General features: G+C 56.8%; 4 protein-coding genes and 1 long non-coding RNA gene across 15 annotated transcripts; 3 read left to right on the top strand and 2 right to left on the bottom strand.

Moving 5' to 3' along the window:
- Positions 1–8,319: 8,319 nt before the first annotated feature.
- LOC118935939 (PI-PLC X domain-containing protein 1) lies at positions 8,320–19,810 on the top strand. 8 transcript variants are annotated; one of them, XM_036932604.2, is made up of 8 exons: positions 8,320–8,548; positions 9,649–9,698; positions 10,233–10,374; positions 11,585–11,721; positions 13,644–13,772; positions 14,359–14,514; positions 15,543–15,726; positions 18,582–19,810. In XM_036932604.2, the coding sequence occupies exons 1-8, from the start codon at positions 8,335–8,337 to the stop codon at positions 18,818–18,820; spliced, it is 1,251 nt and encodes a 416-aa protein (XP_036788499.1). In that variant the 5' UTR covers positions 8,320–8,334; the 3' UTR covers positions 18,821–19,810. The 8 variants fall into 8 exon arrangements, with proteins under 8 accessions (XP_036788499.1, XP_036788498.1, XP_057352178.1 ...); XM_057496192.1 differs by having other exon boundaries at positions 8,478–8,548; positions 11,478–11,721; XM_057496197.1 differs by lacking the exon at positions 8,320–8,548 and adding an exon at positions 8,631–8,647.
- Positions 19,811–23,008: 3,198 nt separating this feature from the next.
- On the bottom strand, positions 23,009–33,014 carry LOC130682067 (putative GTP-binding protein 6). The gene is made up of 10 exons (XM_057496191.1): positions 32,649–33,014; positions 29,031–29,168; positions 28,412–28,482; positions 28,123–28,253; positions 27,694–27,764; positions 26,696–26,854; positions 24,853–25,061; positions 24,195–24,343; positions 23,604–23,756; positions 23,009–23,262 (listed from the first exon to the last, which is right to left on the bottom strand). The coding sequence occupies exons 1-10, from the start codon at positions 32,983–32,985 to the stop codon at positions 23,139–23,141; spliced, it is 1,542 nt and encodes a 513-aa protein (XP_057352174.1). The 5' UTR covers positions 32,986–33,014; the 3' UTR covers positions 23,009–23,138.
- On the top strand, positions 32,984–61,429 carry LOC130682123 (cohesin subunit SA-2-like). Its single transcript, XM_057496254.1, has 33 exons — positions 32,984–33,153; positions 36,439–36,559; positions 37,196–37,345; positions 37,625–37,721; positions 38,044–38,120; positions 39,758–39,829; positions 42,407–42,611; positions 43,228–43,364; positions 44,408–44,481; positions 44,562–44,685; positions 45,084–45,182; positions 46,206–46,285; positions 46,571–46,678; positions 47,361–47,490; positions 47,578–47,619; positions 47,766–47,880; positions 49,305–49,408; positions 50,347–50,439; positions 50,569–50,658; positions 51,386–51,592; positions 52,341–52,417; positions 52,778–52,865; positions 52,971–53,051; positions 53,456–53,548; positions 54,607–54,769; positions 55,169–55,314; positions 56,249–56,350; positions 58,594–58,745; positions 58,892–59,023; positions 59,338–59,516; positions 59,729–59,834; positions 60,355–60,436; positions 61,042–61,429. The coding sequence occupies exons 1-33, from the start codon at positions 32,984–32,986 to the stop codon at positions 61,054–61,056; spliced, it is 3,711 nt and encodes a 1,236-aa protein (XP_057352237.1). The 3' UTR covers positions 61,057–61,429.
- A 713-nt stretch (positions 61,430–62,142) lies between these two features.
- Positions 62,143–107,295, bottom strand: LOC118935973 (serine/threonine-protein phosphatase 2A regulatory subunit B'' subunit beta). Of its 4 annotated transcripts, none has more exons than XM_036932679.2 (13): positions 106,715–107,295; positions 86,342–86,527; positions 74,238–74,341; positions 73,936–74,038; positions 73,070–73,144; positions 71,937–72,023; positions 71,383–71,539; positions 68,236–68,284; positions 67,629–67,718; positions 67,232–67,407; positions 65,989–66,107; positions 65,790–65,896; positions 62,143–62,837 (listed from the first exon to the last, which is right to left on the bottom strand). In XM_036932679.2, the coding sequence occupies exons 1-13, from the start codon at positions 107,027–107,029 to the stop codon at positions 62,693–62,695; spliced, it is 1,713 nt and encodes a 570-aa protein (XP_036788574.2). In that variant the 5' UTR covers positions 107,030–107,295; the 3' UTR covers positions 62,143–62,692. The 4 variants fall into 4 exon arrangements, with proteins under 4 accessions (XP_036788574.2, XP_036788576.2, XP_036788575.2 ...); XM_036932681.2 differs by having other exon boundaries at positions 73,936–74,005; XM_036932680.2 differs by having other exon boundaries at positions 106,718–107,295.
- An 18,330-nt stretch (positions 107,296–125,625) lies between these two features.
- On the top strand, positions 125,626–128,244 carry LOC130682106 (uncharacterized). Its single transcript, XR_008995402.1, has 2 exons — positions 125,626–125,765; positions 127,999–128,244. It is a non-coding gene; the product is annotated as an uncharacterized LOC130682106 (long non-coding RNA).
- Positions 128,245–139,310: the final 11,066 nt, after the last annotated feature.

Below are 139,310 nucleotides of genomic sequence, written 5' to 3'. Positions count from 1 at the left end.
TTGAAAAGCTGCCCTGTTATGAGGGGCATTTGCTTTTATGCAGGAAATCCACATGTGTAAGGGTGCCTCCCTCTGTACTAGGAATGGAAGGATAACCAAATCTCTAAAAACTTTTATCAGTGGAATTTGGCCTCGGTTCAAATTTGCATGACAACCATGCACTTGTGTTTATCCTATTTTGCCTGATAACCTCCCAGTAACCTAGATTCCCTCCTTCCCTAACACCTTTCTGGTTATTAGCTGAAGATAGCTTTTAAGGTGGTAACTTGGGTCATTTTGGGGAGCTACTCAGTGTTCCTGGGTATCTCCCATGCACACGGGAAGTATACATGTCATTACATTTCTGTCTGCTTTTCTCCTGTTGAGCATTCTTTATTGTGGGCAGGAGGAGCAGCTGTCTCAGGCAGGAACCGAGAAGGGCAGGGGAGATATTCTACCCCCCCTTACACAAGCAATGGAAACTATTCAGCAACAGAAAGGAAGGAACTGCCAACCCGTGCAGAGACGTGGGTGAATCTGTGTGCATAATGCTAAGTGACAGGAGCCAACCTGAAGAGGCCACACACTGTGGGACCCCGTGTACATGGCACTCTGGACAAGGCACAGCTAGGAGGTGGTAAACGGGTCATGGTGGGGAGTCTGGAATGTCCCATGGGACCCTCCAGTGAGGGACATTGGCCACTGTGTGTTTGTCTAAACCCATAGATCCTTAGGGCCCAATAATTAAATCATAATCTATTCAAATTAAGTCAGTTAGGATGTGAGAGTGTCCAAGGGTGGAATACAAAATTTAACAAAGAGTCTAACTGTATTAGAAATTTCTGGGGGAAAGCTCACTGTTGGTGGTGAGACCTAAGGAAACTGGGAAATGAACAGAATCTGTTGACTAAAGGGAAAATGTACTGTACACAGATAGGAGACTGTGTTTTATCAGCTATTTCGATGCAGTTCCTTGCTGACAACCCTGAAAACACTACATCTGTAATCTGGGATGAACAGTGGATTATGTAAGTGACACATAGTTGGAGCCAGGTTTCTCCCTGTTGGAGGCAGAAGTTACAGGTAAGCAAGGGGAGAAGGTTACAAGATCTATGTGATCATGGATCAAGTTGGAGACCTGCAGCTTGGTGTGGATGTCGGAAGCTCCACACACAAATCTTTATAGCTAGGTGTGTGAACATTGTGAAAGACGGACAACACTACTGGAGCCGTGTCAGAACGGAGGTGGAGCGGCAGCTGGCGAGAAGCCGCCTCACCCACCTTTGTCTGAACTGGGCAGAAACGTTTGGAATGTGCAAAGCAGCCATTGTTTGAGTGGCCAGCAGGAGGACAGGCATCTGATAACAAGTGTGATGGATGTGGACTTCCACAAGATAGACTCAGTGTCCAGTATGTAACACAGAGTAGATCGGCTTGTTAAGACACCCATAGAAAGTTCTTTTCTCTTTTTAGTTCATCTAATTGCTCGCCTTCCTTTTTCTCATAGAACCCCTTGTTTTCACCCTACAACTGGGAACACGATTTGGGTACCTACCTGAATCTGCGCTCTCCAAACTGAAATTATGTAATCCCAACTAAACTCTAGGTTGCCTCTCTGCAGGTGTTTCTTTTCAGATTGGCAACACAGACTGTGACACACACACACACACACACACACACACACACACACACAAACACACACACACACACACACTCTCCCCTGCGTGGTCCACTGAGCACATGCAGCTCCCACAGATACCCTAACCCGTACCCTGACCAGTACCTGTTCCCTGACCCGCACCCTAACCCTACCACCCCTCCCAAACCCGCACCCTAACCCTGAACCCTAGAATTCCCTCCCCGCCGCCCTGGTGATGGTAGCTCCGCCGCCGCCCGCAGTCCAGGAGCCCGGCGAAGAGCACGGGGCTGAGGGTGAGGGAGCCGCAGGAGGAAGGCAGGAGTTGTCCTGAGTCCAGGCGGTGTGGGCGGGGAGGCGGCACAGCGACAGGACGGGAAACCGCCCACCAACGACAGGAGGGATCCCAGAAATGGGGGACAGGGAGCGAGCCGAGCCTCTCCCGGGGTGCCAGCAGGTAACGGAGCCCAGCGCGGCGCGGGGACGGACCGGAAGGGGAGCCCCCGGGGGGAGGCTGCAGGGCAGAAGGGACAGACACGCAGACAGCAACGGGCGGCTGACCCAGCTACGAGCTTCTGCGCCTCAGCACAGAGGCAGGACGCGCCAGGAGCAGAGCGAACCGTGCGCCTGTGAACACAGGAATCTACGGAGAGCCACCGGCAGACCTGCGCGGGGAGAGACGGACAGAGGCGGGGAATCACGGACAGAGGCGGAAATTGACGGAGACGGAGATTGGCGAGGAGAGGCGGGGGATGACGAAGACTGACGGAAAGAGCCGGAGAATGGCGGAGAGAGACGGGGAACGACGGACAGGGGCGGAAATTGACGGAGAGAGACGCAGATTGAAGGGAGAGGCGAGGGAAGACGAAGACTGACGGAAAGAGACGGAGAATGGCGGAGAGAGACGGGGAATGACGGACAGGGGCGGAAATTGACGGAGAGAGATGGAGAGAGACGGAGATTGACGGGGAGAGCCGGGGAATGACGAAGACTGATGGAAAGAGACGGAGAATAGCGAAGAGAGACGGGGAATGACGGACAGGGGCGGAAATTGACGGAGAGAGACGCAGATTGAAGGGAGAGGCGAGGGACGACGAAGACTGACGGAAAGAGACGGAGAATGGCGGAGAGAGACGGGAAGTAACGGAAAAAGACGGAGAAGGGCTGGCGGCTCACTAGAGACCTGACGCACAGGTTCGCGCTCGTCCACTCACAGGCCCGCAAGCGCATCTCGACCCCACAGGCGTGGCTCCAGGGACCTGATGCCTCCCCAGCCTGGGTGGGTTGGGGCGCCATGTCCTCGCCCCTCAAACTTCGCTCCCGAGCCTGACATTAAGGTACCGTCATTCTCCAGAGCGAGCAAGGAGCAATTTCTGCTTATGGTGCTGACATTCAACCGTCAACCCTGCTGACCGCGTCTAGTAGTGGCTCCGTTAGGGAGCATAAGCACTTTCGGCGTTTGGCACCCACCGCCAGCCCCTCACTCTCCATCCCCCAAACTCGATTCTGCAAGATGATGCACCGCCCGGCCACGCCAAACCCTCCGTGTTCTGCAAGGCAGCCCCAGGTGCGCAGTCCCTGCAGCGGCTGCACGAACGGTGTGCACACGCTCTGCAGTGAGGACCAAGCAGAAAAGGAGCAGGTGGAGGTGGCCCGGTGCCCCAGCCCGTGCCCCCAGCTCCAGGCCTAGATCGGCCTTTCCTTTCAGCTATGCACGGTTCCCGCTTCTCCAGGTGTCCATGGCCCCTCCAGCACATTCACGCCTTGCTTAAGCTACTCGAGAGCCATCTTTGCAGCTACACCACAATACCGGAGGGTGCGCCCCAGTGTGCTCTGCCCGGTACTCCAGGGAATGGCAACCAAGTGCTCGGAGCCTGGGTGCTCTAGTCCCAGCCTTGCTGCAGTCTGGCCTCCACCCATCACACACGGGCAAATACAGGGGGAGGATAATGGGGGGACTCAATGAGATGATCCTCTATAGGCCCAGGAACACCCGGGGGTCCCACAGGGAGCACAGAGGCACCCACACTTCTCCCTGCAAGCCCTTAGAAAGCCCCATCTTGCCAATGCCCCCAGTTCACGCTTTAGTGAGGCACTGATTTCCTACATTTGTGGTACTTTGTTACACCAACTCCTGAATGCTAATGCAAGCTATCTCTGTCACTCCTGTTGGGGAGGAATTTGGTTTGCAGATGCAGTGAAGTCAAGAGTACGAGGTGAGGAAGGAATTCATTAAAACCTGAGTATCATGGAATGACAGCTGCCTTGCAGCAGCAGAGAGTAAGGAAGAATGGAGACATACAGGGGAGCTCATTGAACTGTTACTCAGCATATGGAACATCCCCTGCTAACTCCTGAAGCCTGTGACACCTGGCATCCAGTGTCTGCTTGGATCTGCATGAACCCAAAAATTCATGACTTTGTTTTGCAAGTGTCCTGGAAAACTGGATTTCCAGAGCAATGAATATTGGACTCCATAGTAGTGTGTAGCTCACAGGCCCCAAGACTGCACATGCATCCTGGTGATCCCGTTGTTGGGGAGGGGAGCCTTGCAGCTGCTGGCCAGGGCCTGTTTCCATTTTTCTGCTGGTGTCTACACTGCACTTCCCAGCCCATCCCCACCAGCAGAGTGGGCACCATGTCTCTAGGTTTCCAATGAGGAAGTGGGTGGGCTTGATGAGGGCCTCTGCCAGCTCAGGTCTTAGGATGAAGGATGCAGTTCCCCCGTGGTCACACTGGCAGCCCTATACCCCTGTTGGCCAGAACCCTCCAGCCTGGAGGAAGAAGGAAAAACAAGATGGACACAGTGGGACTCTGAGACCCACCTGCCCCAGGCGCTTGTGTGCAGGGAGTGGTCCTTGACCTCTCAGCCCCTCATGTGCTGGCACGCTCTGTTGCAGTAGCAGCCTTTGGCCCTAAAAAGAAAGGTGCTTTGCAAGCCTGTCTCCAACTGTAACAGAAAATAAGGCTTGATTTAACCCACAGTTCTGAAACCAGAGAAGATGACTGAATCACACTGAAAAGATGACTCTCAGCTCATCATTCAGATAATGTTGCTTAAAAGCAGTGGCACCTTTAGGAGGACCACAGGGAGTCCAGCTCCCCAATTCCTGCCTTCTGCTCTGAGAAGTTTCCTTGACAACCTTAACAGGCCTGCTCCATTTCCTTGACAACCAACTTTCTCAATTGTCCAAGCTTTCCTGCTTCAAACACTCCTGCTTTAGCCTTGCTGAGCCTAAAGTGACAGTGCTGTCATTTTGTCCAGCGACTGATTCTTCTATACCTGTAATGATTGGTGCCATAATGCTATTAATGGCAAGATTCCAGAAGATGCTTTCTGAGGTAACTACTCTGGACTCAGTGCTGGGTCCCTTTTGCTGAGAGAAAGGGTGGCCTAAGTGCTTTCATGAGCCTCAAGGTAGAAAGTCACTTTTTGACTGAGCCCAGCCTTGATCCCTCCCATCAAAGGCGCTGCCAGGGTCCTCATTCTGCCCCCACCCCCATCCCACACAGTTGCTGGCAGTGCCAGTCAATATAGGGCCCTGGTCATCTCCTAAAATAAAGGGTGATTTTCTGGGCCCAAAAATGATATTCCCCCAGAACATGTGAATGGGACCTTATTTGGGAAAAGGGTGTTTGCAGATGGGATTAACTGCAAAATCTGATATGAGGTCATCCTGGATGAGGGTGGCCAGTAATCTAGTGACTGGTACCCTTATAGGAGTCAGGAGAGGAGAGACCCAGACACAGAGGAGAAGCCATGTGGACACAGAGGCAGAGATGAGAGGGATGTGGCCACACTCACAGGGCCACCTGGAGCCCCCCAGGAGCTAGAAGAAGCCAGAAGGAGCCTCCCCTGGAGCCTGAGGAGGGAGCATGGCCCTGCCCACACCTCGAGTTTGGACATGTGGTCTCCAGAACCGAAAGAAGATAAATCCCTGCTGTTAGAAGCCATCTGGTTTACATAATATGTTATTGCAGACATGAAAACATAGCCAGGGAAACAGCATGCCCTCCTCTGTGCTCTGAAGCAGCATTAAGGTAACATAAAATGCTGAGACTTGGGGACTGTGAATGGACGATGCATAAGATCTGTTGGTAACCTATTGTTGCCCTTCTAAAAGGCTATCATTATGTCAAAATAAACAACAAAAATTCTCAGCAAACATTGTATGTTCATGCTTGATAAGGCATTCTTACCTAACTAATGGTGTCGATTCCTTTGGGATGAATGTGATGAACTTGGTGCAGTCATCCCTGCCTTTATCTCAGGTGATCAAAAGGACATTTAAGCACAAGTTAACAACAGCAACACTAGACAAAGGAGGTCACAGCATACTGAGAAGCTCTGCACAGTGGAAACAAGCCACTCAGTGGGAAGGAGACCCGCAGGAGATGCGGGGATCCCAGGCAACCTACCTGTAATGTGGACAAAGGACCAGAAGAGACATTTCTCCAATGAGAAGCACAGTTGGCCAACAGACGTATGAAAAGGTGCTGACACCTGTCATCATGACAGAAAAGCAAACCAAAACCACAGTGAGATGCCGTCTTCCTCCCAGTAGGACAACCACTATCAAAAACCAAAAGACAAATGTAGGTGGAGAAACTGGAGGCCGTGTGCACTGTTGGCAGGAATGTAAAATGGTGCAGCTGCTGTGGAAGACAGTACAGTGATTCCTCCAAACACTGAACATACAATTACCATCATCACCCAGCAATGAGACTTCTGAGTACATGTCCAAAAGAACTGGAAGCGGGATCTCAGAGACGTATGCACAGCCGTGTTCACTGCAGCATTATTCACAGTGGTGGCCAAGCGGTGGAAGCAACACAAGTGTCTGCTGGCAAATGGGCAAAGGAAACATGGTCCAAACACACAGTGGAACACTGTTCAGCCATAAAGAAAGAAATCCCATCACATGTCACAACATGAGGACATGATGCTCAGTGTAACAAGCCGGACACAGAGGGGCAAGTCCTGTATGATTCCATTCATAGGGGACACCTGCCATCATCAAAATCACAGAAACAAAAGCAGGGGCCGGTTGCCAGGGTCTGGGGAGGGAAGTGGGGAGCCGTTCCATAGGGACAGAGTTCAGCTCTACTAGATGACAATGTTCTGGAGATCTGTTCCCCAACAGTGGGATACAGTCAATGGTCCTAAAATGTGCTTAAATACTGCTGGGAGGGTACATTTTGTGTTCTGTGCTTTTTACTACAATTAAAAATACTCTTTCTTTATGGCCAAGTTCACACTGTACTTTTTCTTCCTAGTAAATGTGGAAACAAACCTTACTGTAACGTGGCTTTACTGTCTGGGGCAGAAGCTCTAAGGCTTTCAGAGGAAAGGGCTGTGGATTTTGCTAAATGCCAGCACCTGGAGTGGGGAGAGCAGGACACATGGAAGGTGTACCCGGAGAGAGTGTCTTTGCAGGGAGCCCACTCTCAATTGTGATCCATCCCCAAATCAAGGTAAATGCAGGAGAGGGGCTTGGCTGAGTTGGAGGGGACCCGACCTGGAAGAGATGCTAAAAACTCCGAAATGAACCAGCTGCTTGACATGGGTGACCCCACGGCTCTGCACACCAGCGGGCCCCCACCAGGCTCTGATGAGCCTGCAATGGCCCCAACTCGCACAGAGGTGTACCAAGGGCCCAGAGCTCTTCCCACTGTTCACCGCACCAGAGCTGCTCCCCAAGTCAAGGTCTCAGACCTGGGACAGAGGGACAATGCAGGGATGTGGGGCTGCAGATGGGGACTGGAGTGAGACACATGCCTCCCCAACCCCAGGTCAGGCAACCAGGGGGACAAAAGACAAAGCCGCACTCCCCAAACGAGCTGCTGAGGCACATGAGTCCCCTATGAGAATATGGCCCATGAGCACAGGGCCCCATGAGCAGAGGGTTCCCCCATGAGAACAGAGGCCCATGGGCAAGACTCCCCATGAGCACAGGACCCCCATGGGCACAGGGGGAATGGAGGGTGAAGGGAGGGAAGGGGGAGGGGAGGGAAAGGGGACTGGGTGGGGTGAAGGTGGGAGCTGATGGGCCTAAGTGGAGGGGGCAGAGAAGCAGATGGCAGTTGGGCAGGAGTGGTTGACCTCGGCCGACCCCAGAACTCCTGCAGCCACAGTGAGACAAGGCCCCAGAGAGGTGTGGACACCTCAACCCACTGGCAACCCCAAAGACCTATCTGGTCTGGGGGGCTCAGCAGGTATGGGGGGCACAGTGACAGGGCTAGTTGCCCCATGGACATCCCAAGGAGCAGACTGGGAGGGGATGGGAAACAGCCAGCCTGGCTCCTGGTGCCCTGGGTCGGTGCGCTCCTGCCCCGAGAATCCACGCCCACCCACTGTGGGGCCACCACCAGGGCAGATCCAGGGCCACTCAGCACTAGGAGAGCCAGACACCTGAGGAAAGGCCTGGCCACGAGGGGTCCGTCCTGCTCGGAGACCACAGGTGTGGGTGCCAAGGGGATGATGCAACCAGCCCTTGCTGGCATCTGTTTGCTCTGGCCCTGTGTCCACAGTGACCCCAAAGGTGACAGCAGCCAGAGCAGGATCAGGCAGTCAGGTGCCCTCAAGCCCGTTCCATCCACTGGACCTCTGGTTGTGGCAAGAGTGTCCTCACACTCCCACCTCTGACCTCCGGACACCTGGTCACACTCAGGGCATCCAGGAGGGTCCAGTCCCTGCAGACTGGTGGCTGTGAGGACCCATGGGCCCCAGTTGGCAATGCTGCCCCACAGTGGGGTCCTGCTTGGAGCTGGGGGTTGTCCTGTGTTGGGACAGATCCCTGGGGCAGCTCCTCCTCCTCGAAGGAGTGGGTGTCACAGCATCCAGTCATCCAATCCCAGCCCGGAGCATTTTAGGAAGTGCCCAGAGAGAAGGGCGCTGCTGCCGGAAACTCAGGAGGGTCTGTGACAGCCTGGGTGAGTGACGCCCCGCAGGGGGGAAAGCCCGGGGGGAGGCACTGCGTGTGGTCTCCACGCGGGCTGGAGCAGGTCCTGCCTCCCGTGCCCTGCTCCCAGGTGGGAACCCCTGTTCAGGTTCAGACCGGCAGAGCTGCCAGGTCCCTGGGCCATGGCTTGGAGTCCTGAGGGCTGTGACATGCCTGCCCTGTCATGTGCGCTCACCCCGTGGGTTGGCAGGGCAAGGACTTGTTGACTGAGCTCTTCTGGCCTGTGCTACACTGCTGGAGGCTGGGTCAACAAATGTGGAGCTGCTGAGCCAGTGGGGGCTGGTGAGCAGATAGGGGCTGGGTGAGCAGATAGGGGGCTGGGTGACCAGATAGGAGGCTGGGTGAGCAGATAGAGGGCTGGGTGAGCAGATAGGGGGCTGGGTGAGCTTGTGGGGGCTGAGTGAGTGGGCGGGGTCCCTGGAAGCAGGCAGGGGGCCAGAGGAGGAGGACAGAATGTCAAGGGATTGCTAGCCATGTACATCCATCTGCTTATTCACCTGAGAACCATTTCCTGCCAGTGGTGTGGGGACAGAAGGAGCCTCCCTGTGGGGTCAGGGTGGAGCTTAGGTGCCTCACCTGGCCAGGGCAGAGGGACCGGGAACCTTAGCTCACCCTGCAGCCTGGCCCCAGATGCTCACCTGGGTTGTGCCTGGATGGTGTGGAGGGAGGAAGGGCCCATGGGAGAGGGGCTGGTGCTGGTGAGGAGGTGGGGGGGGGCGGGTGCACAGGTGCTCTCCCAGACAGGTGTCTGTCAAGCAGGGCTGGGGGCTGCACCTGGGAATGGGGTTACCAGGGTCGATCTGCATCCGACTCGGGGGCTGAAATCACAGATGTATCTTCCTTAAAGCAGGAAGGCCAGGGTCTGCAGTAGGGGGACAAGACAAGACGCTCAGTGGTCAGGTGACCCGTTGACATGGGGAGAGCTGGTTGGCATTGCTGAGGGATGTGGTAGGGCAGGAGACACACACACACTGCTCAGTTAGGATGGCTCCTGCCTCGACAACAAGCACCTGTTGGCCTGCCAGCTCCTCTGGAGCTCTGGACTGGACCCATACTCTGTCCCTTCTGCAGTTTACACTCTCGGAAGCCTGAAGAGCCCCCACCTGGTCTGGAGGTTGGAGGTGAGGTTCAGCAGCTGGTTTGTCTGTCCTTGGAAACACTGACCTTCCCTGTTGGAGTAAGCCATCCTGTCTGGAGTAGGGGATGGCTGTCCCTGGGGAGTCGTCCTGGTCCCTGGGGGGCTGTCTTGTTCTGGAAATCCTGCCTCTGGACCACGGGGGGCCGACCTGGTGCTGGGGTCTATCCTGGTCCCTGGGGCACTGTCACTGGACCCTGGGGGGTGCATCTTGGGCCCTGCAAGACCATCCTGTCCCTGGGGGGCCATCCTGGCCCTGGGTCATGCCAGAGGGCCCTCATAGACCACAGGGGATGCACCCTCAGCCTCGCTTCCCTGTGTGGTGCTCATCCTGACAGTAAGTCCGTTTCTGCACATGTACCTGGCGTGGAGGCGGTGGATGCCCTGTCTCAGGCTGCCTTCCACCCTCCTCTGAAGGACATCTGCCAGCCCTTCCTTCTCAATGTGCATGTGTCCATATGGCCAGAACGGCGTCCTCCGTGCACCTCGTCAGACTGTAAAACCCTGCTTCCTCCCACAGGGCACAGCTTCACCACTTACAGGCGGGCAGGTGAGCTCTTCTGGCAGCTTCCCCAGCCTGCCCAGCACCATGAACACGGACTGGATGTCAGCACTATGCCCACAGCTCTGGGATGTGCCCGTCCACCACCTCTCCATCCCAGGTGAGGCCTCCGTGTGCCGTGGGGAAGTGGCTGTGGGATGGGTGCCGAGTGGGGAAGCCCCACCAACCACACGCATGCGCACACACATGCAGGCGCACACATGGCATCCCGCACTCTCCATCTGCTTTATTCTGATTTGGCCAAGGCAGGTCCGTGGTAGGCCCCAGGTCAGCATGGCTTTTGGGAGGCATGGCCATGTAAGGGTTTTGGCAATGCTTCCCTTGGCCACTCCATCCCTCTGTGTAGGGAACCCATGGGAAGACGGTGAAGCCAGGGAGGTTCTTGAGACAGAGTGGATAGAGCCACGCAGGTGGCCACAGGGGCCCCTCGGGTTGGAGAGACCCAAACTGGCTGAGGGTGGAGGCCGCAAAATGGGCTCCCCTCCTACCACCTGGCAGAGTCCACTTCCAAGGCTGAATCAGAAAGAAGCGACTGGTGGTATGCAGAACACACGTCAGGTGCTGTGCACACTGAAAACCCTCTTGTTCGGAGAACTCTGTCATACATTTCTAGACATATTTATCCATGGAGAAGACAGGCACTCAGACAATATTAGGGCTCATCTCTGCTGATAAAGAAAATGCTGATAATAGAATGTTAAGTAAAAAGCAGATTAGAAGTCATGCAGTTTGGTCTTGATTTATATTTTGGATTATGGATTATGCCCATGTATAAGTGGATCCATATGTCATATAAAATGATACACACATATAAATATATATGTCAATGGAGGAGTTAATTTTTATACCTGTATGTTTCCATTTTCTGCAATTAATATCTATTTGGCATGAGTTTTTTGTGGCTGCTAACACAGTCTGGGGGCTTAAACCACAGGAATCATCCTCCCCAGCTCTGGAGGCTAGACATCTACGATCCAGGAGGGGCTCTGAGGTCCAGGCAGGGCAGGGCCAAGCTCCCTCCACAGGTTCCAGAGAAGGCTCCTCGGCCTCTTCCAGCTTCTGGGGGCTCCAGGTGGCATGTGGCCACGTCCCTCCCATCTGTCTCCACATGCCTTCCCCTCTGTGTCTCTCCCCTTGTCTGTGAGGACACCTGTCACTGGATTTAGGGCCACTGTGCTCCTGAAATACCCTATTTCCCCACAGGTTCCATTGCTGGATTCTGGGTGGATGTGGGTTTGGGGCGCCCTCCACTCCTTGCTGTGTGCAGCTCAGAGAGGTGGGTGCTGTGAAACGTGCCCACTTGCTTGCAGGGAGCCATGACACGATGACATACTGCTTGAACAAGAAATCTTCCATTTCCCATGACCAGTCCTGGCTGCTGCAGCTTCTGGACAAGGTCCTGCCGTGCATTACCCGCCCCGTGGTGATGAAGTGGTCTGTCACGCAGGTAAGGGTACGTGGGCTCAGAGGCTGGTTCCTGACCAGCATCACCCCACCCTGGCAGATGCCATCATTCCTGCTGGGGAAGTAGAATTGAAAGCAAACTCTGCCAGCCCAGAAAACCTCCCAGGAGGCAGGGGAGGAAGAATGTGGCTGCACTCCTGGAGGATCACGTGGGGTGCATGTCACTGCCAGCCGGGAACCGCCTTTGTGTGAACAGTCTCTCATTTCCTTGTCCTGGGCTTTGCAGCTGGGAGCCAGGTGGGCGATGCATGTTCTTCCTCACTGAGCACATGTCTGAGATGCTCCGGCCAGCAGGAAATGTCCCCTGGCTGTGGAGTCACCCACAGGCTTGTCTAGACATTTGCACACATTTGGAAATGGGACAAAGCTGCAATGACTGGATTTCTTCAGTAAGCGCTCTGGGGAGGGAGCAGGAGCAGCCCCAACTGGTAAATCTGTTTGCCCGCATCCTTCAAGCCCAGCCCTTGTCTTTGGTGTGGGTCAGCACTGTTGAGGTCTTCAGAGCAGCTGGGAGAGAGGTCCTGGAGGACAGAAAGGAGCCTCCCTGCGAGTCAGTCATGGCCTGTCACTCTGGACACGCTCGGCCAGCACCGTCCAGGGAGCTGTCCCCTGGTGCCGGTGCCATGTGGGCACCTGGGGAGCAGCCGGGCCTCCCCTGCCTTTGCTTTGGGGGCACTCAGTCTGCAGGGCTTTCTGCTGACAGGCACTCAGCCTCCAGAGACTGTGTTCTCTGCTGGCAGCCCCCAGCCCCAGGCTCTGCCTTTGTATGGATTTGCTCTGGAGTTTCATCACGTGGCAGCTGCATTCTTCTGGGACCTGCCAGGCAGGGAGGAGGTGTGGAATGTAGGCAAACCACATTCCCACCTTGGGGCAGGTGCCTGGGCTGGCAGAGCTGGTCAGCTGCCAGAGCCCTCAGAGGGAGGAGGGTCCCCAGCAGCCTGGGGAAGCTGCCAAGCTGGGATCCCTCAGTGCTGGGGTCCTGGAGTCCCTGGGGATTCTCGCTTTCCCATCATTACCATGTATAGAAAGCAGGCTACTGCTTCTTTTGCTTTGCTTTTTCTATTATTTTGTGTAGAGGGCACAGTATATTTTTCCTTACTGATTTTTGTATCACTGCTTTCCCATCATTACTCTGTGTAGAGTGCACAGTTCGTTTCTTCTCCTTCACTTTGGTTCACGTAGATTCTTGCTTTCCCATGGCTGTTTTCCACAAAGAGCACAGTACCACTTCTTTCACGCTTCGGTGTTAATATTACTCTTGTGTTTTCTATTAATTTGAATAGAGGGAAAGTCTCATTTTCTCTTTATACTAATTTCTCTCCCTTTGTCACTGTGTGTACAGAGCATAATGCCATTTCCTCTTACTTCTGTGAGTTACATTAGTTCTGGCTTCCCATTTTTACTGCATGTGCAGTAGAGCCTTTTCTCCCTACCCTCTCTGGATTCCTTCTTGCCTTCCCTCATGCTATAGCGGGGTGGGGACCGTCCCCACTGTAGCTGCCTTCTTCACCTCCCCCTGACCTCTGAGGGTCCAGGTGTGGCATCCGGAAGCCTGGCAAAGGGCAACTGAGGACCAGAGTGGGGTCCCTTCCCTGAAACTGTCTGGAAGGAGGCTGAGGCAGGACCCGGCAGCACCTCACGAGACCAGTGTCAGTGCCCAGAAGGCATTCACCACAGGGATAGGGTCCCCCGAGGCTCTGCCTGGGGAACCACATGGCCAGGGTCACCTGGAGAGCAGGCTCCCAAATGCGTGGCCCGAGTGGGCCCAAACCCTGCCAGCACCAACAGCTTTTGATGCCACAAACAGCAGGTGAGCACCCCAAACCCACTTCCCAGCTCCTGTCAGGTATCCTCCTGGGTGGGAGCCACCTCGCCCTGGCAGAGATGACTGACCTTTGTCCACAGACGCTGAATGTCACAGAGCAGCTGGACGCCGGGGTCCGGTACCTGGACCTTCGCATTGCACACATGCTGGAGGGCTCCAAGAAGAACCTGCATTTTGTGCACTTGGTGTACACGACTGCACTGGTAGAGGTAAGGTGCAAAGGACATGGCCCCAAGTGTGCAGTGTGGGGGACACCACAGCCAGATGTGTGTGTGCCAGATGGGAGATGCTGGCCTCTGTCCCCCAAGCATGGACAGTCGTTGCCCCTATGCCTTTCTGAGACTGACCCATATCTGGGCACATGTGCCCCACTGCACAACCTCCAGGACCTCAGGCTGTATGTCACCTACTGGCCCTTCCATGCTCCCTGGTGCTTCCAAACTTCATACATGCCATGCCCTCTGGAGGGGGCAGGCACATGGGGTCACACGTGCACACACACATGGTCACATACGTTCACGTGCACACACATGGCCACGCATCACACATGTACTGTACATGTGGCCTTTTGACACGCACACATATGCACTTCTCCCCCAAGAAGGTGGCAGGTGGCCCAGCTGTCCTTCACGGAGGCTGAGGTCACGAGGGCAGCACCATGTTCCTCTAACTGCTTGCACAGAAACTGACCAGTTTGTCCAGTTTTCTTGGGGAAGCCCCTGTGACTGCGAATGTCCCCATCTTCCTGGGCTGTGTAGGCACCCACTGCAGCTCAGCACCCCTCTCCCCTGCCAGGACACGCTTACGGAGGTCTCTGACTGGCTGGAGCAGCACCCTCGGGAGGTAGTCATCCTGGCATGCAGGAACTTCGAGGGCATGACAGAGGGCCTGCATGAGTACCTGGTCACCTGCATCCAGAACATCTTTGGGGACATGCTGTGTCCCCGAGGGGTGAGGAGGGCCCTGACCCACACCTGTCCCTGGCAGGGTGGTGGACAGGGGTGCAGTCACCGCCATCTGCTCGCCAGGTCCCACCCTGCGTGATGCTGAGTGTCCTGCTGCTGGTGAGGCTGCTGACAGGCCTCCTCAGGCTCACACAGGAGGCACTGCCCTTGGGTGCCACATGCAGCCCAGCCACACCCGTGCAGACAGGATGTCCTGGGACACAGCACGGAGGGGCCCCTCTCCCACTTCTTGGGTCACACTTAGTGCTGGTTCAGAAGATGCCACATCCTGACACCCTGAGTATACGTGTCCTGGGGCGGCCAAAGCAGAGCACACGGTCGGAGGCTCAGGGCAGATTATGGCCTGTCTGGGAGGCTGGACCCTCTGAGGTCCAGGTGTGGTCAGGGCTGGGCCTCCCGAGCCTCCCTCCTGTGGATGCCGTCCTCTCCCTGTGTCCTCACAGGGTTGTCCCTCTGTGTGTGTCTGTGTCCTCATCTCCTCTTTTTATAGGGATGCCAGTCCTGTGGGATCAGGGCCCACCCTATAACCTCATTTACCTCAATCCCCTCTTTAAAGACCCGTCTTCCAATACAGCCCCATTCTGAGGTCCTGGGTTGAGGGCTTCTGCATGTGGACTTGGGACACATTTCAGCTCACAACACACCCTGAGCTTTGATTATCGAGGTGACTGACTTCTGCTGCTTGCTGGTGGAGGCTGCTGTGTACCCCCTTAGTCCACGGGGGGCCTGAGAAGTTAAGTCCACATCTGTTTTGGTCAAGATGTGGCCCTTTGTTTTGGGCATTTTTCCAGTTGGCAGCCCAGGCCCACAGTGGTTTGGGGCCAAAACAGGGACAACAGGGCTGCCATGAGCTGGGGTCCCCCAGGGCCTCAGGCCCCGGGCAGAATGTTGGGGAGGCTGCCCAGGGCATTCACCCACATGCTGGGGCCCACGTGGACAACCCACAAAACCACCATCATTGCACATAGGCCCACAAAGCCACCACCCCTCTGACCCACTGCTCCTCCCCTGCAGGAGGTGCCAACGCTGCGTCAGCTATGGGCACGAGGCCAGCAGGTGCTCGTGTCCTATGAGGATGAGGGCACTGTAAGCCGACATGGGGCGCTGTGGCCCGGGATCCCCTACTGGTGGGGGGACCAGGTGAAGCCTGAGGAGCTCATCCACTACCTGGAGCACATGAAGAGTGGAGGCCGCCCAGGTACATGGGCCAGGAGGGGCACCAGCTGCAACCAGGAATGGAAGGTCATGTGCAGGGTGCATGCACATGCACACACATGTACACAGAGATGAGCGCACACATGCACAAATATTCACACACGTGTACACATGTGCACATGCACACACCCACGCAGGTGCAAGAGGCAGCCCCCTGCCATGTCTGTGTGTTGGGTGGTCTGGGCCACCAGTCCCAGGTGAGACCTGACGACACCCATGTGCATGGTGTGGCCTCGCATATGCTGTCCGTATTCACTGCACACGTGTCCTAGGAAGACACACACATGGTCACACTGGGCACCCTCCTCGCCGAGCCCTGAGGCCAGACCCTGATTCCCACTTGCCAGGGCCTGCAGCCCCACCTCCTGCATCCCTCTGTCTCTATCAGATTTAGTGTCTTCCTCCATTTGCAGCTTCCTCTGTGTGGAATTCTCCCTGCATCGGTAACACAGCTTATTTCACTAAGCCTGTCCTGGGCTGCCTGCCCTGTGCGCTGCCGCCCTTGTGGGGCAGAGCCTGCTGGGCACTCGCACCAGCTCAGTCCCGTGGGGTCAGGCAGCCGCCGCTCTGATGTGGCCCAACCCTCAGCTCGGGGTGAGGAGTGGTGTGGGCTTGCATGCTCACATGGCTCCCCAGGGAAATTCCTGACACATTTCCTACGCTTCCCATCATGTAGTATTAGCCTCGTTAAGGAAATCAGCCCTTTCATGCAAGCATGCTGCACACAGCGGCCTCGGCCTGTCACAGGATGGTCGTGGTGTTGGAAGTACGTGCTCAGTGCTGGTAGAGGGACCTTCTCTTGATGCGGAGTCGTTACGCTTCCCTCGTGGTCAGGGTGTGCAGTGCGAGATGGACGTGTTGTTCTCCAGGTCCTGCTGTCCCCCTCCAGGTGCCTGTGCATGGCTGGCTGCTAGCTTAGCTCCGTGTGGTGACCAGCTTTGTCTGAGTCAACCTTGTGCGTTTCAAATGAGTGAAATCCACGGTGTTGCATATACTGAGTGCAGCCAGCCTGCACAGGCTCCTAATGAGGTTGGGAGCATCTTGGATGCCAGCTGCATGGCACCTGGTGTCAGCCGGCCTGGCCTGCTTTCATCCTGGATGCTAGGCTTCAGCTCGTGGCTCATCTGCTGCTCTTAGAGCCCTTGCTCAGCCAGGGTAACTGTGCTTGGGGCTGAAGGGAACTGCTAGGTGGGCCTTCCAGGAGATGGGGTTTGAGGGTCAATGTCTGGGCGCCAAGCCTGGTGTGATCCTTAATTTAGCTGGTTCCACTTCGTGGGGGCTGGGCGATGCTTGAAAAGTCCCTGGAGTGCAGATGCCCCAGGTGGTCATGGGATGAGCCGACAGACACGTGGGGTCCCGCTGCAGTGGAATATGTCTGTCCACGGAGAGGAGTGAGGTCTGCCATGCAGCTGAACCAGGAAAATGAGGTTCACAGAAGCCAGACACAGGGACAAACGGTGTGGGATCCGTTCACAGGAAACGCCCAGAACAGTCAGATCCACAGACAGAACGTGGACCCGTGGCTATCGGACTGGGAAGGGTGGGGAGGCTTGCTCTTCGTGGGGATGGGTCTCCTTTGGGGAATGAAATGTTCTGGAATCAGATACAGATGATGTTCACACAACACAACATTGTGAACGTGCTGAATGCATCTGAATTTCAAATTTGCAACCCCCTTAAAATGGTGATTTCCTTGTTTTTCATGGATTTCACCTCAGTTTTGAAAATGCTATCATTGGGGGCACCGTGTACAGCCAGTGCTCAGAGCCATGGGGGGTGGGAAATTGAGTCCTGGGGCTATGAGGGGCCTCCCCACACAGACGTGGGGTGGGATTTACAGTGGGAACTTGCCTGCTGCCCCTTCCACACCTCCCAGATCCTGGGTGCCTACAAGGCCCGGCTCTCAGTGGCTGTTCAGGCTCTAAAGCAGCCTTTTTGCCAGCACATGGGCTGTATCCTAAGGGAGAGCATGGGACCCAGCCCAGTGGCCGCCAGGCAGGCTGTGTGGCTCAGCGTGGACCTCGGGTCCCTACAGACCTCTCTGCCCTCGCCACACACCGAGTTCAGGCCAGTGGCAAGCACACGTGCTGTGCTTCACTGGGGCTTCCTAAGCACAGACTGCAGCTGCTTGGCGGTCCTGCTTCAGCAGACCTGGGGTAGCCTGGCAACCCACACGTCTCAGGATTCAGAGACTGTGCTAGGAAACCATTGGCCAACTCGGTGAACAAGTCTCCTTCTGCAGTTGTGACAAACACCACAGCCTCATGGCCTAGCACGACAGAAATGGGTTCTGTTGTAGTTTTGAGGGCAGACATCCAAATGGGTGGCCCTGGCTGATGTCCAGGTGTGGGCACAGCTGGTTCCTTCTGGGGGCTCCAGGGAGAATCCACCTCACACCTCCCCTGGCTTCTTGGGGCACCTGCAGTCCTCAGCCGTGGGCCCTTCACACCTTCTTTATGTCTGATGCCATCGCCCCACAGCTCTCTCTGCCCTCAGACCCCCAGACCCCCCTCTCACAGGGACACTTCTGAGGACACTGGGCTGACAAGTCATCCACGGTGATCCCAGGATCCTTAAGGGAATTACATCCCCAAGTCTGTTGACCCTATAGTCATATATCCACAAGATCCAGGGGTGAGGACCAGGTGTCTGTGGGGGCATTTCCCATCCACTGTCCTGTGTAACAGAAGTATGGGAAATAGACATCTTTCCTGTCAGGACTCCAACTTCTGGGGGAAGAGCTGAGGCTGAGAAGAGAAGTGGGGAGAGACGCGGGGGCTGACGGCGGGTGATAGGACGTGGGAGCCCCATGTGCCCTCTGTCTCACATCCATTTCAGGTGGGCTGTTCGTGGCGGGCATCAACCTGACGGAGAACCTGGCCTACATCCTCCTGCACCCGTCCAAGTCCCTCAAGAAGATGACACTCCCCAGCCTGCCTTACCTGAGCAGGTGGGTGCGGGAGCAGTGCCCTGGGCCGGGCGCGCAGTGCACCAACATCATTGCGGGCGACTTCATCGGCACAGACGCTTTCACCAGTGATGTCATACGGCTCAATGAGAAGTTGCTTCCACGCTGACCGAGTCCTTTCTTGAGCTCAGCACGCAGGACATGTCGACATTCATCCTTCTTCCCGTGTGGCTGTGTGGTTTTTGCCAAGTGCAGGCGAGAGGAGTGGGTCTGGGCAATGTGGGTGGGACAGGGCCCCTCTGCCTCCTTCCTCAGAATGCCCCCTGCTGCTCAGCAGCCCTGGGGTGGATTCCTCAGCATCCCTGTGGATCCCTCAGAATCTCTGGGGTGGATTCCTGACCCTGCAGGGTTCAGTGCATGTGCTGATGACTAAAGCTCCTCAAGGGAAGGCCTACCCAGATCGTGGGAGTCTGTTTGTCCGGGCCTAGCCCAGCCCAAGTGCTCTGGTTGCCCATGAGAGGCTCCGAAGCATCGCCTCCCCTGGGGGCTTGGAAGAGCAGCAGAGTGACATCCCCACAGCTCCAGGGGTGACGTGAACAGGGAGCACCAAGTGTGCTGGGATCCTGAGAAAACCATCTAAAGAACTGATGTGAACAACCTGTCTCCAACTCTGAGGACATCGGCTGCTTCCCAGCCAATAGGCTGCTGCGTGCTCACTGTTCTCTGGCTCTTCTGGCTGGAATGGGACCGGTTGGGGCTGTTTGGGAGTTTGCCACGAAGAGTGGGGCAGGCGGGCCCACAGGCCTCGGTAGCAGCATCTCCAGGTGTGAGAAGGGAAGTATAGCACAGGCTCCTGGCCCGCACTGGCCGCTACAGGTCTGAGGCACACTCGGTTGCCCAGGCCCCGCTCTCCTCCGGCCACTCACGTAAGGGTCCCAGCCTGCCTGCTCTGCGCAGCTGTAAAGCCACATGCCCTCCTAGGTGCCTGGATTCTGACGGGCCTGCGCCTGCGTTGCGGATCCCGCCTCACCTGTGATTGTCTCCAAGGCCCGCAGGGGTGTTTGTCACTATTCCAACTTCCCCTGGGCTCTTAGGTTTCTTACACTCTCTTCTCCATCCATTTGCCACAAAGCTCATTATATTAACTAGGTCTCTTTATTTTCTGTGTTCTTGATGTTCTGGCATTTGCGGGCCTTGCAGATCCAGCGAGACTACCCGTGCGGGGCAGGCTGACTCCCAGAGACAAAAATGACGTGGCAGCAGGCCGCTCCCCCGATGTGACATGCAGACACTGTGCTGATGTCCCCTGCCCCAGTCTCCCAGGACCAGGAGCCAGAGCCCCGCAGGGTCATTCTAGCCAGCCAGACCCATCCTGCTTGCTCTGTCCTGCCACCCCCTCCCTGGCAAGCTCTGTGGCCTTATGCTTCTGCTTCCAGACCCAACGGGGTTCATCTGCTGCGGCCCCAGTATATTCCCCCTGCTCCTGGGAGGTGGAAATTGTCATAGAGTGGTTTGACTCCATGTTGGCTCAGCCACTCTACGAGCTGAAACGCATGGGAACCGAGACCCTGAGCTGCCCCATTCTGCGGGAGGCAAGGCATGGTCCAGGCCTATTCTCCACTTTGTGAGACCAGGAACCCAGTGCCATGAGTGCAGAGGTCACAGGAATGAACCTTGTGCAGGAGCTTCACAGGCCCGGTGGTTTCACGCTCTTGGCCAGATGACGGCACTAAGCACACCTCTATTTCACTTCTGCAGTAAGAGGGTCGCAGAGCTTCCTGCGTGGCCGTGTTCTGGAGCGTTCCTGTCAAGGAAGGTTTTAGGCATGGTGTTGTCTTGGATAGTCTTGAGCAGCACTATTTAACCCATGCTGGAGCATGTTATCTTTGCTACCAAATTAGTCTTTTTTTCCAAAAGAAAATCTGCTGTGCTTTCAGTACCATTATTTACCAAACATGCCCAAAACCTGGAAAGGAGGCTCCTGGCCATCCCACTGTGTCCTGCCTCAGCTCCCGCCAGACCCTGGTGCTCAGGAGAGCAGGTGGAGACGCAGGAACGTGTTGACCACAGATGGACACAGTGGGCGCTGTATCCATCCCACGGTCACCCACATGTGTGTCGGGTATGGTTCCACCTGATTCACTGAACTCTAAACAGAAGACAATGAAGTCAGATTTACTGACGGACTTTGGTTCCCATTTTTGGTTATACAGGAGGATCTTTAGAAATGTCAGGTCTTGCACTTTTTTGGGTCACAGACACTGAAGAAAAATCCCAGTGTACTGTCCTACTCAGCTTATTTTCCTCTATAAATTCAAGGACTGGATCAGGTTTGAGTTTTGGGATAGTTTAACCTCTGCCACAGGGACTTTAACCAAAGATTAGTTATTTAATTGAGAAGATGAGTTTCCAAGACTTGTACAGAGGGTGACATTCTCTGGGAAGGGTCTTCCCAGGAGGGTGACTTCACGACGCCTTAGCGCCTACAGCGAGTGGGAGGGGCAGGCGCGATCCTGTCCCATCTCCCCAGCCGTGGCCAGTGCGGAAGTCCGCGTGGCGGGAGTCACTGGTGCTGCATGTTTGCTCAGGGAGCTGCTGCTCAGCGGTGGCCCAGGGCACCTTCCTGCGTCAGACACAGGGTGGGGACACTAGGCTGCCTGGCCCTGACGCCTGCCTCCCTCCTGCCCACATGGGCTCATTCTCAGGGCGCAGACTTTTCTGGGAACCACGGACCCCAGAAGGAGGCTGTTGGGGTGGGTAATGAAGCCCATCTCAGAGAGGGAGGACCTGGTGCAGACAGCTTTACCTGCTCCCCCTGGGAAAGCCCAACGGCTTCTCTGCTGTCCCCAAGTCCCCCACCCTCACCCTCTCTGTGGGACCCCCAGAACCGTCACCTTTTGGGGCCCTGAGCCCCTCCCTATGGGGCACCATGGGACCTCCAACTGCCCCCCTTCACTAATCTCCCATAGTGTGTTCAGACCCTGCAGGGCTGAGCTCTCCTTCCGGGTCCCCGGGGAGAGCCTCTGGGGTGGGGAGGTGACACCAAGTAGCGGGGTGTCCCAGGAGGAGAGCGGCCAAAACCAGAACCAGCACTGCCCCTCGTTGTCTCCAGCCAGGGAGGGCTTTGGGTGCAGCAGACAGGAGTGAGGAGGCCTCACCCAGAGAACAGAGGGTGGGGGTTAGGCCGGGGGGAGCAGCGGGCACCCCGGGTGGGCTAGCGGATGGTGGCTCTCAGGAGCTCGGGACGAGGACAAGCAGGGTGCCTCTCACCCACTGGACCCCTGGTGGCTCAGAGACCCCACAGGCGTGAATCCCTAGGGGGAGACTGAGTGGCAGGCGCTGAGGCCCAGGCTGGCCTGGTCAGCCCTTCTGGGGAGTTACTGCTGCTCCTTCCTACATGCCGCCAGATATGTCACTCCTCTCCACCCTGTGACCCTCCACACAGTGCTGCCAGGCCTTGGGGAGAGGTGGTAGGGCCGTCTGGGCGTGCAGCCGGCTCTCGGGGGCTGCCCTGTGCATCCTGCACCCCAGGGCCCCATGGGTCAGTGTCGGGGGTGGCTGCCACAGGGCCAAACGGTGGCCGCACATGACACGGGTTGGACCTTGAGGCGGGAAGCCTGACACGCTCACGGGCAGTCACAGCTCGCTCCCCGGAGCTGTAGGGAGAAACCGTTCCCAGCTCTTCTGGCTCCCAGAGCCCCCAAGCCAGCAGGGCAGCTGCCACAGTTTACTGACCTACCTCCACGCTGTGCTCACCTTCCCCTACCCCTGTACTCGGACCCCGGTGATGACCGGGGGCCCAAGCAGATCGTCCCGGGTCACCCTCACTTCACCCGCTAAGTCCTCTTGGCTAAGAAAGGTCACACACCCTCAGAGTTTGAGTGAGGACGTGGACTTCTTTGGGGACCTCATTCTGCGTGCACAGGGTCGGGGGCGTCACTCTGTCCACACACGTGGAGCATGTGTCTCGGGGGTGTCTGTTAGAGCCTGGGGCCTCTGTGACTCAGAGCCTGTGCCCCAGGGGTCCACTTCTTGCCCTGGGGATGGGGTGGGGTCGGGGGAACAATAAGGACGCATGTGTGTGGGGGTGGCTGCCGACCTGTGTACAGGAGAGTCTCCGGCCTGCCCGTCCCCACGGGCAGACTGCGATGCACTGCACTCCAGTTTCTGGCCATTCAAAGTCACACAGTTTCAGCCCTCCCTTGTGGGGAGGCGTCCGGGCTGGGGGGAGACGTCTGTCCCCACGACACCCTGTGGGAAACAGCAGGGCCTGGCAGCCACACGTGGTGAACAGCAGCAGGGGAGACGCACCTACTTCCTTCCCAGCGGGCGCTCACAGAAGGACCAGGAAGGCAGCTTGGCAAATACCCGCGGAGCCTTTACTGTATCCGGGTAAAGCCTCCTCGGGGAGACGTGCTGGACCCTGAGCCCACGTCCTGAGTGAAGGTGGGGGTGGGACAGAGGGGCGCTGCAGCCCTAGGCTCCTGTCACTCCAGGAAGAGCTTCCTGAATCGGCCGTAGGCAGAGTGGCTGATGACAACCCTGACGTCGGCCACGCCCGCCTCGGGAAGCACAGCCACATCCTGCACTGTGGCCTCCGTGTGCAGCCAGCTGAGTGGAAGGTGCGGTTTAGGGGACCAGCCAGGACCCCGACAACCCATTCCCAGTAACCACCTCCCTGGGAGCACGGCACCAAGTCTGCACAGCCTGCGTGTTCAAGGTGCAGGAGGCACCGCCATGAGCCCTGGAAGCCTGGGGCACCACTCAGGCCACCGCGCTGCCCCAAACTGACTTGGAATCGCTGCAGGGAACACCTGCATTCACAGCGCACAGCTCCCTGCCCCCTGCTCCCCCTGCCCCCTCACCTCTGCCCCTCCCACTGCTCCCCTGCCTGCTCCCTGCCCCCTTTACCTCCCATCCCCACTCCCTGGCCCCAGGCCAGCCCCAGAAACCTCAGCTGTGCTCCTGCCAGCGGGACTCGAAGCGCGAGGACCCGCCTGCCAGTTGCTTGCAGCACGGCGTCCTCCAGCTGGGCTCTCAGCTCTTCCAGCCCCAGCCCCAGGAGGGCAGACACGGCCACCGCATGCAGTTCCGTGGGGCTGTACCTGTGGGGGAGGCCAGCAGGCCTGCTCAGCTGCGGGAAGACCCAGTGAGGGTCCCTGACAGTCCCCTGCCCGTGCCTGTCCTGTGAGGACTGTCCCATGAGAGGACACATCCTGCTAGACGGAGAAACAGAAGCCGTGGGCAACTATGAATGAGCCTTTGTGGGGAAGGCGCTCAGAGCCCCACCTGCAGCTCCACCTGGTCTGGGCACAAGGGTCTCTGCAGTTGGAAGCCCAACAGGGCAGGACCGTGGCCGCCCTGTCCTTCATGCGAGCAGGAGACTGAGCTCCTGTATGCTTGGCGTGCTCGGTTCAGGAGGGCAGCAGGGGGCCCCAGTCACCCAGGGAGGAGCAACTCAGGGGGCACGGAGACCAGCCGGAGGGAGGGTGGCCCAGGAAGGGGTGGGTCCCTGGGGAGGGGTCCTGGGCAGGTACACTCACCCAGGCACACGGTCCACCTTGTTGTGCACCTCCACCATGGAGTCCAGCAGCGGCGCGGGCAGGCGTAGGCCTCGCAGCGTGGACAGGACGCTGGCTTTCTGCAGCTCGGTCTCAGGGTGACTCACATCTCTCACATGGACAATCACATCCTGGGGACCATAGGGCCACACAGTCCGAAGTGGGGCCACCACACCAACCCCATGACGGCCCACGGTGGGGGTAGGGGCCCCACACAGAGCCCCGGAATGGGGCTGCTCTGCACGGCGAGGCCCACCCCCTCCCCTCTGGGGTTGCCTGGACAGGCCCACGTACAGCAGCCCTCCCCATGCCCCCTCATTCCATCACCATGTACATTTGGTTCTGATCACTCTGGCTCCTCTTTGGACACAATTAATTTTTCTTTCAACAAAGTGGTTCACTTCAGAAAAGTGAGGCTTTGAGAAAACCCGCAAACCCACAGCTCTTGCGGCATCCGGGCTGCTGGGGCAGCAGTCACATGCCCCGAGGCCAACCCGCCACCAAGCGGCAGGCCCTCTTGCCCAGACGTGTCCAGGACTTGTCACTGTGGACTTTGGGGTGCCTGGTTGTCTAGCCGGCCCTGCACACGTGCTGTGCGCCCTGGGTGGGGGACCGGGCACTGGTGTCATTCTACACTCACCGAATGGGCCACATCCTCCAACGTGGCAGAAAAGGACTCGATCAGGCCGTGGGGCAGCTGGGAGAGAAAGCCGATGGTGTCCATGTACAGGACAGTCATGCGGGAGGGCAGCGACCCAGCGTGGGCTGTGATGTCCAGTGTTGCAAACAGCTGATCCCGGGGCTGGATGGCAGGGTCTCCCGTCAGGGCCTTGATCAGTGTGGTTTTCCCTGGAAGGCAGGTTGTAAGGGGACATGCTGCATGAAAGGCCCTAATGTGTCTCCCACATCCACTGCTGGACTGCTGGACCTTGGGCCACCCTGTGTCAGACCCATGTGCCTTGGGGGGCTGGGGTAAGGCCTCAGCTCCGAAGTCTCTGCACGACCCTCGAAAGGCACACAGGCGGACCAAGGACCCACTTGCACTGTCATGCCTCTGGGGAAACCAGACCAGGGACGAGCACCAGTGTACACAAGGGCAATTGTGCAGACGGGGTGGTCACGTACGTACGCATGTCTGTATATGCATGATGTAGACCTAGCATCCCTATTGACGAGGCAGACGCTGTGTGAGCCTGACACGTGTAGGGCAGCCGTGTGGATGGAGACTTATATTACAGACAGGTGATAGTATACACAAAGATGATGGTGTAGATGGGGTGATGGTGTGGATGGAGGGTGGTGGTGTAGATACGATGGGCAGACAAGGTGGAAGTGCAGAGGAGGATGATAGAGGCAGGGTGATGCTGCAGTGGGGCAATGGTGGTGTCAGGGCAGGTACATAAGGTGGGCTGGACATCTGTGTAGATAGAGAATGGTGGTATAGACAGGGTGGTGTACACAGACAGGGGCTGCGTATGCCTGAGGTGGCACACTCGGTAGGACATCCCCTCCCCTCAGCCTTTCTGACAGAACAGGCGCTCACACCTGCCCCCAACGTGCAGGGCCACACCAGGGGCCAGCAGAGACCCACTGGTGCCCACTGGCTCAATCCAAAGGTGCATCAGGTGATCATTTCTGGACAGCTTGGCTCAGACACAGGCCACATTCACAACGTGCATCCCAGGACATGGACTCCTCTGCGCTGGGTCGCTTGGGGACACCTGGACCTGGGAGTCATCATCTCAGAGAGACCTGTTTTGTCTGTGATGAAGGGGCCCATGGCAGGCCATCTACCTGCCTGATGTGACCACCTGTCTGCCTGCCTGACATGGCAGGCAGTGTACTCTGGTACATGAACTCATGCCTCCTGGGAACGTTTATGCCCCCACAGCCTTTTCCTGGCTTTGTGGGACGTTCCCTTCCTCTGGACGCAGACCATAAGCTCCTAGAGGAGGGAGCTGGTGGTGCCTGATATTTTTCGAGCCCAGGGAGAGGGGCTGACCTCACAGGAGCTCAGCAAATGCAGGTGAGGGAGGAGTCTGGTTGCTTATGTATCCAAGTGCACCAGTGACTCCGTGGCCAGGAGAAACCCTGAGTCCAGGTTCCTGGGAAACATTCCATGGGAAAAGTAGGCTAAGGTGGACCTAAAATGTGCTGGAATTTTGTTTTATGACTGAGCTTCCTTCCTTTTCAGAGTATGTCATTGGTCCCTGGAAATGCACTTAAAAATGCCAAAGCTTTTCTACTTCTCAGTGTCTAGAAAACATCCACGCAAGCAGGTATCCAGTGTGCTATCTGGCGCTCAGCAGAGGCGAGTGCCCTGACCGGGTGCTACGGCCCCAAGAACCACGGGGAGGAGAACCCCAATTTCCAGTGTGTCGTTCCCTGCCAGCCCCCAAATGCCACCATCCTGCTGTGCCTGTGAGTGGATTCTCCCAACGAGTATCAGCCTGGCATGGGCCCCCCTCCTGAGCCCCACTCACCGCAATTCGTGTACCCCACCATGGAGATGACGGGGAACTCCCGCCGCCTGCGCTGCTGCCCCACAAGCTGCCTTTTCCGCCTGAGTCGCTCCAGGGCTTTCCGAATCTTCGTCTCCTTCTCTCTCAAGAGACGCTGCTGCACCTGCATGGAAGACTCTCCTGCAAATAGCCAGAACAGGGGTTAGGGAGGAGACACCGAAGAGAAGCACGTGAGGCAAGCCACACCGCAGGGGGACGCTGCAGGCAACGCGGCTAGGTGCCCTCTGGGACTGCTGGGGCCCTCCCGCCTGCTTCCCAGCCAGTTGCTGCCTGCCTCTGTTCTGAGATGAAGGCGCCTCCAGTCCACATCTCTGCCCTGAGGTCACCAGGGCTCCCCATTACTCGGAAGGAAGAGCCTGAGAAGAGAGACTTAGGACAGCCCCCCACGGTATCCATGGCAGGCTGAGGAGTACCCCAAAGATACATCCATGTCCTGACCTCTAGGGTCTGGGAAAAGGACCTTATTTGGAAACAGGGTCTCTGCAGACAGGATTAAATCCAAGATCTGAGGGGAGGTCCTCCAGATACAGGTGGCCCTAAAACCAATGACAACTGTCCTTGTAAGAGACAGAAGAGGAGAGAAATAGACTCAGAGGAGAAGCCATGTGGAGACAGAGGCAGAGACAGACAGGGATGCAGCTACACTCCCAAGGATGCCTGGAGCCCCCAGAAGCTGGAAGAGGCAGGAAGGAGCCTCCCCTGGAGCCTGTGGAGGGAGCAGGCCCTGCCCCGCCTGGACCTCAGATGTCTGGCCTCCAGAGCTGGGGAGGATGATTCCTGTGGTGTACGCCCCTGCTCTGTGATGGCCGCCCCAGAAACCCCCTTGGCACCTGAGTGTATGTGAATGTGACCAGACATCAAGTCTACATGCAGCCCTTGGGAGGTCGTCCCATTCCTAGACGAGGCTGCCATGACATCCCCCTTCGGAGTGCTGGGTGCCAAGACTTCAAACATCTTACCTGACCCCATGATGTAGCGAGAGCCCCCTCCTCGTCTCTCCAGGTGGGCAGTATCATTTTTCAGGTTGGACCTGGCATGGAAAAGGGGCACTTCAGGAGCGGACACCTGGAGCAGAGGGCACACGTCAGGTGAGGGCAAGCATGGCACTGTGAGTGGGTGGGGGCTTGTGGAGAGAGAAGACGTGCACCGGGGAACCTCTTTCCTGAGTGGGCCTCCACCTTGGCAGGCCCTGGGTCCCACAGTAGTGCTGTTCCTAATGGGAGGACACGCCTGGAGGTGCGCTATGCTGTGTGGACTTGGCACCAAGCTGCCCCACTGACTGGAGAGCACAGCCAGCTAGGCCACGTTTGGGGCCACGTGCACCCCAGGGAACAGCCACATGCAGGCGCAGAGGCGGTGGTCCGTGCAAGACCTGTGCGCTGTGATACCTGAGCAGGGGCAGCTCGGCCAGCGACACCTGGAGCCGGGCCTCCCACGTGCGGGCGTTGCAGCGGAAGATGTGCAGGGCCACGGTGAAGCGGTCTAGCACCTGGATGCCCCAGGTGGCCTCCAGCTCTTTCTGGAAAAGGAGGCAGTGAGTGAGGCCACCAGCAGTAGGGCCACAACCAAGGGGCAAGCAGGGCACTGTCCCTTGCTCCTGTGTCCTCGTCCTCCAAGGAGGGAGGGGCCCCTTGCCCCCAGCCCACCCATGGAGATCATCATGCAAGGTCCTGGTACCTTGGTGGGCGCGGCCATCTTCTCGACGTTCAAAAAGACGGCTGTGACTCCTGGCATCCCTCTAATCCTCTCTGAGGAGAGAGGTCCCGTCAGATGCACTCCCCACCGCCCCCCGTGGGCTGCCCACGCTGTGGACGGCTGTGCCCTGGTCACCAACTCTCTGGGCACACATCCAGGAAATCAGGAGTGCTGTCGGGGGTAGAGGGGAGAACCCAGATCCACCTTCAGGGGTGGGGCCTACATGCACATGGACGACACACGGCCCCGTGTGGATGATGCATCTGAGATCCAGGGTGACAAGACACCTCCCTGGGCTCACCGCTCTGACTGCTAGGCTGGAAAACGATGTGGGGACTGCCTGGGCCCATGGACGGTGGGATCCCATGCAGCATCCTGCCTGGAGGGGTGCTGGGGCTGGCTTCCCCCTCATCAATGGCACTGACTGCACCATGCGGCCCAATGTGAGCTGACATGGGTGGTCTCATCCACGTGCCCTCCACCCAGGCACTTGCTCTATATGGAATGTCAATGGCTCTTCCACGGAGTGCTGGCAGGGCCCAACTGGCTGGCTTCTCTCAGGAGGAAGAGGGCAGGGCGAGGCTGTGTGCGCTGGACCCACCTGTCAGGTGCTGCAGGGTCCCTCTGCCGAAGATGAGCTTCCCGTCTGGCGTCTTGGTGGGCACCACCATCCTCTCCACCACCGACCAGCCGTCCAGAGTGTGGACCAGAGCTTCAGCCTCCGCCACCTGCCACTCAGCTTTGGGAGATGGGCCGGAGTGAGGGACGCATCTCTGCCGGGCTGGGCCCAGCGGCGTCCAGCCCCGCCCACACACCCTGGCCCGGTCCCCTGGTCTGGATGGCTTCCAGAGGCCTGTGCAAAGATCCTAAGAAGGCTCCCAATGGGCATCTGTTCCAACACAGCTATGTTCTTCCAGGCATGGGGAGAGCCTAAGGCGTGGGGGACGCAGGAAGGCCTCATGCTGGAAGCAGGCTGTGCAGGGAAAGGGGCAGCGGCCCAGTGAGGACACACAGTCCGAAACCTGCCATGCAGCGTCTCCCATGCGGTGGGCCCTGGGGCCTCCCACCAGCCACGGGGCAGCTGGGAGCCCCATGGTTGAGGAAGGGACATCCCCAGAGCCTGCGGCCAGTCTGGCCTCAGCAGGGCTGTGAGGGACCGGGAGCCTGGGACGGGGTCAGTGTGGCCGGGCTCCCTGGCTCTTCCCCACGGGACGTGTGGCGAGTGACCCTGGATGATGGCAAGGGAGGTCTGGTCCTGAGCACACCCCGCGATAACCCCTCCCACCTAACAGCCCAGCCGCCCCCAGGCTCCCCTGCAACCGGACCTCAGGGAGCCGCCCCTTCTTCACAGCAGAGCCCGGGCTTCCCCTGGATGTGGCTACCTTTGGGGCAGTGTTGAATGTCAGGTCACTTAATCCTCCTCAGGGCCCAGGCACAGTGTGGAAACTGAGGCTAGCGGGATGTGAGTGGCAGCTGGTAGAGGGGCAGGCTGGGATCTGAGGACCTGGGTGGGGCCCCCTGGCTTGGGGCCGGGAGGAACAGTGCTCTTGGTTTGGATCCTGATGACCCCCACCCTCCCACCACCAGTTTTCTGGTCTCTGAGGTCAGGTGCCAGGCTCACCCCTGACGTTCCTCCCCAGCTCAGTCCTGATCACAGTGCAGTTTCCTGCTGTCTCCCTGCTGCCATGCTCCCAGAGGTCTGGTCAAACCGCCATGCCGGCACCAGAAACGCCCGAGGTGCCCACTCGATGGGAATGAAAGCTGAGAAGCCCTTGTGAAGTTCACAGCCCAGAGGCACAGGCCCACTAACAGGCTGAGCCCTACTCACAGGACCCCACAGGCTCCCCCAACTCAGCACCACACTGCTCTGGGCCTGCATGCAGTTCCTTGCACCTGACTAGCAAGAGAACACTACAGGGTCCGGCAACAGGCAAAAAGCACAAAGTGAAGACAGAACAGGCCCCCAAACCAGCCCCAGACATGGCAGGGATGTTGGAATGGTCAGCCTGGGAAGCTGAAACGATGAATCACGTGCTCAGGGCTCTGAAAGATGAGGCAGACGGCAGGCGAGAACAGGTGGGCCGTGTAAGCAGAGAGGTGGAGACCCTAGGAAGGGGCCCAAGAGGACGCCAGACGCCAAAACCACTAAAGGAAATGAGGGCACCTCTGGCGGGTCCTCCGAAGGCTGGGCATGCTGAGCAAGGAGCCCAGCTGCAGGATGGCAGTTATGAGAACCAAGGCTGTCTGCTTTGCGAAAGGTGCTGTCCAGAGAGTGGACAGTCAGGCTACAGGCTGGGAAAAGACATGTGCAAAGCACACACCTGATAAAGAGCCATTACACACACACAAAGAACTCACACAGCCACAGATGAGGCCCAATGTGGTCACATGGGCTGAGGCCCGTCATGGACGCCTCACCATGAAGATGTACAGCTGGCAAATGAGTTCAGGGAGAGACGCCGCACAGTCTATGTCATCAGAAAACACACATAAGAACACCCATGAGACGCTACTGCACCTCCCGGAGAAGGGTCCAGACCCAGAACTCAACACCAGCACACCCGGTGAGGATGTGGAGCTGCAGGAACTCCTGTTTGTTACTGGTGGACATGCAGCACGGCACGGCCAGTCTGAGAGCCAGCTTGCTGGCTTCTTACAGACCAAACACTCCTCACACAGGTGCAGCAACTGTGCGCCCTGGTATTGACCCGAGTGAATGGAAGCCTGGCATCCACACCAGCACCTGCACAGGGATGTTGGCAGCAGCGTGGAAGCAAGCGAGATGCTCTTCAGCAGGTGGTGGATGAACTGGGGCCCACCCAGACTGCAGAATGTTGTTCAGGGCTAAAAAGAACTGAGCCGTCAGGCCATGAAGACCTGGAGGAACCTTAAATGCCATCATTGAGTAGGAGAAGCTGGTCTGAGAAGGCCACACCCTACGTGTAACTCCTTGGGGCTCTGACTCTGTGACATCCTGGAACACACTGAGCTACGGGGATGATAACAGGGGTTGCCCCAGGCAGGGGGACGGAGGGGTGAACAGACGGAACCCAGAAGATGTATGCAGGGAAATGCTCTGCATGACACTGGAGTGGTGGATCTGGGTCATCACACACTTTGCCCGGTCCACAGCACGTACACCGTCCAGGAACCTCAATGCACACTGTGGACTCGGGCGCACGATGCCATGTCCATGTGGACGCATCGGTCTCACAAATGCACCACCTGGGGGCGGGGTGGTGGCTGGGCACGTTGGGGGGGACAGAGGGCCTATGGGGAATCTCTGTAACTGCCCCTCAGTTTTGCTAAGACACTAAAACTACTGCAAGAGGAAGTCTTTAAGGAAGAAAGGAGTGAGGCCTTGACAGACATTTCACTGCGGTGGAACCTCAAAAACTTGGAGCTTGGGGAGAGAAGCCAGTCACAGGACACACATGGTGATTCCAGGGGGGGTCAAATGTGCCAAGAGGCAGATCCAAAGGGGTAGAAAGTGGATGGTCATCCGCAGGGGTGGGTGGGTAGCAGCCCGGAGATGGGATGATGGAAGGGAGAGTGGTGGTGGCCACACCACACTGCGCCCTTCACAGCGAGTTGGGATGCAGTGCGGACCACTCTCAGAAAACCTCCAACAGGGAGCAGCCCCCCAGCGGGTCACTCCCAGCCCAGGGTACTCACCCTAAGCCCAGTCCTACTTGGCTGCACGACCCCCACCACTTGGCTGTCCCGTCCCCAGGCTACACAACAACTTGCGCTCAGCTGTCCTGGGAGCCCGCAGGAGCGCTCCCTCACGTCCCCGGATGCTGTCCCAGATACCTAGGTGGTCGGTCTGCACCGCAGGGTGCGTCCCCACCCTCCAGGATCACCCCGCTGAGCGGTCCCAGCCCCCGTCCCGGGGCCTCTGCAGCACTCGGTAACCTTCCGCGTGTTCCCCGTACAGCGCCCCCCCTCTGCGACCCGTGTGTCCAGCTGGGTGGCTGTGCAGGAGCCGCACCGGAAGGGGCTCCGGCTTGACGCCGGCGACCAGCATACACAGACGCACAGCACCAAAGCGAGGAGCGATCTGTGGACGACCTTCCGTGGTCCCCTGACCGACAGCACTGAACGCGCCGCCCGGGCCACGGGGCCGCGACGGAAACGGTGCACGTTCCGGACGCTCGAGGGGCAGGGGAGGCGGCGACGGGCGGAGGGGTCCCACCCCCGAGCTCCCGGCCCCGGTCACCTCGGGTCAGCCGCGGCTTTCCGGGTCCCCACTTGACCTCGGGGTGCACCACGCACACGCGCTGGGACCCCGCCGGCAGCAGAGGGTCCCCGCGCAGCAGCTCCTCGTCTCCCTCCGCATCCTCCGGCCCCGCGGCCTCCTCTCCGGCCGCGCTTCTCCGGCAGCTCCGCCATCCGCCTCCCCGCCGCTCCGGGCCCCCCGGGCCCCCGGGGCCGAAGGCGGCTCGCGAGCGCTCGGGCCAGGGTGCCAGCGGAGCGGCGGCCCCCACCGTGGGGCGGCCTGCAGCCGCGCGAGAGAGGCGCGCGCCCCGGCGGACGGAGGCCCGCAGGGCCCACATGGCGCGTCCGCCCGCGCGCAGTGGGCGGGGCCTCGGGCGGGCCGGCGTCACGTGCTCGCCGCCGCGGGTCGGCGCGCGCGGCCGCGGGCCTGTCGGGGGGAAGGGCCCGGGCCGCGGCTGGGGAAGCGCCGGGCTTCGCGGGGCGGCTCGCGGGGGTCCCCGCGCCAGGTAGTGCGTCCACGGGCCGGCGCTGGATCCCCACCCTAGGCGGGCGCCCCCTCACACCCGCGGCCTCCGCGCGGGTCTGGGCTCCGGGTCCGAGAGCGTCCCTGGGGATTCCGGACCCTGCTTCGGGGGTCCGAGCGAGCCCCCGGGGTGGGGAACTCCGCTTTGGGAATCCGAGTGCTAACTCGCGATCCAAGACGCTGCCTTCGGGGGGCCAGTTCTGTCCCTGGCGTCCCGGACTCTGCCACGGGGGCTCGAGTCTTGGAGGGGGGGGTACCGAATCCAGCCCCTGGGGGCTCCATAGTCCACGTGGGTAGCCGAAGTGTGGCCCAGCGACCCCAGGCTCTGCCTTGCGGGTATCCACATGGGCCTTCGGGGGAGGGTCCTGAGCCCTGCCTTGGGTGGTCCCATCCCGTCCCCGGAGGTTTGAGACCCTGCCTGGGGGGGTGTGGGGGGGTGGGCGGTTCCCGGGGCCTGCCTTGGGGATCTGAGCAACTCCTAGGGGCTCTGGAGCTCTGCCTTGCAAGATAGAGCCCGTTGCTGAATCTAGGCCCTGCCCTGGCTATTGGATGTGGCTGGAACATGCTAGCGGACTCGGCTGGGTCCCGCAGAACTGAGAGGCAGGCCGGCCCCAAGGAGTGCCCCTCCCATTCAAGCTGTTGCCGGTTGTACCCTCTAGGCAGAATTCAGAGGCACCCAGGCTTCTGTTTTCACCCGAAAAGTGTCTCAATCGAAACGTTCCTTTCTAAGTGCAGAAAGCCGAGGCCTTTCTTGTTTTTGAAAAGATGATGTTCAACTAGGCCATTCTAACAGAATGAATGGAATGCCGGGGCACTGCAGAGATGTAGCCGCAAAAGCGTGGATGCCCAGCTCCGTTTGGGAAATGTATAGCGGACGAAGAGGAGCCTTTGGGCGGGGGCTGGAGGGCAGGATGCGTCGTAGTGCAGCTGGAGGGCGTGTGACCAGGCGGTACAGAATTAGGCACTTGAACGGAGAGGTAGCCTTGAGGAAGGTGGGTTACCTCTTGGCATCTTGACCCAGCGTTGCCAGTGAAGCCCCGTTCAGGTGATTCTCCCCGGGTGCCACTTCCCTGTTGTTAGACCGAGGGTCTGAATTACAATGTACAGGAAGGAATTTACGGATTTGTGCGTTCTGGTGGGCTGTCTCATTTTGTGGCTGGGCACCCCACCCTCCACTTCATGCTGGTGGAGACAGGCAGGCTCGGGGAATATCGGTAAGTCCGTGGAGAAACCAGGAGATGCTGTGTCACTCCATGGATATCCTTGGAGGTGCCGGGGTGCCTGCGGGGCTGCCCGGCCCTCGGAGGGTGGACGCCTGCGCACAGGTGCTGCCCCAATGCTGTTCAGGCAGGTCACCTCATTGCAGATGGAGCGCAGCCTTTTTTCGGGAATTGCAGAGAGCTAATCCCGTGGGCTTCGCCGCGTGGGGCCTCTCGAGGCAAACACACCTCCGGGCTCTTTCCCCTGGCAAGCTTCTCTCTGGTTGCTGTCCTGGCTGAGTCCCTGGCGCTGTGCCCAGGAGCCTGCCTTCCCGGCAGTTCCTGGGGTGGGGGGCGGGGGGAGGGCAGCAGCGAGGATTAGCATTCCTCGCAAGGAGGCAACGCATTTTTATGGCTGTGTTATTGACACTGCCACATGGCTGGTGATAGAGAGTAGATGGTTTCCTTCTGTGCGAGTTCACAATCCTACATACAGCTTGAGTAACTGAAAATCCAAGCCTCTCTGGAGACCATTCAGCAGAGATCATTGAACATCTGCCTTTTTTATGAAGGCATCAGTGTTGGTGTTGGGGTGACGGCTAGGGAACAGCAGGGTGAGGGGTGGGGGGTAACAAATGACATTGCCTGGTGTGGCTGAGCTGAGACAGGCACACCGTCTGAACAGCAAACAAAAGTGCACCCTCAGCAGGAAGAAGCTAGCTAGCTCTGTAGCTTCCCTTTGAAAGTATTCTATTTCCCTCATTCTCAAATACCAGTCACTTTGAAGATGCATCGCTGATTTGATACTTTTGCAAAAAAAACCAAACAAACCCTGAGACTATTAAGATTCACTTAGATGGTGAGATGTACTCAGATTTCTGAGACACCAGAACATGCACAATTGTGCATCTTGGGACCATTACCAGGAACACTGGTAATCTTTGCCTCTACCATCACAGGTGTTGGGGTGGCTTCCTTTGGTACTGCAGCTCCTGTCAGCTCACTCATTTCCTCTTTCCGTTCCTGAGTTCTGGAACTCCCTTCCCTCTACTGACAAACATTTACAGTGTCTAGTGGTGGACTGTGTACTTAAAATCCCCAGCGTTTGGTGTATACCTGTGTATGCCGTGGGGTGGGGGTGGCTTTGTAGTTGTCCGGTCCACAGCGTCACCGGCTTCCTTTAGCATTTTGGGTTTTCTGTGTCTTCGTGGAAGGTCTGTCGAAAATGTCAGGATATGGCATCTCTCAGAAAAGGGGAGTCAGGGACCCCAGTTGTGAGTGTGTTATCAGCAGATCAATGCTGATGAGAATCTGGCCAAGTTCATATATTTCTTATTTGGGATCTGAAATGCGTTTTTCCCTCTGGGAAAAAAAGTGACATGTTCACATAGATAATTAGCAGATGAGGAAAAGAACACAGAAGGATATAAAAGTAAAAATAAAAACCTTGAGGTTATGGTGGTTTTCAGCCCTGTTCCTCCTGGGCCCCTGGGCCCTGCCAACCCCTAAAGACAAGGAGATGGGTCACCCCCCATCATTTCCTGACTTACCTGTACTGAGGACCTACCTCCACTGGCCTCTCTGGTCATGGCCTGTGTTCCATCCTAGGCCCTGACCGGGGGAGAGGGGTGCCCACAGTCCTGAGACACAGCCTCGGGGCATTCAGGATAGGTTGCCACCCTCGTGGTGAGCCCCCTGGACAAGGGTGGTTCACAGCAGTGGGAAGACCTGGGCTCCAGGCTGCTGTGAGCACCCACCTGATGGCCTGAGGAGGCTCGGAAACTGAGGCCCAGCCTTTGCCTTGCAGCTGCATTGGGTGACATGGGTGTGCACTCCACACCCAGGAGTCCGTGGTGACACCAGGCAGTTCTAGGGGACACCCCAGGTCGTGCCTCCTTCTGGGGGGCCTCTAGTGACAACAGGCAGGTCCGCAGGACACCTCAGTCACGCTTCCTCCCTGGGGGTCCGTGGCTGTAGCAGGCAGGTCTAGGGGACACCTGCTCCTGCTTGCTGAGTCTGGAGGTTAAGGGCTGGCCTCAGTTACCATCTTTCGTGCTCTTTGATTGCAGGTGCACAGAAGAGCCTGTGGCCCTGGGTGGTGAGGGCAGCTCTCGTGCAGGAGGTTCAAGAGCCGGGCCCCTGCAACTCGGTGACTTCAAGATGATGACCCGGAGTAAGAGCTCCATGCTGGTACTGACCTGCCGGGGCACCAGGTGGGCGGGCTGTGGGGCTGGGTGGCTTGGGTATCCGGTCCTGGAGCCAGTTGATCCCTGCTGTGCTACCCACTGGCCGTCTGGGCCCCTGGGACCACCAGTGCCGTGCCATCCCTGTGCTCAAGGATTTTGTCCCTCCCTCTCCCAGACACATCCAGGCCCCAGCCTTAGATAGGTGTCCCCTCCCCTCCTCAGGGCATCCCCTCCCTAGCACCATGCTACTGGGGTCTGGGGCCTCCTCTGGTTCCCTCCCTCTCAAGCCCCACAGCCTGACCCCTCCTGGAGTCAGGATGCCCCCTTTTCCTGAGGTCCAGGGCTCATGGACCACATGGGCTGGGCAGGAGCCTCGTGTAGAGCTGTGCCTGACACCAGGTAGTGAGGATGGGGTGATGCGCAGGTGCCCCGGAGAGCTGCCACCACTACTGTTCTCTTCCAAATTCCCCGGTTTCAGTCACAGCCTCGGGTACCCGGCAGCCGCAGACTGGCCACCACCCTGCTCTCTGGGCAAAGGGGGCGAAATGGAGACCCTGTGTCAGGGCGGATGCCGTGTCAGCATTTGTGATACTCGGTGCTCCTGCCCAGGGCGCGGCCCCATCTCTTCCTCTGCTGTTAGGCACAGGGGGCACCCTCAGTCCAGGTCGGCAGTGGGCAGGGCAGCCGCCCCCGAGGGCGGCCTCCCCGAAAGCTGCGGAAGAGGAAGGTCTCCGTCACCACCGAGCTGACCCTGTTTGAGATGGTGGCACTGGGGAAGAACTCCATGCAGGTAACGCCCATTGCTTCTGCAGTGGCGCTGGGCAGGGCTGGGGGGTGCGGGGCGCAGGGGGCGGGGCTGGGGACGTGAGCGTGGGAGGCCGTGGGGGGCACGGACCACCCTAGTGTGCTGCTATGCCCAGGCTGAGGCCCAGTCGCCCACACGTGTGCACATCTGTGCTGCCCCTGGCCTGCCCCATGTGCCTGATCACACACACACACACGTGCTCGTGCTCGTCCTGGCTCGTCCCGTGCACACACTCTTGTGCTCACCACTGGCCGTCGCCCCCAGACGGCTGTGGAGGAGTGGGTCCAGTCTTACAAGGAGGACCGGGCGCTGGCCTTGCTGGACCTCATCAGCTTCTTCATGCAGTGCTGCGGCTGTGAGGGTGAGCGCAGCCCTGTGAGGCTTGGGGCGGGGGACTGCGCGTGGCGGCAAGGCTGGCTTGAGGGTGAGGAATGTGAACTGTGCCCTGATGCTGCTCAGTCTGGGAGCTTCCGGGGTGCTGCTGTTGCTCCTGAAACACGTGCACCATGCGGCTCGGGGATGACAGCTCAGGGATGATGTCACAGACACCCGGGGTGCTTCCCGCGCCCCTATAGAGTCGGCCCCAAAGGGGAGGGTAGGACCCACGTGCACGGGCACAGGTCCCATTGCACTGGCCCCTCTCGGGGGCACCGCTTTGAGACCCTTCCTCCCTCCGCCCCCAGGGATGGTGACGGCCGAGCTGTGCCAGAGCAGCCAGGGAGGGAGCGCGGCGCACACGGTGACCGAGAGGTTTGACCAGGTGGGAGGCTCCGCCTCCTCGGAGCGTCCTCTGCGCCCTGCGTGGAGCTCGCGGTGGGCCAGGAGCACAGCCAGGCTCCATGTCGCTGCTCTGCTTCCCTGGGAGCAGAGGCCTCCAGGCGCTTTGCTGGGGAAGACCAGCTTTCTTCTAAAGAGAAATTATAAACTTTAATTATGTATTGGAGATTATGCTGATTACACAGAAAGAATAATTGTACAGTGGTGGTCAGGTATTTCATCCAGATCAAGAAACAGCATGGCCAGTGCACACCCAGAGGGTCCCTGCCTGTCACCACGCCCTTCCCCACCCCCAGGGGGACCAGGCCCCTCCCCGTCACCACACCCACGGGGTTCCCAGTGCCCCTGGCCTGCCAACCTCACGCATCCTCAGGCTTTGCCCTGTGGGCCTCCGTGAGCTCGGTGGCCAGGCTCTGCATGGGGTTGAGCTCCTGTGTGGGATGAACGCTGCTTTTTCCTGTTGCCTCAGCATTGTGTCTAAGATGCTTCCATCTTGTCGATACAGGTTTTAAAACAATTTTTATAATTTTAATGGTTTTAACTAAAAACCCACTTTGTTGCTGTGGAGAACCTACCGCATGAGTCAGGGTTCACTTGGCCGCCCATTTTCGATGTCATCTGCCTGCCCTTTGGTGTAGGCTCCTCACGGCAGTGAATGGCCACATGCCCACGTCCTGGTGAATGTGGTCGTGTGTCTGTGTACACGTGTCATGTATGAGACTTGGTTGTTCTGCAGCTCTGCTAATACTGGATATTGTGTTTTCGATTTTTGCTGGTCAGGTAGGTGTATGCATAGTATTTTCTTGTGGTTTTAATTCTCTGGATTCTTATGGAAGCTGAGCACTGTTTCAATTATGACTATTTGCTCATATAAAAAATGTTTTTTTGATTGTGGCAAAATGTATATAAAATTTATATTTTCTCCATTTCTCAGTGTATAGTTCAGGAGCATTAAACACGTTCACATGTTGTGCAATGTCCCCAACATCATCTTTAGAACTTTCCATCTCCCCGACCTGAAGCTCTGTCCCCATGAAATCCTCCCTCCCCATCCTTTGATCCTGGCCCCATGGCCCTGAGCTGGGCCCCTCAGATCGCTGAGCCCTGTTTGGCTGGGCTGGGGTCCTTCCCTTGGAGAGCCCCCGGCATGTGTGGGCCTCCGATTCATCCGCCCTCAGCATCAGGTGTGCAGGTTGCAGCCCCAGCCACTCCCCTGCACGTTCAGGGAAGGGTGGTGAGAGGCAGGGAGGGGTGGAGGAGCACAGGCGCCACGGGCTGTGGTCGCGTATGGCCAGCACACATGGGAGGCTGTGTGGGTGAGTGAGCAGCACGAGCCCTCCTGGGTTCACTGGGAAGGTCTTCTGAATACCTTTCAGAGAGGACACACAGGGTGTCAGGGCCCCTCCGTGTGCACAGTTCCCCTCCCACAAGTGCCCATGTGGCCTCTAGACTTAGGGCAGAGCCTGCACTGTTCAGGAGGCCCTGAGCCGGCTCCACTCCTGTGGGACTGAGCCCAGCTCTCGGCGCCCCACCCACCCCATGGCCGCAGCTGGGGCGTCCCAGGCCTGGCAGTGCTGAGCCCGAGGGCACACAGGGCTCACGCCTCTTCTGTCCCTGCAGGAGACAGGGCTGTACTACAAGAAGTTTGTGGCCTCCCCTTGGATCCTCACCGTCATGTGGCCGGAGAAACCGGTAACGTCTCCCTGCACGTCTCAAGTGTTTAAGAAGGGACAGTCTGGCTATGCTGATGTGGTGGGTGTGGGCCTGTGCTGGCTTCTCAGCTGTGGAGGAAGGGCTGGTTCCCTGCACAGGTGAGCTCCAAACAGGTGAGGGAGCCCTGGGGAGAGCTGTGCTGTCGGGGGAAGTGGCCTCAAAACGGACCAAGTTCTGCCTCGCAGAGTACATTTAGCCCTCAGTAGTTCCAGTCTCCAGGGCATCAGCCCCTCATGTTTGTCCACACTAAGGACATTTACACCCGACTGGTCCATCCACACTGACGTTTATCCCTGTGTCCCATCTATACTGAGGATAGTTATACCTGACAGTGTCCATCCACACCGAGGACATTTACACCTGACCGTGCCTGTGTGTACTGAGGACATTAGCCCTATATATACAGAGGACATTATACCTGACTGTTTCCTCTACACTGAGAGTCCACAGCCTTGACCAGGCACTGCCTACACCAGACCTCTGAGACCTGGTCAGAGACACAGCCCTGCCTCAGTGGGGAGCTTCAGGACCCACGCGGTTGGGTAGAGATCGACCTCAGTGGCCTGGGGCCTTGAAGGTGGTGCCCCAGGTCAGGCAGCTTGTTAGGAGGCCTCTGCGCAAAACCAACTGAACCCTGGAGTTCCACCACCAGGGGCTGGCCCTGGTTTACTGTGCTGGTGGGGTGGGTGAGGGAGTGAGGGGAGGTGTCCACACTGTGCAAGGAGTCCAGCCCAGGATGGCGAGGGTATGGTGCTGGGCAAGGTTGAGAAGGAGGTGTCCTGGTGGGCATGAGGCACCCTAGGGAGGGGCCAGTGCTGTAGTGCCCTGTGCAGGTGGGACTTGTCTGCTGTGCAAGTGGGGCGCAGTGCATGCATGGGGTCAGGATGGGGGTGCAGCATGTGGGGTCAGGGCCCAGGGCCCAGGGGCCCAGGAGTGGGGTGGGAGCGCGGTGCACCCCTGGGACCTCAGCCCCATCACTCATGGGCGCCCTGGGCCAGCCAGCTGGGTGTTGGTCTCTGGTTTGACCTCCCTGCAGCGTTCGCACTCCCTGGGGGTCCTTGCAGGTGGAGTACCTGGAAGTTCAGACCAGTTCACTCCACATGGCCGAGGCCCGTTGCAGGCAGGCGGCCCTGGCGAGCTGATTGCAGGGCACGTGGATGGAGTTGGGAGGCCTGTGCAGTTCTGTCCTGCAGGACATGACCCACCGGGTGGAGTCGGGGTGCTGCCTGTGCTCCTGGTTCACCCAGAGTTTTCCATCCTGCGGTGAGGGAGGCCCTGGCGGAGCCTGGTCATGCGTGGTAGGGTCTTAAGCAGTTTCCACTGTAGCGCCCAGCATTTCAAAACAAACTCACTCAGAACTGGAGTGCAAACCAGGAGAGCCTGTCTTCGGTGGGCCGTGGGTCCGGAGAAGGGCCATCCCCTCAAGATTCTGTCTAGGGGCCTGCTTCACCAAATGTGCTCCACTCACTAGCCTGGTGCCCTGACCAGGTGGCGCATGACCCTGGGGCAGGGTCACCCCTGGCAGGGTGGACATGAGAGCCCAGATCAGGGCCGGGTGGTTTCACCCACATGGTGGATTCAGGTTGCTGTTCAGTGGTGACCCTGTGTCCTAGTATGTGGTCCTGTGGGACTCCACATGGTGACATGGGGTGATGCCCCAGGAAGTCCTGGGGCCCATGTCAGCCCTGTAGATCTCATCATGTGATGGGACAGGCCCTTCATGGGCAGGAACTCCACGTCCTCTGACTATCCTGGTCTGCGTGGGGGTCCCGTTCTCCAGGGTCCCCTGGAAAGGGCTCACATAGCACAGAGCTCCCCAAAGGATGGTCTTTCAGTGCAACATGAGTCATGGTGACAGCCCCCGAGGCAGCAGATGGCCTCGCAGCAGCTTGTGGCCTGTCCTTGCACTTGTCACAACCAAGGGGAGCCCACCGGTCCCATTAGCAGGACACCGTTCTTAAAATAGTTTTCAATCTGTTGTAATAAAAGGCAATGTAAATTCTGCAGCATGAAACACTCCCGTCCCACCTGCCTCCCTTGTCCCCATCCATCTGCCACCCTGCCAGCCCCCTCCAGCTCTGAGCCTGCATTCTGGCCCCACGAGTGGACCCTGTCTGTTTAGGACGCATAGTTTGCAGGGTGGCTGTCATCTTGGCAAACCCGTGGGTGATGGTGACTATGGGAGGGCTGGTCTTCTGCCCGAGCATCCTTTGGGGACATAGTGGGCCCAGGCCCTGCTGGCCAGTGCTGGCACTGGCTTTTCCTGCTCTTGGGGTGGGGGTTCTTCTTGTGGGGCAGTGGGCTTACAGGCATCATGGAATGCAGCCCCCAGAGCACAGGTATCCTGCACGGGACACAGCGTTGGGGCTGTGAGCAGCTCCTGGAGCAGCCATGCTATCACCTCCAGCTGACTGTGGGCAAGGCGTCTGGAAATCCCACGGACGAGGACGTGACGCGGCCCTGGGACGCCAAAGGCCCTCAGGCGCTGGTGTGGGCGAGCTCCTTGAGGGTCCGGGTGCAGGGCTTCATTGCTCTATCTGTGCTGTCTTCCGACAGGAGAATGACTTCTATCCCATTGTGGGGCCAGGGCCCTTCTGGAAGCGGTTCCGGGCCAACTTCTGCGAGTTCACAGAGCTGCTGGTGCGCCAGATGCACTGCTCGGCGCTGTGTGATGGCCAACTCGTGGACACCGTGATCTGCATGCTCACCGGCCTCACCACCTCTGCCGTGCACAGCCTGAGGCACACCAGCTCACTGGCAGGTGAGGCCGCGTGGAGGGGCCCAGCCTGCCTGGAGGGGCTGCACGCTGGGCCTGGTGGGACTGCAATGACCTGTGCAGCTCCTGTCCCTGAAGGGGGTGTCCACACCTGGGGCACCCTGGCGCCTAGTAGTGGTCAAGGGCAGGGCGCCAGGGCAGAGGCCAGGGGCACCGGTGCAGGGAGGCCCAGCAGGCCAGAGCTACAGAGTGTTTGCAGGAAGGAGACTGCAGAGTAGGACAAAGAGCGTACCCATTTCCCTGGCCTGTGGAGGGTGCCAGTGTGTCTGACCACGTGGTGCAAGAGGATGCTTGGTAGGGGTGGGGCTGTGAGGTCTCCGGTGTATCCTGTCCCCTCCCCAGAGGTACCCGGGCTGGCTCTCCTGGGTGAGTCCTGTCCCCAAAGGACTCTGGCTGGCTCACTAGAACTGAGTGTGCCCTGAGAGCATCCATGCACACAGCTGTTGGTTTTCGCCCAGTGGATTTGTGACCTGGGAGGGAGATGGGCTAGCCAGGCTATCTCCCCACAGTCCTGGCCTCTCTCCCCACCCCGCGCCCTCCACCTCCTGCCACCTGCAGCCACCCCCAGAGGTTCCACATTCTCCCTGTGCTCTGCCTGCAGCCATGAAGCTGCTGACAGCGCTCGCCAGCGTGAACCAGGGCACATGCCCAGCCCAGCGGCTGTATGACATCAAGAGAGTGAGCCGGCTTAAGCGCAGGCGTGAGGCCTGTGGACAGTTGCTGGGCCAGCGGCAACAGGTGCGGGGGTAGGGTGGGTGCACCTGGGGTCCCCTGCCCTGGCTCCCCATTCTGCTGCCCGCGTGTGGGGCTGTGCCGGGTGCCCTGTGTGCCACAGGCCTGTCTAGTGGGTGGCCGGATTAGGATGGCGCTTCCCCTCACACACTGGCCCAGAGGTGTTTTCCCTGCAGCATCCTCAGCCATGTCTGTTCCTCCTCCCAGGTGGCATGGTTAAGCTTCTGCTTCTTTTTCTGTCATGGTTTTTGTTTTAGTTGGCAGAGGACTTGGGCAGACTCTGCTTCCCTTTCATTTGCGGTGCTGTCGATCCCCCACTGCCACTCCTCCTGCTGCTCCCGCGTGTGCTCCTGCGGGGGAGCTGGCTTTGGCTGCCACCAGGTGTCTGAGTGCAGAAGCACAGCAGGGGGCACACTTCCCTGGGGGCACAGATGAGGCCACCGCCCCAGCCCTGCATGCTCACCTGCCCCCAACCCTGCCCCTGGTTGTGGACAGGAGAGAAGCCCTGGCAGGACGGGCACACAGCCACGTGGGCATGGGCCACACACCTGCTTATGCCTGTGTGCACTTGTAGAGGTGTGGACACAAGTCTGTGTGAATGCTTCAGTGTGCACGTGTGTAAACTTGTATTTGTGTGTTCCTGTGCTCATTTGCATTGTGAATTGTTTACATACAAACGTGTGTTTGTACCTGTTTGTGCATGGGTGTGTGTGTGTACACAGGTGTGTGCATGTAGGTGTGCTTGCACACATGGCTGTGTGCATGCCTACATGTGCATAACCATGCATGTGTGCTCAGAGTGCACCACGTAAGTTCACACTACTGTGTTGTCTGCTTTTAGGTGGTGCGTATGTATGCATATATACATGTGTGTGCACATGTGTGGTGTGCTGCCTATGTGTGCAGTGGCATGACCGGCTGCAGTCAGGGCAGGCAGGAGGGTGGGCAGCTGTGGAACAGAATCCTTAGTGTCGTGCAGGGCTGTGTAACAAGAGGTGACCATCCTGGCCTTGGGTGGCCCCAACACAGCTGTGCTTGTGGTCCCGCAGCCCCAGCACAAACCAGAGGCCATCGATAACATCATCTGCTCACTTTTTAAAAGGACGTTTGTGCCTCGCTATCGGTAAGGTGTGGTCACGTCCAGCCTTGTGTCATCCCTTGTACCCATCCTGTGGCTGCTGATGCTCTGAACCCTGCTCTCAGGGACGTGAGCTCGGACATCCGAGTCATCTGCGTGGCGGAGCTTGGCTGCTGGATCCGGCTATACCCAGACATGTTCCTGGACAACAACTATCTGAAGTACATCGGCTGGATGCTCTACGACAAGGTGCAAGTCACCCCAGCCAGGGGCGAGTGGGTCGTGCCCTGTTGTCTGGTGCCTTCACAGAGAAGCCCTTCCCATGACTCTCAGGACACTTGTGAGGGTTGCCATGAAGGGTGGCTTTGCTGCAGTCCCCTCCTTTGTGGTGGGTGCAGTCTAGGCCACATGGGCTGCATCCAGGATGTAGGATACAGGCCAGGCTCGGGTTGCCATCCAGTGTCCTCGGCCTTTCCTGCCACACCCTATGCTTCGCCACGCAGCCCCTCCCTTTAAGTGCCACCCCCCAACCCTGGGTGTCATGTAGCATCTCAGGTGCCAGGTTGAAGCTCTGGGCTGATGCGAGGGGTAGACGTGACCGCTTCTGGAGGCCACAGGAAAGCTGGTAACCTGCCCCCGCCACACAGGACGCCAGCGTGCGGCTGAAGTGCATCACGGCCCTGAAGGTGCTCTATGAGAAGAGGGAGTCAGCCATGAAGCTGGGCCTTTTCTTCCACAGATTCAAGGTGAGCCTGTTCACCATCCGCCGTGTGGCTGTGGTGGCTGCCAGCACTCACGGTGTGTGTGGGGGTCTGGGCTAGTTGGCCGGGCAGGGCTCATCCCAGCCAGGCAGGAACTGCCTCTCCTAGGAGGATGGGACTCTTGTGCATGTGTGAGCCTAGGGCTAGGCCACCTGCTGCATGGAGACCAAGTCGTATGTGCTGCATCCAAGGGCCCACTGTGCATGGAGGGTCCGAGCAGCCAGTGGTGGGACCAATGACTGGGAGATGGGCACGTGGTTATTTAGCATTTCCCATGGTGCTGGTCGGGGGAGCCGTGTGAGGGATGCGAGGCCCCAGGAGGGCTGGGCTAGGAGATTCCAGGCAAGGGGCAGGCCCATGGGAGGTCAGGGCGCCACCCTGGCGGGAGGTGCCCGCAGGGCTCTGCACTGCTGCAGGTCAGCCTCACCCACCCGCCCGCCCTCCACACCCATCGCTGTGGACCCAGTGACTTGCTGGCCCAGCAAGGCAGATGGGGGGGACGTCGCTGTGGGCGCCCCGATGCAAAGACCACTGTCCACTGGGCTGTCCTGTCTCACCCAGTGGTCACCAGGATGAGGCATGTCATGTCCCAGCAGGCCAGGGTCTCCACAGAGATGCTTGGCAAAGTCTGGGCACGGTCGGTTGACAGCATGGTGGGGAGGTGCTGCTGGCCTCTAAGGATGAGGAGGCTGCCCAGCACCCCACCACGCAAGGCCACCTACCCAGAGGTAGCCTCCAAATGCCCTGGGGCCAGGGAACTAAGGCAGGCTGGACCCTAGGAACCGTGGAGCGTGGGTGTTGGGATGGGAGGACAGAGGCGGGTGCTGGTCTAGTGGGACGTGTGGCGCTCACAGCCCCTGACCTTGGAGGGGCAGCACTGCAGCAGCTGGCTTGGCATTTTGCCGATGCATGGCATGCCCGGGGTGCCTTGTAAAGTCTCGGCAGTCCTGTGGCATGGTCAGGGTTAGGACCAGGACACGCTCTCATCTGCTGCTTTGGTTCCCTCAGAAACGGATCTTGTCGATGACCCAGGACAGACAGCCGGAAATCACCTCGGAATGCATGCAGCTCTTGGGGCTCATTTCTGAGTAAGTAGCCTCTGGGCACACGCATCCCTGATCGTCCTGGCCTGCATGGAGCACGTGGCACTAGCCCCACATGTCTGGACATGCAGGTGTGGGGGGGGGGCGGTGGGAGGTTGCAGGTACCATGAGCTGTGACTTTCAGGGGCTGAGGAATGGAAGTCCTCAGGGCCCTTGCTGGGCAGAGCTCCTTGGTTCTGGGCTCAGAGTCGCTCTGGTCCCTGACTCTTCACCCCCATGCCGTCACCCCACCCTCCCCATTGCCCCTCCCCTCTCCCCGTCCCTGCCCAGGCACTATGAGGGTGTCTTCTCCAACAAGGAGTACATCTTCCTGTTCCAGTTTGTGTACGCTGCCTACAGGCCCCTTGCAACGGCTGCGGGGCAGCTTGTCTGCAAGAGGTAGGTGGGCGGGGCCCCAGAGCACCTGGCGGGACGTCCCAAGGGCCAGGTGTCAGAGACGTCACCGTAATGTCAGGCACAGGGTCCTGAGACCTGAGCTGCTCTCTTCCAGATGGAGGGTGAGGAGCCCCAGGACATGGGGAACAGTTGGGGCCCGTCACCAGGGGTGGGCAGGGCAGGAGGGCGTGGACCCTGGTAGGAACACAGACGGACCCCTACTACCTGTGGGGACATGCTGATCTGGTGTGTGTGACACACACGTATGGGTACCAGACACGCTGACAGGTCCCCAGGTGAAGGCGTGTGCCCACGGGGGTCAGGCCCACCAGCCCTGTCCCTGGAGTCCCCCTGGTTTCTGTCCTGAATCATCCTCACTGTCCTGGGTCCTTGTCAGGCAAGGGTCTCTGTTCTAGGGTCCAAGGTGCAGAGACTGGGGCTTTTCCAGTCAGCCGTTGACCCCAGACGCTGGCTGCATGAGTGATTGCATATGTCTGCTTCTAGCACTTTCTCCGTGTCCCGGCCACATGGCCTCCATGTGTCCCGGCATCATGGCCTCCCGGGTCTCTCCTCACAAACCACCCTTGTGTGCGTGTGCTGGGATCCAGCTAGGCTGACCCCGCAGGGAGTGGCAGGAGTCTGGCCCTTAGGTGCTCAGTCACCCACATGGTCCATGTGCTGCCAGTCTGTCCGTCTTCCCCAGGCTCCTGGCACTGCCACCCCAGGAGAGTTTCCTTAGTCTGGAGCTCCCAGACAAGTTCAACAGAAACTTCCAGAGCATGAAGACACTGATTGACTTCTACCTGCAGGGCGAGGTGGGGATGCTGGGCCTGCATGGGGCTCTGTGAGGCATGACCTGTGTCCTGAGTCCTGTGTCGCATGTCCTGTGTCCCATGTCCCAGGTCGGTCTGCAGTGGGATCTGGTTCCTGGTGAACAACTCAGTGTGAGCTGTGGGACTCGGGGCTGGCGTCCTCATGTCCTCATATGCAGGGAGGGGAGGAGGGGGTTGCCATGCAAGGCATCCGGACACATCTTCACACGCTCTCCTGCAACATTCATGTTTTCACATGTCTGGCATGTCCCTGTCAGTTCCATAGACATGTCCCGTACCTGGTGGATGGCCTGTGGGATTCTGCGCCTTCCCTGGTCCAGAACTGGGAGTGTATGACTGCCTTGCTGCTGGAGCCGCGTGGCGGGCGCCGAGGTGAGTGAGCACAGCCTAGGCTGACCGGAGGCCCTGCTGCAAGTGTGGACTGCGGCTGGTGGCCCTGCCATCCCGTGGCCCCGAGTCCTTGTGGCCCTGCATCCTTGAAGTACTGTTGGAGCGTCTGAGACACCAGGGGCAGCATATGGGGCCAGGAGTGCTGTCAGTGACTCCCCCAGACCACAGGCACCTTGTGGTGAAGGGGCCACCTGTGGCTGTGTCCCAGGTTAAGCGTCCTCAGGTCCTGAGAGGTGGGGGTCACAGGTGTTGGGTAGGGTCACAGGATGAGGGCCAAATGCTGGAAGAGGAACAGCCTTGGGGGCCTCTGGAACAACCCTTCCCAGTCACATTCCTGTCTGGGTCCGTGGCCACCATACCACACTCCCCATGGTCACTGAACACGGGAGATACTGTGTCACGGGGACACCTCTTGTCCTCTGACCTGGGCTTTTGAGCCCAGCCGCATGGTCCCCTCGCCTCTTGGCTGTGAGCACCAGCTTCGTGGTCTGGCACATGGGCACACAGCAGCACTCACCCCAGGATGCAGGAGGCTCAATCGGAGACCAGTTTAAGCCCCTGGTTTGGTGTCACAAGTGACTGCAAACCAGGGACTTAAACCACAGGAATCCTCTTCTCTAGGTCTGGAGACCAGACGAGATCCAGGCGGGGCTCAGGCCCAGGTGGGGTGGGGCCTCCTCCCTCCCCAGGCTGCAGGGGAGGCTCCTTCCCACTTTTTCCAGTGTCTGGAGGCTCCAGGTGGCCCTGCGCTCAATGCCATGTCCCTCCCGTCCCTGCCTCCATCTCCACATGGCTTCCCCTCTGTGTCTGTGACTCTGTTCTTCTGTCTCTTATGAGGACATGTGTCATGGCTTTAGGGCCGCCCTCATCCAGGACAACCCTATGTCAGATCCTGCACTTAATCCCATCTGCAGAGACCCTGTTTCCTAATAGGGTCCCATGCTGAGTTTCTGGGAGGACGTGAGCTCAGGGAGGCAGCAGTCCCCTCAGAATACTCAGTGAGCCAGCTGCCCTTGTGATTTGTGGGTTGGAGGACCATGCCGCAGCCCTTTGGAACAATGCCCATAGGATCTGGTGTGAGGCTTTAAGGGCTGTCGTATGTTGCTGAGAGCACACGTGGGACCGTCTTGGGCGCAGGGCTGTGTGCTGAGCCTCACGTTGCGTGGAAGGGCGAGGGTGGCTTTTGTTGTGTGTAGTTTGAGGAGAGGGCTGGCCCTGGTCGACATTGTCTATGGACCTCACTGAGCCTGTGAGCCACGTGTTGGGGCGCAGATATGCCCATAAGACCCTGGCCATCCTGTGTGTCTGGGCACACAGCAGGCTCCCGCAGAGCAGTGCGTGGCTACAGAATGTTCTGCCTCCTGAAGGGGTTGGCATGGGTTGACCGGGCCCCTGTCTACCTGTAGCGCTGACGACCCAGCAGGAGCGAGTGCTCATCGAGATCCTCGTGGCCGCCGTGCGACAAGTCGCAGAGGGCCATCCACCCACTGGCCGCCGCCTGGGCAAGAGAGTCAGTGCCACCCCCGGCCAGACATGCTTCGTCCCCTGTGCTGGTCGCCCCACTGCCGCCCCACCTGCCGCTCTTGGCCCTGAGTGCCAGGGCTCTGGCTGCCGCCGCCTCTGCCTCACAGCGCCGCCTCTGCGTGGCTCCTGGGCCTGCCTGCTGTGGCTTCAGCCTTCTGCTTGCCACCCCAGCTGGCTGCTTGCTTGGGTGCTGGTCCTTCAGGCAGGGCTTCTGGGCACCCCGTCCAGGTGGGTCCCGTTGGCTCTACGTCACTGCTCATGCCCGTCTGCCCTCTGCCAGTGGCCGCACCATCCGCCAGCTGGTTCCAATGTCTGTTGTCCGCCCCCTTGGGGAGGTTGCTCTGCATTCCTGTGTCCTGTGTGCTGCCCGCCACCTTGGTGCAGCTGTGCATAGCATTCAGTCAGCCTCCGTATGTGTGCTGGGGTTGCTGGGACAAAGGACCACACGATGGGGAGCTCAAACCACAAGAATCATCTCCTCTAGGTCTGGAGACCAGATGTCTGAGGTCCAGGTGGAGCAGGGCCACGCTCTCTGCACAGGCTCTAGGGGAGGCTCCTTCTCACCTCTTCCAGCTTCTGGGGGCTGCAGGCAGCCCTGGGCATGTGGCCAGGTCCCTCTAGCCTCTGCCTCTGTCTCCATGTGGCTTCTCAGAGCTCTCTTGTGTCTCTCGTTTTCTATTATGAGGACACCTGTCATTGCATTCAGGACCATCCTATCAAGTGACCTGGGAGGACAGGACTCAGCCCCTCACCGTGGTTTCCTTTATTTGAAACAAAACACCAGAGAGTAGCAATTGAGAGCTTTCCCTTTGATGTGGGGGCAGCTCTGCAGTGACTGGGCCATGTGGGGGTGGGGGGGTTCTGAGGCCACCCTCAGACTTGTGGGTCAGTTGTGGGCTCAGGCTACACGTGCTTCATCTGCAGGCCTCCAGGGAGTTGGACAAAGCCCGCCGCTGGTGTGATCATGCTGACATGAGCCAACACTTTGTCAAGGTGCTGCCCCAGCTGCTGTCCAAGGTGCCCAGGGGGGAAGGGCCCTGGGGTGGGCTGCCCAGGAGGCTGAGGGAGCCCCAGAGCAGAGCAGGCCAGGGGGCCACAGAAGCAGGGGGAGGCAGAGAATCCCCTTCATGCATGTGCTCTGGGCAGTTTGCAGCCGACAAAGAGAAGGTGACCCACCTCCTGCAGATCCCGCAGTACTGCAACCTGCACATGTATGGCACAGATGGCCTGGACCCGGTGAGCAAGGAGAGCATGGCCCTCCTCCCAGGGGCAGGCGTGGGGACACATCCCCCATTCCCGAGTGCCAGGAGTGGGGACAGTGACCCCTTCTCACGGAGGGTCTGGCAGGGAATAGGGTGGGATGGTGACTAGCCATCAGTGTCCATCACCATTCCTGCAATCCTCTGGAGGCCCGTGCCTCACCCCTCTGAGGACATGCTGGCATGTGCCATGCTGGCACACTGCCCAGGGGCAGAGAGCCCGGCCTCTGTCCTGAAGGCTCGCATTGCCTAGTCAGCACCAGCCCTGTGGCCGGGGTGGGTGTGAGGCCTGACAGGGCGGGGCAGGAGGGGTATGGTGTTGAGGCATGGGGACGGCGATCCCAGGCATTGCTGTGTGGGGGTCTGCCGCCAGACTACAGGTCACCCCCCGCTCTGATAATTGGCATGATTGTAGGCCCAGGATCTGATGGCATCTGCCATTGGAATGAGCTGCCTGCACAAGCCTTGATGTCCTTTTTCTTTCTGTGATCCATATGCTGTGTTGTGGGGACCAGGGGCCAGGGGGCCCTGGCAGCTGGACTGGTGTGTTCTGTCCACATGTAGTGGCTGGCCACCCCCTGGCGAGCTCCTGTCATGCAGGGTCTGGCCCCCATGTACACAGCTCCCATGACCTTTGTCCCCGGCCCCTGACCTTGCCCCATGGCTCCTGGCCTGCCCTCGTCCCCGCCTGCCACCTTCCGCAGCACCTGGATGCCGCCCTGCTGGAGCTGGACTGCCTGGTGCAGCGGCACTCGGATGTGGCGGTCCTGGAGGCCTGCGCCCAGGCCTACGGCAGCTACTGTGACGAGGGGGGCCCTGCCCACTGCCAGGCTGTCCCTGCCTGCAGCCGGCTGGTGGACATGCTGGTGGACATGCTGACCCCGCTGCTGGACACGTTCATGCAACAGGAGGTGTGTGGATGTGGGGGTGGGGCTGTTGGGGGTGTGGATGTGCTGTAGGAGTGAGTAGAGGGTCACAAATGATCATGGCTTGTTGCTACCGGGGAGCCTCCCAGGAGCCCTGGAAGATGCAGCCTGGCAGGCATTTGGCTTGTCCACACTCGGTGCCAGGTGGTGTCTGTAAAGGACCACCTTGTACACATCTTGGGGTCGTCCTGCTCCCGTGTGAGAGCACCACACCCAAGGCCGCGAGGGCTGTGATCCGATGACACTTGGGACTGAGGCAGGCTGAGGGCCGCATGACTGGGCTGGGTGTCCCAGGCCAGGCACCGTGAGGACCTGCTGCTCACCCTGGGCTGCAGGCTCCTCATGCAACTGTGGCCCAGGGCTGGCCCTGAACTTGGGGTGCTGGGGGTTGGCCCTGTGCTGCCCACCTGTCTCCTCAGCTGTACAGTGAGCACCTGCCCCACGGTGCGTTCCTCTGGGACGCCCGAAGCACAGGGCAGGGTGGGAAGGGCCTGGAGCGGGCGGCCTCAGCTCCTGTGTCTGCCTGTGAGCAGCACCCACACGTCTGGCCTCGTCTTGCTTGTCTCCTGCAGAGCTGGAGGGAGATCAGCCAGCGGTTCTCCCTCCTTTCCTTAAGGCGGTTCTTAAGAGCCGCCTTCTGAAAAGTGGGAGGAGAGGTGTGGGTGCCAGGGAAGCCGGGGCTGAGGGCGCCCTGCCGGGAACACATCACCACCCTTTTTTCCCCGCCGTGCAGAAACAAGGTCTGTTCCCCAGACATGGAGAGGTGGTGCGGATCTGCTCCACGCTGCGCAGACTGGCTGCCTTCTACAGGTGAGCGGGTGGCGGCCAGCTCCCTGGGGGGGTCACGCACGTCCCCCAAAGTGCCTGCTGTCCTCACTTGGAAACACGGCCCCAATTCCTTGGCCCGGTGGTGAGGAGGACGCAGAGCTCGGGTGTGCCGGGGGGCCCTAGGCACTCGGAGTCCATCTGGGGCCCTGAGCCACATCCCCCCAGGCTGAGATGGAAGCCTCGGCTGGGCAGGTAGGTGCTGGACATCACAAGGCAGGGGACCCCCAGGCCTTCTGTGGCAGCGACCCCCTCAGTCTGCCAGGAGGGGTCCCCTCAGCTCCAGGGTCTGCTGAGCAGCATTAGTGTCCGCGGGCCCCTGAGACCCCGTGTGTTCCTGGCCAGCGCACACGACCTGAGCGGCTGGAACCTGTATGAGAAGGTGGACTGCCTGCTGACCTTCCGGAGGCAGCAGGGCAGCCTGCCCACCGAGGTGAGGGCAGCCAGCTTTGGGGTTCCTGCCAGAAGTTTGGGGACCACAGTGAGGAGGATGCCTAGGGTGGAGTCACACTGGCATCCCCCGACTTGCACCCTGCAGGTGGTCCACTGTGCACTCCAGTGCACCTACTATGCGCTCTTGTGGCAGATCGTTGCGGCCACAGACCAGCTGCCGCCCCAGGTGGGTAAGGGACCCGGTGGAGGTCAGGTGCAGGTGTGTTGTGGCCCCGGGGAGATGGGGTATCAGAGGGGCCGGTGTCCTAGCTTAGACAGGCGCTTGTCATCCCGAGCACAGGCTGGGCTTCGGGTCTGATGTGGTCACTGGACGTGGGCCATTGTCTGTCCACTGGTTGTGGGGTGAGGCTCAAATGATCTCTGAGCACCTGCCCCTGTGCTGGCTGGCTGAACCCCCAGGACATGCTTACTGGCCAGTCTCCTGCATTGACGCCCATCAAAACGTGGGTGTCTTTATGGGTTCCTGGAAAGTGCAGGTCAGAATTCCTCATGATGAAGACTGGGATGGGAGGAGGGTGAGTGTGGGGCTGTGGGGGATGCCCCCGCACTTACCCTCCTGCTGTCTGACAGGAGGTGCTCCTGGGCCTGCGGAGTAGGCTGATGAAGTTCTGTCTGGTCTGCCGGGCATACCTGGGCCACGAGAGCAAGGTGCTCAGCGAGAGGGTGGGTGTGCAGCTCTGTCCTTGCCGGCTTCCTAGGGTCAGGGCAGCAAGAGGGAAGCTAAGAAGGCCCTGCCCGTGACAGTCAGTGTTTGGTATTACACACGGAGGTGTTTACACATCTTCCACCATTTCTGGTACAATGATACCTTCCCTCACATGCTGTAAAGTCCCGTGAGCGCCAGTTTACAGGATCTCCTGTGAACTCTGTGTACATACACTCCCGTGAGTGCCATTTACACGCACTGCCATGAAACCTGTTTGCACGCGCTCCTGTGAACCCCGTTTATACGCCCTCCATGGGTGCCCTCTACCTATGTACTGCACGCCTTCTGTTGGGTTTTCCTGTGTTGGGTGTGGTAAGACTTAAGTCCTGAGCGTGTCTTCAGGTGTTTCCATGGCTAATATCTTTGGAGGCTGATCAAAGTGAAGCTGCTCATTGACGGGTTTCACACAGTGGGACTGAGACACTGCTTCCCACCATTACTCGTGCCCGATGACGTTCCTGCCCCTTGAGCATTTGGGTGTTGATTTTAAAAAGAACCTCTACCAATTTCTTAGGCTGAGAATGTCTCCTTTTTGACCTTTGATAATGAGGAGGTTCTGTGTTGACCTCACCTGCTGCCATGTTGTCTGGTTTGTTGCGTGTGTCCGTCCCTAGTGTGTATGTCTTGGTGATGGTCCTGGCACTGGCCTTCCTGCTGTGATGTTGCAGCTGTTTCCTCGTGTGCTGTCTTTATGTTGTATGTACCTTCATGTGTCCTCTGCCTTGTGTGCTGGCATCTGAAAGGTCCTCTGATGTCACTAAACATCCCGTGCAGGTTCATTTGTGCATCCATGTTTTGATCCTTCATCCTGTTTCATGTGCAGGGTTGGGCACAGGTGGGTGTATTTTCAAGGGGTTGGCTGACGTCCTCCGCCCCTTGCTGTGGGTATTGCCCAGCACTGTTGTGCACCCCACAGAAGGGCCAGGAGATCCTGGGAATAACTTGGGGTCAGAAGAGCTGCCCATGGAGGTGGACGCATGCCCAACCCCAACCCCCACCCCTGCCTGATCCCCAGGCTTTCATTCTGCTCTGTGACCTGCTGCTCATCCTGAGCCACCAGGGCCCAGAGGAGCACACGGGTCTCGGTCTACTCTTCTTCGTCCCCAACCACGTCCTGCAGGGCAAGCTGATCGCCTTTGTCAGGGAGCACGTGTTCCTGGAGGAGGCGGGGCCCCCAGGTCAGTTCCCTGGTGCCAGGTTGGAGGTGGGCTGGGCCTCAAGGGGTGCTCTCTGCGACTGTGGGGTGTCTGTCCCATCTGGGAGCTGCATTTCCCAGGAGTCCTTGGTTCACACAACCACAGGAGGTTCAGGAGAGCCCTGAATCTGGGTTCTGGGGACCTCAACCAGGTGAGAAGAATCAGGAATCCCAGGGACCCTGGCCATTCAGGTGCTTCCTGTGTGACGCCCCAAGTGTCTGTTGGGGGCACGGGCGCCAAGGTGTCCATTGGCAGCCCCAGGAGAGGGTGTAGCACCTGAACCCACCGTGGGTCTGGAGCATCCACCACCCCCTGGGCATGACTGTCCCGTGAGCGTGGGGGCCACCGGGGAGACATGGCAGAGCCCGAGTATCTCCCCAGGTTCCAGCAGGGTTTGCAAGGATGACACCGACAAGCTGGATAACCTGTTCAGGAGGAGAAACATGCTGGCTGTGTTCTGTAAGCTGATTGTCTACAACGTGCTGGAGATGAACGCGGCGGCCGAGGTCTACCAGTTCTATCTGAAGGTCTGTGTGCTCTGGGTCCTGAGTTCACTCGCCCCCTCCTTCCTGTTCTAACTTACCTTTCCTCCGAGGGATACACACTTGCAGTAACCGATTCCAGAAATATGGTGAACAGAAACGGAAAACATCCACCAACTTAGGCAGTGGCATTCTGAGACTTCTTGTGGCATATCTGTCTTGTGATACAATGAAGACGTGAACCCTTTGTTATTTGCCTGTCTTTCCCTAGACTGCTTTCTAATTGTGTTTTATTTCTGGGACACATCTTTTTTTCCTTTTTTAACCTCAAACTCTCCTGAGTTTTTTGGTGTGGCCATAAGGGCACACTGTCAGTGGGCTTTTCCTCAGCCTCCTGTTGGTTGGGTTGGTTCTCTGCCACACAGACAATGCACCTTTTAAGCAGTCGTATGCTAAGCCTCAGTACATGCTGGCAGCCACGTTGGGGCACCTGCTCACTGTCCAGTATTTGGTCAGTTCTTGAAGCTGTGCATCCTGGCCTGGCTCAGCTGTGCGTATTTACAGCCAGTGTGGTGCTGGCATTGCTCCTCACCCCCATCATTCCCTTGGTGCCCTGCCCTCCCCATGGGTGCATCCCCAGTTGGGCTGGGGGTGGATACAGCAGCCACTGGCCTGGGTCCACAGCTGAGCATGCAGCCGGCTGTGGCAATTGTGATGCCCAGTGGCTGGAGTGCCAGCTTTCCCAGGTCCCTGTTGGATGCCTGCCTGCTTGCCTGGGGCCACATACTTGCCCAAGGTCCACCGGCAGTGCAAGGCCCACCTGCTTGGTGGCTAGTGCTGAGTGCACAGTGGGATTCAGTTCCTGGGATGTGAAGACAGTGTGACAGCTGTGTGTGGCCCACGACGGTCTGTTTGATTTTGGAACCAGTCTGTGCTCAAGTACGACCATGGTTAACAATGCTATCTTTTTAATTTACAGCATTACCACCATTTTGGTGACATTATTAAGGAGACGATCACCAGGACGAGGCAGAATGACAGACTCCGCAACGCCTTGTCCCTGCTTCTGTGCCTGCAGCAGGTGAGCGTGCTGTTCCGGAAGGTCTGACGGGGACCCAAGGCTGCTCCCAGGCACGTGGAGCCCCTGCAAGTGGCCCAGGCCTTCGGGATGGTGGGTGTCGTCAGGGACACTACTGGTCACAGGCACATGCCTGGTCACAGGCACTGCTGCTCTTTCCTGCCTCAGGAATCACCCACCCAAGCTAGTGTGTGTTTGCAGCTTCTCAGGATGATGGTGTGCTCTGGTGCCTTAGCTTGGGCAGCCGTAACAAATCCCACAGACATAGACCCCAGGCACTTTGGTCTCTTAGTCCCAGAGGCTGCAAGTCTGAGATGGGTGCCAGCAGGGTCATGTTCTGGAGAGGGTCTCCTGTGTGCCCACATGGTGGACAGCAGAGGGGAAGCATGCTCTCTGGATTTGAGGACTCTAAGCCCTTCATGGAGTCCTCACCCTGTGAATATATGTAGTCCTCATCAGCCCCTGGTATCCCAGGCAGACGGGTCTCTCACCCGTTGCCCTGGCCTGGGTGCGCCTGCACCTATTCCCCGCGAGGTGGCCTTTCTAGCTGAGCTCAGGGACCTTGCTGCCTGCTGAGGCTGTACAGATGTAGGTAAGTCGAGGTCACTCTGTATGCCGTGAGGCCACCAGTTAGCTACAGGTGCTTTTTCCTGTGGGGCTGGGTTGGCCATTGCTGGGGACTGGTGTCCCTCAGAGGTCCCCAGGGCACCTCTGTGCTGCCCCAAAAGTGACTCAGGTTGGAAATCTCGTCTTCATTGTCACTTTATTGTGAAGACATGGGAGGGCATGTCAGTTTTCCAAGTCAGATTCTTCTGTCTTTTCCCCAGATGCACAGAATCTGCCATGGAGACAGTCTGTTTTAGGCTCTGTGGTGCTGCCTCACTTTGTTCTCCAGACCCACATGTCTGCCTCTCTCATCCTAAGTGGCCCCTGAGAAGTACTGGCAGATAATCCCATAAGCCCATGTTGGACTAATTAGGCACCACTGTAGTCTTGGAACTGTGGGAGAAGACCCCTCCATATTTTCTGTTTTGGGGATCGTGTGTCTTTCAGCTCTTTGTCCTCTGTGTTGTGGATGTGGTTCCATCACAGCTAACTGCTCAGTGGCTTCAGCTGTTCCCGGTGGCTGCTGGGGTTTCTTCTCGCTTCCTGTGCTTCTGTGGCTTATCAGGGGTGCCCTCTGAAAGCACCGAGTGTGTGTTTGCTGGCAGTGCCTATGACCAGGTGCCTGAGGTCCAGGATACAGCACCACATCTGGGCTGAAGTGACCAGGTCTTTCCTAGATGACTGTTGGGCTCTGTCAATGTTCTACTGGAACATGGGGTCCCTTTCCCAGCTCTGGAGGGCCGTGCACACTGTCCACGTTCACGCTGAGGTCTCACACTGGATCTCATTTCTCCTGCGATTTGCTGCTTGGTTGGAACAGCCCCACTGTTCCCTTCTTGCTGTGGAAGGGCAGATGCTCATAAGATAGTCACATGATCCAGAATTCCAACGAGCACATGTGGAACGTGTGGGTCCGGCAGGCCCACCCTATCCTGTGCAGGCATCTCTCACTGGGTGAATCGTGAGCGTGCATGTCTCCTGTGACATGGTATGGGGCCCTCACCTGGCAAGGCCCTGGGTGCCTCTGTTGGTGCGGGTGTGTGCTGGACATTTGTGGCTGCCCAGCCCCACTGTGGATTGGTGACCTGTGTACTGCTGCCCCTGTGCTTGGGGGGCCTCTTCACCAAGTCGGCCCTGTCATTGTCCACACACAGCCCAGCCACTCCCCAGCACAGATTCCCCAGATGGTCACTTGTCACCTTCCACCGTGGGGAGGGGGCAGGTGGAGGCTGGTGACACTGGTCTGGATTTTGGTGGGGGTGTTGCCAACTCTCCTCTGAAGTTTGGGGGTGTGGGAAAGCCCCCACCATGCCTCAGGACCTGACCCCATTGTGGGTCACCTACACCTGGGCAGAGATGTAGGGCTCCAGCCTGCCGTGGGGGAGGGCGGCATCCCCAAGCGTTGTTCCAGCCTCTGCAGGTCTGTTCCTGGTGAGCAGCAGGGAATCTGCAGATACAGACCCCGAGACTGGCACACGGCCGCCCAGCACCGGGACACAGAGTGCCCGGGAGCCCTGAGCCACGGACGAGGGTGTCCTCCAGCCTGCGGGTCATGGGGCAGGGCCGTGACCCCTCAGCCGCTTCCGCCCCTGCCCTCGCCCCCACACCTGCTCCGGGACTCATGGCCGCCTGTCCTGCAGCTGTTCCAGAAGCACGCGGATACCTGCGGCCTGGGCTTCAGCCCCGTGGAGTTCATATGCGGCCCTTTAGCGTCCATCCGCCTGCTCGCCCGCCGCCTGGCGCTCACGCTGGGCTTCGACCGTGCGCGTGACACCGCCCATCTCATCCACAGGTGCGTGTGCGCGGGCGTGAGCGTGGGGGCCACCCTGCACTTGCGCAGGAAGCAGCCCCGCCTCCCCGTGACGCTCGCGTCTGAGCCGCAATGCCCCGCCCACCTGAGCCCGGCCTCTTTGATGCCCCGCCCCCTGGACCGCGCAGGCGCGGTCTGGCCTTCGCCTTCTCGGAGGCTCCGGAGCTGGAGCAGGGCCGTCTGCGCTTCCCCAACCTGGGCTTCCTGCTGCTGCTCGCCGAGTTCTCCTGCAAGATCCCGCAGGCCGAGCGCGGGGCCGCGTGAGTGCCGGGGTCCTGAGGGTATGGGGGCGGCCCCCCTGGAGCTGGGGGACCCGGAGGTGGGTTGGGCCCTGGGCTGGTCGGGGAGGCCTGTTCGGGGGCAGCTTTGGGTGGGTGGAGTCGGGTCAGCTGGCGGCGGGTAGTGAGCCCGGTGCGGGGGGCGGGCCAGGGAGGGAACCTCCAGTGGGGCCAGGTCCACGCGGGCTTGGGGTGCTGCATGTGGGCCGGCGGCACTGCCCCTGCTTCCTCTGAGCCCGCGGTGCCCCTTCCCCTCACGTAGTCCCCCAACCGAACAGGTCCCCTGTCACCTGCAGACTTGCCCACTTCCGGGACTCCATCCCCGAGGGCCTGCCCATCTTCGGGGAGGGCGACGTGGACCCCCTGGTGGTCTACCGCAAGTCCTTGATGAGGACGTATGACGTCTTCCCCGGGGAGGAGGAGCCCGCCGCCAACCCGTTTGACGCCATATGCAAGCACATCAAGTGTCCCCAAGGTGGGGAGGAGGTCTGCGGGGTTGGGATGATGTGTACTTGGGGTGGGATGACATGGCCCCCCATAGTGGGGAGGATGTCCCCCAGGTGGGATGTCTCTGCGAGGGGCTGTGCTGGGTCGGGGTGTGGCGCCCTGGGTGGGGCTTTGCTGTTCCAAGTGGGGTTGTGGTGTTGGGTGGGGAGGGTGCCACAGCTGATTCTCTTGACGCTGCAGAGCTGCCGACGGGGTCGTGCTCCGCTTGGACACCAGACACCTTGGCCAGCTCCACTGGGACAGACACAGAGCTGACAAACCGTTCCCGGGGCGGCAAGTCCAAGAGGTGAGGTGTCGTGTCCATGGTAGGGTGGCCTGTGGGGCGTCCGCTGCATGGTTGGAACGTCAGCCTCATGGTTTCTGACTTCTTGAGTGGAGCTCTGGGGTGGCAGCTGTCCCAAGGTGGGGCTGGCTAGTCAGTCAGGGACACTGGTCACAGGAGGGTCCCTGGGGGCTGGGACCAGGGAGGGGCAGGTGCCTGGCATGGGCTGTGCGCCTGGGATGCAAGGGGCCCCTTCTGTCCCCCTGTTTCCTACAGCTTGCAGGCACTGTGGTGTGCCCAGAGCTGCTGGTGCCCACCTCCTCACCTCTTCCTCCACCTGGCCCCCTTTCTCCCTCCACTGTCACAATGTCCCCCCCACCTTCCCACAGCCCTGCCAGTGTGTCCTCACCAGGGCTCCTGATCCCAAGTGGCCCCTGCTTCAGTCTGTCACAGGGACAGGGGCCCAACAAGAGGCTGCGTCCCCAGGGGACTGTCTGGTCTCACCCACTGGCAGTACTCTGGGACTGACTTCATCTGCCCACAGGGACATCTTTGATGCTGACTTCCTGTCGGACTCCGAGAGCTCCGATGAAGATATCGACGTGGAGCATGTGCCCCCCCCAGAGGTATGTCCTGGGCTGGGCCGCACGTCCTTTTCCTGCCACCACCTCCAGGCCCCGGTGGGGCAGGCGGTGTGCCTCAAGGCTGCTGTGCCTGGATGCGGGGTGAGAGCACGTTCCCTGCATGGTTGCTCTGGGACCGAGGGCCCTGTGTGGATGTGTCACTGGGTGCCTGTTGTGTTGATACTTCCTGGGGGCCTAGCCCCGCAGGTGCTCTGGCGCATGTGGACTCAAAATGGCCAAGGCTAAGTGTGGTCCTTGAACCCAGGCCCGTGTGGCTCGGGACACTGATCTCAGAGTATCCTGGGTCGTTGGCCTTTTCTGGTTGCTGCCTGGCTGTCCCCAAGCCTGGCTGTGCATGAGCGAGAGCTAGGGTGCTCCTGGCAGGCAGAGTTCTGTAGCCACCTGGCAGCTCCTGCAGCAGGAGTGTGGGCTGGGCACCCTCTCTGTGTCCACAGTCCCTGTGACCCTGCAGGTTGTGGTAGTCTGGCGTTTGGGGACTTGCTGGTTGCCAACAGTCAGACTCAGAACTGTCCCCGACCTGCATGCCTGAGCCTGCCTACACCTGTCTGGGTCCACGGGCACTGAGGGTCTGCCCCGTCTGTCCCCAGGGGGTGTCTGACTGAGCAGTTCCTAGCTCTGGTGCCCTGTGTGAGGAATGCCTGTCACCATGGTGTCCAAGCCAGCCGTCCCTGGGTGGGGGAACCAGTAGCCTCGAGTGCAGCTGACCAGGGCCCTAGAGGCCTCCAGGCTGTAGGGCACTGACCCTGCTGTCTGCACCCATGGATCTGACCCCTGTTCATGGGGACAGGGCTTTGCAGCTGTGAAGTGGGGGCCTTTGGCGTGCCCACTTGCCCACCCAGGTGCCTTTCCCCCCATGGCTTCCTTGCTGGACTCACCGATGACCACTCTCCACTGGGAAGGAAAATTCCAGAACCAGCTCTCCCCCAGCAGTGGGGTAGGGGGCTGGCTCCCTTGTCTCATGACGGCCCCGGTCGTGTGTGGGCTGTGGGCTCCCCCTCTTGTGGCTCAGGGCCTGGGTGCTGGAGGGTTGTCCCCAGTGCTGTTGCCCAGCTGCAAGGGAGGGAGGCTCCCTTGGGTGTCTGCTCAGCGCCTGGATGTTGCAGAGAAGTTGGCAGAGCCTGACTGGGGCAGGAGGGCCACGGCAGCTGGTCAGTGCCCTTTCCTGGGCATGCATAGTGGGACCACTCCTCACTCCAAATCTCATGCTGGTGCCAAACTGAGCCTCCCCTCACAGCAGAGTGGACGTTGAGGGTCTCTGCTGTCCTGCCTAGGGGACTCCCTTGGCCCTCACCCCAACGGGAGCTGCACATCCCCGTGTGGGCCGGTTCCACAGGGCCTCTGCACCAAGTGGGCTAGGACATTGCTGCCTGAGGCATGTAGGGGCGGGGGGTCCTGAGGCTGTGTTCCCTGTCCTCCCAAAGCTTTGGGAGCTGGAAGAATGGCCTATAGGGTGGCTCTTGGGTCCCTGTTGCCAGAATGCAGACCCCACGGCTGAGGAGAGCCAGGCCACAGAAGCTCTCAGGGCCTGCGACCTTGGCTGGGGTTCCTGCCCCTAAAGGCCGTCATGTCCCGTGGAGTCCCCTGCGCATCACTGTGTCCCTTGTGAGCCATGCCTCTGTGTGTCCACATCGTGCGAGCTGAGCCCGCACCAAAAAACCCTGAAGTTCTTTATTGAAAATGCAAACGTGAATCTGTAAGACGTTTTAAAACTGCTCTACATGACAAATAAAAGCTTTACACGTTCTGTGCATTGACATAAAAACGTTCCAACAATTTTGAGGGGACCCCTGCACCCCATGTGAAGGGCACAGTGCCCAAAATTCACATGCAGACAGAAGGCTCCCGCTGCTGCGGCTCCTGGAACATTCCAGACTAGATGGCGAATGTAGCACACATGTCTGGAGGTCTGGAGTCAGCACGTGCCACATGGCCCCCAGGGCAGACCCTCCCGGAGAGACCACTTCCCCTCCAGGTCGTCTGCCAGGACAGTAAGTCTGCGATGGCTTAGCCAAAAGTGAGTGTGCGGGCCACGGGCACCTGGTTTGGGGAGGGTTTTCCCCAGGGCCAGCATGTCCGCCCTTCCAAGGTGGCTGACGCTCCAGTGACCTGTGACCAGCTTTGTGCTGAATAAATACATCTGTCATTCCATACACACGCACCTTGTTTTCTGTAAAAGCTCAACAAACGGTTTCGTTCTCTGACACAAAAGCTGCACAGGGAGTCCCTCGTGGGCGCAGGTCACAAGGGTGGCAGGTCATCATCCCCACACTCACACAGGTCGATGGTGCTCAGAGCGGACGGCACCTCAAAGAAGGGCCTCTGGGCCAGTGGAGACCGCAGCGCGCTCAGCTTCTGGTCCACGGGGCTGAGCTCGGCTTCGTACCTGCAAGGAGGGGCTGGGTGAGGTCATGGGCGCAGAGTGGGGCAGCACCCCCTGCAATCAGAGCAGCAGACCTGCCCCTGTAGGCACTGCCCATGGGCCCAGCGGCTCCCCGATCAGTGGATGCAGCAGCTCAAGGGAACATGGGGCCCAAGATATCACTGGTGGATGGCACCCCAGGCAGCTTCAGCAAACGGGGGAGGAGCAACTCTGCTGTGCTCTAGGGGGGGTCAGCATTTCCTGAGACCAAAATGAGACAGTGCCACAGGATCACCAGCGATCCCATCAAGTGGACCCCAAAAACAGAAAAGGGCGACAGGTCTCATTTCCAGGCAGGGTTCCTGTTGGGAAGGAAGGCTGCTACCACCACCGCAAGTCACTCGGCTCACGGACCCACCGACTGTAGAAGGGAAACCCGTCGGCCAAGAGCATCCGACCAAATTCAGTACTCGGTCTCAGCAGAGTGGGAGTAGGAAGGACGTATGGAAAGCCTGTCAGGGAACCCTGCGCTTCGCGGTGGATGAAGGGGACGTCCCACCTCAGCTTGGGAAGCAAGGCAAGGCTGTCACCCTCAGCGCTTGATCCAGGCCTGTCCTGGGTGAGCTGGGAGGTGCACGGGGAGGAGAGGAGGACTGCGGTTGCTTGTGCTTGGGTGGTGAGGAGGTCAGTGCAGAGCACGGGGCACTACCGACGGAGAGGCCCTGTTCTAAAGCACCTTTCCAATACCAAAGACTACCATGTACTCTAGAATCTCCCCAGATACATGCAAGATCTATAAGCTGAAAATGACACAAGAGATGGGAGACATCAGAGAAGACCTCAGTGAATGGAGAGATGGTGTGTTTGTGGGCCAGGAGATGCAGGGTCAGTAAGGCTTCAAGTGTCCCACATGGGCTCCCTCCCCCAGAATCGCAGTGTTCCCGTGTGAACTTTGTAGGAACACTACTCCCATGTAGAGGCAAAGGAACCAGAATTGCCAGCAGGGTGTTGGAAGAGGAAGCTGGCAGGATCTCATCTCATGGCTGCCGAGCTCCTGAAATCAGGGCTGGGTGGCTGTGACAACAGTCACACAGATCGGTGGGACAGATGGTCTCCAAATCCGTCTCACAGCCGTGGGGCCGTGGGGCCAACTGTCACCCCCTGGCAACTCAGCCGAGTCTGGTCGAGGTGCCTGGGACCCCGCGAGGAGCAGGGCCGGGCCTTGCTTTGCAATCTCACTTCTTGCATGAAGCTGTAGCAACGCACATGCTGCCGTGTGCCAAAGGCACACCATGAGGTTCAGAGACTGCACACGTGGCCCTGGTGTCCCATCCCACAAGGACGCCAAGCCAATTTGACGGCTTTCCTACAACAGTGTGGGGAAACTGGGTGTCCACACGCATGGAAAAGTGTTGGGACATCCCTGCGCCCCGTGGGAAGTGGAAGCACCAGAGGCCTGAATGTGAGCATAAAACACTACAACTTCTAGAAGAAAACCTCCACGGACGAGGCAGTGGTTTCCAACGTGTGACAGCAAACACAGGCTGTGAGGATCACGTACTGATCAAGGCCACGTCATCAGAATGAAGGTTGGCTCCTTTCCGAAACACTGCGGTGGGAGGACAAAAGCGCGCCACCAGTTGGGAGGAGACGGGATGTCCCGTTCCTGACACAGCCCGTGCGTCTAGGAGGTACAGAGAGCCCTTACCACGCGAGGAGGAGACAGTGCACAACTGGGAGCTGACGAAGGATGCAGCCCTTCACCAAGATGACTGACCGTAAGCAAGGTCAGGCGCGGGCACTGCTTCCTCAGCAAAGACGCGGCAGTTGAAGACAAGCGGTACTCCACAGTGCCAGGAGGGGGAACCCTCGTGGGGCTGCAGGGTGGTGTGGCCAAGACACATGGGCAGCGCCAAGAAGGTAAGGCTCCTCCCACATGAACTGCCATCTAACTCCGAAGGACGGGGCCAAGAGAAGGGAAAGCTCAGGTTCCCAGAAAGCCAGTGTGCGAATGTTCACAGCGGGGTGATTCCCCTGAAACTGGGAAGGTGGCAAACCACCCCAGGCCCTTTGCCTGGTAAGCCCCGTGGCCACCCGTGCGTCAGAGTGCTGCCCAGCCACACCGTGAATTGCAGACGCCCTGTGAGGTTGCATTTCTGGACGTTCTGGAAAAGGGAATCCCAAAGCACAGAGTAGCACTTGCCAGGTGGTGAAGGGAAAGGGCTTTGGGGGGCTGGCCCCCTACCGATTCTGGAACTATCCAGGGGTGGCAGGAGGCACTGTCACCAAACCAGCAGCCCCCATGGGGAGACGCCATCCTGCATGTGGCAGCGTCAAGGCTTCCCATGGGAACCCGGGTGTGGCCGTGCTTGTTGGCACAGCGCCAGCACCAGACACCTGCCCCTCCCCAGACTGGCCACAGACCTGGGAGCCAGACACCCACTCCTGCCCGCGCCTGGCCTGCATGCTGCGAGCCCGGGATGGAGTGTCCCACCAAATGTGTTACGGGCACAGGAGAAGGCAGTCTGTCCGGGGGTCTGACAGGCAGACGTGGAACTAAGCTGAGGTGCCCATGTAGGCGGGGAGGGGCAGATGCTGGGCCTTGGGCTGCCCTGGGAGGCCCCAGGACAAGCAGGAACAGCAGGCAGCTCCAGCCAGACGTCACACAGGCCTTCTGGGGCTGCAGCTGGACAGATGACACCCACCTGCCTCTGTCCCCACCCAGTGCCCTTCTCATGCTTGTCACGGGTGCTCCAAGGGGCACTGAGCAGCACCCCCCCCACTGGACTGCCCAGGCCCTTCTGAAGGGGCTTTCTGGGTGAGGTGGGTATGGGAAAGGGGGTGCCTGCTGCCTATCTGCCACTCGTCCAAACCCCGCAGCCTGGTCCCCACTCCTCTCTCCTGCATGCTCCCAGCCCCCACTCTCACATGAGAAGGCAGTGCGAGTCCTTCTGGGTCCCCCTGGTCCCCACTCACCCGTCCCCCCACGGCTCTCCCGCAGCTTCCTCGGCCACGAGGATGTCGTACTCCTCGGCGGCGTACTTCTCCCAGTCTGAGAGCTCGGGGCCTTCGCTCTCGCTCTCCTGGAGGAACACACAGGTCAGGGGCTGCGGAGGCAGAGCGCTCACCCCGCACCCGCACATGACCGTCACCCTGCCCCGCCCCCTGCACTCACCCTGAGCAGGGAGGCCTGCTCTCTCTGCTCGTGGTCCAGGTACTTCTCGACGTTGAAGAACGTATCAAAGAAGACATAGGCCAGCTTACACTTCTTGAGGTCACCCAGCGAGATCCGCCCTGTGTGCAGGGAGCATTTACTGCCAGGAGGACTTGGGGCCCAGCGTGCCCTGGCAATCCACCTTCAAGAGCACCCTGTGCTCTGACAATGCCACGGACAGAGGAGGCCTACGAGGTGGCTCCACATGAGCAGTGGAGCAGGGCCCCGAGGATCTAAGCCCACACAGGTGGAGGGGGCACAAGGACACAAGCTCTGGCTGCCAGGGCACTCCCAGCAGATCATGTGAGCTGCCGGTACACACACTTACTGGGAGGGGCCCAGTCAGGGCGGGGGTCCAGGCCAGTCGGCTACAATGCCCCCGACCAGGATTACCAAACACAGGCACAACAGTAACTGAGGTGCCTGAGTTCAGGGGACAACTCCCTTTGTTCCTTTGACCTTGGGGGTGTCCCATGTCCCAACGTGGGCAGCTATCCACCCTCTTGGGCACAGCCTTCTCAGCTGTGCGGCAGGACAACCCCATCAACCCAGGTGTCCTGGCCACAGGGGGAGGGACGTACAAGTCTGGGACTCGGGCTGGTGGCAGGGGACCCAGGCTAGATCTCCCCGAAGATGCAAGGAGCACAGGCAGGGGGACTTGCATGTGTGGTCAGGACACCCACCACCTGGCCCTGGAAGGTATGTGTGCTCCCTATACAGGACAAGACCCCAGCATGGGGAGGGGGCGCTGAGGGGTCACATGGGGGCTGAGGAGGACAGGGAGGACTAGACACACCGTGCTGCTCAGCACTTAGTGACTGGCCCCGACAAAGCTGATGTCCCACGTGATGACACTAGCTCACCTGCCCTGGGTGCTATCACCAGTGACAAGGGGTTGGTACCAGTCCCCCTGAGGCCCTGCTCACCCTTGACACCAGCTCAGTGGGGATGGCTGTGCCCTGGTGGGCGCCCCTTCATGGAACCCTGTCTCACATGGGGGCATGCCTCACCTCATACAGGGGCTGCCCTACCTCACATGAGGGTGTCCCTTCTTAAACAAAGGTGTGTGCTCCACCTCACCCAGGGCACCCCATCTTGAACACAAGGTGCCACGCCTCACACACGGTGGTGCCACTTCTTACACTGACTTACGGGAGGCCCCATGGCACATGTGAGCTGCCCCATCTGACGCGTGGGCCATTACCTTCCCGCTGGGGCTTCACCAGGTCCAGCATCTGGCAGAGGCAGTCCTCGAAGGGCAGGGCCTCGATGGCCATGCTGTCCAGCCTGCGGCACTGCTCCTCATAGAAGTACTGCAGCTCGAACATGGACAGGGCTCCGTCGCCGTCCAGGTCCATGCAGCGGAACCAGTACTCGATGCTGCCATCAGCGCCAGTCAGTGCGGGCCTCGGGCAGCCTGGCCGCCCGGGACAGACCTCGCAGGGGACCGGCCACCCCCAGATGGACCCCTTCCGGGCTCCCTGCCTGGGGGGTGCCCCACCCAGGACTGACCACACCCGGATGGACCCTCAAGGATGACCGCTCATGCACGGCTCCTGATGTTCCAGCAGGTGAAGCACAGGCAGCTGCCAAGCACCTACCTGGTCGGGGTGTTTTTGTCTTCTTCGGAGATCAGAAACCACACAAAGTCAGCGTAGCTCATCTTCCCTTCCTTCTGTACGCTTCTGCCTCTGAGTTCAGGGCCAGCACGGGAGCCAGAGATGTGAGTGAGGAGGAGCAGCACGCCCCAGGAAGGCCGTGCCCGCCTCCCCTGGGTGAGTCGGGCCTACGTTTGCTCAATCCCACGTGGTTCCTACTTGAGAGGAAGTCTGAGGGTGTGAGCAGCTGTGCGACCCCAAAGGTGGTTCCCCAGGGTCCCGGGAGGGGCAGGAGCAGCTGCCACTGCTGAGTCAGCACTGCCTGCCAGCCTCCGATGCCTGGACTCTAGTGCTCGCTTGGACGGCCAGGGCCTGACTCGGACCCCCGACTCGAGGCCTGCGTCCCCCCTTCCGGGTAATGCCAGGGACAGAGATGTGCATGTGCCTTACTAACGGCATCACGTGACAATGTGTTCTCCCTTATGGCCTCGTTGGCGGCAGCACTCAGAACACACACCCGTGTCAGGACCTGAGCTGGAACGAGCTCAGGCACAGAAAACCGGCCACCATCATGAGAAGGAAGACCAAGAAGCAGTGAGCTGGCACGTACCGCGTCACGGCTCCTGAGAAAATCCTCTCGATCATCTTGGTGGATATAGCTGCAAAGAAGAACAGGCCGTGAGTCCCTGCAGGGTGGTCCTGGCCCGTGGCCCCGGAAAAGGCGGGCGGGCTGAGGGCTGAAATGCTGAGAGCCAGGCCTGGTCAGGGCGGAGCTGGGGAATGCGCAGCCCCCGGCACATGCCTGTCCCCTGAGCTTTCCCATCCTGGGGGCTGAGCCCAAATGTGAGTCACAGGTGGAAAGCAGCTGCAGCTCCAAGGCAGGAGAAGCCCGTGAGGAGCACAACTCGCCTGCGTTCACCCCCAGGCGTCTGCTTCCCGACACTGTCACTGCGACTGGTCAGAGCAAACGTGCACCTCAGCTAACACCCAACTCACAGGCAGGAGTGCTGGAGGACACGTAATAGTTCCCTGGGCCACTGTAACCACCACCGACCACGGGCTTTAAGAAGACACGTCCCCCGTGCTGGAGGCTGGACCCCGAGGTCCAGGTATGGGCGGGGCGGGGCCTCCTGAGCCTCCCCCCTGGTTGTGCAGATGCCGTCTTCTCCCTGTGTCCTCAGGGGGTTGTTCCTGTGTGTCTGTGTCCACATCTCCTCTTATAGGGACACAAGTACTATGGGATCAGGGCCCACCCTATGGTCTCATTTTACCTTCATCCCCTCTTTAAAGGCCCTCTCCAAATACAGCCCCATTCTGAGGTCCTGGGGTGAGGGCTTCATTCCACAAATTTGGGGGGACACAGTTCAGCCCATACTAAGCATATGCCCACAAGATAGGGAAATAAAGACAGTCTTTTCCCCTAACCCCCACTTCACCCTAACTCAGTGAAATGAGTTTCACCCCTAATGGGAAATGCCTGTATGTGTCAGAGTTTGAATTGTGTCTTCTGAGAAGACATATCCATGTCCTGACTCCTGGAACTTGTGAAAAGGACCTTATGAGGAGATAAGGGTCTCTGCAGATTTGACTAAGTGAAGAATTGGAGATGAGGTAATCCTGGATTAGGTGCCATCAACAAAAACAGATAAGGAGATACACAGACACAGGAGAAGCCACATGGACAAGGAGGCAGTGATGGGAGGGACAAGCCCAGGGCCGCCTGGAGCCCCCAGAAGCTGGAAGAGGCAGGAAAGAGCCTCCCCTGGAGCCTGGGGAGGGAGCAGGCCCCACCCTGCCTGGACCTCAGACACTTGGTCTCCAGAGCTGGGGCAGAATAAATCTGTTGTTTTAATCCATGTAGTCTGTGGCAAGTTACAGCAACCTCCGCAGAGTCTTGCACACCCCTCCTGGGTGACAATCCCTCATTAACTCCTTCATATTGGACTCCTGGCTGTCAGAGGACAATACCCTGCTGTTTCAGTCAGAGCAGCCCCAGGGAACTAGCACAGCTGACCCGGATTCCCATGTCCAGTGATCTGCAAACAGAGCACCACAGGAACCCCCCCACCCCCCACTCACCGTGGGCTGCACAGGACAGGGTCAGCACTGACTGCTTGCTCCTGTATTATGTGAGGCCAATCCCATTGCTGCTTGAGAAGCCCCTTTCAGCTTTTGAAACTGGCCCAAATGGAAGGGATGTATCATGGCACCCATATCACCACGCAGATTGTTCTGCAAGGCACTGAGTGTACTGTCCAGGCCAAGACCACTGTCCCACAGTTACTGGTATTCTAAGGGCAGACGAGGCCATGATGCCAGTAGCTTCAAGCCCTGCTTGTTGACAAACCTTCAAGGCAGACCCTGTGAGTGCGTCCAGGTGTGATGCTTCAGTTCATGGGACAGGAGGCCACAGGGTCAGGGTCAGGCTGCAGGGACTTGGGACCAGGGCTGGGGAGCTGGAGGGCCTGTGGGCTGGGTTGACGTCATCCGGGCAAACTGTGTGCCCAGCCCCCACGGGCTGATCCCGGAGCCCATGCCAGAACTGAAATGTGTGGTGAGTTTAGGGATGATATTGCCCGGGGCCCAATGCCAGGCAGAGAGACAGAGAGGAGATAAGCCCAGAGAGCTGGTGTCTGGGAAACGCTGCACAGACCACCACAAATAAAGCAGATGCCCAGCTGGGCTCAGAAATTCTCTCATGAATGTGGTTATTAGGAAAAATTACATGAGAAGGTGCAAGAGTAAGGAAATCTGTCAGGAAACTTAAAACCCCGAAGGCATACTTAAATTTCAGCTGACTTATGTACTAGGAATTTTGACCTCTTGCAATAGAAAATAGAAAGACCTAACTTTCCTGCTAAGGAAACACCCACACAGGATTCTTTCCCACCACGTCTGAATTGTGAGGAGGCCTAAAATTAACCTGCCCGGCCCTCTGTGCTGAGAACGGACAGAAGCCCACAGAGCTCTGCTGTTAGGGCAGGAAATGAGGCTCAGAGAAAAAGGCATCTGGGCGCTGAGCGGTCATCGCGGGCACCAGGCTCACGCTCCTCTGGGTTCTGGATGCAGCACCCTTCCAGATCCTGCCCACCCAGAACTGGCTGTTTGCTGTCCGAGCACAGCGCCTGGCTCCATCCTCGCGGAGAGGCTGGTCCACAGACAGGCCCCCCGCAGCCCCCGCGCCGGAACTGCAGGGAGCCAGGAAGGAGAAGAAGCAGAAGACAGACTGGGCAGGGACAGACCTTCAGCTCCCCTGCTGAGCAGGTGTTCGCTCAACTGTGCGAGTGGGTGCTGGAGCTCACTGAGCTGTACCCGGGGGCTTTGCCAAGTTAGGGCTCACCCAGCAGACCTGGCGTGAACCTCACAGTGGGGGAAGGGCAGTCCCTCAACACTTGGGGAAAACCGACAGCTGGAGGACACCGCGGGAAGGAACTAGGTGGGCAGGGCAGGTGAGGAAGGATGCGGCACATGGAGCTGGTGCTGCCAGGATAGGGCCCACCTCCCGACCCTGCAGGGAGGCTGTCCCGCTCCCTGCACTCAGAACCCACATAAGCCACCAGTGTCCCTGCATCCCTGTGCTTCCTGCAATGACAGGCCACTCCTAGAGAGGCCAGGGCTGCAGGGCAGGGGCGGGCTGCAGGCGAAGTGGCCCAAGTGGGGCTGTGGAGGAGGCATGGGTGGGCAGTCAGGGTGCGTCGGGCTAAGGAAGGCACCGGCACGGGAGGGAGCTGTGCACCCGCCCCAGCCACATGCTCACCGTGGTCGTTGTGGCGGGCCAGGTCCTGGGCATCAATGAGGAGATCATGGTCCGTGTCCAGCTCCCAGAACTTGCAGTAAATGACGTAGAAGTGCTCGTAGGAGAAGTACTCTGTCAGCTGGTTGATGTCCGCTTCCTCCTCCAGGAGGGCCACGTTCTGCGGGCAAACCGAGGAAACCGCTGCCTTCCCTGGGGTGCAGGCTTTTGTCCTGAGACCCCTCCCCAGGTGTCTCACGTTGAGCGCGGATGGTTCAGAGCTGGTCAGGATTGTGCGATGACTGGGAGCAGGGGTGCACCTGCTTGGGTGGCACTCTGGTTTGGGAGCCCCTGGGTAGGGGCTGCCCCGAGGCTTGGCCTGGCTGCCCACCAGTAGTACATGGTGGCCCTGCAGCTTGCACGCTCTCATCCCGCCTACACTGACATGGGCAGGTCGGCACCCCATTCTAAGGCCACCTGTTTACAGAACCTGTGCATAGAGGGCAGGCGGGTGAGTGGAAGACTGTGGACAGGGCAACTGGGAGGCCGTGTGCTCCTGCTGGCCCGCCGGGTCCTACCTGCAGGAAGGTGCTCCTTCGGAGCTCCGCGCACGTGATTTTCCCGGTCCAGGACCTGTTGACTGTGTAGAAGATCCTCTGTATGACCTGCAGGAGGAGGGGGCGGGACTTGGGCCGAGACCCGGAGCTGCAGGGCCCCGCGCCGCCAGCAGAGGGCGTCCGCCACACACAGCTCTGCGGGCGGGGGAGGGAGGGGGCGGAGCCAGGCCCGGAGGTGTCCCGAGAGGCTGCCCCCAGCCCCCGCAGGGGCCTGCCCAAGCCACACTCAGACGGACACCCCTGAGGCGGGGAAGGGGTGGCGTGGACGGGAGCGGAGGGCGGAAGTCTCACAGCGGGGTTTTGTAAAGACCAGCTCTGAACACATCCACACCTGACTCACCCCTGGATGAAAAGCTGAAGTTTAAGGTTGGAGAGGGGGCCAAAAGGCTTAGTCAGCTCTGGACTCAGATGGGGATGCCCTCCTTCGGGGCGCCCTCCCGCTCTCCCCACCACCCCACGCCTTCCCCTCCCCTGCAGGGCAGCAGCGGGCGGTCTGCACAAAGCCCGTTCATGTTCTGCAGTCAGTGACTCATACAGATACAACACAATTCCGATCGCCTTGCTTCAATGAGTCGAGGCCAGCACAGGGGAGCAAGGACAGTGGGGCAGACACGGGGCTCCCCCATGTGCACTCCGTGTGTTTCAGGGCAGACCAGCGCGCGGAGCCATGGGCCCCACCATGCATTTCACGCGCAGTCTCAGGACATGGGAGTGGGCGCCCATTGGGCAGCAGGAGCATGGGATGTTCCCCAGGCTGCCTGGGCCTGCGGGTGCAGTGAGGTGCGGCTGTGAATGCGGGGGCCATGTGACTGCGACTGCAGCTGAATGAGGCTACGGGTGTGACACGGGCACATGCAGATGCAGGTTCAGGGGGCTTGTGCCTGCACGATGCCCAGCGGGGGAGGCCGCGGGCAGGGCAGTGCTCTCTGAAGCCGAAGGGCCCCTCCCTGCCTGGGGGAGCCAGCAGGGTCTGCTGACTGCTGCCGGTGTGCGGACCCCCTCTCAGAGAGCACACTGGGCTCCGGGCCAGGTACAGACCCCTCACTCCCTGTTCTCCAGGGGTGAAGGGCTGGCTGTGGGGCACGTGTACTCACAGTGGTGATGTAGCGAGAGTGGAACTCCGCGGCCTCCCTCAAAAAGGCCAGGCCAGGGTGAGTGTTCACCACGTCCTGCACACAGGAGACAAGAGACCTCATGGACGCACAGGACCCTGGAGCACCCACCCTTTCTGAATACACCCTGCAGGTCCTGCACCAAGGGGTGAATAAGACATTCCAGCCAGGGCACTGCTGCCCAAAATCATGCTGTGCAATTGTGAACAACCATTACCCCTCCCGCTAAGAGTACAGGACAGCTACTGATAGCCCCTTACCACCCGGGACCTGGACTTGCAGAAACATGGAAGGCCAAACACATCAGCCCATTTGATTTGTGATACATGCTCATTTTATCGAGGGCTATAGTCATGCCAACCCTGTGAGTCACTTCCACTCAAAGCTCTGGTGATTCCTGCACTTGGAGGTGGGTGTCCAGGGACTCCTCACCACCAGTCGCCTCGGCCCCCCACCCACCGTGGAGTGCGCGCTCCCATGCACAGAGCAGGAACGTCCTGTGGACACGCTCCTGTGCACAGAGCAGGAATGCCATGTGGAGACCCTTTTCTGCAGCTCCCCAACCTGCTTCTACATAGGAAGAGGAGCCGCAGTGGTGCTAATTTGTGTCTCCAAGACTCCACGTTCTGTGGGTTCATGGCTTGGGAAGTGTCTGCCCACCATACTCGGGTGGATGTTCCTCAAACCATCTTTCCTGGAAGCAGTGCCTGAGGAAAGGCAGCCAGACTCATGTGTGCATGCCTGTGTGTGGTGTAGACCTGCAGGCAGCACAGGAGAGGGAGGGATGCCGTATAGATGTGGGAGCCCACAGTGGGAAGGAGGGCTGCAGTGCAGGCCTGGGAACGCACCTGCAGAAAGGGGATGAAGTCCTCCTGCACCAGGTAGTTGCAGCCGGGGCTCCCAAGCAGGTGGAGGAACCTGGCGGCGGTGTCGTGGCAGGTGTGCAGGATCCTGGGGGACAGGGGCCCAGCTTCCTCGCATGTGCCCACAGGCCCCTCCCAGGTGGGGCGGAGATGCTCTAACGCGAGGGGCGCAACCAAGCGGCTCAGGGGCAGGGGTGACAGGCTGGGGCGGAGAGCCAGCCATGGCCACCGGGATGGGGACCCGCTGCCCTGCCCTCGCCCACTCCCTGGGTCAGGCCCAGACTCACTTTCTCCACATGGCAACGAACTTGTGGACGGAGACAGAGCCTGTGCGCTCTCCCCCTGCACCGCAGAAAAGCGGCGCCTTCCAGTACAGCGGGCAGCCACAAGCCTGCAGCAGAGTGGGCAGGACGGCGGTTAGCATGGGCTGAGCACCACCGCTGGCTCCCCAAGGACAATCAAAGTGAACCGCTGCTGCAGAGAACCCGACATTCAGAACAGGAGGCACGTCAGAGGTGAGCTCATGGGTTCTGCAAAATGCAAAGCGTGTTCGTTCCTGCACCCTAGGGTCAGTAACACGTGCTCATCCCAGCGGTCACATAGGTGACAGCAACACAGTCTGGGACACAGAACACAAGCCTGAGCAGGGGACAGTCAGCAACCATAACAGCAGGCCTGGCGAGTCCCCAAACTCTGGAAACTAAGCAGCGTAAGCGAGGGGACCCTGGGAAGTTAGACTAGAGAATATTTTGAGAGCAATAATGGAAATGTCCCATATGCAAACTTAATAGGACACGGCAATATCAGGACTAACTTTTATAGCTTTAAATACACATACCAAGAAAGGAAGGGAAGGCTGAAAACTGGCAACCTAAGCTTTCATCTCAAAAAGTAAGGAAGAAAACACACAGCTGCTGTGAAAGATAAAGCTGGTACCAGCAGCAAAACTCAGCAACACAAAGGCCAGCTCTTCAAAAAGGGGCTTAAAGCTCAATGCAATTTAGCAATGTCAGCCACCACTGCAGACCCCACAAGCGGTAAGAACACAGGAAGTGGACACGAGTAACTTTATGCCAATAAATATGACAACTTCAGTGACATGGACACGTGCCTTGATTAACATGTCAAACCACAACAAACACACAGAGAATGTGAACACTACACACTTCAAGAAATTGAATCTGAGATTTAAAACTCACACAAAATTTCAAACCCAAGGGGCTTCACCAGTAAATTCTTATAAACATTTAGGGAAGAAATTGTATTAACTGTATACAAACTCTTTCAAAGAATAAACATAGGGGACGTTTCTCAGTTCTCGCTAATAGGCCAGCATATCCCGGATACTGAAGCCTGTCGAGGACGCAAGGAGACTCACAGGCCAGTCATCTCTCAAAGGCACAGGCACAAAAATCCTGCACAGAATGCATGTGAGCAAAGTGAGATCAGCAATACAAAAAAAACACCATTAATTAAAAACCAACAGACCAGGAAACTAGGAATAGAATAAAGCTCTTCCAAAGAACTCAGCTGCCTCAACACCCAAAAAGCAAATAACCCTATTAAAAAATGGGCAGAGGATATGAACAGACACTTCTCCAAAGAAGAAATTCAGATGGCCAACAGGCACATGAAAAGATGCTCCACATTGCTAATTATCAGGGAAATGAAAATTAAAACCACAATGAGATATCACCTCACACCAGTTAGGATGGCCAACACAGAAAAGACAAACAACAACAAATGCTGACGAGGATGCGGAGAAAGGGGAACCCTCCTACACTGCTGGTGGGAATGTAAGCTAGTTCAACCACTGTGGAAAGCAGTATGGAGGTTCCTCAAAACACTAAAAATAGAAATACCATTTGACCCAGAAGTTCCACTCCTAGAAATTTACCCTAAGAATGCAGGATCTCAGTTTGAAAAAGACAGATGCAGCCCAATGTTTATCGTAGCACTATTTACAATAGCCAAGATATGGAAGCAACCTAAGTGTCCATCAGTAGATGAATGGATAAAGAAGATGCGGTACATATACATAATGGAATATTATTTAGCCTTAAGAAGAAAACAAATCCTACCATTTACAACAACATGGATGGAGTTAGTGGGTATTATGCTCAGTGAAATAAGCCAGGTGGAGAAAGACAAGTATCAAATGATTTCACTCAAAGATTTCAAGACTTCCTGGAGTACATCAGTGAAGGTTTCATCTATCAGTGTGGAGAGGAGCAGAGAGATCAGTGGCGGGAATGCAGCTGGGGAGCTACCGCCACACGCTGTCACCCAGGAAGGGCCTCGGCAGGCCTGCCGTTCGGCAGGAAATGAATGTCTCTTCCCCGAATCTTGGGTCGGTGGGAAAACCCAGCTTACTTCACATAGTGCACAAAAGCCAGTGCACGATGGAGCAGTCCTAACGTGAATGGTAACAGGGAACCTTCTGGAAGAATGTGTAAAGGAAGCATCGGCCCGAAGAGGCACATGCCACCTCAGAGCAATAGGCCTGAGGGGTACTGCAGGGAGAAGTGCCCACGGACGCTGTGAAAATGGCTCTACACTCAGGAGTGAGCACATGAGACAACAGGACACACAGGAAGGCTTGAAGGTAAAGGCTGAAAATGCCAGGAGTGGCGACAGTGCAAGGAGCCGGGACTCGCACACACGGCCAGGGGGCGGGAAGTGGTGCAGCTGCTGGGGCAGCGCTGCCACGTGGGACACCACAGTCGTACAGGATTGTCCCAAGAGCACACGAACAGGGGCTTCCGCTCCTGGGAGACACGGCCAACGGTGTTCTCGTGGTTCTACTCACAATGGTCCTGACGCAACAACCCCGCCGTCCAGAGCAGCAGGCTGGATGAACAGTGGGTTGGTGTATGCACTTTGGGGTGCGTGCTGCCTGTAAGGGGGCGCACGACAGACCTTGGAGGGGATGGCTCCAAGCCGCGCAGTGGGATAAAATGCAGCAATGAGAACCCACTGCCACCTGCAGGTGTGGACTGTCTCATGAAGGTGAGCGGAGAAGCCGGGTGGGAACAAGGCTCGTGCCTGACAACTGAGAAGTGATCCGCGAGGCCATGCAGCACCAGGCTGGTGACCCAGAAGGGGCGGGCAGAGGGAATTAACCTGGGGTGCTGGAAACCCTCGGCATCTTGCTCTGGGTGGTGGTAGTGTGGGTGTGAGAACCCAGTGGTCTCAGGATGGGTGGTCCAGGGCAGCACTGCCCTACTTCATGGCTCCAGGCCCTGGTCAGCGCCCGTGGTCCATGCCCTTCACGACCTGTGCACTCTCCTGAACGGGGTCACCTATGCTCGGCTCCCAGGACATGCTGGTGTGACTGTGGCCCCAAGCCTATCCAGTCCTACAGGAGAGCTGGTAGCCCTACAGCTCTGGCCCTGACCTAAGTGACCTCCCAAGACTTGGTCATATTCTGAAGTGAATGGGAAGCATTACCTCTAAAATGCAAAAGATGTAAAGAAACATTTTGTAAAAAATTATAAAACTGTCACTCCAAAGGAAAAGGTACATCACATATTAAGATCCCATGTTTTATAAATGCTATGTAAGCGCCTGTTTATAAAAAAGCACATTTTGTAAGTGCACAGAGGAAGATCCATTCCCTGTCAGGTGCAGAGACGTGCCTCGGTCATGCACCCCTCCCAGCACCCCCCAGCCCTCCCCTGCCCCAGGGAGCTGGTCTGCCATTCTCAGAATGTCACATAAAATGGAACTGTGGCACTGGTGGTGCCTTTCGGTCTGTCGGCTCCTTCCACTGTGTAAATTGCATCCGAGATTCATCACACTGCTCTGTGCATGAAATAAGAAATATATGTACTGGTCTTGGCCCCAGTTCCTGGCACAGAGCCCCTAAATTTCTTGGAATGTCCTGAGTGACAGGAGGGTCTTTTGTCCTAATGAGGTGCCTGTGTGGAGTTGTGGACGGGGCTGGTCACCAGGCAGACCTAGCCCTAGTTAGAAGCTAGAACTTGCAGCCCCACCTATGGTCTGGGAAAGAAGGCATGGGGATTGGCTTAGTGACCCATCAGGCCGATGTGACGAAGCCTCCATAAAAAGACAGTATGTGGCTCAGAGAGCTTCCGGGCTGGAGCATGGGTCCACATACCAGGAGGGCAATGGTTCTCACTCCTCGGGGTCGGATGCTCCAGCCCTCAGGTCCCTCCCGGACCCTGCCCTCTGCACCTTCCATCTGTGGCCTTTATCCACCCTGTGTTATACTGCTAACCCTCGAACAGCACAGGTTTGAAGTGCCTAAGTGCATTTAAACAGGCTTTTCAATGTGGGCACTGGAGATGGTTTTGAAGATGAGAAACAGTGTGAAACAAACAGGCAGATGCACAGCACAGCACACAGGTATCTAAACAATTAAGAAAGAGGTGTGTTGTGAATGCAGAGAATATGTAGATCCTAGTTTATTTTATCGTTTGTACTATAAGATCAATGTAGGCTATTGCCAGTTAAGTTTTTGGGGAGTCACAGGTTGTATGTGGGTTTTTGACTGACCCCTAAAGACTGTGTTACTCAGAGGCCAACTATACGAAAAACTGGTAGATGTAGGTGTTTCCCTGGGTTCTGTGAGCTCTTACGGCAAATTAGGGACTGTGAGAAGGGCTGTGGGGCCCCATGAACCTACAGCTGGTCCGTCAGAGGCACCTGGGACCTGGGACTGGCATCTGAAGGGGCATCCCGTGGAGCTGAGCTCTTCTGCAGTGGCTTCTTCGCTAACGCCAGGTGGTGGTGTCAGAACTGAACCGAAGTGCAGGTAGGACGCCTGAGCAGGAGGCCTCACCGGACACCAAGATGCTGGCACCTTGACCTGGGACTCCAAGCCCCAGAGCCGTGAGAGATCGATGCGTGCTGTTCACAAGCCCCAGCCCGGGCGCTGTGAGGGTGGCCTGACTAAGACAGATGGCTAGAGAGCAGCCACACAAAAGGGGCGAGGGTGGGCGACAACCGGGCCCTCACACGGGGCCGCCGGGGATGTAACATGGTGCCAGCAAGTTAAGCAAAGATTTACTGCATAATCCAGGGACCTCACAACTGTATACACACATGGAAGAGCTGGAAACGGGGGTTCACACACGTGTACCTGAATGTGTTCACTGAAGTCACAGTCATTATTCCAAATAGTAGCCACCCAAACATGCAGAGCATGAGCCGTGCACATAGGGGACTATTACTCAGCCCTGAAGAGGAGGGGGGCCCTGACACATGCACAGCATGGATGGACCTGAGCCCACGGTGCCCAGGGAGAGGCGCAGGCACACAGGGACACACGGACTGGGATCTGTTCACAGGAAACGCCCAGAACAGGCAGATGCACAGACAGACATGGATTCATGGCTGTTGGGCTGGGAAGGGTGGGGAGACCTGCTTGTGGGGATGGGGTTTCCTTTGTGGGGGGGGGGGGGGTAGAATGTTCTGGAACCAGACAGAGGGGGTGGTTGGTTGTTCAACACTGAATATGTGATAAAGGTCTCTGGACTGTAGGCTTTACAATGGTTAAAATGCTGATGGTTTTATGTGACCACATACACACACTGTCTACTGTAAGGTCCTGTGCATATAAAGCTCTAGAAGACTCCACCTCATCTAGGTGACAGTAGGTGAGCAGGGGCAGCGTAGGGGGTGTGCCAGGATGGGAGGAGTGGGGCTTGCAGGTGCTGGGAACACTTGCGCCCCACTGCTATGGGGCAGGGAACCCAGTGCCAAAGCCTGTTAGGTCGTACATGTCACACACGTGGTGCTGGGGCTGCCATGGGCACGGCGCAGGGGGGATGGGGAGTCACTGAGGAGGTATTGTGGCCTGGGTGATGGCTCCGTGAGAGCATATGGCCCGCATGCACTGGGCAGCTAGTGGGGGCTCACTGCATGGACCTTGGCATAAACACGCCACCACTGCACATACCCACGGAACCACGGGCAGCCCACGCCTACCCAAGCACCACCCGTGGAAGGACACATGGACAAAAGCCCACCACGAGAAAGGCGTAGGGAGCCATCATGTGGGGGAGGAAACTGAAGCTGCAGTGAGGAGGTACGTCCTGCAGGGTGGCCCCGACCACAGCGGCGCTGGGAGCTGCAGGGCCACAGGACAGCCCACTGCGTGTACCTGCACGTGCTCCAGAAAGTCGCCGTGCTTGTTCCAACGATTGGCACCCAGGCACCTGACGACCAGGGCTCAACTCTGCCATCCTGACAACCTGGGGATGCGATGCAGGCAACGACCGTGCACACCAGCACGGAGAGCAGCTCCGCTCACAGAGTGCTGGGGGCGACCACAGCTACGGCCTGTGTGCGCATGTGGCTGACTGGCCGGGAGGACAGCGCCAACCCCACACAGAAGCACGACCCGCTCATGGGGAATCCCACAAGACAAGGCAGGCCCTGACGCCAGGAGGAGGCCAGGGGCAGTCCTGGGGCAGCGAGGCAGGGCAGGATGAGACGGGGATGAGACAGGGGCTAAGGGCCTCTGAGGGACACAGAGGGGACGTGGGGAGGGGCCCCGGGGGCAGGGAAGGGGCCGGGGCCAGGCGCGTGTCCCCCAGACAGTGGAGGAGGAGACACACTCTCAGAAAGTCTGAAGGTACAAACTTAAACGGGAGATCTTCCCGTATATGAATTACAGACCAGTGAAGGGACCATAAGAGTTAGTTCCCATCAAAAGCTTGGAAAACATGACGGAACAGACAAGTGTGAGGGCGCAACAAACCCGAGAGCAGAAATTCAGGAAAAGACACAAACCCAGGAAGGAATCGGGGAAGCTGACAGCTTCCCTGAAAGACGATGCAGACCGGTCTCCAGCACGGCCTGTGGCGGGGGCAGAAGTAACTGACCCAACAAGGGAAAGGGCGGTGTGTGCGCACCTGATAAAGATGTTCAAAATCATACAATAAAATAAGGAAGAGCTTTAAAGTAATAAATTTGTAAGTCAAGCAAAAAATTGGTTTATAAGAAGTATAAATGATGAAAACCGACTGGAGAAATTAAAATCCCAGGTGAAGCGGTGACATCACAGCAGAGCTGGGAGACGGCGGCTCGGCAAGGGGGCCGCGGGGGAGCCTGAGAAGCAGAGAAGCTGAAAGCAGGGCAGAAATGAAGCGGACGCAGGCTAACCCGTGTGGCTGACCCTGAACCCCAAACTGGGCGAGAACAACTGGATGACTGGAGTATGTGCATATCTTGCTTAACAACCAGGGGTGAAATTTCACGGGAAATATTAGCAGATGAAGAAAAATGCACACCGAAAGAGCCCTGAGATACCGTTTCCCACCGACAAGGCCCCAAGCCACTCACTGGCTCCGTCACGGCAGACAGTGAGAACTCATGACTGCAGAGCCCTTCTGGAGGGACTCTGGGAACCCTGGATAACAGCCCACATGCCCTCCACTGTGGCCTGGTCATGCTCTTAGGGAAAGCAGTCCCAAAGACAGACAACGACATGAAACTGTGCACACGGCTATTCCTGCAAAAAGGGGCAGCCTCCGTGGGAACAGGCCACGGCTCACCCACACACAGAGCACCAGGCACCGGCAGGGGACACGGGGTGCAGGCGGTCCTCTTGGTTTTAAAGTCCACTGCCACAGTTCCATGGACATGCCAGGCTCCCCTCCGAGCACGGTTCCAACTTCGTCTTAACAGCACACAAGTGTGAGGACGGGCGGGAGAAGAGGAGCTGCCGGCCCTGGACACCACACACCACGAAAGGAGCGTGAGGTGCACACTGCCCCTTCCCCAGTCCATGGGGGCCTGTCCTTGCACCTGCTGCTCAGGTCACACACAGAGCGCAAGGTGTCTGGCTATAAGGCCCACATCCCGGCAGCAGGGACATGCTGTCAGGAAGTAAGTTGGCTGTGAACTCACCCCTGGGTGCATAAGCTGCAGGCACCCTAGTTCTCTGCCAGGTGAAAGTCTGGTTTTCAACACCAAACCCCACTTGTCTCTGTTCGGCCGATGGCCAACGAGCAACTTCAGCGTTTAGAACCTACTGCCTCAGTGGACGCTTGGACGGTGGATAGTGGAGGCCAGGTGGATGGGTGGCTAAGTTGTGAAGAAACACTACACAGAGCACACAGGATTTGACGGAATGCAAATGAACCACCGAAGAAATGGCTGAGTGCAGGATGCTATGCCCACAGTGGGGCAGGAGGTTCTGGGCACAGCCAGAGGGATTTAGTGAAAGCGCACGATGTTGGCGAGGCTGTGATGGAAACAGAACAGTCCAAGCAGAAGGGAGGCCAGCAAACCCCTGAGGTAGAGGCGCCTGCAGATGTCTCACAGCACAGGGAATGTGAAGTGTAAGACCAGACTGAGAAGTAACATGCATTAGCCCGGGCTCAGAGAAGATGCCCCCTCTGCACCCTATGCCACTCAACAAGATGTGCTCTGTCCAAGCTATGCCACTACGCTTTTCACAAAGAAATGAAACACGTTAATTCCTAGTGTTTCTACAAAACAGCATGCTATCAGTCTCACTACTTTTTCCATCTCCCTATACACTAACGACCAACTGTAAGAGAGTTTTTAACGTTTCAGCAAGCTTTAGCGGTCACAAAACGGCTGTCATCTTTCCCTCGGAAGGAGATGGCTTTGCATGGTTTCGGCGGCCAGTCACTTTTACGGTTGCAGGCGGGAGGGCAAAGCAAGGAACTCCATGCTGATTTGGGGTGATCTGCAACATACAGTGTTTGCTGAGAAGACACCCACGTGCAGACTGTGACACTTTCAACCTAAGAAATGGGAGAAATTCAGTATGTGCACATGTACACACATGCATATCTACATGTACTTGCTCATGCTAAGAAGAAAAACAGCCAAAAGGCAATGCAGGGCTGTGAAAACTGTTACCGGAAGAGGAGACGGGCTGGAGTAGACCATCTGGACTTACCTGAGTAGTTCTGGATTTTTGGTTTAACTTCGTAACCCTGTTTTTACCCACTTACAAAACAATTTTAGAAAACTCTCACAAGGCAAATCTCTAATACAACGGAACACTTCCCAAGTCATCCTCTGAGAACAGTGTTACCCTACCACAAAAACCAGACACAGGAACCCCCAGAAGCCTACCAGCAGGTCTCCATGACCACAGGGCAAAAATCATCAATGGAGAAACTAGCAAAGAGAATCCAGCAACACACAGAAAGGACTGCACACCATGACCAAGCGGGAGTCCTTCCAGGAAAGTAAGGCTGGTTTAACACTGGAAAAGTCAACTCATGTCATGTCCCGCATCAGGAAGGCAAAAGCAAAGCCACACGACCATCTTAGGAGAAGCAGGAAAAGCATCTGACAAGCCCAGCATCCTGTCTAAACAAAGACACTCAACAAACCTGGACCAGAATGGACGTCCTCTACCTGACAAAGGGTGTGTAAGAGCAGCCCAGAGCTGACGTCATGTCAGGGGTGAAAGCATGGAGACTTTCCCCACCAGACCAGGAGCAAGACCAGAGCCTGCACTTGGTGGTTGTCTCCAGCACCACAGTGGAGTTCTAACCACAGCAGTTCAGTGAGGCAGAGAATAGGACGTCCACACGGAAAAGGAAGAAATGAAACTATCTGTACTCACAGGAGCCACAATCACTTCTATACAAAATCCTAAGGAATACGCTAAAAACCAGTACAACTGATGACTGAGTTCAGAAGATTGCAGGATATAAGGTCGATACGCAAAAAAACAGCTGTATTTTTAACATTTGCAATGAACAATCCATAAATAAAATTGAGAAAACAATTTCATTTATAATAGCATCAGAAATAAAAAAATACTTTGGAACAAATATAATAGAATCTATAGAAAACTTAACCTTGAAAACTATGAAATGTTTCTCAAAGAAATTAAAGACATAAATAAATGGAAAGACATTCCACATCCATGGATCAAAAGACTGCTATCGCTGAAATGGCAATACTCCCCAAGCTGATCAACAGATTCAATGTACCCCCTGTCAGCACCCCAGTTGGCATCTTTGTAGGAACCTGACAAGGTGATCCTACAGTTCATGTGGAAGAGCAAGGGGCCGCCCTGAGCTAAAACAATCTTGAAAAAGAAGAACAAAGTTAAGGACTCACATGCCCCTGTTTCAAAACTTACTGCAAAGCCAGAGTACATCAAGGCAGGGTGGTACTGGCATAAAGACAGAAACATGGTAGGGAGAACAGAGTCAGAACCCTGTATTAAGCCTGCACATACATGGTCAGCGGATTCCAGCAAGGGGGCTGAGACCGTGCTGGGGAAAGAACAGTCTCTTCTGCAAGCGGTGATGGGAACCCTGGGCATCCACAGGCCGCAGAATGCAGCTGGACTCCACGTCACTCTACACTGGCATCAGAAAGGATAAAATATGTAGACGTCAGAGATAAAACTCGTAAGTGCAAAGCCAAAGTGAATTTTCACGATGTTGGATCTGGTAACATTTCATGGATATGACACCAAAACACAAGTAACAAATGAAAAGAAAAATGAAGTCCACCAAAATCAAAGACTTCTTTGCATCAGAGGACACTGTTAAGAAAATGAACAAACAACCCAGAACGGGAGAACATATCGGCACACTGTGTATCTGATAAGGGACTTGCATCCAGAATCTATCAAGAACTCTCACAATTCAACAAAATGACAAATAACCCAACTGAAAATGGGCAAAGGATCTAAACAGACAGTGTACAAAGGAGATGCGCAAGTAACCAGTAAGCCCGTGAAAGATGCTCGACATCGCTGGTCATCAGGGAGACACAGATTACAGCTGCGAGATGCCACCTCACACACGCTAGACAGGCTGTCCACGAAGAGATAAAAAGTGTTGGCAAGGGTGCAGCCTGGAACCCTTGTGCACTGCTGCGTGGAACACAAAATGGTGCAGCTGCTGTGGAAAAGCCTGGTAGCTCCTCAAAAAATGACATGCAGCGTCCCCACCTGACCCAACGATTCCATCCTAGGTCTGTGCATCCAAGATATGGAGACGCCAGCAGCACGACAGTCACAGCAGCCTAAATGGTGGCCCCCGTGGGACACAAAGCTAAGGGACGGAGCCCTGACCTGCGCCGAGACACAAAGGAACCCCGAAAACATGCTGAGTGCCCAAAGCCAGGCACAGAACCCAGGTACTATACAATTCCATTTACACGAAATGTCTTGAGAACATAGAAAGCCGGTGACTCGTTTCCCAGGGACTACGGATGAAGCACTGGGGGTATGAGGGGATGAGGTCACTAGGGATGAAGGTGCTGGGGGTGGATGAGTTCGCTGTGGGGATGAGGGTGCTAGTGGGTGAGGGCTCCGCAGGGATCAAGGGTGCAGGGTTTCTCCTTGGAGTGGCAAAAACGCCTGGACGCTGACAGCAGTGGTGGGTTGTACAACTGCGAATACACTCAACACCACACTGCAAACAAGTGAAATGTGTGGTACAGGAATTCTCTCTCAATCAAGCTCTTGCACACAGACGGCCAAGGACACCCTAATAAATGAAAGTAGATGGAAGTAGGTGGTGTCATTTAGAGCAGGCAGAGCAGGAAAACCTTTTCCCAATGCAAACAGTGGATAGAGGGCAAGTGTCCAGAACACAGAGAAATTCTACAAGAGGGGAGGGCAGGGGACGGATGGGAGAGCCAAGGAAAAAGCACCCGAGTGGCAGGAGGCAGGGGGCGGGACAAGCCACTGATTGCACCTGACAGCCGGTTTAGAGCGCTTTATGGAGCAGAACTTCAGGCAGTGGGAGCCCAACACCCAGGAGGCGGCCCTGAGAGCCGGGAAGGGCTGGGCGAGCGGGAGCCCGCAGGCAGCAGGAGCCCTCATGGTCCTGGGCCCCACACCAGGCAAGGGACCGGGGCTACCTCGTGGGATGGTGACAGTGTCCCAGCAATGCCACCTTCCTGGTGGGTGAGGCACTGGAGGAGCCCTGGCAACACAAATACACACTGGGGGGACCAGGGAGTAAATGGCGCTGCGTCCCCACAGCAGAAACGGACCGACTGTGCCTGAGCCTACACGCGGCAACATGGCTGATCTTCAAATACCAAAGGCGTTACGACGCACAGCGTGATGGCCCTTAAAGCCAAGTTTCAAACCACGCGTACTGTATTGCTACCTAGGGATTGTGGGTCCAAGTTTGCGCAGAATAGAGGCACAGGCAGGGAGCAACACCGGTCGGAAGGGCAGAGGGAGGCCGACGCTGACCTCCAGGGAAGGTGTCCCGCAAGACGCAGACGTTACACTCACTCCATGTGGCAGGGTGCTGCACCCTCAGCACAGTTTGTGATGAGAATTAACATGAGACCCCATTTGCGCTGGATTTTAGCAGTGGTGTCCCAAGCACGATCCAGAACAGCACGCCTACAAAGCAGCAGAGACGGGTGCCGCCTGCCACGCACACACACCCACCTTTGCCACACTGCCCATGTCCGCCATCGTGGCCCTCTCCTGCGGGAACTGGGCAAACGTGCTCTCGACCTTGGCGATGATGGCGTCTGTGTCCGCTGTGCCCTTTGGGCGGCCTCGCGGGAAGTAGAACGCTGGAATGCTTTGGCTGGGGGCTGGCGGCAGGGGCTCCTCCTTCCGCGTCGGAACCTACGAAGCAGAAGGGGTGGGGCCAGTTAGAGCCTGGGAACCCTGACTGTCCTCTTCATGCTAACGAGTATGAATGCAGGCAGAGCTGGTGGACGGGACGCACGGGCCCATCTACCTGACTTAACTCTGGACAGTGCCCGCGGGCTGGCCACAGGAGGCCAGGACACACAAGGTCACACAACCCATGAGTGCCTCGCAGGAGTGCAGATCCGTGCCTCCTCTGAACCCGCCTCGGGTGACCCCTCAGAACAGGGGCAGCCCACCACGCAGGGCCTGGAGAACCTGCCCCTGGGAGGCTAGGGCTCGTACCCGGGCTGCCTGGGCCATCAATCACACGCAGGAAGGGGGTGTCCCCCTTTTGGGGCTGTGCCTGGAGTCGCACCTTCCCGCCCACGGACTCCCAGAGGTGGGCGCGCTACCACCCTGCGGGCAGGCGGTCCCATGGAGACCTCAGCTGCAAGGTCTCGTTCCTGCCAGAAGCGGAACGGCAGATGCGCCACCCTGGAATCAAAGCCAATGCTTCTGACACCACCAATGGGCAGTGAGCCCCTGACCAGGTCCCTCACATGTGTCAGGACACCGCCCTTGGTGACGCAGCAAGCTGCCCTGCTTCAGGAAGCTTCCAGCACAGAGCTGGGCTCGTGACACAGCCTTCCCATGGCCCACATGGGTCTTTCCCACCCCTGGATCTGCTGCCTCTGCTGCTGGCCGGATCCAAGGGACCCTTCCCCGACTGGTCACCCCCAGTTGGGAGCAAGCCTAGGAGACCCAGTGGCCTCAGGTGTGCACAATTCTTAGACGTGCCCTTAGTCAGACACAGCAGGGCAGTGGGCCAGCCCGTCCCCAAGGAAGGCTGTGCCCTGGCCACCCCCAGCCCTCCATCGTTCCCAGTTCCAGTCAGGGATGCCCAGATCATCAGGAGGCCCAGAACATGCCCAGGAGGCCCAGGACCACAGGGCTTCCCTGATGTCAGGGCCTGCACAAGGTCCCAAGACCTCGTTCCAAAGGAGCCCCCTCACTAAAATGAATCTAACTCTGCTTAAGCACTGAGGTTTGGCCCCCCAGTGGGCTTCGTTTAGGTACGCACGGGTCAGGCGCCTGTGCACTGAGAAAAGGTCATGTAACCTTGAGTTGTCAATCAACCTGTCACTCAAAGGACGTATGAAAGCCACCCTAACCCTAATGGCAGGCCGCTCTCCACCCTCCTAGGGAGCACGCTTACACTGTGCTTAATAACTGCTGTTGAGAACGGCCCTCGTCTGTCTCTCGACGGAATTCTTTCCTTTGGGAAGAAGAGCCGGGGACACACGACGCGTTCTGCTGGAAACAGAATGGGCTCGGGAAGTCCCCTTCACAGGGCGGCTCTCTCTCTGGCAATGAGATGCCCGGTGCCCAGACACCCGTCTGCCCTAAGCAAGTACGAAGGCTGAACAGCATGTTCTGCAAACACCTCCCCGAGTGCCACCGTGAGCTGGCCAGGAAGTCAGGAACCCTCAGCCACCGACCCTGGGAAGAGGGAGCCTGGTGAGGCCGTGGGCCCTGACCGCTGTTGCCGTCGGGGATGTGGGCTGAAGGGGGTCAGCTGGCTGCCCCAAGGGGGGTCCCAGACAGCTGCGCCTTCCATTCCAAGAATGAACGGGAAATGGCTCCCAGCGACTCCTAGGCCCTGGAGAGGAAAGTGTGGGCCCCAAACCTGCTGCTGCAAGAGCTGGGGTGGGGGGGCCTCCCTGAGAAAGCCAGGCAGACTCTCACTCAAGTTCACAAACCAAATTCACATCATCTGAATGGCCCCCAAGCCCTCAAGCCAAAGATGTAAAGTCGACCCAGACTGGCAGTGTGTGGGTGCAGCATGACCTCAGGGAACCGTCCTTGTCTCAGGACTCGCAAGTTCCCCAGATCCAAGACATGTGAGCAGCACGTGCAGGTGGCATGGGCGCAGCCCACGTTCCAAATCAGCGATCACGTGAGAACAGGCACCAGGAGATGCAGCAGGAACCCAGGGGCAGGTCTGAGCCCGCGGGCCCTCAGATGCCGGGATCCTCAGAAACGGGAACTGATGTGCCTCACATGCTTTGACCAACAGAAGGCAGGCGTGAAGATACAAGACCGGGTGCACACTGAACACAGACCCAAGTGAGACTTCCAGAAATGAAAATCAGACTAACACAAGCACCCATGCTGAACGGGCTAACGGGCAGACCCAGCACAGCTCCGGGGCTGTGTCTGACCCGGACGCAGACGCGAAGCAGGCATCCACGCTGAATCTGGGCAGCTGGAGACGTGCTGGAAGATGTGCAGAGCCAGGGAACCGCAGGCAGGTTCGCCCCAGAAACCCACACACAGACACAGCATCGTGACAACAGGCACAGCTTCCAAACCAGCCCAACCACAACCGCATAGAGGGTGCTCTGCCGTGGAGCACACAGGCCTCCCCAGCTGCCCCACAGAACACACACCAGAAGTGGTGCCAACCGGGATCTCTGCCCCCGCGAAGGTAACTTTCCAACAGGGTTTCCGACCAAAGCAAAGGGGTCTGCCACTAAGCGGAGGGTCGGTCTGGAAGAAGCCGAGTGTACGGAGGTAAATCTGAACACACTGATCACACGTCAGCCATAAGGGTGTAGCTCTATGCCTTTTCAGATCCCTCGAGAGAACAATAGCGCCAACGAAAGGCTGATGGAGCTTAAGTGTTTCTGGGGTTTAATGTGATGAGTAAAGATATAATTTTGCCCCTTGACGAGTTAAGTAGTTGGCATTTCCAGGATAGTCAGTTAACTAGTGGAAAGGAAGCCCCACATGGGGGATTTATCTGAGTTTTTTCTGGTCAGTTTAAAAAGCATTTCTTCCCAGAAAGAACAGGCCACCCATAATGGCAGCTGGAATCTCTCCTTTTCCTTTCTTCACAGAAAAAACAAACCTTGAGATTTTGTGAAGAAAAGCACTGTCACCTTCAGCTGGATGTGACTTTAAAGGCTTTTTCCCCAGCGTGCCTGTTAGCTCAGCGCATTAGGACAACGTGCTAACACGAAGGTCACGGGCTCCATCCCTGGAGGGCCACTAAGCATCACGTGTTTCTTTCCCATTTCTATTGACCACATTATCCATGGAATCTGCCTTATGTCCAATACCAATCCTGTAAGTTTATTGAAAAAATCCACCTGTAAATGGACCTCTACAGTTCAAAGACTGAGGTGTGGATCAAAGATCAACTATATTTACAAGAAATGCATACAAGACATTAGAGCACAGAGGCTGTAATTTTTTCAAAGGCAGAAAAAGAAACAGCTGGCCAAGACAGTATAGCAAGGCTTGGACATTATTGGAGAGGAACAGTCACTCCGGGCTGACGGGTCAGTCACAGGCACTGTTACAACCCTGCACCGACTGGGGCCTTCCCAGGAAGCCTCAGCACAGACGAGGCAGGCAGTAGAGGCGCAGAGATCCAGCCAACCGGGAGGCTGAGCTTGGCTCCCCCGGCGTGGATGACAGAGCTGACCAGACAACGAGAAACGGAACTGCCTTGTGCGGACACAGAAGATTTACCAGTTTAATCTCCTGGACATAAATAGACCACGGCCTCAGCACAGCTGCAGAACACACATTCTCTGCCGACACGCAGGGCGCAGCTGGGAGCGGCTGCCTCCTGGGCCGTGAAGCAGCTCTCAGCAGACCTCAGTGGCCTCTGGAGGACTTGTGGAGACCCTTCCCTGACCTCTGTGTGGTTATAAATCCACGTAAAACAAACACAGCTAACAGACATGCGTGTGTGTGCATGGGCGTGCATGTGAGAAAAGCCCTAAAGCAGGGCTCAAGCCTCTTAAAAAGTAGCAACATGGTACATGTAAGAGAATGAAACTGGATCACTGTCTAACCCCATATACAAAAGTAAACTCCAAATGGATCAAAGACCTGAATGTAAGTCATGAAACCATAAAACTTAGAAAAAAAAATAGGCAAAAATCTCATGGACATAAACATGAGCGACTTCTTCATGAACATATCTCCCCAGGCAAGGGAAACAAAGGCAAAAATGAACAAGTGGGACTATATCAAGCTAAAAAGCTTCTGTACAGCAAAGGACACCATCAATAGAACAAAAAGGTACCCTACAGTATGGGAGAATATATTCATAAATGACAGATCCGATAAAGGATTGACATCCAAAATATATAAAGAGTTCACGCGCCTCAACAAACAAAAAGCAAATAATCCAATTAAAAAATGGGCAGAGGAGCTGAATAGACAGTTCTCCAAAGAAGAAATCCAGATGGCCAACAGGCACATGAAAAGATGCTCCACATCGCTAATCATCAGAGAAATGCAAATTAAAACCACAATGAGATATCACCTCACACCAGTAAGTATCGCCATCATCGAAAAGACAAACAACAACAAATGTTGGTGAGGTTGTGGAGAAAGGGGAACCCTCCTACATTGCTGGTGGGAATGTAAATTAGTTCAACCATTGTGGAAAGCAGTATGGAGGTTCCTCAGAATGCTCAAAATAGAAATACCATTTGACCCAGGAATTCCACTTCTAGGAATTTACCCTAAGAATGCAGCACTCCAGTTTGAAAAAGACAGATGCACCCCTATGTTTATCGCTGCACTATTTAAAATAGCCAAGAAATGGAAGCAACCTAAATGTCCATCGGTAGATGAATGGATAAAGAAGATGTGGTACATATACACAATGGAGTATTACTCAGCCATAAGAAAAAAACAGATCCTACCATTTGCAACAACATGGATGGAGTTAGAGGGTATTATACTCAATGAAATAAGCCAGGCGGAGAAAGACAAGTACCAAATGATTTCACTCATCTGTGGAGTATAAGAACAAAGGAAAACCGAAGGAACAAAACAGCAGCAGAATCACAGAACTCGAATGGACTAATAGTTACCAAAGGGAAAGGGACTGGGGAGGATGGGAGGGAAGGGAGGGATAAGGGTGGGGAAAAAGAAAGGGGGCCTTACGATTAGCATGTATAGTGCGTGGGGGTTACGGGGAGGGCTGTGCAACACAGAGAAGACAAGTAGTGATTTTACAGCATCTTACTACACAGATGGACAGTGACTGTGAAGGGGTATGTGGGGAGGACTTGGTGAAGGGGGGAGCCTAGTAAACATAATGTTCTTCATGTAATTGCAGATTAATGATACCAAAATAAAATAAATAAATAAAAATAAAAATAAAAACATTTGTAATGACTTAGAAAAAAAATAGTAGCAACATGGGAACAAGGGGTGTGGCGTGTGTTCTCCAAAGCACGGCCTTTAACTACACTGTGCCCTCACCTGTCAGCAACTCGCTAAGCGTGGGCCACTCGAGCACATGGATAAAGATGACACCCTGCCTCACAAGGAGCTATTTCTGCAGATGCACTGACTCACCACAACCCAGAAATCAAAAATATGCCGGCCGGCCTCACAGGGTGCACAGCGCAAGACATCCATGGATAACAGAGAGCAGGGCCTTGGGAAAGATGAGTGCTGTGAGCGGTGGAAGTCCCATGAGACTTAACCGAGGTCATGTGCCTTTGGGGACATCTTTGAACACTGGCTGCGGCCAGATGGCAGAGGGTCAGGGGGTGCGTGCTGGGTGGTCGGCAGCTGCTCTTGCTCCAACTTTGACCGGGCGAGCCGTGCAGTGAAAGCCGGGAGGCGGTGCAGCAGACAAGGCAGAGCAGGCCAGGGAGAGGGTTGCCGACACGGCACCCAGGTTCGGCAGGACCCCAGGGGGCACGCCACCTGAGCCGCAGCTGCAGCAACGAGACCCTGGGTGACTGGGAGCAGGATGGGGTTGTGGAGCCAGGCAAGGCACCCACCCCATGCCCCACGCACTGGGAGGCCCCTGCAGACTGTGAGCACTTCTCAGCTGCTGGGTCCCCCACACTGGCTGACAGGAGGCCCCCCTACAGACAGCACACTGGACAGGGGTCAAAGGTCAGAGTGTAAAGCAGAGGAGCCTAGTGGAGGAGGCAAGGCAGGCCCTGTTGGAGGCATCCCCAAGTTCTTCCTCTGCCTCAGCGGGATGGCCTGCAGGGTGGCACAGACCAGGGGCTGCCCCGAGAGCCCGAGCCCACAGGAGCGACCGAGGCTGGAGAAGAGCCCCTCACGCGGAGGAGGGAGCGCACAGAGATGGTATGAGGCCAGCGCTCCATGGCCTGACCACGGACGTCAGCTCGGTACCCACAGCCAGGCACACATGGTGTGGCTTCCACAAGCCCAGAGGGCAGGCAGGGTCGTGTCCGACTCCCACTCAGGGAGCATGGATAGAGGGGGGCAGGCAGGGCCCACCCCACTGGGCCTGATCACTGGGACAGCTTCCTGCTAAGGGAACCCCCTTGGTGTCAGCCAAGGCCAGACTGTCCCCATGAGGAGAGGCCATCTCCACATCCAGGATGGTCCCTGGGGGATGGCTTGGTTGGGGGTCTCAAACGGCGCTCTGCAGGGCCTGTGCACCCACCTGAAGGACCCTGCAGGGAGGATGCACTGCCCGGGGTGTGTATGGGACCGGAGCATGGTGACCAGGTGACCAGGAGAGTGGGGACAGGGCTGCTGCGTGGAGAGCAGGTGACTCGCCCCTGCCAAAGCCAAAGGCTGGCATGCAGTCTGGGCAGCACAGCCCTCCAGATAGTGTGAAGGCCTGAGGGCAAGCACAGAGGAGGCTGGGGCACAGGGCTGCTCAGCACAGATGGCAGAGAATCCCCGGCAGCTGGGCAGGTGGATAGGTCCCTTGCAAGCAGGGAGAGCCCACAGACAGATCACGGCCACCCTCCGGACAGACAGACCAGGTGGCCACCCTCCAGAGGCCAGTGGGCTCACACTGACCATGGTTGTCACCTCTGAAGCAGCCCCCCATCTCCCCATGCCTCCATGTCCCCCACCCTCTGCACTGCACTCCACCAGTCTGCTCCATCCTCCCATACCTCCCCGCCCCTCCCCTGGGTCTCCCACTGCCCTCCATGTCCTCACATCCCTCCACATCCCAGACTCCAGACTCCTCTCCACACCCTACCCCTCTCAGCCCCCAGCCCCTCTGCACTGCACTCCCCCCATCCGCCCTCTCCCCCCATGCCCCTCCCCAACCCTGGCTCCACTCTCCTCCATATCCTGACTCGCCTCCATCCCTCCATGTCCTACCTCCCACCCGTTCGAACAGACACTTGCAAACCCCTCAGGGCTGCATCTGGAATCCAGGAAATCTCCCTGCTCCTCCCCAAGAAAAGACCCTCTCCCTCTCCCGCACACCCAAGGAACACCCTTGTTCCCTGGCAACAGGCCCCAGGATCGCTCCTGAAAACATCACTGCGACAGCTTCCTGTTACACGAATCATGAAATCTGTTTCCCAAAAAGTGGTGTTTGTAAGACGAACAGTCCTAAAACAACCCAGAGGATCATGAGTGGGTTCTGCCAGGAGCCAGGGACCTGGTATCAGGTCCCAACCATCTAGTGAAAGGCAGAAGGGCTTGCGAATCTCCCAAGCATCCTAGCAAACCACTTATGAAAAATGCTAAATAGCAAACATCCATTTTCCTCTCGTGACTGTTTTTAAGGTCTCCACATTAACATGATTTTAGATAGACTTTCCTTAAAAACAAGGAGCAAACTTACAAACATAACCCACTTGCAGAGAAAATTTCAAAAGTTGGAAGACAGAACGGATAGAAATTCAGAAATTCTGTAAAAGCTGAGATGTGAACCTAGAAACAATTCCAACTAAGATATCCTCAGGAAGCAGCCTTTTTCCCCCAAATGGCACTGTCTGATTCAATTTGATTTGGGGACACGACAAGACAGAGCACTTGCTTGGAGAGAAAATTCAAGCGTTTGACCTGCCCAGCTTCCGCACACCTAGACGGGAGGCCCTGGGAGCTGTGGACAGGGTGCAGCCCTGCCCCGCCCCCGCGCGGGCCACCCCCACCACGTAGACCTTGCTTACAAAGTGACTCCACGTGGTCACAAGGCCACAACCTTTAAATGATGGCTCCTTAAGCTGATCATAAAGTCACACGCGGTACCGGCGCAGACAGGCTTCAGTTCTCTGAGCACTGGGGAAAGGCCCGTGCAGTTTAATTAAAAGGGGGTGGTGACCAGACCCCGGAACTGTGCAGCGGGCTGGGATGGTATATGCAGACCTCAGTGAAGCCCTCTGGAAAGCTCACCAGCGAGCAGCACACTGCAGCTCCACCCCAGTCACCATGGGCATTAACGGAGGTGCAGGCCCCCAGCATCGCCGCGACGGCCCAGGAGCTCACGCACCCCCTCCACGGGTCCCCCAGGCCTCCCCAGGGTCCCAGCCCAGGTATGTGCCTCCTCCAGCACTCAGCCGCCTGCCGCGGGGCCGCGGAAGGCAATGCTGGGTCCTGCTCCAGCGCTCCCTCCCCGACAAGCCAGCCAGCCACACGGGGCATCTGGTTCTCCACACAGAAGGGCTGTCCGGAGGAACGCACGGCTGGGAGTTGGGGTCTGAGCAGTCCCAAGCTGGCCTCCGGGGCCCTGGAGAGGGGCCCCGGGGCAAGATCTAGGCTGCCCCCACCCTGCACCTGCTGGAAGGCCTTGAGCCTCTTCTTGAAGCGCGAGGGCAGCACAAAGTCGCAGCCGCGGGCCAGCGAGGCCAGCTCCTGCCGCAGGTCGGGGTCCTGGCGCAGGGACACCTCTCGGAGCCGCATGGCGGCTCGCATCGGCCGCCGGGACAGGGCTGCACTCTCAGGGCTAGGCTTGCCGGGCCGTTAGGATCAGGCGGCAGCTGCGTGCGCCCAGCGGGACAGTCTGGGTGGCCCTGCTCCGCACACTCGGCCGGTGCTCTGGGGGCCGGCCCTGGGCCGCGCGCATTCCACAGGCTGAGGAGGGCACATGGTGGAGGGAGGGGAGGCGGCCGAGCCCCTCCCCGCAGGCCGCGCTGTGCAGGAGCCGCCACCGCCCTTCCGAGCGCCTGGCCGAGCAGTGGGTGGGCGCGCAGAGCAACTCCGCAGGGACCCGGGCCTTGCTGGCTGCCGGACTGCGCACATGAACGGGGAGTGGAGGTACCTGCTGGTCTTGGGGCGGGGTACGGCACTCCCCAAAGCGGCCAAGTCTGTCCAGGACGCTGCAGATCCCCTTAGGGCTCGCGGTTCTGGTTCTGCACTGACCTCCTAGGGCCCAGATGCCCCCAGAGCAGCTGTTCCCTCCCAGACCACAGGCCAAAACCAGGTCTGTGTGCAATGCCTTCCTAAGCACACTGAGCCTTGAGAAATAAACTTAACATGCACTTCAAGGCTTCCTTCTGAAAAACTGAGGCAAGGGAAGCTCCTTTCAGACTTTATCACTTTGTGCCAACACAAGAATGTGGACAGTGCAGTGTGACACAGATAAGAGAATGTGACACAGACCCTGTGGGTCATTTGGGACACAGTGCGCATTAAGAGGTGACGTGCATCCTGGGGGTTGTGTGGGACATGGTGTAGCAAGTGTAGGAGGTGACATGCATCCTGCGACTATGGGGGACACGCTGTAGGGACTGTAGCAGGTGACACTCATCCTGTGGGTTGTATGGGACATGGTGTAACAAGTGCAGGAGGTGACATGCATCCTGCAAGTCGTGTGGGACACAGTGTAGTGAGTGAGGAGGTGATGTGCATCCTTTGTGTGTGGGACACACTGTAGGGGGTGCAGAAGGTGATGAGGATATAGAACACCAGGAAGATGGTGCAGATGGCAGACCGTGCGGAACACAACGTGGACAGTGCATAATATAACAGACAATGCAGACAGCACAGAATATAACATGAGGCTGATTCATGGGAGCAGGTGACAGTGGGATGAAAGCAGGATGAACTGGAGTCCCAGGCACCCCCTGCCACCACCACTGGGAGGGTCAAGTCCTATGTACGCTGCTCACCTTGGATGCTGCTGGCACGCCTGCCAGAGGTTGGCCTGGGGAACCTGAGGCGGGTCCTGGAAGAACTGCTCAGAGGTCACCCCGATGTTAAGCATGCACAGCAACGAACCACAGCAGAGCCTCAGGCCCGGCCACACCCTGCCCTGGACACAAATGTCCTGGAGGGTACGAAACAGGCTGCACTACGCAATCGCCACCTGCCCCAGAGAACCTTTCTGCTGGACGTGTGGTCTGAGCGTGTGGCTCTGCTCTGGGGAAGGGCACCAGACAGCCCTGCGGCCGGCAGATACACCCGGTCTGGGGCAGCACCACGTTCAGCCACGAGCAGGACTGCAGAACCTTTCGCGGGCTGCCCTTCCCCCAGGGGAACATGAGGGCCCTCTCTAAACAGGAGCAAGCCGGGCACCATGGGGTCCACGGGCGCTGGATGGCGCTCTCCCCCAGACAGCCAGCTGCCCTCCCCAGCACGCCAGGACCAGGGATGCTGCTCTCACAGGGCCCAGGCCCCGCACTACCCTCCCCGCCCCCGGGAAGGGACGTCCCCAAAACCACAGCCTGTGCGCAGCACCAGCCCACGGCCCCTCCTCCCCGCTCCTCTTGCTCTTTCACCTTCTCTTTCTTTTCTGGGCAGCATGAGGTTTACAGAAACACCAAGCAGAAAGGAGCCCTCAACACCCTCCTCAGATCCCATAATCAACATCCTATGGGGTGGTACCCCTGTCACCACTGAAGAGGCTGGATGACATGACCTCATTACCCCAAGGGCAGCATCCCGGAGGGCTCAGGGTGTGATGTCCCGTGCCCACCAGCCACACACAGCATGTCACTATCCCAAACCGCCTGCCTCCCCCCAACACCCCTGAGCCTTGTGACCCTCTGGTCACCCTGAGCTCTGAGCCCCCTGTCCCCACGACACCCCAAGCTGAGCCCCCTAGTCACTCCCGAGTACCCTGTCCCCCTGAACCCTGTGCTCCCCTTAGTCACCCCCGAGCACCCTGCCCCTTCCATCACCCCTTAACCCCATGTCCCCTGGTCACCCCCAAACCTCCCAGGCCCCCCTTTCTCCCACTGAACTCCCCAAACCCACCCAGTCACCCAAGGCCCCCATGGTCACCCCCGAGCCTCCTGTGGTCCCCTGGCCACTCCTCCCTCCCCACCCCTGGCCAGACTGGCCCGGTGGCTCCTGTGCCTGCCTCCGTGGCTCGGCCTGCAGCCTGTTGTGCACGAGCCTCTCCCTCCCACCTCCTGGGCCTCTCTGCACACCCCATTCTTGCGAGGGGTATCCTCCGGGTTCTTTCTCTCCTGCCTCTGTGTCTGCCCCACCCCGCCCTCCCCATGCTGGAGGGTCCTCAAGGATCCACAGGTCTGCCGCTGAGCCCTGGAAACTGTGTGCACAGAGACCTGGGTGCGGTCTGCACGTCACAGGGCCACAGGCACCAGGGTGCTGCCCAGGAGGTGCTGTGTGAGGAGGTGCTGTGTGAGGCTGTGAGGAGAGGGCCTGCTGCTGGTTCAGACTGGACACCACACGCAGGAAGGCCACCCAAATGCCACACTGTGGGATGGCGCTGATTTAGGAGCAAACTTCCCATTTCGGGATGCAAGCCCTGGGCCAGATCCATACACACGTCTCTCACACCTGCCGCTCTACCACGCTCAGGATGACCTTGCTGGGTTTTCTCTGTCCCTCCCTCCTTCCTACACACCTTTTGGAAGAGATGCGATTCGTGTGCTTGAAAAAGTGGCGAGGGCCTCCTCTGCCAGCCCCCGACCCGCCCACGAGGAGGCAGGGTGTGGACCCCCCTCAGATCTGGGCTGGGCCACCTGACTCTCCCTGGCCTCAGTGGTGGCCACACATCCCACACACAGGCCAGTGGGCTGGGGTGACAGCCCATTGCAGCAGATGCTGTCCCACAGACACAGAACTGTGGCCAGCCCGGCACACATGGTCAGCTCAGGGAGAGTGGATGGCTCCTGCATGTGGGGTGGTCTGTTCACACAGCGAGGCAGAGCACTGCATCACTGGCGGGGCCTGCCCAGGCTCAGGCTGGTGGGGAAGCGAGGACGGCCACCAGCTGGCTGCTCCCCCAGGTCAGGGAACCTGCCGCTCCGACACAACGTCCCTGGTCTTGTGCTGTTTCTCTAGTGATAGATGCAAGTGCCTGTGTCCCAGCTCCAGCGTGGGGAGTGCGGAGTGGCCCTGAAACAGCACAGGCAGGTCACAGAGGTTTTACTCCAGATAGAGAAAGCTTTTACTTACCTGCCGACCTTTAAATAAACTTGCGGAAAGAGGAGAAGCTTTTCAACCTCAGAGGTATTTTAGGAGCAGGAGGCTGAGGTCCTCAGCCTCCACTTCCTGACTAATTTTTGAAAACGTTTTTCCCAGGAGCCACTGCAAACCCCCATAGCGCCCAGGAGCGTGGCCATGTGCCATTTACAAATGAGGAAATGGGGCACAGGGCCCGGCGCCCATGTCCATGCTAGTGGGGTGCCATGGGCCTGGGGCAGGCAGGCGACCCCAGGCCCAGCTGGCCATGGAGGCCGCTTCCCAGGGAGGACGTGCCCCACTGTGCTGGCACTCTGAGAGCCCAGCGTGCAGGCATTCACAAATGGGGGCCAGTCCGCATTCCACCTCAGTGAAGTAGCCCATGGCCTTGTGTTCCCACACTTGAGCCACGGGCCACTCAAAGCACAGCACTAGACGGGGAGGTAGCCCACTGCCGTGGGGAGGCAGCACATGCTCCTGGGTAGGTACTCACGACAATCCCACCAGCCACACGAGGAAGCAGTCAGCACCCCCACCCCACCAGACGACGACACACGCCACTCCCATCCTTGCTGGATGTGGACCATGTGCACTGGCTCTGGGGGTGGGGAGCCCTGGGTGGCAGCAGGCGAGGGCACCTCTGGGGCCTGGGTCCCCTGCCCAGGAGTGAAGTCCCTGGGCTCCAGCAGGGACAACACTATCCCCCAGTCCACATTCTCATCCCATGAGTCTCTAGGCAGGGATCCAAATGTTGGCCAGAAAAACCCAAAGGTGATTTGTTCCCCACAAGTTACTGTAACTAACTATTCTTGACAATCAGCTCAGACCCGTGTGACAATGCCTGGGGGGGTAGAAGCAGGCACAAAAGGGGGCCTGGGTCCGCTCCCAGCCTCTTCCCTGGCTCCTGGGGAGGACGGGCAGGGGGCTGGGCCACAGGCGCCATGGCCTGCATGGGACACAGCTGGGTGATGGGGCATTGGCCAGCGCAACGTTCCTAGCAGTTCCCTCACGCCCACCATAGTGTCCTTTTGACCGGTGAGTTCCTCAGAAGCCTGTTGTTAGGTTTCTGGGTTTCTCTGCCAACACGACAGCCCAACCACTCCATGGCTAGAGGACAGGCCGCAGGAGGGCACATGGTGGCACCTGTGAGACTTGCTCTTTGGTGAGCACTTCCCACCTGGGAGAAGACCTCCTCAGAAGCAGTGGGCAGACCCCACTTCCCACCAGCAAAGGTCAGGCCCCAGCCTTCCGACCTGCCCACATTTCACAAAGCATCTTGAGGAGGGAATGACACCAGTGCTACACTCCTGTGGAAAAGGGGCACAAAACGTGTCCCGGCTCATTTCACAACGGCAGCACCACCATGACACCACAGCCCAGGGCGTCAGGACAGAAGCTAGAGCAGGGCCCTGGCAGACACTTGGACCTCACCCAGAAGGCTGGCCATGCACAAGCCCTGTGACGTCTGGGGTCAGCACTAGAATCCAGCGCACCCCTCCCAGGGAGCTATCAGTTTGACATCCAGAGTTCAAAGAGCAACATACCACATGACTAGCGACATGATCGTAAGGAACTTGACAGGGGTCATGTGGAGACCCCCAGCAAACTAGGAATGTGAGGCAACTTCATCTGCCTGGGGGAAGCCTGGCACTGACTCTGTCCTCGAGGAAGGCTGGAGGCAGCCCACTTACAAGGGAGAAGCGAGGGTGTCTTCTGGCAGCTCCACCAGGGAGGGCACACGGTTGGTCCCAGCCTGGAAAACCAGCCAGACAAGGATATTACAGGCACAGGGCCCGGAGGAAGCAGTGGGACCGCCTTCCTCTGATCCCGTGAGCCTGTGAGCAGACAGCCCTCAGGCGCCCCCACACCCCCAACACCAGTACGTGGTCAGCCACTTCCCAGGATGCACAGCGACCATGAGAAATGGAGTGTTTGCATAAACAAGCAACAACTCAGACGACAGGCAGAAGACAGCTCACTCCTGACGGTGCTGAAGGCCAGAGAGGCACTGGACGGATCCGTTTCACAGAGGAGCCGCCAGACCTGCACCCGACTGAGGAACCACTGCTGGGAAAAGCTGAACACCCCCACGTGGGGGCGAGTCTCACACATGGGCTGGGCACTCGGCACGGCTGAGACATGCCCCTCAGCGCACTACGGTCCCCAGAAACCTCAGAGGCTTCTGTGTAACACTGACAAGGGGAGTGCATGGAAAAGCCAAGGCCTGAAGAAACTACCACGATCCTACACGGCGGGCGCTGACTTCCCGCAGACCAGACAGAGATGCTGCTGTGAACAGAGAGGGCCGCACCAGCGCTGAGAGTCCAGAAGCAAACCAGACCCCTGCCTCACCCAATGTCCGCGGCTGCAGGTCCTGAGGGGTGGGGACGCTCTGAACACCCTCCCTCCCGCTGGACAGCCAAGCAGGAACCCGACACAGAAGGCCGCCCAGAGAAGACTCGAGGTTCTGGCAGAAACCTTCCAGAATCCGAGCTCCAGCTCTGAGCATTTCCAGGCCCACCTGTTTCCTACACGTTCAGCACGAACATCAAATGAGGCACCAGACACGTATGCACGTGTGCAAATGTAACACATGTGCACGCACATGCTCCCCAGAGCCACAGCTCTCTCTCCAACTTGCCCAGTTCTAACATCCCAGAATGCAGCCCCGTGTTCTGAGGAAATCGGTGGTTTACCAGACACTGAAAACTACTACTGAAGGGATGCAGGACACTAAAGACTCAAGTCAGCACATGACCAGCTCAGCCAAGGGGCTACACAACTTGTACAATCAAAGTGACAACACACTTAGAGAAACAGGACTTATGAGGAAAGACACCTGTGTTCACGTGCTGGACAGTTCCACGTTTTTAAGGCAGTGACTACCTCAAACTCATGTATAGGTTCAAGGCCATCCCAGCACAGCTTCCAATAGGCTTTTCTGTGGAAGCTGACATTACAGGCAAATGGAAATGTCTCAGATGGCCAGAGCCATTTTAAAAGCACAAAGCTGGACTCGCACTACCCGCTCTCCACAGTTACTATGAAACTACATGCTTCTAGACAGTGCGTACAGGTGACAGGGTACCTGCAGGTCAACAGAACAGAATACGGGGTCTGGAAGAGACCCAGACACACGGCCAGTTGATTTTTAATAATGCCACTAGATGGGAAAAAGGAAGAGTTTTCCACAAAAGCTGCTGGAGGATCTGGACGCTTACACCATACACACAAACTTTCTGGAAATGCACCAGAGGTCCAAAGGGAAAGCTGAGACCCGCAGTTTCGGAAGAGTCATAGCAGAAAGCCTTTGAGACGCTGGGAAAGGCAAACATGTTGTAGGCAGGATGTAATAAAAGAACCATGGAAGAAAAAACTGAAGACTTAGAACTTCTACTCAAAAACACACTGTCAAGAAAATGAAAAACAAGCCATAAGCGGAGAAAAATGGGTAACACCTGAATCTGAGAAAGGGCTCTCACACCTCCAAGCTCAACCCAATTTTAAAGCTGGGGATGGAGTGGAAGGGAAGCCTCACGTGGCTGGTGAGCACGTGAGAAGACGCTGCACTCCCCCAGCAATCGGGAGGTGCTGGGAGGCCGACACGCGGCAGGCAGGCTCGCAGGAACGGCCAAGTGAACCTGGGGATGGCATCCAGTGTGTGGACGGAGAGCGACTGTCTGCAGCCACAAGTGTACAATGGACCCCTTGGCAGCCTGGGGCTTCTGAAGCGTTCACACTTGCAAGTTAGGCACATTTACCACATAGCCAACATCCCAGCCCTGGGCTGCCTGCCAGGAAAAATACCATACCTGCGCAGAAGGCCCATGCGATGGCGTCAGCAGCTCAGCTCACCAGGAATGATGGGCCAGAGCCGTCAGCTGAACTGTAAGCAGACTGGCACACCCAGACCATGGACTCCTACTGAGCAAGGGGAGGATGCAGACGCGTATCTAATACTTGCGTGCAGAGCGCAAACACACTGGGCTGGGTAGGCAGGGGCAGAGGAGATTCCAGAAGTGCAGTGCCTGCCCATGGCCAAGGGGTGCGGGGAACTCTGGGCGGAGGGACACGTCCTGCACCCAATGGGTTCATGCACATGTGGTATGCCAACACCCCACACGTTCGAAGGGCCCTGTTCCCTGCGTGCGCGCAAGGCCAGGACAGAGCTGATACCGAAAACCAACCTCTCTCCGGCGTCTCTACATCCACACACCTGGGTATCACTGGTCCCATGGGGCCCTGGGGGTCCCCATTTGTGTGCATGCACGGAGGGACCAGTGTTAGTGCTGACACACAAAATGTGTGCCCTCAGAGGCTCCTCACTAGGTGGGGAAGGGCGGCTGGGAAAGAAACCCACCAAAGCCACTTCAGATGGAACAGGGGTGATGGACCCAGGGAGGGGCAGGACCAGTACCCAGGGTAGGGGTAGGAATGTCCCCACCCAGGCCTCAGAGTGGCCTCACCCGGGAACAGGGTCTTTGTGAATGGGACTTGTCGAGGATGGAGATGGGCTCATGTCAGAGCATCACAGCGTTGTGTAAGAGGGGCCATTGCTCAGGAAGAGCCGGGCTCACGGACGGCAACAGGAAGATCTTGCCTGTTAAACTCAGCACTGAAGTGTGGCAGTAAAATCCAACTTCCTAAAATACGTAAGGTGCTCCTTGACAAGTGCATGCTGCTGTTCAGTCTGTGAGAAGCGTGCACATGTCCTTCAGGGCTGGAGGCAAGTGAGAGTCCCAAGGGACCACCAGCTCTCCACATTGGTCTGATACCCGTTTTTGGGGTTGCACCCGGAAGTGGCCTCCTGCTGGGCCCAACCCCAGGTAGGATGGCCCCCACAGGACCCGCGGGCTGGGAGGTGGTGTCAGCACCCATAGCTCTCTGCAGCTCTGGGTGGCCCTGGGATCTGCACACACGATCCAGGACCCAGGCGCCTCCCCACAACCTCCCACCCTACGGCTTCGCCGGACTCGTCACTTCCTAGTAGTTCTTAAAGAAAAGGACTTAGGATGTCGCTTACGTGTGGATGTTGTTCTGGAAGTCATTATCTAGTTTTTGGGGCAACATACTTACATGCGAGTGTACAGGAGAGCCTGGTGGGAGCTGTGTGTCAAGCAACACCCTGGATAGTTGCAGAAGGTTGGATTTGACAACAAACTTCAGTACTGCATGTGCCAGGCGTGCCCCTCCTGTGGCCAGTGCGTGAGCCCAGCTCTCGCTAAGCAGTGGCCCCTCTCCGACGGTGCCGCGATGCTGAGAAGGCAGAGGAAGGGCTCTGCACATTCCCATCACCCTAACTTGAGGCAGCTGCCCCAGACTCACTCCTTGGACCAGCCTCAGCTGCATGTGAATCCACGTACGGACTCCATGTCTTAGGTAAAATTACTTGCACGTTAGTTAAGTCCACTCATATTTATGTAGAATAGCAGGAAGTAGGCCTGTATCAAGAAGAGGCTTACGTCTCTTCACAGAAACCCAGAATCCCAACGGAGCGATAAGTACTGGGGAGCCGTTCAGCAGCTTGAGTCCCGGGGAAAGCTGCAGGCCCCTGCAGGTGGCAGGAGTGGGAGGGAAGAAGGCCCCCAAGAGCTTGCAGCAGCTGCGGCTGGAACAACCCTGGTGTTGCCAAGCACCCTTTCCTGCTCCTCAAGTGTGTCATGTGGACCCCCAGCTCAGGAAGACTGTGCCAGGACCAGGTGTGTATGTGTGTGGTGGTGAGCCAGAGAGGAAGGAGGTGGCAGGTCAACCGAGGCACCCCTGGACTGGACTCTCCAGGGGTCCTTTAGGTTACTGAGCATGTGGAGGGACGGGGCGTCCACGTTACGCAGCCCTTGTACATACCCCAAGGGCTGTGCCCGGCCTGACACCCTGGGTGGTGTGATCGCCCCCCACATATGGAGTGTTCTGTGACACATCGTGCACCGTGTCCACTGTGTCACTCCTGGGCAGCGTAAACCTGCAGCCCCAGCACTCATCATGAGTGGGTGTGGGAGTCCCGTGTGCTGTCTCCTGTGGGTGTCCCTCCTTCCGGCTGGGGAGTCACATGGCTCAGCTTGTACGCAGTCCTGTGACTGGGCACCCGACCCACCAGGAGCTCCTCAAACCTGACAACTCCTAGCATCTGTGTTTGGAACTGCGCCTGTTAACACTGCCCCACACCTATGTTTATGTGGAACAGAAATGAGCTCTTATCACTGGTCCCGATGAAAACATGGGTCCTTCTGGGTCACTCCCTTCTCGAAATTCAGTGAAGAAGTCCATCAATTCCAGACACAACAAGACATGTTTAAAGCCAACTTCAGGCCCCAGACAAGACCAATCACTACTACTGAAAACTCTTGGGATGTTTAAGAGAAAATGATTCTGCTTCCCAGCAAAGCTGCTTCCTATTGCCAACTTTCTCTACTGATCCCAGACCCTGCAGCCAGAGGAGGGGGCTCTCATTTCACCTCGCAACCCCACTGATCATGACCTGTCCTTCCCACCTTCCTGCCCTCCACCCCTCGCACTCCAGCCACAGCATGGACCCCGAGGACCTGGCCAATACAGCTCTCCCACCATGCGTCCCCCTCCCACAGACCTAGCCACCAGCCACGGCACCAAGTGCAAGTTAGCACCCCAAAACTCTGCGTGCCTAGTCAGCAGTGAGAGCACTCATGGCCCGGCTATCAGCCTGCCTCGGCCCTCCGGTGGCTGTGGACTTAGCGGGACTCTCCTCTGCCTTCTCTCAAAATTGGCCCCTGCCCTGTGCCCCCTAAGTGCACTGCACTCCCGACGACTCACTTCCTCCACAAATCTCCCTCCAAGCAGAAAAACAGCCTCTCCCTCTTCTGCATGTGTGGGGAATGTAATGCCAACCCCCTTGAGGCTCAACACCTGCTTCACAGAAATACATTTTCACATGCATCCAAGCTGCCCTCCTTGCCGAGCTGACCTAAGAATATTTCCAGTCCTAAGAGGATTCGCAGCCATGGGGTCATGAGACACAATTTATCTTCATGCTGTGTTGGGTTCTGTCACTGAAACCTAACTGATGGCAAAGTGGGCAGCCCTGTAAGACAGTTCTCAGTGATCCCAGGGAGGGGGACTGCCTGCTGGGGGAGGTAGAACATGGCTGGCACCCTAGCAAGCTCTCTGGGTGCTGGGCCTCCTGTGCTTGCTGCCTCAGTAAAAGCAGGGGTGAAGGCAGGTTTTCCGGCTTCTGCACTCATGGGAATATGCCCCGGGCAGGAGTTGGGGATGGGTCCAGGGCTATGCACCCCCACCGGTCCACACTAGTCACCTGTGGGTGTATGGAGGGTCTACACCTGGTGGTCTCCAAAGCTACCTCCGGACCTACTTCCCATTCTCCGAGGAGACTAATTCTCCTAGATCCACTAGCACATGTCCAAAAACCACAGCAACCCACAGGCAAAGAGCTCTCTGGATGCACATCCACCTGTCCCTCTCCTTTCATTCATTGTGGCTGGGAAACTCAGCTTAAATGACACAAATGTCACTTCATGATAGCTTAGTGCTGTTAATGGGATCCTGGCTCCAACTTAACCACATTGTCATACACAAGTTCCCATAGAACACTCTCAATATTTCATGTTTTAGGAGTTCCAGGTGTACAATATCCACCAACCGTAAGTTTTCTCCAACACCTGGAGGCAACGTTCCATTACTTTAAACGTTTGAACACGGCATTAAGTGGCAGAAAGCACCTTTTTAAAACACTGCTATCTAACTGTAATTACTGTGGACAAATTGGAGATAAAACCTCTATGTTCATTACTTAACCCCAATACAAAGACTGTGGTAAGTGGGTAACTAAAAAGAACCCAGAAAACTCGAAACCAACTCTAACGTTACCACCTACTTGAGACTCCTGTCAATGGTGAAATTTTAAAGCATGGAAGACTCTTCTGGGGGACGGACTAAATGTGGACGTGCTTTAACGTCTGAGGCTCTACCAGCCTCCTCCGCCACCACTGCCCAGTCGACCTGCGACCCGAGTTACCTTTGTAGGCGTTAGCAGAAGTAAGAGCAACTTACTACCCTCGTCCCCGCGGATCTACGAGTCCCCCGGACGTGGGGCCCGAGCCTGAGACTTGAACCCGTTCCCAGCGGGAGCGCGGTGGACGCGCCCGGGCTGTACAACACGCTCTGCCTGCAGGCGGGGCCTGCAGCCGCCACTGAGGGCCCGGGCTGTCCCGAGTCTCCATCGCCCATCTCGGTCTTCCCGGGCATCTTGATCCTTTGCAAGCAGTCCTGGAGCATCGTCTGCGTGCTGGACTCGCTGAGCCAGCAGAGGAACAGCTCATCCACCTTCATCTTCAGGACGGGCTGCAGGACTTTGCCGGGCGGCATCTCCGAGGCTCGGCCCCTCCTTCCCGAGGAGGCCCCTGCCCGACGCCAGGTACCCGAGAGCGGCCTACGAGGTTCTCGGAGGTGCTGGCACGACTGCGGCGCGGGCCAGAGATCCGGGACCGGAATCCCAGGGGCAGACGGCGCTCCGCTGGAGGGAGTAGCGGGCCTGGGGGTCAGGACCGAGATGGGAGGGCGGGACCGCCGCGGGGCCAACAACTGTCCACAGCAGCTTCAAAACGGGCGCGCCGGCCTCGCTCCCGAAGGTCGCTTACGTCGCGCGTCCCCGCGACGCGTGGCGTCATCAAGGGGCGCACGCCGTCGCGGATGCTTTCGAGTCTTCTGATGACGGCGAGCTGCCGGGACTTGCCGGAATGTGGTGGGGCGGGGGGAGGATTGGTGGGGCAGGGGGGCGTTCCGGAGTCGGGATGAGGACAAGGACGAGGCATGGTGACCGCCCCACCCGAGTTCTAACTTTGGACTGTTTTAGGCATGCGGCGCGCGCCGGCGAGGCGACCTCTGGGCCGCGGCGGAGCGGCCATGCGCCGAGCCCCGTCACCATAGTGAGGGAACCCCGCGAATGACTACAGCAGGCGTGCTGCGTGCCTGTGGTAGAGCCCTCCGGGAGGCCCGTCTGTTGAGCATGCGCTGTGCGTGCCCGCCGAGAACGAGCCCGAGGCCCAGCGTTGAGGGCGGCTAGGGAAGCTTACGGAGGGGAGCATGCGCAGTGGGTACCCGCCGGGAGTTGGCGGGTATGCGCGGAGCGTGCCCGCCGAGCACGGGGTTGAGCGTGCGCGTTGCGGAGCTCGGGAGCGCGCACGGTGCTGTGGGATAAGTTTTTGGATAAAGCGGGCAGCTTCGGACCCAAGGGGCCTGTTCACGTTCACGTTAACGTTAAGACGGTAATGATGGGCTGGAGGCAGGCGCCTCCATAAAACAGTGACTCTATAGGATGAGAGTGCACCGCTTTTACGATTGCAAGAACACATTATTTTTGGTGGAGGTGAGATTACTTAAATGACCTTCGATCACCCGGTCACCTCATTTCAGCGTATACTTTTAAGGGGGCCCGTACTTCATCCGCACTGCACACATTCACCTCTTGCCTTTTTTTCCATTGGTGAGATAGTTTTTTCGTACTATAATTTTATAATATACTTTCAGGTTTGCTCCCCTTTAGGAGGTAATTTCAAGGTCTTGTGAGCTGGGTTCCCCCCTCCTCAGCAATTCCTTATATCTGGAGTCACCAAACTCTCCAACCCTGGATTTATTTTGTGTCACCTTTTCCAGCATTCTCTGTTTCCTGATTGGTGATAAAGACGTGTGTGTACTCAGTCATGTGAGGGCCATCCCACAGGAATCCTGTACAGTATTTCTGTTAATTGGGAGGCAAATGGTTGTGCATGCTGTCATTTCTGCAGAGAAGTAAATAGTAACCCAGATGCCTACTTGGTTTATCACACACAGACCTCTTGTCCAAGAGCGAACGTGCCGTGCAGTCTGGTCTGTAAACGAGCTGCCAGCTACTGTTCTAGTCATCCGTGTGGTTTGCGGAGGAGACGGCATCTCTGGGAGCCTGCACAGGGCAGCTTTGTACACCCAGAACAGTGGTGAGGCCACGGTGGTACCGGTGTGGCTGCCAAGGGAGCAGAATACACGCTGGGACAGACACAGAATGCACCTTCTGTCTGCTGTCCAGGCTAAGGGCAGCCCTAAGAGGATAAGGCGGTGCTGTGGGACCCCAAGGCCTGCAGGGTAGGATGTGTGTGCTTGCCCTAAACAGCACAGGGAGTCTACTGACTGCACGATGGACCTGCTGCTGTCCCGTTTCCAGGGGCGATGGGAGGTCCTGGGACAGAAGGGTTGGGTGGGGAGGGTGCAGGTGGAAAAGGGAGATTCCAGAGGGCTTTGCAAGGGGGTGGGCATTTCTACAGAGGGGAGGGTGGGGGACAGCACTGAGCTGGCTTCCCTATGAGGTCATTAAGGGGAGGTGGCAAGGAGGAGGCCCCTTCCTGAACCCACCTGGCCCCTCAGAGCTGGTCTGCACACCTGCAGCCTCAGCCCCACCGGGACTGGCTGCTAGGAAAAGCGGGACCTCTCCCCATCCGTTTGCTCTGAATCACAATCTGCCTTTCTCCTGAGCCCCAGGGGGTTCACTGCGCATTGAGGCTTGAGGGGTGAAGATGCCCCAGAGAGTGTGTGTGCTGAGAGGTCAAATCTCACAGGTGCCAGGCTGACCCTAAGCTCCAGATACACTTGCTTTGTGCCCTGAGGGGTCAGGGGTGATCAAGTTTATATCTGCCTGGGAAATTATGAGCTTTTTCTTCTTTTTAAAAACCTTTTTTCATTAAAACAGACTCTGGAATAGCCATAAATAGGCATATGTTTGATGTCTCCATTCAGCTGGTGAGGAGTTCAGTAAAAGACTGTGTCCAGGTTCCTTCCTCATGCTGTTTGTGAATTTGCGTCGGCCTTCCCCTTCCTCATTTCTGTCTGCTTCACTTGGTGGCTAACCAGGCTGACATTTGGTTTCCTCTGGCTCCACGTGAGTCTTTTCTGCAAATGGAGGAATTGCTCCTTTCCTGTGCTGTGTGGTGTTGGCTCCATATGGGGAGACAGATGGAAGGGTCTGCCCCTCAGATACACCCCATTACAGGAATATCAAATATTCAGTTACTATTGCCAAAATGTTTCCTTCGTGTGGACCTGTCAGCCCTGCCCTCCCACCTTCAGGACGCCGACAACCTCAGACCCAGAACGGCTGTTCCCTTTAGTAAAAGCAGAGCGGTTTTCGGTGATGGGTTTCCAGAGACAGGATCCTGATCAAATGACATGTGAAGGTGTTTTTCAACAAAGATGTTTTAGGGTCACTCCTTCTGTGCTATGGTTTCACAGCACGTGGGACAAAAGGGAAGAAAAAACGTCCATTGAAGTTTCCTACCTAAGCTGTAGTGTCTGAGGCAAAATGCCTCATGGATGGGCAATTAAAAAAATTAATTGTTAGCACCCATTTTAGTAAGCTTTCAGAGGAGAATAAAGGTGTTGAACAAGAGGAAAAGTGAATTCGTAGGAGTGCTAACCAAACAAAATAACTGAAAACACTTGATAAATAAACTGTGGGGAGGTGTTCACATTTGGTCTTTATCCACAGGACAGTTTCACCAAGGTTTACGTGTGTGGTATTGGACTGTTCATGACGGACATTATCAGATATCCACGTGCTTTCTTGAGTCAATACCCAGTTTTAAACACTGAGTTGTAGGGGCTTGGAACTCAGAGGCGGTAGAGCCATGGGGCCCCCCATCCTCTAGATGGCTGGCTGTTGACAGGTATAGCATTTTCATTGTTTTGTCCACAGGTCGGCTGTTAGCTAGAACCTCCTGCCATCAGCTTTTCTCTCTTAATTTATTTACAATGTATTTATTATGCTGGAATGCAGCATAATTAAACTGGTTGGTATTGGGTCTTCTGAGTGTACACCATGAGCCTGAGGACATACACAAATAAGGCAGTTCATGATATCAAGAGATTTTGTCTAATGGGGCGGGAGAGGGGAATGACATAATTGGCTAATTCAGTGTGTAGTTATACAGGCGACGTGGAAGTGCTACAATAGAAAAAGCAGATATGGAAAGAAAGGATAGTTGGACGGAGGGAGGGAAGGTAAGCCTCGTCAAGGTGGTGCTGTCTCAGCAGTCATTAAGGACAATTGGTCCTGGAAAGCAGGGGCCTTGCAGAACACAAAACAAAAAGCTGGAAACCTCATGCGAGGCCTTATTGTGAGGGCTTTGCCGGCCAGAGACAGGTACCTAGGAGGCTGGAGCAGTGCACATCTGTGTCCCGTGGTGGTGAAACATTGGGCAAAACCTGCCCGCAACACCCTGGGAGGTGGAGAATGTGTCCGGTTTGCCTGCTGCTTTGAAAGCAGCACCGTAGGCTGGTTGTCACCAGCTGCCTTGGATAAGCTGTGCCATGCAACACACAAGTTCAGAAAAGGGTGGGCCAGTTAGCAATCCAGATTCGAGAGAGAATGAGGCAGCCTCACAATTGCAGGGTTAGAAAAGGAATCCGTTTCTCAGAAGCATGTCCATCACAACATGGGGAGATGACCCTCTTCAGGGGCAATCGCCCTTGAAAAAAGGGCAATGGACAGGGCAAATGGGCTCCCAGGAGTAGCCCCGAGGCCCTGTGACCGGGTTTGTGGGGGCAAGGCCAGCCCACAAAGGCCCACTCCCAGCCGTGGAACAGACACATGCTGAGAACGAGAGATTGCTAATTTAATCACCGAGTGTGAGGATGGTTGTTACGTTGACAGCTGACTGACACGCATGCAGAGCCAGTGAAGCTTTCCAAGCTGGGTGTTGAAGGGAGCAGGCATGTTGGAGGCATTCAGCCCCTGCAGCGAGGAGGGAGGTCAGTTACAGGCCTGAGAGTCTAGGTCGCAGTTAGGAGGCTGCTGGATTTTGGAGGGCTGTTGGTGGCCTTGGGCTGCTGTAACACAATGCCACAGATGCCTTGGCTCACAGCACAGATGAGTCCTTCCCCCGTCCTGGAGGCTGGGCTCCAAGGTCCAGGTGTGAGCAGGGTGGAGCCTCCTGGGTGTACAGATGTGTCTTCTCCCCACGTCCTTCTGTGGTGGTCCCTCTGGGCGAGTCTGTGTCCTCATCTCCTCTTCCTGTAAGGACGCCAGTTCTCTGTGGGGACCCATCCTATGAGCTCATTTAATCCCCTCTTTAAAGACCGGTCTCCAAATACAGCCCCATTCTGAGGTCCTGGGGTGAGGGCCTCAACATGTAAAATCTGGTGGGGACATAATTCAGACCCTAACAGTGAAAGGGTAGGCTTGGCAGGGGGTTGGGTGGGGGTTCTTGTCCATGTGAAGTGCTGAGAGTCTTAGCAACGTGTTACTTGGAAACACAAGCTGTGCAAAGGGCAGCGAAGAGCTCAGGAGCAGGGAAGACACTGTGTTTCTATTTGCTTCCTTGTTATGTAACTTGTTTCTTTAAAGAGATACTGTGTTTGGTGAGACATCATTGTCCAGATCAACCTTAGCACTTAGGGCTTAGTTTGGAGGTCATTTTAAAGCCGTGGTGTGAGTCCCATGCCCAGGCACAGATGATCCGTCTTATAGGAAATGCCCAGAATAGGGCAAGTCCACACACACAATGTGGATCATAGTCGCTGGGGCTGGGAGGGGTGGGGATGACTGTTCACGGTGATGGGCAAGGCTGCGTGGGCATGAGCACCTGACTGGGTGCCCCAGCTCCCTTCTGTGTTTGTGGTGTGTTCTCTGCTTCCACCTTGGCTGCTTCTGAACACATAACTTTTGAAGGAGTGGTCGTGGCTGACACTGACAGCACTCACGCTCTTGTCAATTCGTGTGTAATCTTTGAAACCATCGGGTGACTCAGGTCTGATTAACCAGCCTCTTTTATGATGGATAAACCAGACATTGGAAGAAAGTGTTTCCCATGGCAGGGTGGGGGTTTTGCATCACGTTTTGTGAATGAAAACCCAGCGTTGCCTTGGAAAAGTGGAATGATGTTCTTATGTAGATGTCTCTTCCCTTCCCACCCTGTATGCAGGGGGTGCAGTGAAGCCCCCAGAAGTTATGCCTATGTCCTGACCCCTGAACCTGTCAATGGGGCCTTGTTTGGAAACAGGTTCTTTGCAAGTGGGATTAAGTGCAAAGTCTGAGATGAGGTCGTCCTGCATGAGGGTGGCCCTAAATCCCATGACAGGTGTCCTCATAAGAGACAGAAGAGGAGAGATCCCAGCATGGAGGAGAAGCCATGTGGAGATGGAAGCAGAGACGGGAGACATAGAGCCACATGCCCAGGGCCGGCCACCTGGAGCCTCCAGAAGGTGGAAGAGGCAGGAAGGAGCCTCTCCTGGGGCCTGCAGAGGGAGCGTATCCCTGCCCCGCCTGGACCTCAGATGTTCGGTCTCCAGAGCTGGAGGAGGGTGATTCCTGTACTTTAAGCCCCTGGTTTGTGGTCCGTTGTTGCAAGCTGCCTCAGGGAACTACCCCCCTCCCCCATCCACTTATCCCCCAGCACGGGTACTTGCTATAATGGGAAGACTGTTGGGATAAGGCCAGGAATTGGTGCTTTGATCCAGCCTGGTAAAGGTGGCCCTCTGAGGATGCTCTGAGAAACTCTGTCTAATGAGTACATTTTGTCAAGTTTGTGTATTTTAAACATTAGGGGCAAGTCAAAAGAGATTAATCCTTTTTCCAAAGAAAGCGAGGATGCCTGGTGCCTGGTCTCATGAGCACTGGGTTTCTTTTTACAAAGTCCTGTGGACCTGCACTCCGCGAGAGTTTCTACTTTCCCACTGATGGGAGTCATGTTTGAAATTTATTTCCCTAACCTAATGCATGAATATTTGTGCCACAGCAGGAAAGTTTGAAAAGGCCCACTGCACCCCCTCCTCACTGCCTGAATGTTTAAGACACTAATTGCAGCAAACTTGGCAATGAGCTCAGGGTGCCTCCCCAAGGCACCCTACAGTGAGTTCTGTCTGGCTCCCTGGGGTCTGCAGGGGGGCTCCCTGGAGGAAGGGCCTGGTCTGGCCTGGCAGCACCAGGCATGCACAGGCGCTTTACCTCCTCATGGAACCCACCGTGACTGCCTCCTGATCTACTGGAAGAAAGCTACACAGCTTGACAGGTGCCTCTTTGTCCTACATGCTTCTTGATGCCACTTGTTTGGAAAAATAAAAGGTAACTTGGAAAATGCCCCTTTTCCATTTTTATCGCTAATCAAATTCTCTCCTGACCCCCTGCTTCCCCACGACTGTATTCCAGGTTTTGATGATCAGGAAAAGAATTTTGTATTTGGATAATAAAATTTTCTTACTAGCCTTCAGCAACCTTCAACTCAATTTCCTGTCCCCAGAGACAGTGCACATTATAGAAAAGAATCAAATTCCTTATTCCTAGGGAAAAAGTTCCAATTTAATCTGAATATTCAGCATTTTGCACTGGTCAGGGTGATGGATGGCATATGGAAATGCTTCTGGTTCAAGTAATCAAGTGGCAGAATGCACTCAAGTATTGAAAGAAATAATGAAGTCTATTCAATATTCTCATAAAGTGCAGAAATGAACATTATGCTGAGGAGACCCTGCATTCTCTTATTACCAATAACAGCTCCATCGCAGAAGAAAAGAAGGTGGCCACAAATTAAGAGTTAATGTAGGTGATGGCATGTAGAATGCAGCCACCGCATGGGGCAAAGGTGGCAGACGCCTGCCACTATTTATGGGAACAAATTCCAGAGAGAAGCCGGTCTCCTTGGGAAAAATAAGCAGCTGAATCTCGCCAGATGGCACTGCGTGTCCCAAGAAGGATTTAGGGAGAAGGAAAGATGAATTCTTTCGAGGTGTTGGAGAATGAGAAGCCCCTCATTACAGATAAATCCTGCAGAATGGAACCCTGTGAGAACCTAGGAGATGGTGCTTCTGGCCAATTCCCTCAGAAATTAGGCGAATGCAGGACCCGGACTGAGGGGCATGAAAATGGTGGGGTCAAGAATTAGCATCTGAAAGTGAAAAGATGTGGAGCCTGGAAGGAGCCGACCAGTTTCCAGGTGGCTGTACTGTTTTATTATCCTGAGAAATGGGGCAAAGACGTAGGCACTGCACGCGGTGGCCTCTGCCATTTGGGTCCCGGAACCCCATCTATTTTGGTGTCATTAGTGATAATAGCAACCTTGCCTATGTGTCTAATTGCACATGCCCATTGAGGAGCTCTGGAATATGTTTTCCAAGGGCAAGCTTTTCTTTACATGACAAATGTGGGGTGTTAGGTTTCTGTCTCCCATCCTCACCAAATGGGCCACATTTCAGAGGAAAGATAAGGCCCCATGCAAGCCCCCCTTGGGCAGCAGCATCGCCTTCTCTGTGGCATCTTGAGAAGAAAGACTTTGGTTTCCCATCAAAGTTCCACTGAAAATGTGACATTTCCAGCCGCCAAGGACAAGAAGGGGGTCAGCCTGGCCTTGTGGGGACTGAATGGCAGAGTGGGGCACTGCACACCCAGACACAGGGTGGACCTTCGGGGAGGAGTGACCTGAAGTCAGAGTGACTCTGTGACTGTCTCCTGGGGGGCCTCTGTGACCCCTGCTACATGCATGTTTTCTTTGAGGTTCCTGCTTTGCCAGCCCTTCCTCACCTGGGCACAGGTGGGAATCCAGGTGGCTGAGGCAGTGCCCAGCACACCTTTCTCCTGGGATTACCTCAAAGTGCAGTGAGCAGAGACTTTCTGTGACTATAGAGTCTTCAAGAACTTAATACACACAGGACCATATACAGTAGGCAGTGTGTATGTGGTGCAAGTCACATAAAACCATCAACATTTTAACCATTGTAAAGCATACAATCCAGAGGCCTGTATCACATATTCAGTGTTGTACAACCACCCCCTCAATCTGGTTCCAGAACATTCCATCCCCCAAAGGAAACCCTGTCCCCACGAGCAGGCCTCCCCACCCCTCCCAGCCCCTGACAGCCACAAATCCACATCTCTCTGTGCATCTGCCTGTTCCAGGCATTTCCTGTGAACGGATCCCACCCCGTGTGTCCCTGTATGTCTGCATCTCTCCCCGAGCACCGTGGGTTCAGGTCCATCCACGCCGTGCGTGTGTTAGGGCGCCCCTCCTCTTCAGGCCGAGTGATATTCCCTTGTGTGGATCGACACACACATGGTGTCCGCCCATCTGTGCATGGACGCTGGGTTGTTCCCTGTTATTGTGCTGCTATGAAGCCATGGTGGAGAGAAGAGCTCATCCTGTTGTGTCACCACCTGCCGACTGACCAGGGCCCTGAAGACCCTGCCCTGAGTGTCAGTTTCTTCCCTGGCCCCTGTCTTCATCGTAGCTGTTACCTCATGGATGCTGATGAGGATTTGGTGAGCTGACATGGGAAAAGCCCTCAGAACTGCTCTGGAGGCTCAGGATGGCATCTTATTTGGAAATAGGGTCTTTGCAGGTGTGATTAAGTGCAGTATCTGAGATGAGGTCATCCTGGATGAGGGTGGCACTAAACCCAATGACAGGTGTCTTCATAAGAAACAGAAAAGCAGACACACAGACACAGAGGAGAAGCCATGTGGAGATGGAGGCAGAGACGGGAGGGACGTGGTCACAGGCCCAGGGCCACCTGGAGCCCCCAGAAGCTGGAAGAGGCAGGAAGGAGCCTCCCCTGGAGCCTGTGGAGGGAGCACAGCCCTGCCCGCCTGGACCTCAGAGCCCCACCTGGATCTTAGAACACTATTTGGATCTCAGATGTTTGGTCTCAAGACCTGGGGGAGAGTGATTCCTGGGGTTTTAAGTGCCCAGCTTGTGGTCATTTATGACAGCTGCCCCAGGACACTGCCCCCATGGGGGTCTTGGGAAAGTGACCACAGCAGGTAAGTCTGACTGCTGTGTATAAGCAGAAGTCTGGATGATGGTCTTAAACAGATCAGTGGGTGTATTGGGACAAATGTCACACTGGCTGCCCTGGGCATCACGGTCCTTTATTTGCTGCCATCCTCAGGGATGAAGAGGGCACCCTGACTTAGCTGCCCGCACCCCCCCACCATCTGCTGCATCTCCTAAGAAGCCCATGTCGAAAGAATGCCCTTGGAGAGGACAGCTGACCCCAGGTCGGGTTCTGGCAGCTCATAACTCTGGGTATTTTAAGGGCTCTTATTCGTGTCCCAAAGGTTATGTACCAGCACATTTCAGGAAATCACAACTACGCATGGCATTAGAGCCGCATTACTGGCTGGCTCCAGAATGTGAAGTATGTAATGAACTCTGATCCTGAGCGTCCCAGCAGTCAGCCACTTCTGTAGCAGAGATGCTGTCTCACAAGCCTTTCACTAGGTCACGGGAGACACAGTTCTCGTGGATTCAAGCAGACGCGATGTTGGGCATTGTCTGTGCTGTGCCAGGCTCAGTATCGCAGAAGGACAGGAGGCTCTGAGGTGTCGGGAGCAGGTGACTTGCCCCACTCCCAACACACTTTCTTGGTCTTGTTTTCCACGACACGAAAGGTCTCCAAGGTCTCTGGCCTTTCTGATGTCCCAGTACAGGAAATGCTTTCAGGGGAGCCAGACAGTGCCCAGAAACCTCATGTTCCCAGGATACTCCTGGATATGGGTGGTTCAAGCAATGCTTGCTTCTATGGCATGTGAACTTTTCTGTCCAGTTGCCATCTTCTAATGACAGGGAGTATGATTGAGTCAGAACTGGGTCACTGTAAAGAAGTGGGTTGTTAACTTCTAACCCTTTCTGACCCACTTCACACACAGATGTGATGGCTTTGCCCAAACCAGTTTAAGTTCTTTCAAATGCACAGAGATGATTAGCCCCTGAAGCCTTGAAAAGCAGTTCACATGTCGAGTTTGATTTTCCATCCAGACATAAGGATGAAGGAGATCTAGATTCTACATAGATAGATGGATGGATGCAGAGAGATACTTACATAGATGATAGGTGAGTCTATAGATGGATAGACACATATGTGATACATAACAGATTGACAGGTGATTGATAGATGCCAGACAGGCAGAAGGATGATAGATGTGTTTCCTTTAAGATACATACATGGATGCCACTTGTTTACGAGTTGAGTGTGAGGCTGCAAGTGTAGGTTTCATTGGCTTGGAGATAAGCAAAGACTTTCTGAGATACATGTATATGTATACATAAAAATTATGTATGTATGGACAGTCTATATATACTATGATATGCATATATAGTACATATCATATTCCATAATGATACAGCACTTCATTAAAAGTATACTTTACATACGTGTACGCCTTACATAGCATAGCTTTATGTAATACAAGCATGCATGCCATGTAACATATGCATAATGTAATACTGTATATTGCTACATATTGTATTATATAATTAACAGTACAACATAATATGTAATATACATAGCATACGCACATGCATGCATTACAATATGGTAGTATGCTCTATTGCATCGAATTTGTTTTCTCTTTTTGCATCATCTTTATAACCTGAGGACTCATCATGATGGCCTTGAAATTACACATAAGGATTTTGACCCTGCACCTGCCCCACGGAGCAAATTCTCAGGAACCTGACTCTCCGCAGGGCGGTTGTGAGGTGGTGTCATTACTGACCCTCTCATGGGGGCCTGGGCAGTGTCTTGCCCCTGCCTAAGGGGCTGGGGATTCAGGACCAGTCCCTCCTGCCTTGTCTCATCCCCAGAGGCTGAGAGTCCCCCGCCCACTCCTCATCTGCCGTCATGCACTCCTGTCCCCCTGCACAGGAGAGCCACCTGATGCCGAGACCTTGCACGCGTTGGCATGACGTTCTTAACTGCTCCCCATCGTCCATACTGCCCACCCACTGCTCTGCAGTAGTTACAACTCTTCCTGGGGAGTGGAAGCCCTGTCCTCCCGAGCAGAGACACATCTGCTCATGCAGGGAGCAGGTCGGATCCACACGCATGGACTGTACCCATCTTATAGGCTCTGAGGGCATAGGGAGGTATACCATATGGATAGTAATGGTGCCACCATCAAGGCGTCCACTGAACTGTGCCAGGCAGGGACCATGGCACAGAGGGGCACGCTCAGGACACGGCCAAGAAGGCAAAGCCTGCCAGGGAGGGAGCCCTGGACAGATGCCTGGAGCCGAGGACTCCCGAGCCACATGTTTTGCTCTTGAGTAAAAGACTAAGGTAGAGACACAGTTGAATGAGCACAGGGAACACTGGTTTGGTTTTGTTTTCTGCAGGGAAACATCCCTGGGAGTCTTTGGGAACCGGGGAACAGCAAGGCCTGGTCAGGAGCTGGGATCTGCCAGGGTAACAGGACCTTACGCTTTGTACCTCACCCCCCTCCCACCCCCAGGCGGGCCAGGGGCCGCCAAGCCCACGTCTCCGGGCACCTGGATCTGAGCGGGAAGTTTATTTCTGGCCACAGCACAAGTGGACTGCATTTCAACACTCTAAAAGCGTCCCTGCCGAGTGTGCACCCGGCCCTGCCGCATCCCTCAGGCGTCACTTGATCCGGGTTGCTGAGTGACTCTATTTCTGGAAGGCAGCTGGAGGAAGGGTGGCATGGTGCCCTTTTGCTGCTTGGGGTGGGAAGACTGAGGGATTCCCATCCTTTGAGCACTTTTATTTCTTAGACGTCCTTTGCTTATGAAAAAGGGCACAAAACCTCTGATTTCAGGGTCTGAGAACAGGGAGGGTTGCCAGCCCCAGGTGGCCTTCTGCAGTAGTGGGTCTGTGCTTGTGGCAGAGGGTCATGTTGTCTTTTCAGGACTCCAAAGGCAGGTGACGTCCCCCTGCTGCACCTTGAGGCATGTGCTCCTTCCCTCTGCTGGTGTGCCCGCTCGAGTGGAGGAGCAGGACGGTATTTGGTCCTCACCAAGTCGTGTGCACCCCAACCCAGGTTCAGTGCTGGCTCCCCTGTCCATCCTGAAAGCTTATCACTTTGCAGAATGTGGGGTCCACATTCTTCTCCTGGGTTCATAACACAGAACTGTTTCCAAAGGCCATCCATTCTCAGAAGATCATTCTCTTTGGGGCCGTTTCTCACCAGGGCCTCACTGCAGCGCACCACCACATTGTCCCCACTTGAATCTCAGAGATGCACGGAGTTCTTGCTGAGGCCCCGAGGGAAGCTGGTCCAAGCAAAGGCAGCGGAACGGCTTTCCCAGCGCAGACAGGCTGCAGAGAGCATGTCTTGTTTCTCTTCTCGCAGGAGTGTCTACTTCTTAACATACACAGTCCCGAGGGTGTCTGTCCTGCCTTCCATACCGACCTTCTCCTCGGAGCTGGCCTCCTGGGTCCTCAGTAGACTTGTTTGATGGAAGCATGCACATTCGTATTCCCAGTCTTAATGGAATAAAATGACCCGTGGCCACAGGCATTCCACAACCCTCTGGGGCACAGGCCATGTGCTAGTCCTGAGGACCCACCAGCTGATGAGCTACACCTTCCAGGAGCTCAGAGTTTGTGGGCAGCATATGGATGGGTGAACAGTCATGCGGGGGGCCTGTCAGCGCTGTGGGAGGGAGCCAGGGAGGACGGGTGATGGGGGGGTGCATTCCAGGTAGAGGAGATCCCCCCGTGCAGGGGGATGGAAGCCAGACATGGCAGATGTGTGTAGTTGATAACCCCTGCGGGCTGCAAAGGGCCCCCCAAATTCACAGGCTGAAGCCCTAACCCCCAGGCCCTCAAATGGGGCTGCATTGTACCTGGGGTCTTTACAGAGGTGGTCAAGTTAAAATGAGGTCATAGGGTGGCCCTGATCCCCAGGACCAGCGTCCTTCCAACAAGGGCCAGTCAGGACACAGACGTGCGCATGGGAAGAAGCCCCGTGAGGACAGAGGGGCCCCTGGTGGCAGTGCAGTGGCCTTGTGTCTGGGACTGTCTTGTAGGATGTCACCTCCTCGGTCTCCCCAGCTTGGGGTCTGCGGGCCCCACCTGGGTCCCCTCCCTGTGCCTGGAAGCGCCCCAGTGTGTGAGCACTTGGGGACCCAGCCAGCCAGCTTCCATCGCTCAGGGATTGCTGCCCTTCAGCGCCGGACGACCGGCACGCAGAGTGCGTCCTTTGCTGCCTTTGTACACGTCGCAGCTTGTTTCCAGGTGCGGGAGGAAAGCTGGTCCCTGTCACTCTGCACAGACTGGAAGTGAAGCCCTGGCGAGTGGCTTTCTGGAGAATGAAGTGGCTGCTGAGGGAAGGAAGCTGTGTGCTGACTCTGCTCTGATGTTCTCACCGGAGCCCGGTGGGGACGTACCCCCAGGAAGGCAGGGTCCCCAGCCCCCAGCCCCCTCACGTGCCCAGCCCGGGCAGGTCTCTACTCAACATTCAGATCAGTATGTGAGTGGAAGGGACAGACGAGAGTGTGTTTGCCATGAAAGCTCACGGACGGGGTGGACATGGAGCCTCTCCTGGACCAGCAGGGCCCCACGCCTGTCTCAGAATAGTGGGAGACCACGCGTGGTGCTGCGTGTCCCCTGGTGGTGGTGACTTTACGGCCACAAACCACACCAACCCAGCGCTTGTGTTTCCCTTAAACTGACTGGCAGTAGGGGTGAGTCAGGGAGAGGGATGTTCACTCATTCGGCGAGATAGGGTGTTTCCCAGCTCCTCCGGTGGCTTGTGGGGGGACGCTCCCACCGCCCCAGTGATGACCACCTTTCCTGAACGTTGCCAGGAGGTGGGGCTGCCGGAGCCCAGGGCCCTTCCCTCAAGGGTGAGCCACATGCCCACGGCACAGAGGCTGTGTGCCCCGTGCTGGGAGATACCGCCCCAGAATCTCCCTGCTCCCCACTGCCGCCTGTCTGCACCTCGGTTTTAGAAGTAAAATACCGGTGCACAGAAGTGAGTGTTTGAGTATGTGTATGTTTATGTGTGTGACTGTATGTGTGTGAGTGTGAGATATTTAGGTATGAATGTATGACCACATGTATTCATATGGGTGTGTAACGACACACATGTGTATGTGTGATTGTGTGAGTGTATGTGTCACTGGGCTGGGAGACATTGTCGTGGCAGCCCTGTGGGAGCGAACCCAGTGGCTGCCCCTTCTGTCCAGTCTCGGGAGAGGGCCTGAGAGCAGGTGCCTGCTGAGGGCAGGTGGGCAGCAGCCTGGTTTTCCATCTTGGTGGGTACCCCACGCTTGGGTGGACCGTGAGGTCCCATGGCAGCCCCCTTGAAGTCGGGGTGCATGCAGTGGAGCTGGGACCCGAGGCCAGGGGCAGCTGGGTGTTCTTTGTCTGTACCTCCCAGCTCCCACCCACCCTGCATGTCGACAGCCTCCTGCAGAGAGCCGGCTGGGCCCCTGATGCTTCCTGCACATGTGGGCAGCTCCCTGAGACTACAGCCACTCTCACCGGGAAACGTGTCTTTGGCCACTTGAAAGTTCTGGTTGGGGAATAGGGGTCCAGCCCAAATGGCCTGGCCTCAGGTCTCCCTGCTCAGGTATCAAGTCCCCGTTATTTTCCTACAGTTGGAAACAAAAATCATTTTGAGTCACAGCCGTGTGGTTTTGTTCCACAAGTGACAGTCTGGGGAACTCGGGGTCCCGCCTGCTACACCTGTTTTCTCCGTGTCTGTCTCCCCACTTCCTTCAAGGACAGTTAGGGGTGATGGTCTGAGATGAACTCAAATTGTTCCAGCCTTGGAAGCTGGTGCTGGAGGAAGGCAGGGGGAGAAGCAGGAGGCGTGTGTGGGGTCCCGACTGCCCTCTGCACTGAAACACTGCCAGACCCTCTGTGGCTGGCTCATCGCTTCTCAGAATGATGCGGGCTGATTTCATAAATACAAGAATTTTTTAATCAAGTCATAGGACAGGATGTATAAACTTTATTATCGATTACAGGTTCTTTCGTAAAAGCTTTCTCAATAAAGCAAACTTGCTTCTCTCTCTCCGGTTTCTGTCACGTAATTTAATCTGTCTAACTCTTAGTTTATATTGTTTTTCTTTTTTATTACTTCATATTACAGTACATCTTTGTAGCCACAAATTGAATAGCATAATTGTTTTTTCTTCCTGAGACAAAAATGCGCTTTTTGTTCAAGGAGGTAATAATTCTGGACAAAACTTAACCGTTTTAATGGGAAAAAGTTCTGTTAAAAAGAAAAAAAACCCACACAAAAGCCTTTCGGTGACTTTTGTTCCCCTGGATCTTTAGCCAGCGTTTTGTTATCGCTTTTTCAAAGTAACAGAAATGTGCTTGGTTGTGACTTGTAGCATTTGTAATTTTGCTTTGTTATGTATTTTAAATAAAACATAATTTATTTCCATCCCAGACATTTAAATTTTGTTCTGTCAGGAATTTTCGCGGTGGGTGATGTGCAGCTGATGAATCAAAATCAATCAAAGGTCATCGTTTATTTTGCTGGCAGGACGGACGTGGTGCAGCCTTTCACATAGCTCTGTGGTCCCGCATTCTTACACGCCCTGCATATGCTCACACGTCTACGCGTCTTCCAGTTACCACCTCTGCACAGGTGGCTTCCTTTGCTTCCCACACCATCTTGGAAAAAGGCCACCATTGCTGTCACTCGACCTTAAAGGCGTGAAAATGGAGAAACAATGAGTGGCCTGGCTGAGGTCTCAGGCCTGGTCCAGGGTGTGCCTCACCCCTGTCCTCCTCGTCCGTCCCTGGCCACTCCTTCCCAGGCACGCAGAGGTGAGAATAGCCCGAGACAAGACTGACTGTCAGCAGCCAGACAGAGAAAGATGCCGAGGGGCCCTTACAGACTCTGCTTGGACCCTCACGCTCGCTCCGACAAGGGAGGCGATCCAGGGCCGGTGAGCTTCGTCAAGGTCACCACTGTCCCTTCTCCTCCACGTGCTGCCTCTACTCTTCCTGGGGCCTGAAGATGCTGCCAAGGCTCCTGCCAGGACCCCATCCAGGGTCCCCATGTGTCCTCGTCTGACTGGGTCACCCCAGGCTTGTGGGCGCCATGAACCAGACCCCCCTGTGGCCCTCTCATCCCTCAGCGGCTTCTGCCATCCTCCCTGGTTTGGTTTTGGGGGACCACAGACACCCAAAGCTTGTTACATCACCCTAGGTCGTGGCCCTGGAGAGGCAGGTGCTGGAGGCAGGTGGCGACCTCCAGGCTGGTGAGGTGATGTCGGGCCGCCTTCCTGTCTGCAGGGTGGTGAGTCTGTTGACCCGTCTCCCAGTATGTTGCTATGGCTTCCCCATGACATTTCCTGCCCCGTCCACCCTGTGGGGGCCCTTCAGTCCTGCAAAGGAGACAGGGATGGGCTCCCTCTGCAGGTGGACAGGCTCCAGGAAAGGACGGCAGGGGACAGGGTGGAGGACCCTCAGTGAGGGGCTCTGGGTGGAGGCGTTGGCAGCTGTGGGAGGTCCAGAGGCAGTTCTCCTAGCGGCGGGCTGCCCGGCTCAGACATCTTCCCGCCCATCCACTTATCTGTCATCTATCAGTAATCTCTGTGTCTCTTGTCTATACATCACCTGTTTATCATCTATGCATCCATCCATTTATGCATTTATCCATCTATCTATGTATCAGTGATCTGTATCTCCAACCATGTGTTTATCTATCATCTCTATTATTCATCCATCCATTAGAGATTCATGCTGTGAAGGAAAGGAAAGCAGATAAGAGCATATCAAGACGGTGTCTGTGTGTGCATGCATGTCTGTGTGTGGTAGGCCACATGGCCAGGTGGTGTTTTAGGAGAGTTTTGCAGCTTGTGAAGGAGGTGCTGTGCATACACCTGAAGGATAAGGTGCAGCACAGGAGCAGCCTGAACACAGGCCCTACAGGGTGTGTGAGGGAAGATATGGGGCAGATGAGCCGAAGTGGGCAGGTCCAGACGGGGAAGGGAGTGGACAGGTCCAGGTGGGGAAGGGGGTGGACAGGTCCAGGTGGGGATGGGGGTGGACTGGTCCAGGCGGGATGGGGGGCAGGTCCAGATGGGATGGGGGTGGACAAGTTCAGGTGGGGATGGGAGTGGACAAGTCCAGGTAGGGTTGGGGAGCAGGTCCAGGCGGAATGGGGGGAAAATCCAGGCAGGATGGGGGCAGAACGCTGGCCTTGGAAGGCTGCTGCCAGCTTGGACTTTTCCTCTGAGTGAGACAGGGGCCATAGGGAGATTTTTATTGTACTTTTAACTCATTTATTTTTTATTGGGGTGAAATCACATACCATAAAATTAGTCCTTTTAAAGTGAATAGTTTTGTGACATTCAGCACATTCACAGTATTGTACAACCCGCCCCTCTGTCTGGTTCCAGAACATTCCTCCCCGCAAAGGAGACCTGTCCCCACAAGCAGGCCTCCCTACCCTCTCCCAGACCCTCACAACCATGAATCCACGTTCTGTCTGGATCATTTGCCTATTCTGGGCATTCCCTGTGAACAGATCTCACCCTGTGTGTCACCGTGTGTCTGCGTCTCTCCGTGAGCACCACAGGCTCAGGTCCATCCATGCTGTGTGCATGTCAGGGCCCCCTCTTCTTTAGGGCCAAGTAATATTCCTGTGTGCGCATGGACCCCATTGTGTGCATCACCTGTCCAACTGCAGCACCCAGGTCCGTCCGGCTCTCATGAACAGAGATGATTTGGGGCGTGGAATAGGTGGGGGTCTGCCTCTCGCACCCTGTGAGAACAGCCATCACGGGCACTGAGGAAGCAGACACCCCAGGCAACGGCTGAGGGGGCAGCGTGTGGCTGGAGTGGGGACGCTTTTTGTAGACAGGGTCCCAGAATCTTCTGGTGGGGTGGATGTGGGCATGAGGAAAAGGGTGGACACAGGGCCACCTGGTGAACAGGGTGCTAAGTGCTGCCTTTCACCAATCGGGACCTTCACGAGGAGCATGAGACGCCCTTTCTCGTGAGATGTGAAATAGGTTGTTTCTGCAGAAGGAAGGGGAAGTGGGTCCATTGTGAGGTGTCCAGGGAGTGACATGGAAGCAAAATGGAGAAGGCAGTGGCCAGGGACAGCTGCCACGCTTGGCTTCTTTCCACGCCAGCTGGTGGCCTGCCCGGAATTCCAAAGCTGTTGCTTTCCTGCAGCTTAAAGGGGCTGGCGCGGGTGTCCGGGCTGCGGGGACTTTCTGAAAGCTGGTAGCTAGGAATAGGCACAGAGTAGGGGCTGATGTGGTTGCCTGGTGGAAGCGTTTCACTCATACATTCCCAGGAGCCCAGGAGGTGGCCTGAGGGAGGGAGTCGCTGGAGCAGATGACCAATGGAATGTGAGAGCCCGTCAGAGGTACGGTGTCATGCGCCTTCTAAAGACACACACCTAGGTCTGTAGGTGTCTGTGGGTGCCTTCCCCGCACGGGCCACTGGAGAGATGACCCTGAGGCTGCCCCCACGCAGCCAGTGGCCAGCTGGACCTCAGCCTCAGGGACATAACACCCTCCAGATTAGGAAGGCATGGACCCACCCTCTCGGGGAGAGGGCATGGCTGACTTCCATCCTGCAGGCCCGGCCCTGGGCACTCACATGCAAAGAATCCAGCTGCCCCAGAGTTTTCTCAGGAGTGGGGGCCCCTGGAACTCAGCACATGGCTCTGTTTTGGGCCTGTGCATCTAAGACCTGGCAGGTCCCGTCCTTTGCCCTTCAGCTGTTGTGCTGAGCCGTGTTTGTGCTGTGAGCTGGGAGATACCGGGAACTATAAATAGGAGAGGGTCAGCCGGGGCCCTGGGAGTGGGCGCCACGGGCCGGCTGCTGTAAACAGCAACATCACAGGGCCTGGTGTCTCCGGGCGGGGCTGGTCCCAGGGCAAATGGCCCCTCGCAAGTCAGTAGGGGACTCTGATGCCTCCCACACAAAGTGCCGTAGCTCGAGCCCCAAGTGCCCAGGAGCATGTCCATGCTTGGTGCCCAGGAGCACACGGTGCAGCCAGGAGCCGAGGCTGCTGGGCATTCTTAGGACAGGCGGCTTTGAGTCTGTTTGCCGGGGAGATGGAGACCCTGAGGGACAGGGTCAGGCACCCTGTGCTCCCAGTTCTGTTCTCAGGAACTGCCCACAGGCAGACCAGTCCGTGCATGTTCAGTGTGGCTCCAAACACAGCCTGTGTGCTGTTCCTGGAGTGTGGGTGGGTGAAGAAGGGGGCCTCATTGAGCACCCCCAAGTCCGGTTGCAGAACATACGGACCTCTATTAGCTGATGATGTCAGGAAGGAACAGGAAAGCACTGAGGCCTGAAAACTTCTAAAGGGATTTCATGAAAGTCCTGTGCTCTGGCCTGTGTACCATCCTGGGGCAGATGGGCGTGGACAGAGGCAAGAACACCCAGAAAACCCACATGGGGTGCCCTCCCTGCCAAAGGCTGAGCTGTTGCCTCCTGCCCCCCTGCCAGGGATGCTCTGGACCCCTGCATCTGCCTGGATATGCCAGCCAACAATCTGGGGCTGGCGCCTGCTACACTTGCAACAAGCAGGCCCGCATCCTGTGAGCCAGCAGAACGTAGTCCCGGAGTGGCCGGGAGCCCAGAAGCAAGGCACACTCGTGCCAGCCCAAAAACCCGCCCACAGGTCTGGTGAGCATTCCAGGCCAGCTGGGGTGCCCCAGGAGCACCCGGGTCTGTCCTGGCTCATACAAGGCTGCCACTTCGGGGACAACTGCAGCCCCCACCTCCAGGGACCCAGAGCTCCGTGACAGGCGGGCATCACTGCCTCCATCCTTCTGCTCCAGGAGGACAACATGCACCTGTGGTGGTGCCAAGGGCACTTCGGGGGAGGAGGGAAGGCCACCAGGGTGCAGGGCTGTGATACGTGGCGCGTCGAGACCCTGCAGGTCAGGAGGTCATCCTGCCAGTGCTTTGAGCTGACATTGCCTGTGCACTGGGGTTGCTGCCCGGATCTCCACAAGGACACCCTTCCTGGGGCCTGGACTGGGCTGGGGGCTCCAGGCTGGCAGGACGGGTCCCTGCCCTTCAGGAGCTGAAAGCCAGGGTATCTCAGCACTCCTGGTGCGACGTTAGACCAGCAACGCAACAGGACAGTCCAGAGTGACTGTTCAATGTTTCTGAAACTCAGGGATGTGGGTGTGAGGGGCCTTCTGTGGTGGATGGGATGACCCGGGCCACAGCCAGTGGAGCTCAGCTGACTTCCTGGGAAGCTCCTGAGCTGACAAGATTTATGGCTTTTCCTGGAAAGGGAGACGGCAGTGCCTCAGGACCAGAGAGCTGACTCAGCTCACTGACGACTCAGTGGAGCTTCTGAGATCCCTTGGCTTTTATTACAAAGGTCCACTCCACCAACAGGGGAAAAACCATAGCAACCATCCTCCCTAGCTCTGGAGACCAGGCGTCTGAGGTCCAGGCGGGCAGGGCTGAGCTCCCTCCACAGGCTCCAGGGGAGGCTCCTTCCTGCCTCTTCCAGCTTCTGGGGGCTCCAGGTGGTCCTGGGCTTGTGATGATGTCCCTTTCATCTCTGCCTCTACCTCCATACGGCTTCTCCTCTTCATCTGTGTCTCTGCTTTTCTGTCCCTCATTAGGGCACCTGCCACTGGATTGAAGGCCACCCTCATCCAGGACCACCTCATCTCCGATCCTTCCCTGAATCCCATCTGCAGAGACCCTGCTTCCTAGTGAGCTTACACTGACTAGTACTTGCAGCCAGTACATGGATGTGTCTTTCCTTTTTGTGGAGGGGACACAGTTCAACCCACAGTGACACCTTTTTTCTGTGAAAGATAAATGACAATAAAATCAAATGCTGTGTTGGGTTCCTGTTGGTGTGAGGACGGTGTTGAGTATGGTTTTTTCATGAAGGTGTGGAATCAATCCTGTTTCACTCTTTAAGAAAGTTTGCCCCAAGTTTACTAAGTGTTTCATTTGGACAGGACATTTTTATTGCATGTTGTTTTGGAATGCAACAGGGTCATTACAACCAAAAAATTGTTTTGCATGGAGAGTTAACTTTCTCAACTGTGGTCATAACTTTTTTTGGGTTTCCCAGTTCCTTGAATGTTACATTAGCTGATGCCATATAATTAACTCAAGCTGCAAGAGGGGCTCTAGAAATATCAATTGACACATTGTTCAAATATAAAATGATTTATATACAGTTACATTTTCTGCTTCTCTGCTGCTCTGTGTTTGCAAATGCAGAACATGATTCTCTATTACAAATACTCTTACTTAATTTTGAACAAGCCTTTTAGAGAATTCTGCCAATGTTGTGGTTCTGGTTCCTTTTTTGAGTTTATTATGGGTAAAAGTAAAATTGCTACCTAGTGGTACTTATTTGCTATGAATTGCCCAGCAATGAAAAGGATGGGCTGTTTAAAGGCAGTTAATTAAAAGAAATTAAATTTCCCTTATTAAATAAAAGAGAAACCGAAACATTACCAACATTCTGCCTGCTTTATTTATTGAAGCTCGGCAGCCACATACTGAATAGCACTAGAGTAAGACCTGAACCCTGGGGATTTTTAATGTCAGCCCTGGAAGCTGCACGTCTTTCATGAAGAACAGACATGGATGAAAGAAGTCACCCATTCTCTCTGACTATTTTCCAGCTCTGCATCTGACGCCCCAGATGGGATGAATTCATGCAGGTGACAAACAAAATGCCTAGTTTTCGAGTTACCCAAAGCATTTGGCAGACTAATTATAAACACAAATTAAGGTAAGTGAGGTGTGCCTGATTAAGTATTGTTTGCCGTTTATCCTTTGTTTATGGTGCTAAAAATATGTAACATGACAGTTTCTATTGTAACAGGTTCTGAGTGCACAGCTCAGGGACGTTAAGTATATTACCATGTTGGCAGCATCCTCCCATCATCTCTAGAACTTTCCATCTCCCCACACAGAAGCTCTGTCCCCATGGAACACCAGCCCCCGCCCTGTCCGCAAAAGATGCAGATGTGGGAACCCGCGTCTCCCCACCGCATGCCTTGGACCCATCTGGTTCTGTCTTCTGCCCTCTGATTCTAGCTTATCGAAAGGGTCTCCTTGGGTCTTACCAACTGCCCGTCCCCCAGCAAAGGCCACCATCCTCAGACCTGGCTTCACTGTCACCTTCTCTCTCTCTGTGTATTTCTGGCAGGCTGTTCAGCAGATACACACTTACACGTTTCCCATCATTCCGGATTTGGGAGACACACAGTGGAGGTTGGGGGGTGGGGGATGATCATCAGAGTGTGGGGCCGACCAGCATTGCTTTATGGAGAGGCGGCGATGTTTATGAGCCCACAAGGGCCAGATGGTTTCTCGGTGGGTATGCCAAGTCCTGGGAGACCCCTGTCACCTATCAGGAGTTCTGTCCAGCCGATGTGGAGTGCTGTGCCTGGCATGGAGAGGATGCTGCCCCCACAAAACAGAGTGGAGCCCGAATAAGTGCTCTTCCCTTCCGCCCTCACAAGTGTCCACTCAGAGCTGGCCTAGTGGTGGTTTTGAGAAGAAAGCATAAATACCACCGCAGCCACATTCAAACCTGCTTCTTCCTGCATCTGAGCACCGTGTGGCCGGTCAGGGAGGTGACACAGGAGGAAGACACAGGAAGAAACCCGAGGCCCAGCCAGCAGATGGCAAAGGGCAGCCTGTGGCCACCACAGCATGGGGTCACCAGGGACACCCCTGAGACAGAGCAGGGCCCGGATGCATGGCTCGACCCCATGCAGCGCCCACCCTGAAGACAACTGAACAAACACAGTAAATCCTGCCTATGGCTGCATTCCCAACTGCCAGGGTCCGTGGTCTGTCTTTAGTGGCCGTGGAGGCCCAGGCCAACAGCAAGAGCTCTCTTCTGGGCAAGCACTGCTGACGCAGCACGGCTAGGCCAGCCGCCCACATCACAGGGTTGTGTCTGAGGAAACGGCTTGCTTCGCCGGGGTCCTGGCGACTTGGGCTTGCGTCCGCCCGCATCTGCAGGCACTAATCCTGCTGCACCTCCAGGCCACCTCCGCACACAGGACGCTCAGGGCTTCCCGAAAGAACGTGTGTGTCTGCGGCTGCTGGGTGGGGGCCCTGCCTGGCAGACACCAAGTGCCAGGCGGGTGCCTCACCTGTGACTCACCTGTGTGAGCATCGGCCCTGTAGAGGTGGGTGGCTGGGCTCTGCCCACAGCCCTGGCACCTGCTGGCTCTGCGGGCTGGGTGGTGCATATGGTATTCTGTCCCCCACGCTGGCCCATCTCCCTGACGGGTGGAGGCTCAGTGTCGTCTCTGGAGAGGGGCCTCCAGTCTTCCTGTAGGGGCTCTGACGGGGTCCAGCTGTGCCCACACGTGTCCTGAAATGGGGCTGTGGGGTGGCGGGAGCAGGTCACAGCACTGCCTTCCTCCCAACAAAGACAGAAACCTTGTCTTGTCTTTTGAAATTCACAAGGGACTCCCCTTCAATCACAAAAGGTGTCTATCTAGACAGGCTCCTTGTAGAACATTCTGGAAAACAATAAAGGGAAAAATTTGAGACCACCTTGAAAGACATGAAAGGCTTCCACAACCCCAGCGCCTGGAGAGTTTCGGGTGGGTGCTCACAGTGTGGCCTCCTGCCCTTCCTCCAGGCAGTGACAACGCCCCCGTCCCGATCCTCCCTTCTGGGAACAGATAACATACACGTATCCTCTTGCAAACCGGGATCTCACTGAGTTACGGGGTGTGATTATATATCCAGAAGTTTTCTGCCTCGATTGTGTGATGCGCATCCCCCTTGCCACTAAAACTCTTTGAAAGCAGTTTTTCAAAGTAAGGATAATATTTCATGGCGTGGCTACTCAATGGTTGATTCAACCGTTTCTTTGATGTTGGGCATTTCTCTTGTTTCCAAATTCAACACGGTGAATCACTCTGGGAGGACGGTGCCCACGCAGGGACTCTGGGCACAGCTCTGATTTACGACTTTGGGAGCCATCCCTGGAAGGAAAGGACGGGATGAACATTTTGAAGTCTTTGATGCCCAGTGCCAAATTGCTTCCCCAGAAGGCTTCACTGCGAGATTCCTCATGACCATTGAAGAGCTGTCTTCCTGCTGGGTTATCGTTTTCCTTAATGCCTGCCAACTCTGTGATTGAAAACGGCTCTGTGTGAGATTCCTGGGGTGTCTGCCACACAGGAATACAGACCAGGGGGCTGACAGCAACAGGAATCATCCACCCCCAGCTCTGGAGACCAGACATCTGAGGTCCAGGCGGGGGTCTGAGGTCCAGGCAGGGCAGGGCCTGCTCCCTCCACAGGCTTCAGGGGAGGCTCCTTCCTGCCTCTGCCAGCTTCAAGGTGTTTCTGGGCTTGTGGCTGTATCCCTGCCCTCCCTGCCTCCATCTCCACTTGGCTTCTCCTCTGTGTCTGTGTCTTTCCTCTTCTGTCTCTCATGAGGACACCTGTCATTGTACTTAGGGCCACCTTCATCGAGGATGACCTCATCTCAGATTCTGCACTTAATTCCTATCTGTAGAGATCCTGTTTCCAAATAAGGTACCTTTCCCAGGTTCCAGAGGTTAGGACGTCAAGGTACCTTTTCTGGGGCCACAATTCAGCACATAACAATGTTTCTTTATAGCTTCATTTGGATGTTTTGGGAACCAGCAATGGGGTTAAAGTTCCCTATTTTTTTTTTAGTGAGGTGTTACCCCCCTTGAAATATCCACTGGTGTCTTTTTCTATGCAATTGTACTGATTGCTGAGCACTGTGGAAGAAAGATGCCCCTGCTTGATCATTTGCCTTGTCATTTTTCTTGACATCTTTGCATCTAAAATGTTTGTGCCACCAGATTCACCAAACCATGACCTCATGCCTCTCCTCATGGAGGCCTTCTCTGTCCCAGCATCACAGAAAGGCTCTCGTGTGCCTTCTTAGATGTCTCGTTTTGCTTCTGGCTTTGCACTGAGGCCTCAATCCATGCAGCATTCATGGAGACATCTTTTTCAGGGTCTCTAACTTGATGACTTGGCCCTAAGTGGTGAGGTCCTGGTTGGTTCTGCATTGTGAACCATTACACAGCGTCATCTCATTTGGGGCTGTGGGTTACTTGCAAGTGTTTGTTTCAGATGTTGCTGAGCACAAAGGCCAGAGCTTGGGAGGTGTCCTGAGGACAGTTCAGTAGGGTGGGAGGAGACACAGACCCTCCAGCTGCAGCAGCCCCGGGTGAGGCTGTGGTCCGGGGCCAGTGGCCTGAGGGGGCATCTTTGCTTTGCAAACTTGCCCTGCAAACCCCTGCATCTTGTCCTCCTTTCTTGGTTCTGGGGATCCCCGAGGACATTCCTGTTCAGGCCCCCAGGTCCTGCCATGAATCCCGATAAATGCATTGGGGCAAAAGTGTTAATGGCTGGCCCATGTCTAATGTGTTTTGCCACCCAGACAAGACGTGTTTTGACAGCTGCCTTCAATTTCTTCCTGAAAAAGAAAGCAGGGTCCCTAGGCACCTGGGGCAGGTCAGGGGGAGCCATACTTCTGGATGCAGTGGGCTCGGGGGTGGCAGAGCTGTTCCTGGTGTCCCCGGAGCCACACCACGTAGGTGGCTGCTGGCTTCGACATGCAAGGGGCCAGCCCTGCGGGCTGCAGTGCTGGTGAAAGATTTATTGCGTGCGTGGCCTCGGAGATGGGCAAGGAAAACACAGGCTGGAAGTCGTTCTGGCACCTGGATGGGCCCAGAAAATGCTTGTCTCCTTTCTGCTGCTGCCTCTCGGCTTCACTGCCTCCAGGCTTGTAAATGCTTCTTGAGCATCGCTGTGGAGCAGACAGGCAGTAAGTGAGTGGACAAATGAAATCATACCTAACTGACACTCGTGGGGAGGGTCTTGAGGGAAATGACATGGCCAGGTGTGGCAAAGGGAAGAAAGTGGATGTCACATTGGGCTGGTCTGTGAGATGCCAACGAAGAGCAGGTGACGTTTACACCAACATGGAGCACGCCAGGAGGCGTCAGCCACGTGCAGGGAAAAGCAGTCCAGGCAGAGAGGTCAGCATATGCAAACACTGAGCTGGGAAAGAGGTGGGTGTGCTCTGAATGCAAGGCTGTCGGGCTTGGCTGGGGGCCAAGGGGATTCCCAGGTGGGGGGTAGGGGCCATCAGAGGCCCGATCCTGGGGGTCTTGCAGGCCTGGTGAGGAGCCCAGGTGCCCCTAAATGGACCTCGATGAGTAGCTGCTGTCCAAGCCCAGCTATGACGCCCTCTGACCGCCTCAAGGCATGAGGCCCTAGATTTGGGCTCCTTGCGCCTGGGTAGGGCGCTCTCCCTGGGTGGTGGAGCCCACCTGAGTGGGGGGATGTGTAATTAACCCCCTCCTCCGAGAGAGCTCCATCAACCCAACCCTCTGCCCTCCTCCCAGACCCTGATAACCACGGATCCGCGTTCTGTCTGTGAATCTGCCTGTTCTGGGTGTTCCCTGTGAACAGATCCCACCCCATGTGTCCCTGTGTGTCTGCGCCTCTCCCTGAGCACCCTGGGATCCAGTCCATCCACACTGTGTGCGTGTCGGGGCTCTGATCCTTTACCTGGCACAGTAACTGTCCTGTGTGTGTATGGACCACCCTTCCGGGATCCACTCATCCACCGGTGGACCCTCGGCTTCCCAAGCAGAGCTCCTCTGCCTGTGGGAGCTCAGGGATTTGTCTGAGCACGCATTTCCAGTTATGTTGTGAGTGTACCTCGAGTGGGGCTGCTGGGTCACAGGGCAACACCTGTTTACATTTTTGAGGAACCACCAAACCAGGTCCCTTCTCTGCCGGCTGGACCCACCCGTGTGCCCAGGTGTGTGGGCGGCTCTCCGAGCACTGGATGCCCCAGGGCCAAGCCAGCGGCCCATGTCTGCTGACTCAGCTTAACCGCACGGCAGTCCCGGGTTGAGGCTGGTCAGTGGGACGAAGGGGGCATGGGGACGCTGGTGGTGGGATTCAGGCAAATGAAGGTGGCCTCAGCCCCCGTCCCACCAACTTGAAACTGGGGGTGTACCAGAAGTGGGTGCTGGATAGACACTGGGGAGAATCAGAACCAGGGACTGGATCAGAACCTGGGGCCCCGTCGGAACCGTTCTAGGTCAGACCGGGCAGGCACCAGGCAGCGCGTGGAGCCCTGCTTGGCCACACGATGGCAGTGTGACCCACAGAAAGGCAGCACCCCGGGGCCTCTGCCGGAGCCAAAGCCTTGTTCACCCTTGGAGCCCTTTACAGCAGCACCTGCCCCACTTCCCGGGGTTCACGAGGCTGGCGTCCTATGTTTGGGGCTCCTGGGAAGTCAGCATGCCGCCCCGACCCAGTTAGACCGCTCACCAGCTACCTCAGAGCCGACGTCGGAAGCCGCGGGTTGTGCTGACAAACAGGCCCTTCTGACCCTCCCCTATGCCGTGAGGGCCCCGGACTTAAGGGAATGACACAAATGTGGTGACAGCGCCAGGTCACATGGCCACGTGTGCGTGTCCAGGGTCCCCACTGCCGGCCGGTGACTCCAGTGGAGGAAACTGCAAATGTGGCTCCTGACTGTGGATGAACGCCCAGCAGGTTCCTGCTGGTCCAGACACATGGGGGCGACCGCTCTGTGCTCCACCCCAAGGACATTGGCCTCTTCTGCCAGGATTGGCCGTCTGCACCCCAGCCACCCCAGCCACCCTGGTTCAGTGCCGATGGAACATGGTTTCTGCACCAGCTTTGCCAAAAGAACTGTGCCAACAGCTTTTCGGTGTTTCCTCAAGAATTTTTAAAAAGTTCTTTCAAAGATCGTTTCAGTGGTGGCAAAAATCCACACAGGAGGCTTCGTGTCCCCTGTAGGGTCACTGCAGGTGTGTGAGCACATCCTTGCCCATGTGCATTTTCTGCTGACACAGGGCCTGTCCGAATTCCTTGGAGAATGGGGCAGAACATTAGGGAAGCGAGAGGTGGCTTTGCTGTTTTATGCATGAGTATGAGACATGGTGAAAGGCCAGCTGGGGTCTGCAAGTGTTTTCCAGGCCTGTTAGGAAGCCAGGAGGACCGATGGCAGGGCTGATAGTGGATCTGGAACGTTGGTAGCTTCTCCAGCTGCCCGCTGCCCTGCGGAGACAGGGTGCCGATTTAAACCAGGGTCCACGCATGCAAGGGTCCGGCCAGACAGACCATGATGTGCTTCTCCGTCCCATCTGCTGACCGGCCTTTGGGGCTGACTCTCATCTCTGCGCCCACTACAGGCCCCCAGAAACACCGAGGCGGGCAGCTCCAGGTTTCCGACACAAGTCAGGATGAGATCTCGGGAGTCACAGTAACTTCAGCAGATCTGCAGAGGATGCCGGGGGGAGTGTCTTGAGCAGCAAGGAGATGACCTGAACACCCATGGGGTGGGCGCATCCCCCACCTTTCAATAGACCCCAGGGCAAGAACAGGGGTTCAGCATGTCACCCTGTTCCTGTTGACCCTGATGCACATAGAAAACCGCCTATCAGCAGACATCTGTCAATGCTGTGTGGCAACACAGTGCCACACTGCAGCTCCTATGGGAGCAAACGGCCACAGCTCCAGGGGAAGGATCACAGCCTCCACCAGCTTGTTTGGGGTTGTCTTTTAGGAAAAGACGCTTTAAACAGCCCATATGTCCTCGGACAGGATGGATGAACAGACTGTAGTCTGTGCACCCGTGGGAATATTACTGAGCCACAAAAAGGGGGGCATCCTGACACACAGTGATGAACCTGGAGGTCGCGATGCTCAGGGACACAAGCCATAGCATGTGCACCTGTTTAAATCCCCTGGGCTGTGCACTTACAAGTGGATAACATGGTGACTTTTATGTTACTGATATTTTAGCACAATTACAAAGAAAAACTAAATGTTTATAATGAGCTAGATTCCCAAAGGAAGAACACCCAGATGGGACTTTGCCCAGCTGTCCTGCCCCATCACTCATGCACCTGCCCAGACAAACCTGCAGAGCTGCCTCCATGGAGCCCACAGTGAGAGCCAGCCGGGCATGAGTCGGAGCCACGAGGGGAGGCGATGGACCATCCGTGTGGAGGTGTCCTGTACCAGGCCGAGTCTGACATGTGTGGCTATCAGCAGAACAGAGGGGACACCAGCCCCCTGAGCAGGTGGCTGGGAGCCCCCCTGAAGCCTCAAGTGTGACTGCCTCAGTGCCCCTTGTGAGGCAAATATCCAGGGATACCAGCAAAGCTGTCTGATATTAAAGAAGGTTTTAGTAAATGGTGGAAAACACAGCTAAAATAAAACATACCAACTTATCCACCTATAAGTGTACAGCTCTGGGGCACTGAGCACAATGGCATGTTGGACAGCATCTGCCCATCATCTCCAGAACTTTCCATCTGCCCAAACTGAAGGTCTATCCCCATGAAACCCTCTCTCCCCATCCCTTCCCCAGCTGCGGTCCTCCATCAACTTTCTTTTTTTTTTAAATTTATATTTTATATTTTTTATTTTGGTATCATTAATCCATCCACCAACTTTCTGTCTGTGTGGAAGTGGCTGCGCTGGGGCCCCTGTAGGAGTGGGACCTCACAGGATGTGTCCTGTCTCTGGCTTACATCCCTCAGTTCCACATCCTCAGCTCCATCCACGTTGTCTCCAAAAGCAGGATGTTTTAAAGACTGACACTATTCCACAGTACGGAATGCACCACATTGTACCTATCTCTCTCGTGTGTAGCAGGTATCACGACATCCCTCCTTTTCAGGGCTGAGTAATATTCCCATGTGTGTGGACCACGGTTCACTCAGCCACCTGTGGACACTGGGGCCATCCACATTTTGGTGACAATGACCAGTGGTGCTGTGACAATTTTTTCAAGGTGTTTACATGAACGTGACTTTTCTATTTTTTCAGGTCTGTGCTTGGAGGGCTATGCACTGGACCTCGAGGTATCCTACTGTTCATTTATTTACTTATGTGGCTTCTGTGTTTTGATCCAGTGCCAGGAGCAGGTGGCACCTGGGTATGGGGCTGTCACAGAGCCACCCACCCAGCCCTGGCAAAGGGCAGACCCTCTAGTCCCCTCAGCTGTCGCATCCCCCTTTCCCTTTTACTTTTGTTTACATTTCAGCCTCTTGGAAAATAGAAAGAAAAGAGGAAGGAGACACAACCCTTGTTGGCATGGCCTTTGTTTCTGAAATCAAGTCTCATAGGAGCTGCGGCTTGGCTGGGGGGAGGCAGGCCTAGCCCAGGAGCACGGCCACCCTCGCGGGCACCTCCCATGTCTCCTCCACCGTGAGCACCTGCCCCGCAGCTGTACTGCCTTCTCAGGCCAGGGTGAGCTCTGGGAACTGATTCCCGGCCTGCTGGGCTGCTGTTGAAATTGCACCTTTGCTGGACTCACTTCTTTTTTCCTGTGTGCTCTTCTGGGGTCGCTCGCTTTAACTGACTTGTTTATGACCATTGGAATGGACGCTTCACAGACATCTGTGCCGTAACTGAGCAGGTTCCTTACTGCATGTGGCGTGGCCTCCTCTCTGGCTGGCATGTTCCTGGGGTGGTTGCAGTGTCCCTCTGTGAGCCCCTGACCTGTGGGCTCCTGTCCCTCATGGCTCCATCCCTGGGACTCACCCATAGCTTCACTGGGTGCCTCCAGGCCCCTTACCCCAACGTGCTGGCTATGAGCCCATGGTTGTCCCCATGCTTCAGCCCCATGCTTGTCCTAGGGCCTGGCGTCCTGCACATCCAGAACCCAACAGTTACCCTGACCTCTGAGCTATCTCACCACCACTTGGAACCCACTGTGTCTATGGATGGATCTGCCTGCTCTGGGCCTTTCCTGTGAATGGATCCCACCACGTGTGTCCCTGTGCATCCGCATCTCTCCCTGAGCACTGTGAATTCAGGTCCATCCACACTGTGTGTGTGTCAGGGCCCCCTTCCTCTTCAGGGATGAGTAATATTCCCACATGTGCATGGACCCGTTGTGTGCATCCATCTGTCTGTGGCTGTTGGTTGCTCCCACCTTTATGGCTATTGTGAGTATCTGTGCACACATTTTTGTTTGAACAACCGAAAAACAGTTCCCAATCATTTGGGCATTTCTGTGTTTAACTGTGGGGCAGTTGATTTGGAGATATACACCTATCACACACACCTAGAATTTTCTCTAAACAGCTGCCAGATGGGTTTTGGAACTCATCAGATCCACAGAGCATCAGCCTTCATCCTTTGTCGCTGGCCTGTCTGCTGCCTTGAAATCGCCCGCGTGAGCCACACGATTAGAGATTTGATTGTACTCAGTGCAGTTTGCTAGTTAAAGGTGTGTGAGATGCTGCATGAATTTTGCAAAGAAAAGTTTCATTCCTTGACATGCATTTTGTGGGAATCTAAGTTTGTGTATGTGAAGTGAGGCAAAAACTGCTGATTTAGGCCAAACCCAGGTGACACTGGAGGTGGTTGGAGCCATTTGTTTTTCTAGGACTGTACCACCAGGCAGCAGCTGAGAGATGCATGAGGGATGTTCCGCTTTGGGGTGTCAGATAAATGATGGAAGACAGGGATTTGCCCCCCAAATCTCTCCCTGTCTGCCTTCCCAAATAGCATGGACCTCTTTATAAGGGAGAGATTCCAGTGAAAATGCCGACACTGGCTGCTCACCAGAGCAAAAGGACCCCTGAGATCCTCAGCTTTTAGAACCCCAAGGGACTTTCGGTTCCCGTGGGCAACAGCTCTTTACACTTACCATCTTAGATGAAATCAGCACATTACTAGTAAAATGGAGCCTCAGGATGGAGACGGCCCTACCCCGCCTGCATCTCAGGGCTCCACCTGGACCTCAGAGCCCGCCTGGACCTCAGTCAGCTCCAGGTTCTCTGGGCCATTACTACCCCCTGGGTGGACAACCCTAATTCTCTGGACCAGAGACAAACGTGCAGGGAAAGAACATTCATATCCTGCCTGCCTAGTGCTCAGAAGTG

The sequence above is a fragment of the Manis pentadactyla genome, chromosome Y (assembly GCF_030020395.1).
Source record: "Manis pentadactyla isolate mManPen7 chromosome Y, mManPen7.hap1, whole genome shotgun sequence".
Lineage (NCBI taxonomy): Eukaryota > Metazoa > Chordata > Mammalia > Pholidota > Manidae > Manis > Manis pentadactyla.
Note: the sequence above shows the minus strand (reverse complement) of the source record. Positions and strands in the feature narration are given on the sequence as shown.

What these genes read in the sequence shown, in the direction of transcription:
- LOC118935973 (XM_036932679.2), bottom strand. Translation starts at nt 107,029, where the DNA reads ATGCCGCCCGGCAAAGTCCTGCAGCCCGTCCTGAAGATGAAGGTGGAT. An exon ending in GACAAAAACACCCCGACCAG is followed by an intron (nt 67,408 to 67,628) that starts GTAGGTGCTTGG and finishes CGCTGATGGCAG; the next exon opens with CATCGAGTACTGGTTCCGCT. An exon ending in GGTGAAGCCCCAGCGGGAAG is followed by an intron (nt 66,108 to 67,231) that starts GTAATGGCCCAC and finishes CCCTGCACACAG; the next exon opens with GGCGGATCTCGCTGGGTGAC.
- LOC130682123 (XM_057496254.1), top strand. Translation starts at nt 32,984, where the DNA reads ATGGCGCGTCCGCCCGCGCGCAGTGGGCGGGGCCTCGGGCGGGCCGGC. An exon ending in GCCGCCGCCTGGGCAAGAGA is followed by an intron (nt 49,409 to 50,346) that starts GTCAGTGCCACC and finishes CTTCATCTGCAG; the next exon opens with GCCTCCAGGGAGTTGGACAA. An exon ending in CAGGCCGAGCGCGGGGCCGC is followed by an intron (nt 59,024 to 59,337) that starts GTGAGTGCCGGG and finishes TGTCACCTGCAG; the next exon opens with ACTTGCCCACTTCCGGGACT.
- LOC118935939 (XM_036932603.2), top strand. Translation starts at nt 8,335, where the DNA reads ATGGGCCCCAGTTGGCAATGCTGCCCCACAGTGGGGTCCTGCTTGGAG. An exon ending in ACATGCTGTGTCCCCGAGGG is followed by an intron (nt 14,515 to 15,542) that starts GTGAGGAGGGCC and finishes CCTCCCCTGCAG; the next exon opens with GAGGTGCCAACGCTGCGTCA. An exon ending in GAAGAGTGGAGGCCGCCCAG is followed by an intron (nt 15,727 to 18,581) that starts GTACATGGGCCA and finishes CATCCATTTCAG; the next exon opens with GTGGGCTGTTCGTGGCGGGC.
- LOC130682067 (XM_057496191.1), bottom strand. Translation starts at nt 32,985, where the DNA reads ATGTGGGCCCTGCGGGCCTCCGTCCGCCGGGGCGCGCGCCTCTCTCGC. An exon ending in GACCCTGCAGCACCTGACAG is followed by an intron (nt 28,483 to 29,030) that starts GTGGGTCCAGCG and finishes CTCTCTCCTCAG; the next exon opens with AGAGGATTAGAGGGATGCCA. An exon ending in TGGAGGATGTGGCCCATTCG is followed by an intron (nt 24,344 to 24,852) that starts GTGAGTGTAGAA and finishes TATGGTCCCCAG; the next exon opens with GATGTGATTGTCCATGTGAG.